Genomic DNA, 110,290 nt, shown 5'->3' on the forward strand with positions numbered 1-110,290 from the left:
ATAAATGCAGCTTTCAGTCTTCTTCGTAAATTTGTAAACAAAATAGGTATTCTGGTCATACAAGAACAAACTAATAAATTGAAGTACCTGAGTATTCCGAAAAATAGTAACTTGATGATTGTTAGGTAAAGTTAAACAATAAGGAAAATGAGAATACCATAGTTGAAACCATCAATCTGTTCCTTCTGGTGAGATTTTAGGGAGGAATATGGATTTCTTAAACGTTGATGAAGCCTCGTCCTCCGACGAAGTAAGTAGCCTTTCCCTCATTTCAAGGTAATCTACTATAACTTGTTTTCTCAATGCATGTTAGTTAGCAATTTTATGAATACAACTCCCATCTTTTATCAACATCAGGATTTGAGAGCACTAGTTAGCTCCAAAAGTGGTTTTAGCTTTGACTGCATGCTGACAGTGAATTCAGAGCCATTCTGGCTAGCTATACTACAAACATAATTTTACCAGGTTCCTATGAAGCAATTGTATTGACAGTCCAGCACAACATACCCAAGAGTTTCCTGATTGGCAAGGGGTAGTTTGTATTTAATTATTTTTAATTGTGTATTAGAAACACAGTTTGAGATCATTGTGAGGGGATTTCGCCAGTGGTTGAATTGGGCTTCCCGGGAAAATGTTATCCGAGGTTGCAAGAGTAACCAAGGGTGACGGGGCTTAGCGAAGAGTACATTTTCTTCTTCACGATTGGCTGTTCCCTCCTGATGACCCAAATGGACATGACTTCAACAGGAGGGTTCAGCCAATGAAGTTGGAAGTCCCACCCATTTGACAACATTAAAAAGCCCTCAATGGCGCTGCCCATGCTAATGGCCTTTTGGCTACTAGAAGACTCTTATTCTCCATGATCTGGTCTACTTACTGTAGTTCATTGGGCTTGTTTTGAGTGGTAAGGCTGAAGCAACCGACTGCAGACGAAAGTTGAGGAGTGAAGTCGGGGGAGGTGCATCTACAACAACCGAAAGTCAGACCATAACCACATTTCCCTCCAGTTTTTTTTTTATACGAGTAAAGTCACGACAGCTGTGATGGAAATGGGTAGTGTCAGTACAATTTTATATTTGCAGACAGATCATTTGTTTGTTTGACATGGTGGGATCTTTTTGTCAGTAAAATGAATTAGGCTATGTGAGAAATGGTGGAGATGCCTTTATGCGCAAATATTGATATAAAGACCATACTATCGAAGTAAACTTTGTGAATTGCGATGGTATGGTGTGTGGTCCTCCCACTACGACTCGGTAAAGCATGCAGTTTATTAGGCTACAGATTAAATAAGTTATGATGACCTTCACAGGGTGGTGAAAGTGCACAGTGATTTTGATGCCTTTTTCCAATAGATATTGAGGGTCTTATTCTGGGGATGATGATCGATGCTTGAATGCCGTTTGACCCAGTCTTTTTGACGTCATGAAAAATGTCTTGTATTGGTTGTGATCTGGTTTTTGGTTGAAATCTGATTAAACTGCTGACCAGTTATCTGAATGTTACTCAATTAATAGACACCAATTTATATAAACATGTGCATACTCTTTGTGGGCATAGAACCATTACAATTATTAAAATTGGGTAATGTTCTTTTTCAGCAGGGTTTGTATGCATGGTTCAGTTTAGCACAGTTGGCAAACAGCTGGCCAGGGCCAACGTTATGGGCAGGCCTTAGGGGGCCTGGCCCGCCCTACCATACCCCCTTGCCCATCCAGATAAAATATAAAAATATTGATCATTTATTTGACCGAGACGCACACCGACAGAAAGAAGCATCAATATCAGATAAAACATCCGATCGAGCGAAACAGCGCCCCTCTATCTCAGTATGTGTAGACCATGTATCTGATGCAGTCTGGACAAAAATAGTATGGCTGCTGCCCTATGTACATAGACATGGAATCACTGGTCACTTTAATAATGTTTACATACTGTTTTACTCATTTCATATGTATACTGTATTCTTGTCAATGCCATCCTATTCAGCTATTGCTGTGTGTATGTATACATACATACATACACACACTATTGTATCCTACATATATACTAAATATTCTATCCACATACTGTCCATAATGTCTATACATCCCATGACACACATACATTCAGTGCCTTAGGAAAGTAATCAGAACCCTCGACTTTTTACACATTTTATGTTCATTTTTTCTCCCTCAATCTACATGCAATACCCCATAATGACACTGAAAAAAACAGGTATTTAGAAAGTCTGTCATTTGGAAAGGAACACACCTGCCTATATAAGGTCCCACACTTGACAGTGCATGTCACCTAATAATCCCCAGTTTACAATTGGCTCATTCATCCCCAGGTCGTTGCTGTAAATGAGAATGTGTTCTGTCAACTTACCTGGTAAAATAACAGAAAAAAAAAATAATAATAATGTCAGAGCAAAAACCAAGTCGAAAGATTTATGTGTAGAGCTCAGAGACAGGATTGTGTCGAGGCACAGATCTGGGGAAGGGTACCTACAGTGCCTTGCGAAAGTATTCGGCCCCCTTGAACTTTGCGATCTTTTGCCACATTTTAGGTTTCAAACATAAAGATATAAAACGATTTTTTTGTGAAGAATCAACAACAAGTGGGACACAATCATGAAGTGGAACGACATTTATTGGATATTTCAAACTTTAACAAATCAAAAACTGAAAAATTAAGCGTGCAAAATTCAGTGAGGATCTCTGAATGATCCAATGTTGACCTAAATGACTAATGATGATAAATACAATCCACCTGTGTGTAATCAAGTCTCCGTATAAATGCACCTGCACTGTGATAGTCTCAGAGGTCCGTTAAAAGCGCAGAGAGCATCATGAAGAACAAGGAACACACCAGGCAGGTCCGAGATACTGTTGTGAAGAAGTTTAAAGCCGGATTTGGATACAAAAAGATTTCCCAAGCTTTAAACATCCCAAGGAGCACTGTGCAAGCGATAATATTGAAATGGAAGGAGTATCAGACCACTGCAAATCTACCAAGACCTGGCCGTCCCTCTAAACTTTCAGCTCCTACAAGGAGAAGACTGATCAGAGATGCAGCCAAGAGGCCCATGATCACTCTGGATGAACTGCAGAGATCTACAGCTGAGGTGGGAGACTCTGTCCATAGGACAACAATCAGTCGTATATTGCACAAATCTGGCCTTTATGGAAGAGTTACAAGAAGAAAGCCATTTCTTAAAGATATCCATAAAAAGTGTTGTTTAAAGTTTGCCACAAGCCACCTGGGAGACACACCAAACATGTGGAAGAAGGTGCTCTGGTCAGATGAAACCAAAATTGAACTTTTTGGCAACAAAGCAAAACGTTATGTTTGGCGTAAAAGCAACACAGCTCAACACCCTGAACACACCATCCCCACTGTCAAACATGGTGGTGGCAGCATCATGGTTTGGGCCTGCTTTTCTTCAGCAGGGACAGGGAAGATGGTTAAAATTGATGGGAAGTGGATGGAGCCAAATACAGGACCATTCTGGAAGAAAACCTGATGGAGTCTGCAAAAGACCTGAGACTGGGACGGAGATTTGTCTTCCAACAAGACAATGATCCAAAACATAAAGCAAAATCTACAATGGAATGGTTCAAAAATAAACATATCCAGGTGTTAGAATGGCCAAGTCAAAGTCCAGACCTGAATCCAATCGAAAATCTGTGGAAAGAACTGAAAACTGCTATTCACAAATGCTCTCCATCCAACCTCACTGAGCTCGAGCTGTTTTGCAAGGAGGAATGGGAAAAAAATTCAGTCTCTCGATGTGCAAAACTGATAGAGACATACCCCAAGCGACTTACAGCAGTAATCGCAGCAAAAGGTGGCGCTACAAAGTATTAACTTAAGGGGGCTGAATAATTTTGCACGCCCAATTTTTCAGTTTTTGATTTGTTAAAAAAGTTTGAAATATCCAATAAATGTCATTCCACTTCATGATTGTGTCCCACTTGTTGTTGATTCTTCACAAAAAAAATACCGTTTTATATCTTTATGTTTGAAGCCTGAAATGTGGCAAAAGGTCACAAAAGTTGAAGGGGGCCGAATACTTTCGCAAGGCACTGTATATACATAGATATTTCTGCAGCATTGGAGGTCCCCAAGAACAGTGGCCTCCATCATTCTTAAATGGAAGAAGTTTGGAACCACCAAGACTCTTCCTAGAACTGGCCTCCCGGCCAAACTGAGCATTCGGGGGAGAAGGGCTCTGGAACTCTGACAGAGTTCCAGAGTTCCTCTAACGAGATGGGAGAACCTTCCAGAAGGACAACCATCTCTGCAGCACTCCAACAAATCAGGCCTTTATGGTAGAGTGGTTAGACCGAAGCCATTCGTCAGTAATTGACAGCCCGCTTGGAGTTTGCTCAAATCAAATGTTATTAGTCACATGCACTGAATACAACAGGTTTACAGTAAGTAAATGCGTACTTACAAGCCCCAACAATTCAGTCTAAATATGAATTATAAAAGGAAATAAAATAAGTAGTTAAAGGGCAGCAGTAAAATAACAATAGTGAGAATCCACTTCCGGAACCCCTCGTTGGAGCCCTATTCAACAGCAAGCAACACTCATTCAAAAGAATGCATTGAATCAAATATGTTTACAACTAACCCAAGATGGTTAATCTGTGTCGTTTACAGTGGGAGCAAATTAAACATAGTGGGCAGAACATGCAAGGAGGTGGCTAAATCAAGAGCTAGCGAGATCCTATTGGCTCATTGTAGCTTGTATTTGCATATTTCCGTTAGGGAACGTCTCCTCTGTGAAGTCTGTGTGCACAAACTCAATTCGACCTTGCACTCCTTCTAAACAATTTTTTTTTTTACACTTTGGCAAAGTGTCAAGTCTATAAGACTTAGTGCAGTGTGTTTGTAACAGATTGTAGTTTTGGGAATAGAAAAATGTATTGAGATCAGATGTTTCATTGTTGACAAAATCTCCCACTACCTACGACTGAACTTCCTGTCACTACCATATTTGGTGGTAAGAAAACGTTATTCTTCTGCAGTGGGCTTTAATGGTGGTGGGCATCCAATATGGTGCATTATCGTCCGCAACTGGACAATAGTATAAATCCGTTACACTTTGTGATACAAAATGGAAGAAAAAAAAAAATGTATAGAAAAAATATAAACACCCTTCCAACTAACCCTACAGTCATTAAAAAACCCACTACCCCATCCCACTACTTTGACCCTATCTGCTCCTGCACCACGCCAAAGGCCTGGGTGGACAGGACACCATCTCAACACACTCTATAACTCTTCTGAAGTCAAATCTCGTACACCCAAGTACAGTTTGGCCTATCCCTCTGTGCTGGCACAGATCTACTACTCACAGGGTCCCTCTCAGGATCTCACCCTTGAGCCATCTTCCTCTACTTTCTTGACTGCCTCAGCATAAAACACCTTCTTCACTTCTGACCATGGCCATTTCAACCTGCCTCTCTCCTACCAGACACTTCCGATCCCTAGCAACATGGTTACCCCTTCAGATGACAACTTTTCCCACAGAAACTATGCAATCCTCTCTCCAATGCCCTCCTGCACACTTCCCACATTTTGGAATCTCTCTCCTACACACAATCGTGGCACCTGAAACACCGCAGTGGGATTTGGCACAAAAGCTCCAACCGCATAACTTATATATCCTAACATGACTTTGTTAGGTAAAGAATCAAAACTCAAAAGGACAGACTGACACCTCCGTTTCACCACGCTCCCCACAGAGTCTGTGTCGCACCAAATGATGGGCATTACAAATACCAGGAATCTTCAACTTCAGTTGCTCCACCTTCACACTTAACACTACCCCAGAAATCACTCCTTTCAATGACCTTTAGTCAAGTTGCTTGGCACAGAGTGAACCATCTCCCTTATTTGACACATCATCTCCCAAATTCAGATTCAACCGCTGCTTTCCTCATTCTCTTCTACCTCTTCTTCCTCCTCCGAAATCAACCTTTCCGTCTCCCTGTTCCAATATTCCTCTTCTCCGGGCTTTGCTAGCAGTGACATACCGATGTAACTCCATCTTCAGCTCTGTGCTGAGAAAACATTATAAACAGATGCATCAGCTTTATAGCCCCTGTGACGTTTCTGGGTTTCCCCTTCTGTATTTGATTGAATCTTCTTTGTTGGGGTTTTGCAGCGGACTACGTCCAAAAAGTTGTATTGCCGCCACCTACTGTGCAGCAAAAAAATATAATAAAATAAAATATTAAGAAAGAAAAAAAACTCATTAACTACCCCAAAATCACTCAAAATGCTCCCGCCATCTGTTAAAATTAATTATCCAGGAGCCTGGGAGGGCCATCACATTTTCCGTCGCCAATAACCCTTGCAGATTTGAATTCCTGAAGCCCGAGATATTTTTCCTCCGCATCCAAAGATTTTGCTTCGTCTTCCTTTTTATTTGACCCGTGCAGTTTATCATAGTTGCAATGAATGCCACAAATCCACTTTCTTCACATGTAGCATATCCGGTGCTCTTGATTGATGGATATTCACTGTGGGCTCTGGTACATCCACTACCATATCTTCAACACTAGTGTCACTAGCTCCCACAATAATTTTGATTGCCTACACATAGCAAATCTGATGGACCACCCTAACTTTTGTCACCTCAACCTCCTACTTTCTTTAGCCTGTCGCATGCTTCCCAGTCTAAACAGTTTGCGCATATATTATGCCAATATTTTTTGAAGTTATTGTCCAAATTTTTGTCTATTCCCTGCACACACACACTTTTTTCTTGACACAAGTTGAAGCTTGGTTGCCAAAGTCTACGCCCCTTCGGTCGGTGATTGGTCAACAGTACTACTCCTTGTAGGAATGAACTATGGAAGGGGATTCTTCAGTGAAGTGTTTGTTGTCATTCAACAAGAGACTACTAGTTTTCATGCAGATTTTTTCACTTGAGAAAAACTGCTCCAAACATCTTTGTTAGATTGAAAAATTCCTTGATTAAGACCTCTTTGGCAAAAACATACATTTATTACAGATTTCTTGATTTATCTTAGATAAATTCAGATTATTTTGAGGAAGTGTTATGGCTTTGTTGTTGCTACAGTAGCTCAAACAACAGTAATGTTGCTGTTTTTTTTTTTTTCATTTTTCAAGCGAAGGTCTTTAGGGAGATATTCGCTTCACTTAGCCAAGTTCTGCTAGAAGTAAACCAACCCTATGTATGAAAATGCCTTTACAGGGCATTCCATGAACTCTGAGTCATGATCCCCACCACAATTTCATCACGGCCATGGGGGTTAGGCCCCCCAGATAGCATATAAACACGTCATAAGCCATGATAAAACATTTGTTTATTGGAAATTTGCTTTAAAACTGCAAAATGTTCACAATGTGTAAAATAGAACTAGATTAACTATAAAACTGTGGGGGGGGGGGGGGGGGGGGGGCTTGCTCAGACCTGCAAAACTGTGCCCATGCCAGTGTGACGGGCACTAACCACACCGGGGATTCTTGTCGCAAGGGTATCCAACAACACCCCAGAGATGACTCCTTTAACAGGTGCTCTACTCCGGAGTTCAAAGCACTACACAACTCTTGTGATGCCCACACACGGGTTGAATCAACATTGTTTCCATGTCATTTCAATGAAATGGTGTTGAACCAATGTGGAATAGATGTTGAATTGATGTCTGTGCCCAGTGGTCACTGCCTTCTTCCTCTGTTCCTCAGACACACTATTAATCAGGACAAGTCCACTCGTGGTCACACTGACTGAGCCCACTTTTACCAGCACAAGATTCACCTTCTTCGAAACCCCCAAACTGATATCCCAGATAAACATTTTTATCCAAAAATCGCATCCAAACAAGAAACAAAAACTTGTCTGACACACATTCATCATCCCCTTCAGTTTAACACTTTCTTATTTTCATTCCATTCTTCAACACTGTTTTCCAATTAATCTTCTCCAACTCCACTCAACTCGCTTTTCGTTTCATTATCGACATCCAATTCCGCCATGATTCTCCGAAAGTGCATTGAATCCAAATGACACAGACTTATTAACTAAGTGCACTGCAACCCATCAGCCATCATCTTATTTCCCAGGTTTACCCATTACAATAAACAAACAAAACAGTCATTATACAAATAAATGTGTTTACACAAGACTGTCAATTGAAATAAGTAGCTAATGTTCAATACAATATATTACTATTAGCAGAGAAACCATTGTCCGTGTATAAATATTATGGGAAAGATGCCTTTTATATAGCTACACTAGTTATGAACTACATGCCATGCTATCAGTAAGAAAAGTAGGCCTATGCCTTGGGTCTCTCAACTATGGTGAGCAAAGAATCACACGGACAGACAGGACAGCGCTGCCTACATAGTCTAACTCCCTTGAACGCGCCACATAACTACACTCGCCACGCCTCATTTTTACTCTGACGGAAATGACATAGTCGTCGAGGTCACTGATCCAAGGTGGATTGGAATTTGACATTCATTTACAATTTCGTTACGATAACAGCATATATATTTTAATGATTTTGAACACCATTTTGATAACATCTCTGGGCAGTTTGTTTGCGAGGAGATGTCTGGTGAAGTTCTAAACGCACAGGTAAGAATCTGAGAGTACGGTGCACGAGGAGTTTAGTTTTTGGGACAGCCTTCATTGAACATCGATTGGTGGAAAATTACATAACACGCGCTGCTATTGGCTAAACAAGTGAATGGGTATTTGTTATTGGCTCCTCGGGGAGGAAACGTTCAAGAAATAATCTACGCTGCGATTACGTACTGCCGAAAGATTTCAGAGTTATAAAAACATGTATTCCTCTGAAGTGGTTAGTTCTCGTTCAATTAATCACTCCAGATATATATCGCACATAGACTTGTTTCTGTGTAGCTAGCCAGTTAATAGCCATATAAAAGACGCCGCCCTGGGTGGTTAATATGCAGCGTCCGACAAATAACTGCCGAAATGTTTTTGGGGAGGGGTACTTGTTTATGAAAATCTAGTTATTTAAAGAATCCGTGATCCTATAATTGTATAATTTGTGGATACCTGTATAGAAACAGTCTGACCCGCATTTTTCTCCAAAACGGCACCTATAACTCTGATGTGGTAGAATACGCGTTTTTCGCTCCGTCTAGCACAGCAGCTAATTTGGAGAAGGATGCTATTCCGGGCGTTCCTGTATGTGGACGTTGCCGCATTTGCAGGAACCCTCCCTTTATACCTGTTATATATTGGTAAATGTTAAATTAGCGGGAGGCAGGGACGCTCCAATATACGTTAATGCAAAAATAATGTTTGATTCCAGCTGCGACAACGGTAGTAGGCTGGACACATTACATTTTTAACAACGCTTTTTTTCTGATGACTGATAATTTTTCTGATAAATGCATCCGCCATGGAGCTCAGTTTCATAATATAGCCATATGTCACAGCTACTTGCCATAGTTGAAGTAATCTTGAAAAAAGCAGATGTTATTTTAGGGCGTTAACCCTGTAGATTTACCTCGGGTAATTTATTATTAACACTGTTACGGCTACTTGGTGAGCAAGCTCACTGTTGTGGTAACCCACAATGCTGGCGCATAGCCCTCAACCATTAAACATTTTCTGGTCAAGGTTAACCACTTCTTTTTAAAGAAAAAGTTGTAAAACCTAAACAAAACGCATGTCCCTGTCCTCTTCTTAAATATGTGGCCGATTTTAAACAGACAGAGTAAAAAAAATAAATTAAATAACTTTTTTGGTGATTTGTTTCCAAATCGCTGCTGAGTAATTGTATATGCGTCAATCTGTTCATTCTTAGGAATCTAGAGGTCGAGCTCATTGATTTGTAAGATTTGACGCAATTAACTCGGATTATGAGTCTAGCAAGTGTCGCATGACTATTTTGACAATATTTCGGAATACTCAGGTCCTTCAATTTAGTTTGTTCTTGTATGACCAGAAAACCTATTTTGTTTACAAACTGACGAAGAAGACTGAAATCAGTATTTATCTTTTATGTATACAGTAACTAAGATACTGTTTTAAAGGGCATACAGGTCTGCTCTGACTTTACACGGTTATTGTTCTATTTAGTTATTAATAATTATTTCCAAGTGAAAAAGGTCTTAGGAACATGTAATATATACAATGTAAAACATTTTTTATTCACATTTTTTTATGATCAGTTTTCATATGCACTTAAAGTAATAGGTACCCTTTTATTTAAAATATTATTTTGTATTTTATATCTCAGAATAGTTCCTGATTACACTAAAGAGGGTGTTTAGTCTCTCTTACAAGAACCCTTGTCTTGAACATAATTTTCAGTTGAGTTGAATTTCAAAAGCTGGATAACGTCTAGCTCAAAGTTTATGGAATAAACTATTTTCACTTTAAATTGACTTAAATGGTGCAGATCTCTGTTCCTTGTCGTTTACTGCTCCTACGTTTTTGACCTATCCTACTAAAGTTAATACTTTTATATGATCTTTGTTGTTTTGTCTTTGTCTATAGTTTCTCTTAATGCTAGGGGGTTACGAAACAAAGGGACGCGCAAGGCCTTATTTTTATTTGCTAAACAATTTCAAACAGCTTTTTGTTTTTTTGCAAGAGTCTCACTCAATTTCGGCTGATGCAAATTCTGGAGGTCAAATCAAATTTATTTGTATAGCCCTTCGTACATCAGCTGATATCTCAAAGTGCTGTACAGAAACCCAGCCTAAAACCCCAAACAGCAAGCAATGCAGGTGTAGAAGCACGGTGGCTAGGAAAAACTCCCTAGAAAGGCCAAAACCTAGGAAGAAACCTAGAGAGGAACCAGGCTATGTGGGGTGGCCAGTCCTCTTCTGGCTGTGCCGGGTGGAGATTATAACAGAACATGGCCAAGATGTTCAAATGTTCATAAATGACCAGCATGGTCGAATAATAATAGTAAGGCAGAACAGTTGCCCCCACAGTGGGGCAACAATCTTTGGCACTCCCATGGATCTGAACGCTCCGCTGGTGTCACTACAATGAAAAATACCTTTGGTGGTAATATTCTACACTCGGAATATGACCCCTTTGGTCACTTTATTTGTCTTGTGATCAGTTACAATGACAGTACGCTCATTACTTTAAACTTCTACGGGTACAACACCAAACATGAGAATGATGAGTTGCTTGAATCTATAGGGAAACATATACTTCATTGGTTATCTAAATTTCCCAATTCGTTATTATTAATAGGAGGGGACTTAATTCAACTGATAGATGGCCCCAAGGTAGGCCAACCAATCAGAATTTGGATTTAATACTTTTTATTGAAAGATTTGATCTTACTGATATATGGAGAGAGGTTTCTGGCTGACAGATCATTCACTTGGAGTAACAAAACAGGTTCCAGACAATCCAGAATAGATTTTTGGCTTTTATCCAAATGTATTGATAGTGTTTTACTACAAATATTTGTACTACTCCCCTCACAGACCACAGGGCCATTTACATTGATATCAAAATATTTACCCCTGATACTAACCTTGGTAGAGCATCCTACTGGAAGTTAAATAGCTCATTATTAAATTATATAGTTAAGTTTGAGGTTAAAGATCTGCTTTCACACTTTTGGGAAAGGGCTTGTGAAGAAAAATCTTATTGCAAGAACTGGGAGCTCTTTAAATTTGAGGTGTCCAAATACCTTAGAAAATATGGTAGTAATCTTGCTAAGACCAGAAGAGCTGAGGAGGAAAATGTGATCTTTCAGATAACTTCCCTTTCTCAGAGGTCCCCAGCCGGCCTCTCGGGGGAGGAGAAGATGGAACTAATTGAGTTACAAAATAAACTGGATAATATATGTATATATAGATTAAAAGCAGAAGGAGCCTTTATTAGATCTAGGAAAAAATTGAGGAGAGAGAATATAATTCATCCTGTTTCTTTAGACTTGAGAAATTTCACTCTGAAAATAACACTATCCATAAGTTAAACATTGATGGTGTTATTACAGATGGCCAAAAATTAATCGCTAAATACTGTAGCAATTTTTACAGAATTGTATAGTTCTATGTACTGTCAGGAATCCACAGATATGTTTTTTTGACTCACTGAATAATGTTCACTCTATCAGTGATATAGAATATAAACAGTGTGATGAACCCATAAAACTTGGAGATTATAGAGTCTATAAAACATCTAAAGAACAATTAATCACCAGGTGTTGATGGAATTACATCAGAATTTTACAAATTATTTTCTGAATAAGTAGCTCCCTTCCTATTTTAAGTCTTTTTTAGAGAGTATTAAAAACAATATTCGCCCTCCTACAATGAGCCAGGGGTTAATAACACTGATACCTAAGCCTAAAAAAGAAGTGCTGCTTAACGATAACTGGCGTCCAATTTGTCTTCTTAATAATGACTATAAGATATTAGCCTTACTACTTGCAAAAATAATTAAAGAAGTCCTGGATGCAATCATTGATGAAACACAGTCTGGCTTCATGAGGAACAGACATATTTCTTACAAGGTCAGACTAGTATTAGACATACTTGACTACTCAGACCTAATAACCGAGGATAGCTTTATATTATTTTTAGATTTTTATAAAGCATTTGACACAGTAGAACATCAGTTCCTCTTCCACTCCCTTGAGAGAGACTTGGCTTTGGGGATTTTTTTCTGTAATGCTATTAAGACTCTATGCAAATGCTAACAGCTCTATCAAGTTAAAATATGGCATTTCATCTAGATTTGAGTGAAAGAGAGGAATTAGGCAAGGTTGTCCTATCTCTCCGTACCTGTTTTTATTAATCACCCAACTTTTTGCAAATTATTTAAATAGTCCTGTACAAGGTATTTCCATAGCAGGTAAAGAAATGATTATAAGCCAGCTGGCTGACGATACTACATTTTTTCGGAAAGATGCTAGCCAAATTCCCATAATGATCAATGTGATACAATCCTTTTCCAAAGCGTCTGGTCTATATCTTAACATTAATACCTGAGCCACTTGTGTGGGTTGTAGACTCCGTCTCATGCTACCACTAGAGTGAAAGCACCGCCATCATTCAAAGTGACCAAAACATCAGCCAGGAAGCATAGGAACTGAGAAGTGGTCTGTGGTTATCACCTGCAGAACCACTCCTTTATTGGGGGTGTCTTGCTAATTGCCTATAATTTCCACCTGTTGTCTATTCCATTTGCACAACAGCATGTGAAATTTATTGTCAATCAGTGTTGCTTCCTAAGTGGACAGTTTGATTTCACAGAAGTGTGATTGACTTGGAGTTACATTGTGTTGTTTAATTGTTCCCTTTATTTTTTTGAGCAGTGTATTTATTATTGCAAGGCAGAACACTTGATAAACAAGCCACATTTTATGTTTTATATTTCAAATGTGGTTTGAACTGGGTGTGACCTAGTAACCTCTATGTAAAAGTCCAGCAATTAGGGTGAGATAGGTGGGGCAGGTTTGAGACTGATCTCAGGAATTAATAAGAAAAATACACTTTATTTCTCAGTCTTTATATGAATTAATAAATTAACTGCTAAATATTTCCAATAGATGGCAGCATAAGACCACTAAGCATCAGGTATAGGCTTCAGCAGCAATATGTTTGACATAAAGTAGCATGCGACCATATGTCCCATGATTTTCTAAAATGATTACTCATTACTTTTACAGTAATATTTATTTGTTTATTTATTTGGGCTCTCGAGTGGCGCAGCAGTCTAAGGTACTATATCGCTACAGACCCGGTTTCGATCCCGGGCTGTTTTGCAGCCGGCTGCAACCGGCAATGAGGCAGCGCACAATTGGCCCGGCATTGTCTGGGTTAGGGGAGGCTTTGGCCAGCCGGGATGTCCTTGTCCCATCGCGCTCTATCGACTTTGGGGGGGGCCAGGCGCATGCACGCTGACTTCAGATGCCAGCTGTATGGTGTTTCCTCTGCCACATTGGTGCAGCTGGCTTCTGGGTTAAGTGTGCAGTGTGTCAAGAAGCAGTGTGGCTTGGCAGTGTCGTGTTTCGGGGGACGCATGGCTCTCAACCTTCCTCTCTCCCGAGTCCGTACAGGAGTTGCAGCAACGGGACAAGACCTTAACTACCAATTGGGGAGAAAAATGGGTAAAAGTAATACAACTAACCTCAACCTAGTATACAGTACCTTTGGAAAGTTTTCAGATCCCTTGACTTTTTCCACATTTTGTTAGATTACCGCCTTATTTATAAAAATGATAAAATAGTTATTTCCCCCTTATTCACACAATACCCCAGGTTTTTATAAATTTTTGCTAATTTATTAAAAATCATACATGGAAATATGACATTTACGTAAGTATTCAGACCCTTTTCCCTTGTACTTTGTTGAAGCACCTTTGGCAGAGATTATAGCCTTGAGTCTTCTTGGGTATGACGCTACAAGCTTGGCACACCTGTATTTGGGGAGTTTTTCCCATTCTTCTCTGCAGATTCTCTCAAGCTCAGGTTTGATGGGGAGCGTTGCTGCACAGCTATTTTCAGGTCTCTTCAGAGATGTTTGATCGGGTTCAAATCCGGGCTCTGCGTGGGCCACTCAAGGACATTCAGAGACTTGTCCTGAAGGCACTCTAGTGTTGTCTTGGCTGTGTGCTTATACTCAATGTCCTGTTGGAAGGTGAACCTTCACCCCCGTCTGAGGTCCTGAGCGCTCTGGAGCAGGTTTTCATCAAGGATCTCTCTGTACTTTGCTCTGTTCATTTTACCCTCAATCCTGACAAGTCTCCCAGTCCCTACCGCTGAAAATCATCCTTACAGCATGATGCTGCCACCACCATGCTTCACTGTAGTGATGGTGCCATGTTTCCTCCAGATGTGACGCTTGGAAATCAGGCCAAAGAGTTCTATCTTGGTTTCATCAGACCAGGTTATCTTGTTTCTCATGGTCTGAGAGTCTTTAGGTGCCTTTTGGGAAAACTCCAACTGGGCTGTCATGTGCCTTTTATTGAGGAGTGGCTTCCGTCTGGCGACTCTACTATAAAGGCCTGATTGGTGGAGTGCTGCAGAGATGGTTGTTCTTCTGGAAGCTTCTCCCATCTCCACAGAGGAACTCTGGAGTTCTGTCAGAGTGACCATCGGGTTCTTGGTCACCTCTCTGTCTGCTACCTGACTGCTCAGTTTTGCCGGGCAGCCAGCTCTAGGAAGTGTCTTGGTGGTTCCAAACTTCTTCCGTTTAAGAATGATGGAGGTCACTGTGTTCTTGGCGACCTTCAATGCTGCAGACATTTTTTGGTTCTCTTCCCCAGATCTGTGTCTCGACACAATCCTGTCACAGAGCTCTAAGGACAATTCCTTTAACCTCATGTCTTGGTTTTTGCTCTGACATGCTCTATCAACTGTGGTACCTTTTTATAGACAGGTATGTGCCTTTCCAAATCATGTCCAATCAATTGAATTTACCACAGGTCGACTTCAATCAAGTTGTAGAAACATCTCAAGGATGATCAATGGAAACAGAATGCACCTGCGCTCAGTTTTGAGTCTCATTTGCAAAAATGTCTTTAAAACTGTTTTTATTTTCATTATGGGATATTGTGTGTAGATTGCTGAGGATTTGTATTTTATGTTATCCATTTTAGAGAAATAGTCAGAAGTTTTTTCATTTTTTTTTCAACAATTCCTCATTATGCAGATGTAATCACAGTTGACACCATCGAGGTGCGGATGTTTATTTTCTACACAAGTTGTTCTTTTTCAGATTCATCCTAAGAACAGATTGTAGTGGTAAAATAAAAAGGGATACATTTTTTGTGACATTTAGGGTAAATGGAATTCTAAGCATCACTCTAATCAGAAGAGGCTTGGCAAAGTTTATTTTCTATGGCCTTGCTCTAGTGTTCCAGCTCAGCCAACGTTCCTTGGACATTTTTCAGCCTTGGGTGAATTTTGACTCATTCTATTGTCCAGCCTACCGGCAGCTAATTATCCGTACACTGGTAGACTGTCCTTCACCCCCGCCTGTCGAGCACTGTTTTCTCGCAGTTCTGTTAAAGATGTCGTGGGCAGGTGTTCGGCAGGCGGGAGCAAAGGACTCTGTGGTAGCTTTGCCAGCTAGTCCTCAGGAGGACTCCGGTACACAGCAGGCTGGAGGCAGGGGCGACATTGTGTGCTAGCTAACTAGCAAGCCAGCTAATACACAGTGTTGCCTTCCTTCTGATGCTGTGCTAGCGGGAGGTGGGGACGACAGGTTGACGGTGTCCTTCACCCCCGCCTGTCGGGCACTGTTCTCCTGCAGCTCTGTTCTCCTGCAGCTCTGTTAACGACAGTGAGGGCAGGTGTTCAGCAGGCGGGAAGCGAAGGACACGGTCTAAAAACACTTTTAAACCTTTTTGACGCAAATTCAAAAGTGTCACACAAGCATGAAGATGAAGTAGTGCCGCTTGGTGGACAACGACTGCCATTGTTAGGGCGGAGAGACACTTTTCGTCATGTAGTGTACGTATGTGGACACCTGCTCGTCGAACATCTCATTCCAAAATCATTGGCATTAATATGGAGTTGGTTCCCCTTTGCTGCTATAACAGCCTCCACTTTTCTAGGAAGGCTTTCTACTAGCAGAATATTGCCGCGGGGACTTGCTTCCATTCAGCCACAAGAGCATTAGTGAGGTCAGGCACTGATGTTGGGTGAAGTCAAGTTCTTCCACTCCGATCTCGATAAAACATTTTTGTATGGACCTCGCTTTGTGCATGGCAGCATTATCATGCTGAAACAGGAAAGGGCCTTCCCAAAACTGTTGCCACTAAGTTGGAACCACAGAATTGTCTAAAATGTCATTGTATGCTGCAGCGTTAAGATTTCCCTTCACTGGAACTAAGGGGCCTGGCCCGGACCATGAAAAACAACCCCAGACCCTTATTCTTACTCCACCAAACTTTACAGTTGGCTCTAAGCATCCGGGTGGGTAGCGTTCTCCTGGCACCCACCAAACTCAGATTTGTCCGTCAGACAGCCAGATGGTGAAGCGTGATTCATCACTCCAGAAAACGCGTTTCCACTGCTCCAGAGTCCAATGGCGGCGAGCTTTACACCTCTCCAGCCGACGCATGGCATTGCGCATGCTGGTCTTAGGCTTGTGTGCGGCTGTTCGGCCATGGAAACCCATTGAAGCTCCCGACTAACAGTTCTTGTGCTGACGTTGCTTCTAGAGGCAGTTTAGAAATCTGTAGTGAGTGTTGCAATCCACCAAGAACAGACCATTCTGTTCTACGATTCAGCCCTCGGTGGTCCCGTTCTGTGAGTTTGTGTTGCCTACCACTTCGCGGCTGAGCTGTTGTTGCTCCTAGATGTTTCCACTTCACAATAACAGCACTTACAGTTGACCGGGGAAGCTCTAGCAGGGCAGAAATTTGATTAACTGACTAGTTCTTATCACGGTGCCACGATAAAAGTCACTGAGCTATTCAGTAAGGCCATTTTACTACTAAAGTTTGTCTAGTGAGATTGCATGGCTTGGTGCTCGATTTTATATACCTGTCAGCAACGAATTTGGCTGAAATAAACGAATCCACTAATTTGAAGGGGTCTGTTGACACCTTGCCTACTTGCTAGCACCAACATAAGGTTGAAGCTAGCGTAGCCACAGATGGAACAATGAGCCAGATGTTTCACCGGATGTATAATTATCCAGTTGGCATTTCCACTCGCCACCAAATATGGTGATAAGAGGAAGCCTAGTGGGAGAAGAACGAGATAAATTTTAGCCAACATTCTGCAAATGTTCTGATCAATGAAACATTTGATCTCAATACGTTTTTCTTGTTCCCAAAATTACACTGAGCAAAAATATAAACACAACATGTAAAGTGTTGGTCCAATGAAAAAATCCCAGACATTTTTGTATTTCTCTCAGATTTTGTCCACAAATTTGTTTATATCCCTGTTAGTGAGCATTTCTCCTTTGCCAAGATAATCCATCCACCTGACAGGTGTGGCATATCAAGAAGCTGATTAAACAGCATGATCATTACACAAGTGCACCTTGTGCGGGGGACAATAAAAGATAACTTTAAAATGTGCAGTTTTGTCACAACACAATGCCACCTGCACAGTCATGTGAAATCCATAGATTAGGGCATAATTCGTTTATTTGACTGATTTCCTTATATGAACTGTAAATCAGTGTATTTTTCTTCAGTTTACCCACAGAGTGGAGTACGTTTTGTAGACTTTACCCTTTTGCCTAAATCAGGGCCTAAAATTAACAGCTGACACCTGGGGAGGTTCACAGTCAAGGCTCAACAGTGCAGCATTTCATACAAATAGTGCGAGTTGTGATTTGTGGCTAAATAAATGCTGCAATATCGGTTTTCAAAGTATTTCTGCCGTTTTGTTTCATATCTTGTAATGCACAAAGAAATCTGAATCGTAACGTTATCCCACCTTACGCAGCAACACTGCCTGTCTGGGGGGCTGTGAGCACTGCTAGTGAAGTGCTAAAATATATGTTTTTAGAAGCAATGCGCACAGGCATAAAAGTTGGTCTAATTTACTCAAGTCTACTAAAGTGTGCCTTTGTCCGTGTATCTTGGATATTTACATTGTTTTGTTCACAAGCTAGCAGAAAGAGACATCGTCAGCCTCTACTAGTGAGATTCTCACAGGCAGACGTGATGACTCGAGTCATATATTTGTATAACTAACGCCAGATAGACCACATCCTGTCTTTTCCAATGGGAGCAAATTAATCACAGAACAAGCAAGGAGGTGAGAGCCTATTGGCGCACTCTAGCATGTATTTGCATATTTCCCTTAAGGAACGCCTACTCTGTGAAGTGCAATAACTCAATTCGCCCTTGCACTCCTAAACAACCCATTTAAAAAAAAACTTTGGCAAAGGGTAAAGTTTACAAAAGGTAGTCCACTCTGTTAGTAACATATTCTAGTTTTGGAAACAGAACTGTATTGACATCAAATGCTTCATCGATGAGAGAATTTGCAGGACGTCGACCCAAATCCATTTCTCCCCACTGCCGGCCACTGGGCTTGTTCTCGCCACCATATTTTGTTAGTGAGTGGAAACCAACTGGGTGCTTCACATTTATATATGAAGTATTCTAATTGTTCTATCTATGCTCAGTCGCCCTGTTACCAATTTAAAGGGGCAGCTGAACATTTTAGTCTCTGAAGACTCAGGTCACAGAATATTAAATCGAGCAATATACCACATTTACTTCTTAATAGTAAGGCATAATTAAGTATGCTCATCCATTTTTTTGTGTGTAATTATGGCAGATTTTTTTTTGTCTGGTAAAAAATCTGAGTGGCTGGTATATTAAAATAAATACATCTAACTGCCACATTGGCTGGAATACAAAACAGTTTGTTTTATACGTTGTTTGGAGTGTAAGGGCGGATTGAGTTATTGCACACACGCACTTCAGAGCAGGCATTCCCTAACAGAAATATGCAAATACATGCTAGAGCGTGCCAATAGGATTTTGCTAGCTCGTGCTTGGCTCTGCCCACCTCCTTGCCTGTTGTGCCCACTTTGATTAATTTGCTCCCATTGGAAACGACAGGCTGTGGTCTATATTGGTTTAGTTATAAAAATCTTTGGCGTGGAAATCTGAATTAACGCGTTCAAAGTGTCTTGGCCGTGAGTATCTAAGGCTAAGTTTAATTTATAGAACCTTCTTAGGAGCATTGTTAAATCGACAAGCTGTTTCCCAAAACCATCGTCACTAAAGTTGCTATTTATTTACTGATTGCCTCAGACTACTCCTAGAACAGCGTCGTAAGATGTTTTTTTTTTTTCAATTCCGCATCACTTTATACGCAGAAGATCTCTGCTCAACATAGAATCAAGCTGTTTGTTTGTCTCTCTGTGACCGTTGATAATTCGGAAACAAAGTTGACTACAATACAAAATTGGCAATGTCTTTGCAATTGAACAAGCAAAGGATACAAATATATTTCAAATGCAAACCGAGATGACTGCATTAAAAAACGAAATCCAGTAGGCCAATAGGCTACATACAGCGCCTTCAGAAAGTATTCAGACCCCTTTTCTTCTACTATATTTTGTTACGTTACAGCCTTATTCTAATATTGATTTAAAAAAGAAAATCCTTATCAATATACACAGATTGCCCAACAATGACAAAGTGGAAACAGAAATGTTTGCACATTTAAAAAAAAAATACCAGATACCTTATTTACATAAGTATTCAGATATTTTGTCATGAGACTCGAAATTGAGCTCAGATGCATCCTGTTTCCATTGATCATCCTTGAGATTCTACAACTTGATTGGAGTCCACCTGTGGTAAATTCAATTGATTGGACATGATTTGGAAAGGCACACACCTGTCTACAGTGCATTCGGAAAGTATTCAGACCGCTTGACTTTTTCTGATTTTTGTCCCAGATGGGTCTATACCCATGCCCCCTGTCCAGTGGCTATGCAAGGTAGCCATCACAGGGGTTCGGGGTCTGGCAGGGAAGCTTAATCCTTCTTCTTTACGCAATCCATGCATTAGGCTAAATTCACAAGATAAACATAGGGCGACTTCATAGGAAGTGTACATAAAATGCCATTATGTGCAGATTTGTAAGTTAACCTTCCGTTTCGACATACAGGCTAGGCCTAGCTGTTACTCTAAAAAAACGAAAAAAGATAAACTAGAAAATTGGAAAAACTATATCAATCTCAATTTTGCAGGGTTGAACATTTTCAATTTTATGAGTGGATTTTTATTAAACATTTTTATTAAACATTTAAAATAATATTATGTAATTCAATTTGAATGATTGTATTATTATTGGATTGATAAGTGTTACATGCACTGACAATGACAAGAAAAAATGCGAAAAGAATAGCCTAAATTCTTAATTTGTCCCTAAATAATACAGTGTGAAGGCTATGTGTAGGCTTACCACACACCACCCAACAACTGACACAATGAATCTGCATTCTTAATTTATCAGCATATGCCAGGAGGGTGGAGGCTAGAGTCTAAGACACTACAGGGCAAGGACACTCATAGCAGTGCTCTTCACATACTCCTCACAGACACATCATTGTAGAGCCTGAGGAAGAGCTCTCGTCTTTTTTCACCCTTACCAGGAAGATCCCCCTTTTTAAGTCACCCGAAAGAATGGAGGAAGGACCTTATAAGTGTGTTAGAGTGAGTGATTTAAGGTTTAACCTGGTACTTGCCTAATAAGCTGGAGTTATTAGGAAGATGGCTTATAAGGAAGTTGATGTATTTTTGTTATTTTCTTAACAGGATGGAAACGGAACAGTGAATCGGGTCATTAGGATGGGGACCAGGAAGAGCCAGGTAAATTCATTCATTCATTTAGTTGTAAATGTATATCATTATAATAATTATTTTTATTCACACCTGCACTGTTGGCGCTCAGAGCTTAAGATTTTCACTGTACACAGCAACTACATCTGTGCATGTGACTAAATAAAAATGGAATCATTAATTGATTCACAAGCTTGTTCAGATGATCTACTGTAGGATATTTGATCACTTCATGTCATTAATATTACTGTTCACTACTTCTGGTCACCAAATGTTGACTTAAAATCATTCAGTCATCATAGTAAAATGTCCTCTCAAAAAGCCCCTGTATTAACCTCCATATTAGTAAGGATTTTTCAGTTGAGAGGTTAGGAAGGGAGGTCAACTTGAAAAGGGTGGGTCTGTGTGTACTCATCTGATGAGAGCTCATCCCTGATCTGTCACCATTGTGATAGTCACACAAGTGTCTGTGGCCATGTGTCACAGATACTGCACAGGCTATATAACTGATGACAATGCATACATTTGTGGTTAACTTGATGTTTATTCATATCCCAATTAGCACATGCAGCACATGCAGCATTTACTCTTCCTTGGGTCCACATAAAACAGAAAATACATGAAAAGGTCAAGAACAGTTATAGATAAGAACGGCCTTAGATATTATTACATTCAAATTAAAAGTAATATATTGTCAAGGCACCAAGAGACAATTATTTAAAAACTATTTACACACTCTTCATGTATACATATTCACATACCTACAGTTCAAGTCGGAAGTTTACATACACCTTAGCCAAATACATTTAAACTCAGTTTTTCACAATTCCTGACATTTAATCCTAGTAAAAATTCCCTGTTTTAGGTCAGTTAGGATCACCACTTTATTTTAAGAATGTGAAATGTCAAAATAATAGAAGAGAGTGATTTATTTCAGCTTTTATTTATTTCATCACATCCCCCTGTTGGTCAGAATTTTACATGCACTCAATTAGTATTTGGTAGCATTGCCTTAAAATTGTTTAACTTGGGTGAATCGCTTCGGGTAGCCTTCCACAAGCTTCCCACAATAAGTTGGGTGAATTTTGGCCCATTCCTCCTGACAGAGCTGGTGTAACTGAGTCAGGTTTGTAAGGCCTCCTTGCTCATACACTCTTTTTCAGTTCTGCCCAAAAATGTTCTATTGGATTGAGGTCAGGGCTTTGTGATGGCCACTCCAATACCTTGACTTTCTTGTCCTTAAGCCATTTTGCCACAACTTTGAAGTATGCTTGGGGTCATTGTCCATTTGGAAGACCCTTTTGCAACCAAGCTTTAACTTGAGATGTTGCGTCAATATATCTACATAATTTTCCTACCTCATGGTGCCATCTATTTTGTGAAGTGCACCAGTCCCTCCTGCAGCAAAGCACTCTCACAACATGATGCTGCCACCCCCGTGCTTCACGGTTGGCTGGTGTTCTTCGGCTTGCAAGCCTCCCCCTTTTTTCTCCAAACATAACAATGGTCATTATGACCAAACAGTTCTGTTTTTGTTTCATCAGACCAGAGGAGGTTTCTCCAAAAAGTACAATCTTTGTCCCCATGTGCAGTTGCAAAACGTAGTCTGGCTTTTTTATGGCGGTTTTGGAGCAGTGACTACTTCCTTGCTGAGCGGCCTTTAAGGTTATGTGGATATAGGACTCGTTTTACTGTGGATATAGATACTTTTGTACCTGTTTCCTCCAGCATCTTCACAAGGTCCTTTACTGTTGTTCTGGGATTGATTTGCATTTCGCACCAAAGTACGTTCATCTCTAGGAGACAGAACGTGTCTCCTTCCTGAGCGTGGTCCCAGGGTATTTGTACTTGCGTACTATTGTTTGTACAGATAAACATTGTACCTTCAGGGGTTTGGAAATTGCTCCTAAGGATGAACCAGACTTGTGGAGGTCTACAATTATTTTTCTGAGGTCTTTCTTGGCTGATTTCTTTTGATTTTCCCATGATGTCAAGCAAAGAGGCACTGAGTTTGAAGGTAGGCCTTGAAATACATCCACAGGTACACCTCCAATAGGCTAATTGACATCATTTGAGTCAATCAGACGCTTCTAAAGTCATGACACCATTTTCTGGAATTTTCCAAGCTGTTTAAAGGCACATTCAACTTAGTGTATGTAAACTTCTGACCCACTGGAATTGTGATGCAGTGATTATAAGTGAAATAATCTGTCTGTAAACAATTGTTGGAAAAATGAATTGTGTCATGCACAAAGTAGATGTCCTAACCGACTTGCCAAAACTATAGTTTGTTAACAAGAAATTTGTGGAGTAGTTGAGAAACGAGTTTTAATGACTCCAACCTAAGTGTATGTAAACTTCCGACTTCAACTGTACATACAGTACAGTTCATTTAGATCTTTAGAAAGAGAAGAGGTGCAAGTTTTTACTGAACTTGCTTTTTGCCACCTCTGGTGGCAGAACATTCCACGATGACATTGCTCTACATAACAGATTGACGCATTAAATCTGTTTTTTTTGTTTGGGTAGCGTGAAGAAACCCATAGTGGCGTGCCTAGTGGGATATGTATGTCTAACTGAAGTGTGTATGTTACTCCTAGGAGCTCAGCTTCCTCAACTTGCTCAATGGTCACACTCGTTATGCACAGCTCCATTGACCCATTTACTGTGTTGGTGTTGCTCATAAAATGTATCATCACTTCAGAATTAGCAGAGAGCCTACTCTAGAAATGTGACATGTTTAAAGAGTATATTGTTCCAAATACTGTCTATAAAGGCAAAATACGAAAGTGTATTTTTTGAGATATTAATATTTTTTATGTTCAATGTGAACATTTTTTTTCAGAATCTAGATATGCTCCATATGTTAGACCACACTATAAGGAGGATAATGACACCAAGATGTTGTCTGTCTTATGTACGATTCACATATCATAACATCTTACAGGAGTCATGTATAGGTCTAAAAAAGGACCTGAAATGGTCACTTTCATGATGATAAAAAAAAAAAATGTTTGTCAAGCATCCTTCCTCCCAATTAAGTTTATATGTGAAAATTGCCAGAACAATCCGAGATACCAAAATATTTTCTGCCTACTCCGGTGTGGACTCCCCCTTGTACTGTACTGATTCAGATGACTGATGATTGGCTAAAGGAAATGTATAATAAGATGATAGTTGGAGCTGTTTTGTTAGATTTCAGTGCAGCCTTTAATGTTATTGATCCTCATTTGTTATTGAAAAAACATCACCTTTACATCACATGGTTGGAGAGTTACAGCTAGCTGCCTAAATAATGCAAACATTTGAGTAAATGAGGGATACAAAGTATATTGAATGCAGGTGCTTCCACACAGGCATGGTTCCTGAGTTAATTAAGCAATTAACATCGCATCACGCTTATCATGTATAAAAATGTTGGGCAGGCCATTATTTTCGCTACCATGGCTATGCCCTCATAGGATGACATAGCCCCCATCCACAGGACACGAGTGGTCACTGAATGGTCAGTAGTTAACTTGTTATTTAGAAAAATAGCATTTACTAAGAAAAGGCAGCAAACAAATTGGATGGCTGTTAGAGACAGCAAATGGTGCTTTACAATTGTATGTAGTGGAATTACTTTAGCTTCCTTCCACACCTGTGGGGACACACTCCTTTTAGGCTTTGGTTAAAGACATGACAAATAGGGGTGGCAATACAGTCTGCTACCATTCTCAATAGTTTCCCATCTAGGTTGTCAATACCAGTGAAATGGAACTGGCTTATCATTATTGATGGATAACAATAGTTCTTCAACCTCTCCCACACTAACTTGACCAAATGCAAAACCCGCTATTGTTTCTCTCATTATTAGATCTTTTATACAAAAATACGATGGTTCACTGTTCAATGTTCACTATTTTTATTTTTTCACATTAATGTCCATGTCGTAGCCTTTATCAAGGAAATTGCCCACATTTGCTCTAAGCAATGATTATAAATCAGTTTCACCTGGCACATCATTCCTTTCATATCTACATAATGTATGTAATAATATAAAATAATGTATTTTTATATTTCAGTTGGCTCGCATCCAGACTGATTATGTGGCAGAGAAACTGAAGACACTTTATCCAGATGTCCATCTTGAAATAGGTGAGAAAAGTAGAGATGCGTAATACAAGAACACTCATACAGCCATACACTCTCTCTCGCTCTCTCACTTTTCCTCCCGCTCTCTCTTTCCCTCCCTGACTCTCTCTCTGTATTTCTTTCCTCTGTTTGTCAGCCTTTCAGTTACTGAACAAATAGTAGATTGTGTTTGGGAGAAGATGGTGTAAAGCATACAACTGTACTGACACACAGTTTACTGTCTTTCGGCTTTGTTGCTCTGACTGTCTTTTAAAGAGAATCTGCTGAAATGGAACTGATGACCTCACTACCACTGTCATTCATAGTCATGATTGTAATACACTACTTTTTCATTCATTCCAGTTGCCATGTCCACAATTGGTGACAAAATCTTGGACACTGCATTATCAAAGGTTAGTTCAGAATAAATAATGCTTGAATTGTATTTGTAGGTTTGAGATCATTGTCAATCCATTGCAGGATGCTATTTTTATTAACTTTATCAGTGCTGTTGGTATGGCAACGTGGCTGGTATGTCTGTATTTAGCGTCTCAAAATGTGTCTTGGTTGTTTCAGATAGGTGAGAAAAGTCTTTTCACAAAGGAGCTCGAGAATGCTCTGGAGAGGAATGAGTAAGTATGGACAATGTTAATGAAAGTATTGATTTGAGTGACACTCTCCTGGTGACAAGTAACAAGTCTGATAAATAGCTCCCTCTGTTGACACAACTCTGAACTTTATCAGATTTCATTGCGTAAGAACACGTACAGGTAACTGCCAAAATAAAAGATACAAAGAATACAAAAGAATATTGAAAGCAAATGCTTCCGTACATGTGTGGTTCCTGAGTTAATTAAGCAATTAACATTGCATCATGCTTAAGGTCATGTATAAAAATGGTGGGCAGGCCATTATTTTGGCTACCATGGCTATGCCCCCAAAGGATGACAAAGCCCCCATCCCATCATGCTTAGAGTCATGTGTAAAAATGCTCAATTGCCCATTATTTTGACTACCATGGCTAGACCACCAGATCTCAACCAACTTGAACACTTAAGGAAGATTCTGAAGCGTTTTCTATCACCATCAACAAAACACCAAATTATGTAATTTCTCGTTGAAGAATTGTGTTGCATCCCTCCAATAGAGTTTAAGACACTTGTAGAACCAATGCCAAGGTACATTGAAGCTGTTCTGGCGGCTCGTGGTGGCCCAACATCGTATTAAGACACTATGTTGGTGTTTCCTTTATTTTGTCAGTAACTTGTAGATGAGTGCGTTAGAGGTTGGAAAATAAAGAGCAGTTCTTTATTATAGTATTAACTATATTGTGAAATGGGGGTTTATTTTGGTGTTTTGAAATGACAAGGCTGTGGAGTTAATGAAAAAACTTGGAGTGTACAACTATTCTATAACCAGCATCTCTCTTTCTAACAGGGTAGACCTAGTAGTGCACTCTCTCAAAGACCTCCCTACAACTCTGCCCAATGGCTTCACTATAGGAGCAGTGCTTCAGTGAGTACAAACCCTACTTAGTACATCATCAGCACTGTCCATTGTCATCCACACTCTTCTTATAGTTGGACTAAGCAGTGACAGTGTTGTGGGATGGATAGTACCAACAACAACAGCCGGAAGCTGATGTCTTCCAATAAATGTCCATTCATACAAATCAATTGTGAACTGATCTATGGAAATTTGTTTTAGTTTTCACATTCATTGAGTCTGGGCCTATGTCTTTTTTGCTAAATAAGTTTCCCTTTTGAATACTAAGATTCTCTGTGTATATGTTTTCTCTTCCTTTCCAATGTTTCTCAAAGGCGTGAAAGCCCACATGATGCAGTGGTGCTACATCCAAAGAACAGTGGACTGACCCTGGACACTTTGCCAGATGGCAGGTAGGTGTGCCACTATGCCAGGGAGAATAGTGAATGAAAGATACCAATTCTCAGTGTTCTGTGATAAACTTGACACACATCACACAGCCTATAATGTCTTCATCAAGCTTTAAGACTAGGACATGGCATATCCTATGATATTCAGTTGGAGCAATTGCAAAACTGCACCTGCAAAAGAAGACAAAACTTAGTTGTTTTTTTGTTTTGTTTTTTTGCGACCATGTCCTTTTGAATTACTGACTGTTACAATGCAATGGTCAATGTGTATGTGTATGTATATGTGATCCTTTTGAGAACTTCAATGGATGATTTTCAGATCAAACTCCACTGACGTCTGTGTCTGTTCTGTTCTCACAGTGTGATTGGTACTAGCTCTCTGCGTCGAGCTGCTCAGCTGAAGAAGAGGTTTCCTCATCTGGAGTTTAAAGACATTGTATCGTTTTCTAATGCAGAACTGCTATGATTTACTGTCTGTCCATCTGTGTGTCTTATTGCTGTCAGTATTCATGCATGTAGCTATTGTAGCGGAGACTGGAGGCAATTATACGTTTTTGTCCTCCTCTATTGCTCAGAGAAGACTTGAACTAGGCCAGTCATTCAAGTGTCTTATATATCTGTCACCTAATCATTCATACCTGTCGGATCACAATATTGATTTTAATCCGAAAAGTCATGCAGGGGCAATTGTAATAGTAGCTGGGGTCAAATGTAACACCTACAAAATCAACCAAATACATGTATTAAAATTTAAAAAAGTAATGTTTATGAATAATCATATCATAGACGTATGTAATGATTTTGCAAGAAATATGACAATTTCTATGTACGTAACCAATAATTACATGGCCATTTGGTTCCTCTCAAAACATGTGAATAGTCGATGGTACCGAGATTATATCCGTTTACAACTTATTTGGCACTTTACAGGACCCCAAGGCTATTTACAGTTATTATATGTATAATTCATACAATCTTAAAGTTAAATTCACTTGTTTTCATCATTTGGCTGCTTGGCTCAGGGTCATTTTAACACTGTGTTACGAATGCCCCCAACCCAGCAGCCATGTCACAACCTCATGTGCCTAGCAAGAGACAACAAATTAAATCAAATTTTATTGGTCACATACACAAATCTCGCAGATGTTACTGCAGTGTAGTGAAACGCTTGTGAACATTTTCATGTAAGAAATAACACACAAAAAAACCTGAATACTGCAAAGTTGCTTAGGCGCTAGAAGCAGAGCGGCCATATCTGTCGTGCCATCTTGAATAGTGACCACATCATTCATGTAAATATTTAGAGAACAAATTATGCTAGTTGGATTTATTAGACATTAGTGCTCATATAAGAAAAATACAGCCAATTTTTTTAAATACACAAAACTACTTTCACCCCTAACAAAATTGCCCATAAAATGTGAGATATTTGGCTGTAACTTTTCAAGCAGGAAAAAAACTAAATGGGCATGTTCTGTGTGTTTCATCACTCTAGCTAGCTTCTGTTTGGCAAAATTCAAGGTGTTACAATTGCCCCCAGTCTCCCCTAGTAATTGTTCCTTAACCTGAGCGCTATAGCGAGGTAACCTCAACACTCGTCTGAAGAAGCTGGATGAAAAGGAGGACTATGCTGCCATCATCCTGGCGGCAGCAGGGCTGAAGAGGATGGGGTGGGAGGCACGAGTCAGCCAGGTACAATGCAACCAGCCTCCCCAAACATCTCTGGTGTGCCTGGCCCTCAAGGCAAATGTCATGGCATAACACAAGACACAAAATGTTTCACCAAACAATACAATTTCAGAGTGCATACCTATAAATTGACTAGGTATCCCCCTTTCCTTAAGTTGATAAATATGCTAGGAAAATGTATTTGATAATGTTGTGTTGTATGTCTCTTGGTAGCTATAGAAGCTGCTGTAGAAATGAAATGTTTGTTGGGTTTGTCTCTACAGGTTCTTGGCCCTGAGGACTGTATGTATGCTGTTGGCCAGGTGGGTACAGTTTTTAGCTATTGTTGTTGTTTACAGGAAGCACCTGGGGTGCCAGCCGTTATAACCGTTACACCATGAGTGCCACACCGTGCACATCTATTCTGAAAACGAGCTATTATTGGCAGACAACTTTGGATCTCTTTCTTGTTGGTTTATTAACTAATTTACTAAAAGGGCATTATCATTTTCACAATTTCACAGTATTATTCCAACATCAATGTGGAAATATACACTCAGTGGACAGTTTATTAGGTACACCCATCTAGTACCGGGTCGGACCACTCTTTTCCTCCAGAACAGCCTGAATTCTTTGGGGCATGTGCCAAGAAAACATTCCCCACACTATTACACCACTGCCAGCAGCCTGTACTGTTGACAACAGGTAGGATGGGGCCATGGACTTATGCTGCTTTAATTTGTTTAAATTAACAGGTGTGCCTTTTAAAGGTACATTTGTGGAATTTATTTTCTTCTTAATGCGTTTGAGACAATTAATTGTGTTGTGACAAGGTAGGGGTGGTATACAGAATATAGCCCTATTTGTTAGGGCAAGAACAGTTCAAATAAGCAAAGAGAAATGACAGTCCATCATTAATTTAAGACGTGAAGGTCAGTCAATCCAGAAAATGTCAAGAACTTTGAAAGTTTCTTCAAGTGCAGTTGCAAAAACCATCAAGCGCTATGATGAAACTGGCTCTCATGAGGACCACCATAGGAAAGGATGGCCCAGAGTTACCTCTGCTGCAGAGGATAAGTTCATTAGTTACCAGCCTCAGAAATTGCAGCCCAAATAAATAAATGCTTCAGAGTTCAAGTAACAGACATCTCAACATCAGCTGTTCGGAGGACACTGCATGAATCAGGCCTTCATGTTCGATTTGCTGCAAAGAAACTACTACTAAAGGACACCAATGTGTCACAGGGAAATCACATTTTTGACTGCACTGAGACTTTAAGAGAGTCTGTATCCCCCAGGGTGCCCTTGCCGTGGAGGTGCGGGCGCGAGACTGTGACATCTTGGAGATGGTGTCTACCCTGCACCACTCAGAGACTGTGCTGCGCTGCATAGCAGAGAGGGCCTTTCTCAGACGCCTGGCAAGTTAACCATGCGTTTCCCCATACACACGCCTGACAAAAACATAAACAAGACACTAGCTGGCAGCTGCACCTGCTGATGCCGAATAGTTGCGGTTCAAAAGCTGCAGCTTATAGAACTGAATGTGTATTTTTCTTGCCTCACACAATCAATTTGTTGCATGGATCATAATTTGTGTGCATCAATATTACAAAGCCTTCTATATTATCACTCTGACCCTTGCTGCTTTGATACTTTTTGTACACAGGAGGGAGGTTGCAGTGTACCAGTTGCTGTGAACACAGAAGTGAAGGACTCGGTGGTAAGGAAATAGTTAGACATCTAATCAGAATCGGGAATAGATGCAGAAACCACCAACCTTAGAGCTGAGCAGAATTACCTCTAAGCAGATTGCTGTACTGTACTGATTTTGTTCAGTCACTTCCAATGGCCTATTTAAAATAATCAGTAGACTGTCGAAATTATCTACAGATGGAAGTTTTCTGTAATTGATGAGAGTGGGTGTGCTCATGAGTTTAACGCTCTTCTCTCCTGTTCCAGCTCTCTCTGACTGGTGCTGTGTACAGCCTGGATGGAGCTGACAGCTTGAAGGAGGCCATGGAAATCAGTGTAGACCCAGGAAATAAGGTTGGGGACAGGACCTATTTTTATATGGCCGTCATGCCATATTCTTAATGTATTATTTACTGTATGTGATATTTTCTGTTTTTGTATGGTCGTCATGCTTACGATTATCCTGGAATCTAAACTGATATGCTCAGTTTCAACATTGTGGTGAAAGTTTGGATTTATGGCTAGTTTCATTTTGTTCCTAGAAAGTGAATGTGATATTTTAGCTAATTGATTGTCTCCATTTTCCTCTTCTCAGTTAGAGTCGGCGGCAGACATCCAGCATGTTGGGGTTACAGCCCACAATGTGCCTCAGTGTGCCCAGGTAGCAGCTGAGAAGCTGGGGGTGGACCTGGCCGATCTCCTGCTCAGCAAAGGAGCCATGGAGATCCTGACCACTGCTCGGAAACTCAACGACGCACGCTAAGGCCCTCTCTCCACTCCTACAGCGGGTCCCAATTTGCTCCCTACCCCTTCCTTTGGCTCTCTAACCTTTCGGCCAAGGGGAACAAGTAGGGAGCGGATTGGGACTGGCTGCCTAACACTGTGCAAGCCATCGTCAGCATCCAAGACCAGCAGAAGTCGGCAGGGTCTTGATAATGTTTACTCTGAATATGTACAGATTCACCTCAGTTGTATTGTATAAGCTAAATGTATATGATCCTATTTATGTATGAGCTACTACTCTGGGTAAATACTAGGTGAAAATTTGTATAGATACTGAGGGTTAAGAATGTACCAAACAAAGATTTCTGTGAGTATGACTGACCAACTCCACACACAGTATTACAACTGAACCGTATGACAGACACATCTCAGGCAAGGCCCCTGGCCTTTTTTTAATCACTTTTCTAAGCAAGAACAAAATGATGTTCAAACCTGGAATATATTGACAGCAAGAGAATGTTGTCACAAGTGAATATATAACTATCAACTCTTACTGGAAAATGTATCATACCGATAGTGCCATGTTTGTATACATTATGTGCTTTCTATGAAGCCTTCATATCTGCTTCAGCTCTATAAATACCGACCAGTTGTACGGAGTGATTAGTGCTTTTTGAGGTCGTTTCAATTATTTAAAAGTTATACATTAAATGCAGTAACAGACTAGAACAAAAGTCCCATGATGGTGACTGCCCATCAGTTTGCCATGTGCCTATTACTTGTTTGATATTTCATTTGCTGAGCTGCTATTTTAGTTACTGAAGTGCATACTTTTGTCTGAATACCAACTATCAGGTAGAGCTCATGTATCCCTCTTGAATTATGTCTGTAGCAGGAGTAAAAGAGAAACAGACCGCGTATGCGCTCAATGGATAATGGTCATTGTAGTTAATTACCTTCTGCGTTAAACTGAATAAAACTACAACTCCCTAAATCGCTGTTTGGGTTTGATCTGATTTCCCTAGAGAAACTGCGCACAGGAAGAACGAAATGGAATTCAAATTGAACCGATGTAGGTCAGTTATTCGTTTAATTGCTCAGCACTTCCAAGGTTGTTAGATAATTCAGCTGCAGGAGTGCGGCTCCTGAACACTTCATTGGGTACAAACTACACATCGCCTTTGTTTCATCAGATTGTCTGGAGTCCACGCGAACCTGTCACATCGAGACGTGAGACATCGTACACATTGTTATCTAGTTAATTTGTGGTCTAGGCAAAGGTACTCGCCATGGCATGTCCTTTGAGAACTACGGTTGGTATATTGGTTAGCCAAGTTCCCAACAGTAGTGTAATGGCTATTGTTAGCATGCTCAACCCTGTCGCAAACACTTAAGGTTAGCTCTCTCAAACAAACATTGATTTTACTCACTTGTTTAACCTTCGAATGGATACAAAACGTGACAAGATGTATCAAAAGAACATTTATTGCAACCTAAAGAATTTTAAGCGCGAAAAAAACAGCACATTTTCAACAAAGGAAAATAGGAAAGGAAATTTAACAATTTTCAGAATGTGTGGGTGGCCCTTAAAAGGGCCTTTTGGTTGAAGAGTTCGGTGGAGGTTTATTTAAATCGCCAACTAATATTCTTGGGACTGTGAGGAAGCCTTCTTTCCCGCCTTCCCGCTTGGTGCAGCGGCCGCCCCTGTCTTCTTTGGTAGCAAAACAGCCTGGATGTTGGGCAACACACCTCCCTGGGCGATGGTTACACCGCCGAGTAGTTTGTTTAACTCCTCGTCGTTACGAACGGCCAGCTGTAGATGGCGGGGGATGATACGGGACTTCTTGTTGTCCCGAGCGGCATTGCCAGCCAACTCCAGGATCTCAGCCGTCAGGTACTCGAGGACAGCAGCCATGTACACGGGAGCACCAGCACCTACTCTATGAGCGTAGTTGCCCTTCCTCAGCAGACGATGGACACGACCTACGGGGAACTGAAGACCAGCGCGGGAGCTGCGGGACTTTGCCTTAGCGCGGGCCTTTCCTCCGGTTTTGCCTCTTCCAGACATGATGCAGATTCTCAAGACTCAAGTATAACAGAGATCAAACAGGCTGTGGTTCAAGGAAATAATGAACGCTAAAGGAACTACTGCGGAATATAAACACTGCAATTTAATCCCGCCTTCAAATCCTATTGGATATTGAAATGAGAAGGCGCATATAATTGGCTTTGAGAGATGACTGCTAGAAAGAGATGAACCCTCATTGGCCTAAATTTTCTATGCATATCAGAGTAGTTGAGGACCGTGTTTGATTGGTTTGTTGTGTTTATCGCTGTTGTCATTGGATCACATTGCTCTCAAATTTGGGGGGAAATGTCACGCCAATCAAATACCCTCCCTCCCTATTTTATTTTTTGGTGGAAAGCCAGCAATCTATGAAGACGAAACAATTATTTGTTACATGAATCAGCGTGTTTGTATCAAGGTATATCATAGATGAATAGGGCAAAGTATATTTTGGTAAACAACGAATTGTTGGGGAGCGGGGATGGAGCTACTGCTACCAACGATAGAGAGAAATATTAATGGCGTCTTTTTGTAGGCAATGAATGGTTCGTTGGACAAAGCCTATGAGGAAAATGGATGGTGTTTTTGGATGAACGCCGTTCGGTCTATGGTTAACACAGGTTTAGGCATCTTATATGTTTTGTTCTATGAGATAATCTTCATCTAACCTCACTTTTTTGAATTTGAAAGAATTTAGAATATGTAATAATACAAACAAATCACAAATGCTTCATAATTCGTAAAGGTCATGTTAACTGACTGCCATTATATCATAGATCAAAACAAAGAAGATCTCATAAGCACGGTGGGAAATTTTATTTATTCTTTCAACAGCCAATGTGGTAGGTAACGTTAGATACAAAAAAATCTAGCAACCACTCAGATTTTTACCTATCCAAATAATATTTTGCTCCATAATTACGCAAAGAAAATACATAAACAACGGCAAGCATGCTTTCTAATGTTTAAAAGATGAGATGTATTACTATTAATAGGGTATAATGTTTAATAACATTTTTGTGACCTGCCTCAATTTGTGTTAAAATAAATCATTTAGATCCAATAATAAAAAGATAAACATCAAGAATCAACAAAGTGCATGCCCTTCCACAAAATGCTGAGTGATACAGCTTATTCATTATTATTATCAATGATGTTGCTCTTGCTGCGGGCGATTCCCTGATCCACCTCTACGCAGACGACACCATTCTGTATACTTCTGGCCCTTCCTTGGACACTGCTATCTAACCTCCAAACCAGCTTCAATGCCATACAACACTCCTTCCGTGGCCTCCAACTGCTCTTAAACGCTAGTAAAACCAAATGCATGCTTTTCAACCGTTCGCTGCCTGCACTCGCACGCCCGACCTAGAATATGTGGACATCTATAAGTACCTAGGTGTCTGGCTAGACTGCAAACTCTCCTTCCAGACTCATATCAAACATCTCCAAAATCAAATCTAGAGTCGGCTTTCTATTTCGCAACAAAGCCTCCTTCACTCACGCCGCAAAACTTACCCTTGTAAAACTATCCTACCGATTCTCGACTTCGGCAATGTCATCTACAAAATAGCTTCCAATACTCTACTCAGCAAACTGGATGCAGTTTATCACAGTGCCATCCGTTTTGTTACTAAAGCACCTTATACCACCCACCACTGCGACCTGTATGCTCTAGTCGGCTGGCCCTCGCTACATGTTCGTCGCCAGACCCACTGGCTCCAGGTCATCTACAAGTCTATGCTAGGTAAAGCTCCGCCTTATCTCAGTTCACTGGTCACGATGGCAACACCCACCCGTAGCACGCAGCAGGTGAATCTCACTGATCATCCCTAAAGACAAAACCTCTTTTGGCCGCCTTTCCTTCCAGTTCTCTGCTGCCTGCGACTGGAACGAATTGCAAAAATCTTTGAAGTTGGAGACTTTTATCTCCCTCACCAACTTTACACATCTGCTATCTGAGCAGCTAACCGATCGCTGCAGCTGTACATAGTCCATCGGTATATAGCCCACCCAATTTACCTACCTCATCCCCATACTGTTTTTATTTTATTTACTTTTCTGCTCTTTTGCACACCAGTATCTCTACCTGCACATGTTCATCTGATCATGTATCACTCGTGTTAATCTGCTAAATTGTAATTATTCACTCCTATGGCCTATTTATTGCCTACCTCCTCATGCCTTTTGCACACAATGTATATAGATTATTTTTCCCCCCACTATGTTATTGACTTGTTTATTGTTTACTCCATGTGTAACTCTGTGTTGTTGTCTGTTCACACTGCTATGCTTTATCTTGGCCAGGTCGCAGTTGCAAATGAGAACTTGTTCTCAACTAGCCTACCTGGTTAAATAAAGGTGAAATAAAATTAATACAAAAAAATGATAGTTTAGTGGTCTATGATGATTTTTTTTTTTTTACAAGGATAGGACCTACGTGATGTGCTCCTAATTAGAAAGGTAGAAGCACACAAATAAATCTAGGAGAACAATGACAATGACTAAAACTTAATGAATAAACATTTTGGGGAGTGATCCATAATCGAGCACAATCATTAGGTGTGCCAAAAACATTTCAGGTGGCCTGTGGTAACGACAGTTAATGAAATTGTAACTCCAGTTCTATGAGTGGCAGGGAGCCCCATAATGCAGCTCTGCTCTTGTTGGTTTACCCTGCTGCTGAGGCAGTGAGTAGCCTGAGAAATGTATTATGCACACACCTGCAGCCAATGGGAGTACAGGTGTCCCTGTATATGGGGATTGCCTCCCCACAATCAGCCTCCTGAAAATGATCTTCAGCGAGACTGTGGGTTGGCAAGGCCTTAAGGCCCATGGGGTTCTGCTCCACATATAGAGCTGGAGTTACAACTTCAATAACTATCGTTCTATATCGTGGAGCTCCGCCTCTGCTCCTATTGGTTTAAGGCGGAGCGAAACGTTCCCTAATGTACTCCCTGCCGAGCCTAACACTTCCCACGTAATGACAAGGTTGGGCCTAGCAATAGCTGTGACCGAGTCCAATGGCGTACTGGCCGTCAGGAGCACCGGGACATTTCCCGGTGGCCTGAGGGTCGTTTTGGCCTGCGGGGAATAGTCAACTTGACCAGCGATAATATTGCAAGCAGGAATGAGTTGACGGAGAAGCCACGCATCAAGCGCTACACTCTCTCGGTGCAGTGTCCCCACGCCAAAAATGACATCAGGTCTCTCCGCGACGCACATAGCAACCGTCTACCTGCTTCTCTACCGATAACATTTTAGACAAGTCGCACGGTGAAATGGACGGTCAGAAAAGGAAAGGTGGAGCAGAGAGGGAGAGAATAAAAAAGAGAAAGGCCCTTGCCACAGACGCAGTTAAATGCTGCAAAATAAACTACATGTTCGCTAGTAAGGGAACAGGTCAGTCAAAACCACTAGCTAAAACACACTCACACGACACCCAGCATGGCTAGCTAAGTAGCCTAGCTAATAATGGTGACATAACGGCCGGTAGGCTAAACAGTTTGCCCGTCTTCGTGGAGTAATTATATCATAGCAATGAGTGCAACATGGCGATCATAATATGACATTTGAAGGCAATATGTTAAACTAGTAAAAAATAGTAAACCTAGACTATGGACTTGCCAGCATTCGGTCATGACTCATGCCACATGAGCTAGGGAAAGTGCACATAAACTGTACAGAGAAACAGGCTACAGTCATTTTCTTTGCAAAGGTGAAGAAGGAAGCAGCAGCAGCACTAGAGCTTCAGGTGCTCCTGCAGAACTGGAGATGGTGGTCAGTTCAGAGTCAGACTCAGCAGGAACCTTCAGGTACAACTTAAAGGTACAAACCTAAACATGTAGGCTATGATCTTAGATTAATATGTGCTGTATTTATGAGATTATCAGTAGGACTGTAATCGGGGGCATACCGTGTACATTTGTATGTGCTATGATTGGTGTATTCCTAGTGAGTTTTTGAGGGTGCACCCATAGCCATATAGCATACCTTGAAAACTCAGTTTTCAGTTAGGCTACTTGTTGGTCAGTCCCAATTGTTTGTATTTTGTAATGTGGATAACTTTCTTCCCAGATGAACATAGTGGCCAAATGTATAACTAGTTTGGTACCCGTTGCATCAACAAATAGGGTTAGCCTACAAAATTAGCGGTTTGGTAGTTTGCATGAACAGGTTGGCCTGGGATGGAGTCAAATTCCAGGCCTGAATTATTGTTTCAGTCCGCCCCTGACCGAGTCCCACAGTACAGTAACACAAGGTCTCACAATATACTGTGTCCTCTGTAAATCTGCAACACTCAGTCTAAGGCAAAGCCAATGACTAGTGAACAGACAACTAGAATATGAGACACAGCTAATCTGAACAAGCAGATAGATAGTGCTCCAATATCCTGTCAAGAAAAACAGACCCACCAGAGAAGTGACACAAAGTGTCACCCTACACTGTGTTTTCGGTAACCCACCACACTCAATCTGAGGAACACAAAGACTGGTGGGTAGAGATGCAGGACATGAGTTGAAATTAACTGAACCAAGCAGACGTTAATTAATGCTCTAATATCCCTATAACAACTGGTACTACAGTGTTTGCAACACAAGGTGTCACCCTACAGTGTGCTTTTTGTAATCCGCCTCCCCTAGTCTTAAGGAAACCGAAGACTAGTGGGCTGAAAAGTAATTACACGAGCCCAACTGAACTGAACAAGCTGACAGTTACCTCTCCAATATTCCTTCAATAACTGACACTCAACAGTGATGCAACTCAAGGTGTCGTCCTTCACCGTGTCATCAGTAAATCCACCGCACCTAGTCTGAGGAATAATCCACAGACTAGCGGGCAAAGAAAAGGACGACCTGAACCATCAGGCAGTTTGCATTCCAATATTCCCGCACAACTGATATTACAGTGAATCGTCACAAGGTGTCACCCTAGACCGTATTATCAGTAAATCCGCTTCACTCAAAAAACATCAACCCAGAAACTGTACTGCACATGCAGACAGTTAATATATGATGATAGGTAAAAGAGTATATAAAACATGGGCAAATACTGAACTGAACGCTCAGACAGTAATAATGCTCCAATGTAATTTCAAAGATTGGTATAATAGTAATGTAATACAAGGTTACAAATACTATTTCCCTCATCATTCTGCCCCAACACAGTCTTAAACTGTTGGCATGTAAAAAAAAAAAAAAAAACATGAACTCTACTGCACTGAACGTCAGTCAGGAGACAAGTCTCATATGTCACTAGCGGGCCTCGGGAACATGCCCATTGACACAGCATCTTTCTCCTTTAGTTCAAGTCCTCCCATCAGCAACACTGAGTATGGACTGAGCCAGAGAGTTGGAAGACATATCTGAAAGATAGAAACTGATAAAAGGGGACTGTGACGACCAGGATGCCGCCGCGCAAATATCCTCTATCTCTGTTCCTCTGAAAAGAGCAGCAGAAGCCACAACTCCATGCGTGGAGTGGGCTCTTCTACCCAGAGGCAATGGACGCTTTGCAGCCTCATAAGCCATCTCAATGCTTTCACAAAGCCAATGAAACTGACGCTGTTTAGAGAGTGGTCTACCGAGTGCCGCAGCACCGTGACACACAAACAGCTGAGGCGATGACCTAATGGCCGCCGTGCGCTCCAAGTAGTACGCCAAGGCACAGGCGATGGAGCCGTTCCTCTCCTATCAACATGCGGAGGGGTAGAGAAGGCCCACAAATATACAATCTGTTATCTGTATGAAATCTTAATAAATTTAAGAGGTTAGGACGTAACACCGCCCTGCTCTGATTGCCATTAATGGCAAGGCGGTCGGGCCTCATCTAAAGAGCGCACAAATCACTGACACGCTTAGCAGTGGTCAGAGTGAGTAACAGTGCCATCTTCAAAGATGACATTTTGAAGGGGATTTGGTTTAATGGATCGAACGGAGGCTTACAAAGCGCTTGGAGTACCAAAGTCTTATCCCACTGAGGGAGCGTGGCTCTAGGCATTGGCCGAAGCGTTCCCAATAGGATGCATTTCACTAGTGGGTGACTGAAGACGGTGTCTCTGCCAAAATCCTCATGACAAGCTGAAATCGCCACAGCGAACACCTTAATAGTGACGGGTGAGGTCCAGGTAATCCAAATCCCTTATCCCCTGGCAATGCAATGGTTCTATTGCCACCTCCACGCATTTGGAAAAGGTGCCAGGTACCGGGGCGTACCCAAACAGCATCCTTGTGTATTCGTATGCCACCCATTGAAAGGCAAAACGGATGCACCGGCACATGAATGCATGCGTCCTTCAGGTCTATGCAAAAGTCTTTCGCATGGACACATTCCAGCAGACATTTTGTCGTGAGCATTCCGAGCATTCATTTGGCTACGCTCTTGTTGCGAATGCGTCGATCCAGTATCGCCCCCCCCCCCCCCCATATTTTTTTGACACTAGGAAGTAGAGCGAATATAGCCCGCTGCTCCTTTGCTCTCAGGAAACCACTGTGACCGCATCCTTCGCCAAAAGTTCTGTAATCTCTGCAACGAGAGCGGCGACTTTTTGGTGCGATTTCATTACCGTCTACACGAACCCCGTAAATGGGGAGGGGTCCGGCGAAATTGGATGGTATAACCCTTCTCCAGCGTCCGGTCCAATAATAATGACAAAGCGGGAGAGTGCGAAGCTGTGGTGCATTCAGTACGAATTGCCTGTAATCCCTTATAGCCCTTGCCGCCGCTGTCCGCCGACAATAAAGCGGCGACAATAAAGCGGCGGTACAGCCCAAGGCGGGCCTCCCATGAAAGGGAGAGGAAACAATAGCGCATTCTGTGAGAAACGGGGGCGATGACAGATTGGTTATACTTGTAACCTTGCTGTCCAAGCCCTCCGTGATTGCAGCACGGGTCTGTACTGCACTGACAGAGGTGCTCGCTTGAGTCAGAGCGCCGTCCCCCAACAGGGATTGCGTCACATGCCCAGAAACGGGCTGTGTATGCAGGCTATGTGAAACCCGAGCCACCTTGCTCATAGGAGACTGTGGTGTGAGGTTTTTATGAAGTGTAGCGCGGGGGCTCATTAAAGGTGTCCGCCCTGCTACCTTGTCATTAGCCCTACTCAAACCAACCTTGTGCGAGTGCTAAACTACGCACCCGTGGTGGGCAGTCCTACAACCAGAGGGGTGTGTGTGTGTGTGTGTGAGAGAGAGAGAGAGGTTCTCTTGTGACAGTCATCTCTTTATGGAGCAAACAACACATTAAAAGGATCGGACCCTTTAAAAAAAAATTGCCTAAAATGACATACCCAAATCTTATTGTCTGTAGCCGAGGACATGAAGCTAAGGATATGCATATTCTTGATACTGAGAGTACGTCCTCTTGAGGGATATCTTCCTGAAAAAAAAGGATCCGTGAGGCCACTCCTGGCATGCTGTGGTCCCAAACCCAAGAAACATAGGTCGCGTGAGTCCACAAACACTGCCATTGAAGCGCAGCGACACTGAGCTCTGATTTAGCTTTTGGGGGTGTTAATTTCCAACCCTGCTCCTACAGTTGTGTTAACTTCAGACTTTATTTTCGCCGTTTTTTTTTAGACAGAAAAATACAAGGTCGAATCATGACATCAGTGATCTTCAGGTCGGAAAGTCAGAGCTCTAGAAAGAGGCCTGAGTTCCCGAGTTGGATCACCTTTCTTTGAAAACGATTTTTTCCAGTCGGAGCAATTTTTTTTCCTTAGTTCCCAGTTGTCTTGAACGCACTGAAGTCTGAGATTTCCAAGTTCCCAGTTGTTTTGAACATGGCACCAGTTGTCTTGAAAGCACCACAAATCCGCAAAGTAGGCTTAGTCTTGCTATGCTTTCAAACCTGCAGTAAACATGCACGAGAGAAACAAACCATTTTAGCTTCTCATGCATTGAAAAATGCATCCTTTATGCCCCCTCCTCAACAAAAACAGAAAGAATGTGTGCAACACCCTTACGGATATGATACACTAGCACAGGATGCAGCACTGTGAAACACAGCTTCCCATTCATGTCAATGGAAGGAAAGTGGAGAGGGCAGGGGACCTTTGGGCGGTGTGAAGGTAGTGAAATATATACACTTTTCCTAACATTATGCAAATCACCAGCGGCGACTGCTGGGCGATGACCAATCATATTTATTTTATTTATTTAACCTTTATTTAACCAGGCAAGTCAGTTAAGAACAAATTCTTATTTTCAATGACGGCCTAGGAACAGTGGGTTAACTGCCTTGTCAGCTTGAACTTGCAACCTTCCGGTAACTAGTCCAACGCTCTAACCACTAGGCTACCCTAGCCATGACAAATTTGATGCTCTGCGACCCAAGGCCGGAGACTTTCTTCAGCAAAACTGGCAGACAAAAATACTAGAATGGAAGCAAATGTAAGTGATTATAACATCATGATGAATCATGCAAAAAAATTGCAGTTGACAGGAATATGTTAGTTAATGTAGAGACAAACAATTATGCATATTTTTTTTATCATAAAGTTCATTTATGAAAATCGCAATTTAGTAAACTAGCTTACATTAACATTAGCCAGCTGGTTGGCTAGCTTTATGGGTGTTGTGACATGAGTATGAAATTGTAATTCTGGTTGTTTCATGTTTTAGGGACTCCTGAAACAACCAGCAAACCAGGCTGTCATCTTGTGAAACAGTGGATCTAAAGAATCTTGCTAGCTAAAGCATTTACTGCAAATTGAATGTACAAGTTTGTAAGCTTTCCTTGCTGATATTTGCTATTCAATGCAGATAGATTAAATAACGTAGCTAGCTATGTTCTTGCTTATTGTGCAGTGGAAGATTTAAAAAAAATACCTGTATGCCTATGGATGTGTAGCTAGCTGTCTTGCCGACCTGTGTTTAGACCCAAACGTTCGGGTTACATATTAGTTCCGAGCCTAGCTATGAACCTCAGTCTTCCAGTCTTTGTATGATGCTGTGTCTGCATGTATGTACAGTGCCTTGCGAAAGTATTCGGCCCCCTTGAACTTTGCGACCTTTTGCCACATTTCAGGCTTCAAACATAAAGATATAAAACTGTATTTTTTTGTGAAGAATCAACAACAAGTGGGACACAATCATGAAGTGGAACGACATTTATTGGATATTTCAAACTTTTTTAACAAATCAAAAACTGAAGAATTGGGCGTGCAAAATTATTCAGCCCCTTTACTTTCAGTGCAGCAAACTCTCTCCAGAAGTTCAGTGAGGATCTCTGAATGATCCAATGTTGACCTAAATGACTAATGATGATAAATACAATCCACCTGTGTGTAATCAAGTCTCCGTATAAATGCACCTGCACTGTGATAGTCTCAGAGGTCCGTTAAAAGCGCAGAGAGCATCATGAAGAACAAGGAACACACCAGGCAGGTCCGAGATACTGTTGTGAAGAAGTTTAAAGCCGGATTTTATATCTTTATGTTTGAAGCCTGAAATGTGGCAAAAGGTCGCAAAGTTCAAGGGGGCCGAATACTTTCGCAAGGCACTCTATTACAATTATACACTTCAACAGTGTTTACCAATTTGGTCCTGGGACATCAATGGTTACACATTCTAACTAATAGACTAGAAACAGGATATTACTAGTTAATGTCTTTGTAATTCATATATACAGAAATATAATTTAAAAAAAACAGTACACTACACTACACTATGCATTTTGTAAATACTTTAAAACTAGTTCATCTCAATATCTAATGCCCTTCATCTGCATTGATCTGATAAACAGGATAGGTGTAGTATTTCATCAAATTAGACAATTTCAACCAGTAGAGAATGTGAAACTCCTTATTGGAAGTTCATTATTCAAGTGTTATGAATACATGCATTATAAATATTATACTTGTAATATTATAAATACATGTTCAATCTGTACTTCTGTTGTGCATTATAAAATCCGGAAGAAAGAGGTGGCAAGAGAGGTGTAAAAGACAGACAGGGAAAGAGGTAAGAACATAGGAGCAGGGAAGGCAGCATATGATTAATGAATCACAGGGGTTGGCATCCTCTCACATCAAAACATATTCTGCAGACGAGAGAGATGGAGAGAGAGCGAGCATGTTTAAGCCTTGTTTTTATTTTTTATTTTAACATTGTTAGTCATCATAATAATCAGGAGGTGAGATGCAAAACTGACCTTGGATCATTGATTCTGGGACTACTGCATCTATCTGTATTTCAATGTAAAGCATCTCTAACAATACTTCCTGTTGACCTGACCAAGTGACCTCTCACCTCTGATCATGCTGTGCCCTCTATGTAGATAGTTCAGATGTGGGAGGGGTTCACCGACACAGCTGATAACCTAGAGGAGAGAGGGATGAAGTGAAGGAGAAATATTGAGAAAATAAGGTAGTTAAAGAGACAGTGTTCAACAGGAATCTGTGTGTGTGGCCTCACCTGGTGTCCACACCACACTAAGTGGCTGCAGAGTACTTTATGCTGAAAAACATGAACGGACACACGAGGACAAATAATATAGCGTAGTTATAGAAATAATGAAGTGTCTTACTATTCTCCATGGTTGGCCCTCTTGCCTATTCTTTGAAGGTAGTAAAAAAACATAGTTATACACACAAGCCTGCTTAGTGCACAACACAATCCATCAATCAGATTGATACATGAGTGTGTAGGTGTGGGGTATAGGGTGTCTAATTGTTCTACATTTTTTCAATATGGGTGATTTGAAATAGCCTGTTTTGTTTTTGTACAGACCCTTACCTAAACAGCACCCTCACCTGAGAAGTAGAAATCAAAGGGAGAGAAACTGAGAATTGAATAACTGCAGTTGACATAGCTAAGTAAATGGAAGAAGACGCATATTGCAATGTGAATGGCTCTTACAATAGCCTTTGGTTGTGCATAGTGTGGTCTATGGTGTTGCCAGGGAACAGCACCCTCTTCGAAGAAGTAGGAGGTGAAGATCTCCTGCACACGGATTGCCTCTCTTGCTGCGTTGTTGGACCCCATCCTTGAAACATCCTGCAGAGCAGCAGACTTCTCCTCTGGCACACATGAAGTTATGCAGGACACAGGTAGCCTTCACACATCTGAATTTCTCCAGGAGGCAGTCCCAACATTGCAGTGCCCTACACAGTAACTGTAGGCAATCGTTTTGAAGGAATCTCCAGTTACAAGGTATCTAGGAATATGGAAGACAATGTAATTATTTGACTTTTACATCACCAGGTCATTGTGGAATACTAAAGTATAATATCCCTGATAACAAATCATGATAACATTGGATTGATAGATGCATGGGCACGCTGCCCGTTTCTGCATGATTCAAGAAAGCAATGAGCCCCGTCAGGTCTTTTTAAAAATGGGGGGTGGGGAAGCGAAACTAATGCGTGATAGTGAGAAGGAGAGATGTTGTGTGGGAAAATTGCTTTTTTTCACTCGATCTGTCCAACTTATCATCTTATCGCCTCTAAAATGTAAGTAAAACACTATAAAGTTTATATTATTTGAAGGTTTGTGTCGAATTTGAATCAGGTTTTTAGGGCGGTGCTAAAGTGATCTTAAAAGTAAACAGTGGCTTTGAGAATGATGATTGCATGCAATGATGAAACAAAAAATGACTAGGTATCCCCCCCGTCACTGTCCATTTCTTGTTTTTAAAGGATGAGAGAAGTGCTACACCTGGTGGAGAGAGATTGTAAGACAGAAATAGTTGTTTTATGCGTGCTGTACGTTACGACATGACACGTCACGAAGTAACGGAGGGTCCGTTTTTTTCAACTTTTCTCCAATACTATAGAGCCATTACCATGTCGATCAACACTTGAATAGAAACGTAGTTCACACCCCCGATTTTGAAGTCAACACAGTCCCATTCGTTTTCTTTGTAGCATCGTGTGAATGTTACGGTTGCGCACATTTGTATCGAATGGGGTGAGTTTACGTTAGCTAGCCAACCAGCTAGCTCATTTGAGCTAGCCTGCACTGTAGCTAGTTAGCTAATAATACTTATTTTTTTAAAAACATTTTCGAAAAGTATTTACTTACTTGAATAGGTTCTCCCAGCCATGTGGACAATTGGAAACAGGCAGCAAAGTGTTTATCACCATAGTGTTTTAGAGGATTTTACTATTGAACTATGTACCCATTTAATAACTAGACCTTCATACATACTTGCTATGCTGAATTCTTGACGCACAATCGATCATGCTGCCAGCAAGCGAGTCACAATGGGCGGCCTAAACGGCACGCGGCAATTTACCGCAATCTAGTGTACATTCACCGTTTACAGGTTGGGTTAACAATTCAAGCAAAGTAGTTTTGTCTTTTCATTGCTTGTGAGTCATAGATTTGCTGCCACCTAGGGGCTACTCCTGAGGTAGCTGGGTATATAGGGTAGGTCAGATCTGGTTGTGAAAATTAAAATGCATTATTTATTTTCCATAAAAAAAGATTATTATGTCTGCACAGCCATGTTGTTAGTTTGGAATCTGTTTTGGAATACAATCTGCTCACCCCACCTGCAAAAAAAGTATCCCTCAAATAAAAAAATGTAATGTGTCCCTTGATTAGATGGTTAAATGGGCTAGGTATGGGCCATCGCCTGCCTCCATCACTTATGGAAATTGGAGTCTCTCTGTAGACATTCACAGGAGACGGCATCACAGGAGGTTTGTGACACCTTAATTGTGGATGACTGGCTCATGGTAATGGCTGGAGCAGCATCAGTGGAATGGTATCAAATACATCTAACACATGGTTTCCAAATGTTTGATGCCATTCCATTTGCTCTGTTCCAGTCATTATTAGGAGCTGTCCTCCCCTAAGCAGCCTCCACTGGTCGGCATGTTCACTGGGCAATCTCCTCCGTCTCTGTCATTCTACCCCCAAGCGAAAGTGAAACTTTGGGTCTCCTTTCTCAGTCACACATTTAGCCTAGTGTGGTAGTGGTACACATGTCTATGAGATTATTAACAAGGCATCAGTCCTGTATTGGACAAAAATAGTATTCTAAGAAGATGTGGTTTATGAGATATTTTAGGAATAACTCTTAAGACTAAAATAGGAACAATAGTAATAGTTGACTTATCTGAAGGTATGAATTATTTTGAGAATCAATTGAGAGTTCTTTACCAGAATAACAAAACAAACACAATGTATTTATACAATCAACATTTAATAACACTAATCTAAATATTTACAAACATAATGAGAATGATCATGAAAAGTTAGGAAATAGAATGAAAGACAAGAATTGAAGAGCTTGAGATCCTGAACATTAAACGATGTTATTCTCAGTCTGTGATCAAAGTCCATTTTGGCTTCTTGATTGTTCAGGCTGCATGTGAAGAACAAAGGAAGAAGATGTCCTTTCTTCTTGAGTTGGGGTTCCTCCTTTGGTCCGGAGTTGGTGTCCTTATGCTTGTTGCTTTTCTCTGTTGACTCCTTGCTTGAGTTGCAGTGGCTGTGCTCTAATAGTCTTCTCCTTCTTTCCTTGAAGAAGGTTAGCTCAAGTGTGCCGTTCACGCTACACTAGCTCTTTTAACTCTCGTCTTCTGAGTCTTTTTAGTGCGTGGGCACTTCCGTCCCAATTTCAAGTACAATTCCCTAAAAAAGGTGCTTTCCCCCTAATTAACAGTTACCAGTTCTGGCCATTAAAGGCAAAGACCAGGGCCTGTCGTCAGCTTGCTGGAGCTCGAGGGGCTTATTCCTCCTTTGGGTCCAGAGTTAAGAGAATGAGTCCTGCCAGGTCACATGGTATCACACCTAGGCGTCTAGAGCCATTATTACAACCCATTGTCTTGGAGGTAGAGAAAGTATTTTGGGGAGGAAACCTAAAGTTGTTCAATTCAACATAATGTTCAGTATTGTTCAACATACAGTATGTCATTCAAGCAACACATCCCTACACTAGAGATGTGACAAATGATGAGTATCAGTGTTTTAAAAAATACATTTATTTCAAATAAATTAAACATTTAAAATGATCACATCATACTTTATAGGCTTCAAATAGAAAGGATCTAGCTCGCCCCTTCTTGCTGGTTCTGCCCACTGACGAATTTGTTCCCATTGGAAACGACAGGCTGTGGTCTAGTTTGGGTTAGTCAAACTTTTTTTTGTTGTTATGGGTCCTTAATGCACTTACACGTTCCTTGTAAGGAGAGGAACCTATGTACCGAATTTATGACGCTACATCACACGGGCAGAGGGGCGTGAGCTTTCAAAGTTTCCATTTGTTTATTATAGCGCCAAGTGTGCAATTGGCATGGCATGAGACGGTGTGGCCCATGGCCCTTTACATCCTACAATGTTGCTTGTGGCTTACCGTTTCACAGGAATTTTAGTTTTTTCCACCAAATTGCTTGAACCCCTAAAAAAAAACATAGCTCCTTCAGAAAGTATTCACATCCTTTGACTTTTTCCAAATTTTGTTGTGTTACAGCCTCAATTTAAAATGTATTGAGGTTCTGCCACTGATCTACACACACAATACCGTACAATGTCAATGTGGAATTTAGTTTTCAGCTTTAGATTTTATTTTGTAAAAAAAATTCTAAAATTGAGTCAATATGTATTCAACCCCTTTGTTATGGCAAACCTAAATATGTTCAGGAGTAAAAATTTACCCCACAGCCAACCGAATGGCGCAGTAGTATAAGGCACTGCATCGCAGTGCTAGCTGTGCCACTAAAGATCCTGATTCGTGTCCAGGCTCTGTCGCAGCCGGCCGCGACCGGAGACCCATGGGGCTGCGCACAATTGGCCCAGTATCGTCCGGGTTAGAGGAGGGTTTGGCCGGCAGGGATGTTCTTGTTCCATCACACAATAGCAACTCCTGTGGCGGGCTGGGCACAATGCACGCTGACACTGTCGCCAGGTGTACGGTGTTTCCTCCGACACATTGGTGCGGATGGCTTTTGGATTAAGCGGGCATTGTGTCAAGAAGCAGTGCGGCTTGGCTGGGTTGTGTTTCGGAGGACGCACGGCTCTCGACCTTCGCCTCTCCCGAGTCCGTATGGGAGTTGCAGCGATGGGACAAGACTAACTACCAATTAGATACCACGAAATTGGGGAGAAAAAGGGGTAATAAATTAAATTAACCCCACACATACAGATAATTGTAGGGTCCCTCAGTGCATCGCATGAAGGGTACCTATTGGTAGATGGGTAAAAAAAATGTTTAAAGCAGACACTGAATATCCCTTTAAGCATGGCAAAGTTAATCATTTCACTTTGGATGGTGTATCAATACATCCAGGCGTCCTTCCTAATTCAGTTGCTGGAGAGGAAAGAAACCTCTCAGGGATTTCACCATGAGGCCAATAGTGATTTTAACTGTTACATGCCTCCCGAGTGGTGCATCGCAGTGCTAGAGACATCACTATAGACCCGGGTTCAAACCCGGGCTGTATCACAACCGGCCCGTGATTGGGAGTCCCATAATACAGCGCACAATTGTCCCAGCGTCATCCGGGATAGGGGAGGGTTTGGGCTTTATAAGTCGGCCATCATTGTAAATAATAATTTGTTCTTAACGGACTTGCCTAGTTAAATAAAGGTTAAATAAATCCAATCAAATAAATAGAGTTTAATGGCTGTGATAGGAGAAAACTGAGGATGGATCAATAATGTTGTAGTTACTCCACAATACTAACCTAAATGACAGAGTGAAAAGAAGGAAGTCTGTACAGAATACAAATATTCCAAAACATGCATCCTGTTTGCAGGCGCTAAAGTAATATTTCCCAAAAAGTTGGCAAAGAAATGAACTTTTTGTCCTAAATTCAAAGCATTATGTTTGGGGCAAATCCAACAAAACAGTAAGTACCACTCTTCATATTTTCAAGCATGGTGGGGGCTGCATCATGTTATGAATATGCTCGTCATCTGCAAGGACTAGGGATTTTATTTTTTCAATAAAAAGAAACAGAATAGAGCTAAGCGCAGGGAAAAAAATCATTGAGGAAAACCTGGTTCATTCTGCTTTCCAACAGACACTGGGAAACAAATTCACATTTCAGCAGGACAATAACCTAAGACACAAGGCCAAATATACACAGGAGTTGCTTACCAAGACGACATTGAATGTTTCTAATTACAGTTTTGACTTAAAACGGCTTGAAAATCTATGGCAACACTTGAAAATGGCTATCTAGCAATGATCAACAACCAACTTCATAGAGCTTGAAGAGTTTAAAAAAATAATAAATATTGTACAATCCAGATGTACAAAGCTCCTAAGAGACTTAACCCAAAAGACTCACAGCTGTAAATCGCTACCAAATGTGATTCTAACATGTATTGACTCAGGGGGTTGAACACTTGTCGAATCAAGATATATTAGTGTTTGATTTTTTATTAAGCTTTGAACAATTTAGATTTTTTCCCCCCCGCACTTAAATCAATTTGAATCCCAATGTGTAGGGGTGTGAATACTTTCTGAAGGCACTGTATGCTGTTATACATTGTCTTCAGACAAGCTGTAACTTCAAGTAGTAATGTTTATGGGTTTCAACCAACAAAAAAGTGATGTTACCTCAGTGACAATTTCATAAAGAAAACTTAATTATGTGTGTGACTTTACTTGGCAAACAGTACTATGTGATGATGATTATGGGAGTCTGTCTTAAAGAGTAGAGGTGGGGCAGGAGTAACAATATTTCCTTGTCTATTACTACTGAACCACATTCCCTTACTATAACATCAAATATACTTTAGGGATACACAATACAAATTCTGAGAGGATGGCAAAATAATTGTCTTACAAAACGCATATGCCAATACTGTACAAGATAACTACTTTTATGTACATCTTTACACTACCCTATGTTCTGTGCGTGACAACGCATGTCCTGGAGGACTGTGACATCTTATAAGCTCAACTTGAATTAAGGAGCAACAATCTTGCATTACAGGGGAGAAAGTCATAATAACCATCTGACCATCTTTTTTTATTACCTCAACCATGATAATTCCCTGATATTAATATTAAGAGGACTCAATCTGTATATCATTTACCATTCAACTATTAAAGATATTTATGGCATATCCTCCATCAATAATTCTGACCCAGAGAATGTGTAACGTTAGTACTCAGGCGATTGAGGTATTTCAACTTGCCTAGTAGATACAAATTAAAAAGGGTCTGAGCTGATCATTTAAAACAGTTTGCCTTGAAGATTTCCCTTTCTAAAAAAACAAAATATGAAACACAGACATAAGTATGCCTGCATTTGGTTTTTGTACAACTTACAATTATGAACAACATTGTTAAAACATAATGTATAAGCCACTATGAATGTCAACATTACCACCAACTTAAGACCTATGCGAGGGGTTGATATTTGTTCTTCAACTAAGTTTGTTATTTAAGATTACATTTACAACTAAGCAGGAAAGAAAGATAAAGTCATGTCTCTACTAGGCCTACATAATGCAAACCACCAAACGTGACCCAATATTTTTTGGGGAAACAGAAGGATAATCATGTGAATCAGAGAGCAAACAATACAAATACCAATAAAATTAACACCAGAAGAAGCTGTCAAGTGCTGTAAACAATCCGATAAAGTGCAACCAAGAAAATCATATTTTTAAATAAATTGATTAGGAAGAGGCCACACTCACTCTACCTACTGCCTCTTTAGTGTTGAATTGCAACATCTTCAAGTTTATTCCTACTTTCGTTATCCCCCTTTACCCCCTTTAAATCCACCAGAGCAGCAGAGGCTCCTTCTGAAAAGAAATGGCTTTGATAATAAGCAAACAGTCCCTGGATCCATCTATCTGTCCCTGACGTGTGCGTTTCTCATCCAGAGGAAAAGGAGTCCTATCAGAGGTAAGAGATGCAGGATAGGTAACCACCAACCTGGGGTGTACGTGTTCTGCCTGCAAAAACTAGATAAAAGTGGCAAATTTGGGTTCCTCATCTGATGGTGAAAACAGAGGAAGAAATGGTGGGACAGGATGACCAATGCTAAGCATCCTCAAACCATTTCAAGCAGTCCTACGATCCTACCCAACCCAATACCATTGACCCAGAAAAGCCAGGGCGATTTCTGGGTCCACGGCAACAGTAGCCTACTTCTAAGTCTCAGGAAGGCGGTAGCAATGCCATTAGCCATCCGCTACACCATTCAGTTGTCTATCAGTTGTCTGCTGTGCTCGGCCCTCCATTGGTGGCACTGGCTTTGTCCTTCGACTTCGACTTGAAGGAGAAGCGCTTGATGAGTCGTCGGGAGAAGCTGCCGGACTTCTTACGCACAATGGTGCCAGAGGCAGAAGAGGCAGAGACACTGGCCAGGTTGGAGAGGTCCTCGTGGGATTGGCTGAAGGTTGGGTCCTTCTTTCGGTGTCTTGTACGGAATAGTAGCTTGGTTCCGCTGCGGAGGAAGCCCACTAGAAGAGCGTAATAGAGAAAGGAGTTACATCATGGTGTATTATGGTGATTTGGAAAATACAATATTGATATTGCAGTTTACATAAATACCATACATTTATATCAAAACATTTACATATTCATTTACATCCATATCTAATTATCCTCGTAAGATGATGCAAACCACAACACAATTTCCTCTTATTGTATTTTCTTGATTCTATAAAATACTGTACATTTCCAGAGAGAAGTACTCGGGACAGCCAGAGTATCTCTCCATAGAGATTGAGTAGAATTGGTCTGAAGCAGGCCCAGCCAGGGCTCTGGCAGCCTGGTACCTTTATGGTCTTTGAGGCTGCGTGTCTCCAGGGCCCCAGTGGAGCCCGTTTCTGACTCCACGTCATCGACAGACGGCCGCTCAGACACATCCGAGGGCGTGGTCTCGTCTGCTTCCTGATGTTGCCCCGCCCCATAGTAGTTGGAGGCTCCTCCTCCCTGCAGGGCAGCATCCATGGCTGCAGCGTAGCCACAAGACAGGCCACAGTCATCCTCCGAGATGGGAACCTGAGGTATTAAATTCATTTAAATTTCACCCACAGGAGACAACAGACACTGAGGCCCAAACTACGGTACTTCTATTTGAGCCTAATGAAACTAATGTCCTACATGATTACAAAACCTAAATGTAACAATTTGTATATACAGTACGTACACAATATATGTATTCCTAGCTACTCCAGCACCAGACCCATCCACACAGTGTGTTGTGAGATTGGCAGAGAACAGCTCTAGATGCTCTAGATTCTATTTCTATGGTTTGGACACCACTGTTTGTTTCTAACCTTTGACACGCCAGAGATGATGAGCGTGCTCCGTTTAGTGGGAGTCTTCTTGGACACCTTGCTGGCGTTCTCCGTCAGCTGTCTTATAGCCGTGTCAGCCACCGGGTCCAGCCCATTGGACAGGGGACTATCAGCTAGACACAAACAGTCACAAACACACAGTCACAAAACACTAGTCATACACAGTTGTTCCTCAATTAAAAGTTGAAGTTATGCCGCAGCACATTTGCGGTAAACTGTGGCAGGTCGGGGGAGTTAGAATGCTGATTTGCCTTTGGTTTCTCTCCCTTTCCTCTCTCTTTTAAACAAACAGACAAATTAAATAGTGCAGTCAGATTTAACATGTTAAATTCATAAGCACGAATAAGAATAAATGGATAACGTTTCTATTGTGACAATAAGATGTGGACAGTAGACAAAAGAAAAACAGAAATAATTATAAAATAACAAACTGGCTTTAATTACCACAGTGTGGAAAGGGTAATAGTTCTAGTCTATATAAAAAGTGAGTTTCTTAAGGACTAGAGTCATTCTTTTCTGATGTGAAGAAGAAACTGAATGAAAGAGTACAGGGAGGAAAAACTGACAGGCAAGTCGTCTGTATGGGCCTCATTTATGCACACTGTATTAGGCAATTACACTGAACAAAAATATAAACGCATCATGTAAAGTGTTGGTCACGTTTTTAATGAGCTCAAATAAAAGTTCCCAGATATGTTATTAACAAATTTGTTTACACCAGTTAGTGAGCATTTCTACCAAGATAATCCATCCACCTGACAGGTGTGGCATATCAAGAAGCTGATTAAATAGCATTACACAGGTGCACCTTGTACTGGGGCAAATTGCCACAGAGGTCTCAAGTTTTGAGGGAGCGTGCAGTTGACATGCTGACTGCAGGAATATCCAACACAGCTGTTGGATTGAATGTTCATTTCTCCACCATATGCCGCCTCCAACGTCGTTTTAGAGAATTTGGCAGTACGTTCACTCGGTCCCACAACTGCTGACCACGTGTAACTATACCAGCCCAGGACCTCCACATCCAGCTTCTTTACCTGCGGGATCGTCTGAGACCTGCCACTTGGACAGCTGATGAATCTGTGGGTTTGCACAACCGAAGAATTTCTGCAAAACTCTCAGAAATCGTCTCAGGGAAGCTCATCTGCGTGCTCATCGTCCTCACCATGGTCTAGAGCTGACTGCAGCTTGGCGTCGTAATCAACTTCAGCGGGAAAATGCTCACCTTTGATGGCCACTGGCACGCTGGAGACGTGTGCTCTTCACGGATGAATACCGGTTTCAACTGTACCGGCCAGATGGTATGACGTCTTGTGGGCGAGCGGTTTGCTGATGGCAACATTGTGAACAGAGTGCCGCATGGTGGCGGTGGGGTTATGGTATGAGCAGGCATAAGCTATGGACATTGAACAAAATTGCATTTTATCTATGGCAATTTGAATGCATAGAGATACCGTGACGAGATCCTAAGACCCATTGCCGTGCCATTCATCTGCCACCATCTTCTAATGTTTCAGCATGATAATGGCTCAAGGATTTGTACACAATTCCTGGATGCTGAAAATGTCCCAATTCTTCCATGGCCTGAATACTGTGACAACCCTCCCACTCTGTCTGCCGAATTCTTTCTCTTTGCTCTTGCTTTCCTTAACAGGATGTCGGTTGGTGGAGCTGGGAGGGTGGTGAGCGACATGGGACACACCTGGGCCCGGGTGTGTCCTGGGATAAATACACCTCTTCCCCATTCATTGAGGAGACTTTCTCCATGCAGACACACTGTTTTGTTTGTCTGCTTTGGCACCTTTCAACACCCCTCATTATCACATTTATGGATGCAACCACTCACTTACACAACTGATTACTGACTACACACACACACCATTGTTAATTGCATTTACGTTACTTCAGTTAATAAATATATTTTGGTTATTCCTAATCTCCATGTTGTCTCCTCTTGCTACGGACTTCAAGCCGGTTCGTGACAATACTCACCAGACATGTCACCCATTTAGCATGTTTGGGATGCTCTGGATCAACGTGTACGACAGCGTGATCCAGTTCCCGTTAATATCTAGCAACTTCAGCCATTGAAGAGGAGTGGGACAACATTCCACAATCAACATCCTGATCAACTCTATGCAAAGGAGATGTGTGGCACTGCATGAGGCAAATGTTAGTTATGCCAGATATTGACTGGTTTTCTGATCCACGCCCCTACTTAAAAAAAAAAGGTATCTTTGACCAACAGCTTAATATCTGTATTCAGATTTGAAGGATGGCGCTAAATACAGGGAAATACAGGGAATTCTTGAGGGAAACCTGTTTCAGTCTTCCAGAGATTTGAGACTAGGACGGAGGTTCACCTTCCAGTCGGACAATGACCCTAAGCATACTGGTAAAGCAACACTCGAGTGGTTTAAGGGGAAACATTTAAATGTCTTGGAATGGCCTAGTCAAAGCCCAGATTGAGAATCTGTGGTATGACTTAAAGATTGCTGTACACCAGTGGAACCCATCCAACTTGAAGGAGCTGGAGCGGTTTTGCCTTGAAGAATGGGCAAAGATCCCAGTGGCCAGATGTGCCAAGCTTATAGAGACATACCCCAAGAGACTTGCAGCTGTAATTGCTGCAAATGGTGGCTCTACAAACTATTGACTTTGACATAATATTTTTGTCTTATTTCTTGTTTGGTTCACAATAAAAAATATTTTGCATCTTCAAAGTGGTAGGCATGTTGTGTAAATCAAATGATACAAACCCACCCCAAAAAAATCTATTTTAATTCCAGGATGTAGGGCAACAAAATAGGAAAAATGCCAAGCGGGGTGAATACTTTCGCAAGCCACTGTAGTAATCAAACATCTCCGGTGCTGCAGCAAGAGCTCATTCGCTGTCATGCTCTGTTGTGGTATAAAAAAAATATAGATATATTCTGCCTGTCTCCAGTTATGTAAAATGATGCAGAATTGCATGAAATGCATTTATGAAAAGCAATTTTTTTCCTCGGACCGCAAATAACATGATAGATTCATGCAGTGCTTTTATTATAATGGATATCATTTCACCCCTACCCTTGTCCACAGTGGTCTGTGAATCCACAACCTTCTGGCTACTTTGCTATGTAATGCTTACAAAATGAAGAACAGTTTCTAAAACTGCATATCTAAGGCTCTGGTCTATCAAAGTGCTATCCCATTTATGTTTTAATTATTACACTGACTGTAGGTCTATAACCTCTCACATAGTCTTACTATTAACTCCTGCAGAATTAAGCATTTATTGCAGTAAAATAATACACAAATTGTACATTTTCACTCGGGAACAAGAGTGGAGATATATGATTTCTTTCTTTAAGCATTTAAGCTTGAGAGAATGTGAATGCACAGTTAGGGACCGTCTGTGCTGTCTTTATCAGCATCATAAAAGCTGATAGTATTTCAACCACATAATATATGCACACTGAAATCTCATCAGAAACATGCTGGATCGTTTTCACAGCTTTCTATTTCCTTACCACCGGTCAAAAAATCTTTCACATTTTTGGGGGCTGAGTTATTGCTAAACATCTTTGCACCACGAAAGAAGCAGAGATGACAGAAAACTTTACTGATGTCAACTAGATTGAAGCATTCATTTGATCATTTATGACATTCTGGTGAGCAAGGGTTTCTGAAGTCTACTAGGGAAACATGTAATGACAGAAGAGAAGATGCATGTATCTAATTATAGACAAGTTGACTAACAAATAGCCTACCAAAATGTTGGAAATTATAAGCAGAAACATATAAAATTAGGCAACAACAAAAATCCTGCACCCCTTGTCAAGAAATCTTTCTGGTGTCTCTAACTGCAGCCTACAGCACATTTTCTATATTTGAAGGTTAGGGTCGGGTGTGGGCCTAAGATTTTCACATATATCATGTGTTGCAGATGGGTTATTAGCAATTGCGGGTGCGTGTGAACAAACAGCTGACCCACGCACCACTACTGCTCACCACAGTATTTATTTAACTCAGGCTGGAGTAGATGTGCTCAAAGATGCCCTCTGGTGCCTTGAATGAGCCATAACGGCAAGCGCTGTAATGCACCATAACGTGACACAACTACTAAATGAGGACCCACTGGATGTATCATGTTGAAAAATACTAGAATAAATATCTGTGGAAGTAAGTGTTGAGGAGTGTGGAGCCATTAGCCTGGCCCCAGATCTGTTTGTGATAATAATGACTATAACAATGACCATAGGAGTTGGCAAGACAGCACAAACAGATCTGAGACCAGGCTATGAAACGATGGAGGAACATAACTCACTGCTTAGAGTAGGGCTGGAGCTGGTCCTGCTATGGCAGCCATCAGTGAGGAATATGGTCCCTTTCTCTGTCACCTCCACTTTGGACGGGGACCGCGAGGGAGAGTCACCTGAGTAAACGCAGAGACAGAGGATGTGAGGGTCAATAGAAGCAACAGAGCAGTGGTCACCAACTCGTCGATCTCCAACGCATTCCTTGTCGATTACCAAACATTTTGATAAAAACCCTGATGATAAAGCCTTGTGTTCCTATTTTTTTTTTTTTTTTCATGCTGTTGGCCGTAGGTGCACTTGATTCAGCAGCCCTAGCACCGGGAAGGCAAAGTGTTCCCATTTTGAACCATTTCATGTGTCTGAAGGTAGAACTCCACCTACCCGGCAGGCCCAGAGAGCAAATTAAGTGCACCTATGGGCCTACCGCTGGCCAATCAGATTTCCTCAAGCCATAGACTGTAAAAAGAAGCCTAAAATGCACAGCAAAGTTGATACTATGAGATTTAAAAACCATGACTAGAGAGCGACTCAACGAATACAGCAAAGAGCTGATGTTTTTATGAGTAGATTTATGATTTAGTTTAAGATTTAGTTTATGATTTATGATTTAGTTTATGATTTAGTCAACACTTTGTTCAACACTTTATAAGCCATAAAATACACATTCTCCCTATTCCATATGTTTAGAGGTTAATGTTGCATAGGCGTACGTTCTGAGTACTCATTACATTTTGCCAGGAAAATGGTCAAATTCACACAAATTCACACACCCATCTTTTTGGGTGTCAGGGAAAATGTAAGGAGTAAAAAGTACATTATTTTCTTTAGGAATATAGTGAAGTAAAAGTTAACCAAAATATAAAAAGTAAAGTACAGATACCCCAAAAAACAACTTAAGAAGTACTTTAAAGTATTTTTACTTAAGTACTTTACACCACTGCTCTATTGCAGTGGTCACCAACCTTTTCTGAGTCAAGATCACTTTCTGAGTCAAAATGCAAGCCGAGATCTACCGCTCAGAATGTACGACTATGCAACATTAACCTCTAAACATATGGAATAGGGAGAATGTGTATTTTATGGCTTATAAAGTGTTGAACAAAGTGTTGACAGTTCCCTTGATAAGTATCAAGGGAACATCCCTACTGCCTCTGATCTGGTGGACTCACTAAATCATGTCTGAGTGTTGGAGTGTGTCCCTGGCTATTCGTCAATAAAAATAAAAAATACATTTATGCCGTCTGGTTTGCTTCATATATGGAATTTGAAATGGTTTATACCTTTACTTTTGATACTTAAGTACATTTTAGGGATTGCATTTAATTTTGATAGTTAAGTATATTTAAAACCAAATACTTTTAGACTTTTACTCAAGTAGTATTTTACTGGGTGACTTTCACTTGAGTCACTTTCTATTAAGGTATCTTTACTTTTACTTAAGTATGACAATTGAGTACTTTTCCACCATTGCAATAGAGTATAGTAAAATGAAGGATTGGCATGCAGGGTTGCAATCCTCTTTTTTTCATAGAATCAGTACTATCAAGAAATCAATATCATATGTCATTATGATTAGCTACAGTCCACTCTCCGGCCCCTCCATATGCTAACTCACCCAGACCTACTGTACCTAGTTTTCCCGGTCTGGGTCGTGACTGAATGGTGGTGACGGTGGTGACGATGGTGCCGTCTGGCATGATGGTCCGGTCCACATCCACCTTCTTGGTCGGGGTGATGGAGGTGCGGAGGGGCGTGGTGTAGTGAGCTCCAAGGGGGTCCACTACCTCCATGTACACCAGCTACAGGTGGAGAGGGACCCAGATTACCATTAATGTTATGGACTGTGTTGGAAGTATTGTTATGTACTATGTTTTACCCTCTAGGATTATCATGTGGAGTGCTCCACAATACATTGATATGATAAGAGAGAACACTCTCCATTCAAATCAATGTTTTGTAATTGTATTTCTATGTCATCTATGTTGTAACACACCAACTTATTATCTACACACTTTGGAACAGCATTCCACCTATCACATGCCATTCACCTCAAAGGTGACCGTAGCATTGGGTGCCAGGCCGTGCCCTGGGCTGACTGACAGCACATGCTGACCAGTAGGAGCTCTGCGGGTGAGGTCCAAGGGTAGCGAGGCAAAGCCAGACAAGAATTCTGCCAAAAGAGAAAGACTAAGCATAGAAATACAGAGAAGACAACATCACAGTGTTTGCTTACTTAGAGTATAACATGACATTTGAAAAATGGTTTGAATATTGGAAATCCCAAACTAGGGCAACAGCCCTACTTCTGGGAATCACAAAGGATTCTCTTGGACAAATCTCCCAACAAATCAAAAGTCCGGGCACACATTTTGGATTATAATGCAGGCAGGAATTGTGCTCATGGGGTACGCGCAATGCCGTCGGGGGTACGCCAAATAAAAATGTTATTCACATAAGATTTTTTTATATTTTTAAACAGGGCTATACATTTGGGTGATTTTTTTCTCTCGCCTGAATAGTCTCGTTTCACTGCCAAAATAAAATTAAACCACCTGAGCACTGCTCAGCAAAATAACAACACAATGTCAAATACAGGTAGCCTAGTCAAATAATTAACATCCATTACTCCGTTACTCTCTCGCGGGAAATCTTTACTCTTTCACAGACATTTAGAAACAAAACATGGCAATTTGAAGAAAAAAAACAGGAGTTTTTTGAGCGAGAATTAAGACTGTCAGACTGTTTCACCTGTCCTTGTGATTGTCTCCACCCCCTCCAGGTGTCGCTTACTATCCCCAGTGCATATATCCCTGTTTCCTGTCTCTGTGCCAGTTTGCCTTGTTTGCCTAAGTCAACCAGCGGTTTTCCTTGCTCCTATTTTTTTTCCCCAGTCTCTTTTGGTTCTAGTCCTCCTGGTTTCGACCCTTGCCTCTGAACCCACCTGCCTGACCACTCTGCCTGTTCTGTCTTCAATCCTGCCTATCCCCTTGTACTGTTTGGACTCGGATCTGGTTATTGAACTCTTGCCTGTCCCCGACCTACCTTTTACCTACCCCTTGGATTAATAAATATCGGAGCTCAACCATCTGCTTCCTGTGTCTGCATTTGGGTCTCGCCTTGTGTCCTTATAAAGACGCAACAGATGCCATTAATAAGAAGGGGCTAGAAACGTCATATTTGGTGAGCTACCGAGTGGCTAGGACAGGCAAGCCCCATACTATTGTGGAGGACTTAATTCTCCCTGCTGCCGCGGATATGGTTGGGACAATGCTATCATCATACCACACCATTTCACGACACATCAGTGACATGGCAGGAGATGTTTTGAAAAAATGACTGCTTCACATACAACCCAGTGAATTCTATGCGTTACAGCTGGATGAGTCAACAGACGTGGCAGGCCTGGCACAGCTCCTGGTATATGTCCGTTTCCAGAAGAGGAAGACATCATCTCGTGTATTTTCTGCATTATGCAATGATATGGGCAGTGACCATGTAATGCTTTTACAACATACAGAAGTGCGCTGGTTATCAAGGGGCAAAGTATTGACATGTTTTTTGGAATTGAGAGACGAGATTAAAGTTTTCACTGACCATAATTTTTCACTTGTCTGACCACTTGCATGATGACGAGTTTCTCACACGACTGGCCTATCAGGGTGATGTTTTTTCCTGCCTGAATGATCTGAATCTAGGATTACAGGGACTCTCCGTAACTATATTTAATGTGTGGAACAAAATTGAGGCTATGATTAAGAAGTTGGAGCTCTTATCTGTCTGCATTAACAAGGACAACACACAGGTCTTTCCATCATTGCATAATTTTTTGTGTGCAAATGAACTCAAGCTTACGGACAATGTCAAATGTGATATAGCGAAGCACCTGAGTGAGTTGGGTGCGCAATTACGCACGTACTTTCCCGAAACAGATGACACAAACAACTGGATTCATTATCCCTTTCATGCCCTGCCTCAAAATCAAAATTGCAAAAGGGGTTCTGTGAAAATTGAATTTAATCAAAAGCTACTGTCAGATTTCTGGATTGGGCTGCGCTCAAGGTATCCTGCCTTGGCAAATTGCACTGTTAAGACACTGATGCCCTTTGCAACCACGTACCTATGTGAGAGTGGATTCTCGGCCCTCACTAGCATGAAAACGAAATACAGGCACAGACTGTGTGTGGAAAAGGATTTAAGACTGAGACTCTCTCCAATATAACACTCTCCAATATAACACTGCAGAGTTATGGGCATCCTTTCAAGCACACCCTTCTCATTAACCTGTGGTGAGTTATTCACAATTTTTGATGAACAAATAAGGTTTTATATGTAAGATGGCTAAATAAAGAGAAAAATGATTGATTATTATTATATTATTATTTGTGCCCTGTTCCTATAAAAGCTCTTTGTCACTTCCCACGAGGCGGGTTGTGACACACTCATTCTTATGTTTAATAAATGTATCGTATAGTGTGCGTGGCAGGCTTACAATACTGGCAACAAAAAAAAAACATTTGAGAGTACGCTGACCCTGGCGCTAGTAGAGGAGGTACGCAGCTGGAGGTTGAAGGGGTACTGGACTATAAAAAGTTTGGGAACCACTGGTATAGAGGGTCTATAGTCTTTACAAAAGTAGATAGGCAATTTCTCATTAATCTATGACCTTTAATAATAAGTATCTAATTGAGAGGAGCCTTACGTTCCCCCTTGGTGGTCTTCTCCAGCATTCTCACTCTCAGCTCTTTGGTTTCTGGAGCCAGATCCCTGCAGAACACAATCACAGATAATCAAAGATTGTATGTTAGACTCACAGTAGGCATAACAGTGTCAAACAATGAGTGCATGCTATTTAGAGTTTTCACTTGATGGTAAAATCATTGTTGAACACTTATTGTAGTTTGTTTGTTGTAAGATATCAATAATTCATATCTATAATCAGGTCGTATGTGTGTGACTGCCAGCAGCTGGCTGGGCTATAGCTAGCTGTCTTACAGTGAGATGTCCTCACTCCAGTCCAGTGAGGTGTCAGGGCTGGGGGTTGCAGGCAGGAAGCAGGTCCTCCTTTCTGTTGATGGCTGATCCAGGCTCACGGTACAGCACAGCTCCCCTGAACTGCATGACTTGGCTACACACACACACACACACACACACACACACAGTAATCGACTCTGGTTTTTGGGAGAAGATGGTGGGTCGTGGCTGATGTGATATAGCTGACCTGCTCTGAGGCAGGTTCCCCTGAGCTGGCGAAGCAGGAGCCTTCGTATGGGGGGTAAACTCTGGGACGGGGGGGTCAGACCTGTCGGGGTTAGGCCTGTTGCCCTGGGGAACTGTAAGTCATAAAGAGAGAAATGGAATCAAAGACCAGGGAGTCAAATCACTAGAACATAAAACATTTAGTCATAGCTCTTGGTTCATCCTATCGGGAAGGTTTTACCAGTGGTAATGGTAATTATACTGCATGTTTCGCATGTTGGTTTTTCCCATGCCTACTAGCCGCAGTTGACTACATTGGGTGCGTTTCAATGAGACACGCTATTCCGTATGTAGAAGCATCAAGTCAGTGATGTGAGCTCTCGCTGCTTTTGATTTCTGCCTCAGTTTTGATGCTTCTAGTCTGATGTAGCAGGCTAAAAACAACTCTAATGGAAGGAAAACACTTGCAGCGTAGTTGTAGTGCAATGTTCTTACCATAGTGCTGGACACACAGGCCCTGAGGTTGAGAATCATGGCTGGCTGTGTGCTGAACAGAGTATCCTTCACCAGCTCCCGAATCATGTCCGGGTCTATCTCTGCATCACTCTCCTGAGCACAAAACACCACTAAAGTAAGCTACCTGCCACCAAGAAGTACACCAAACAGACTAAAATATATTAGATAATAAACAGATTAGGTGTATGGTGACCTGGACTGAAAAAAAAAGTGGCATCTAGAACCTAAAAGGGTTCTTTGGCTGTCCCCATAGGAGAACCTTTTGAATAACCCTTTTTGGTTCCCGGGAGAACCCTTTTGCTTTTGGGTTCCATGTAGAACCTTTTCCATAGAGGGTTCCAATCAAATCAAAGTTTATTGGTTATGTATACTGATTTGCAGATGTTATCGCAGGTGCAGCGAAAGGCTTGTGTTTCTAGCTCCAACAGTGCAGTAGTAATACCTTGCAATACAAAACAATATGCACAATATTTAAAAAATAATTAAAAAAATGTACCTTTCTAATAGTATAGTATCGACAGATTGTGAGCTAAAGATGAAAACCTTTCCTACGAGTATTATATTATTTATTGGGCGGCAGGTTAGAGCGTTGGACTAGTAACCGAAAGGTTGCAAGATCGAATCCCCGAGCTGACAAGGTACAAATCTGTCATTCTGCCCCTGAACAAGGCAGTTAACCCACTGTTCCTAGGCCGTCATTGAAAATAAGAATTTGTTCTTAACTGACTTGCCTAGTTAAATAAAGGTAAAATAAATAAAGAATAAAAATAGGACCATCGTAATTTGCTAGTGTCATAGGAGGCCAAACCGATGAGACCATGAGATTCTCCATAAGGGGGAAATTTTCAACCAACGGCCTCCAACACATTCCCAACATGCTCCGAATTTAATTCACATATAAGCGACGGTACTTCATTCTTTAGACTTGGCAAGATATAAATGGACCTTTAGTGTGACTGTTTCTCACCTCTCTCTGGATCCTGCGTGGGGCCACGGTGAGGGAGATCGGCTGCTGGGAGAAAGTCCAGGACACCAGCAGACCCTCTTCTTCTACTTCCTCCAGACGCACCACCAACTGATTGGGGGGAGAGGGGGACAGGCATGTTACAGGCAAGCTGGTTTAAAGGGATAGTTCACCCAATTACAAAAGGACAAATTGCTTTCTTTACACTGAAAGCAGTCTATGGATAAGGTATGACAGCAATCCATGCTTTGGTTGTGTTCACTTGGCCACTGTTTCAAATGCTAACATTTTAGCATTTGTGGCACAACTCCAATGCAAGTCAATGGTATCTATATTATCATTTTGTGATATGTCATTTTGTAATTTGACAGAACTATCCCTACTTAGTATAGCTCAACTCAATGGAATAGTCATGAAGCGTGGGAGAGTTCATTTTAATGAAAGTGATTTTACATATGCATACGTAAGCCTATGAGGTTTCATCCAACGCAGGTACACCATTCCATTTGAGGGCAATTCAATGAAGTGAAAGCTCAACAGGGTTAACTTTTTTTGAGAGGCACACACATGCAAACGTACAAATGCAAAACCATGGTGATGTGTCATACCTGGGCCAGCATTGGCTTTATGGTGATCTGGTAGGTATCCATGGAAACAGCTGCAGGTGACTGCTGGGTGACAGTCACAGGGAACGTTACAGTGTCAACCGCACACTTACACTGTAAGACCTGGAGCAGGGAAGAGACCACCATTAGAATCTATAATGTACTAGAAGAAATGGATCTATGAGAAGTCTTGTCATGATAAAAAATAACACATCATGGGTTCTATATCATGTTAACCTCTAGAAAAGGCATGCATGTTTAGTTGATACTCACCATAGTGGTAGGTGATTGGTCTGTGCAGGTCACACTATCTACAATAGCAGAGGCAGGGAGCTGGAGACTGTTGTCAAAGGTGATCTGGATGGAGCTCTGAGGAAGAGAGAGCAAAAAGCAAAAACATCAGACATTGTACATCAGTCTAATCTAGAGGGCTTAAACACACAAGGAGGAAGTATTTAAGCAGATTTTTGTAGCAATGATACAGATTATAATAGAGTTGGCCTTGCATGGCCTTGCCTGCTCAGGCTTAAACTCCAACAGCTGCTAAGAGACCTCACTATGACTTGACTTCATTGAAATGCAAATACATCAGATTCTGAGCTTTTCCTGCAGTGAAAAGTACCTCTAGTAACACTCCTCTTGAAACAAATTGCACATGCTTCCCATCAATTAAACAACTCCCAGCACTTCGTACCACCCGATACAGAGAGATACAATGCCTATGCAAAGCATGTGGCTGACACAAATCCATTGCTTGTATGTGAAAAATGCAAATGCTTCCTTGCAATACCAACAGAATATATTTATTGTAAGGATAGGGACACATTCTCTGTCATAGTACATTAGTTCAAGACCCATGACTTCATGTCCCCATTGAATCCATTCTGTGGCATAATACTACACAGGTTCTCCCATACGTCTGTCTGTCTGCTACCACCATCTGTTCCATGTGAGAATGACAGAGCAAAGACTGCAGTCACTTCAGTAAAAATGAAAATACAGTTAGATTCTCTGTGCTGTTGGCAAGTGCATAGGAATTGGCAAGGAGATGAAACATATGCTCTGAATGCTCCAGTAGCCCGGCTGCCATGGCACGCTCATTGAAAAGGCTTATTTTAATGAACTGCCATGATACATTCACATGTTCATTTCCTTGTTGTGTTGTGGGCAGGGCCAGTGCCATCGTCTCAGACCAGGTGCACGTGGTTGACAGCAACAATCGCATCCTAGTCTCTGGTCTCCATGATGAAAACCAAATCCCACAGTCGGAGAGTTGTCAGTTCGTGTTGATCAAATTCTGCTAGATATTTTGCCAATTTGTAATACATAACCCAGTCAACTAGATTCAGAGCAGAGGTCTGATATTTCAATTTTTTATTTATTTAACCTTTATTTAATTAGGCAAGTCAGTTAAGAACAAATTCTTATTTCAAATGATGGCCTAACAGGGAACAATGGGTTAACTGCCTTGTTTAGGGGCAGAATGACAGATGTTTACCTTGTCAGCTCAGGGATTCGATCCAGCAACCTTTTGGTCAATGGCCCACCACTATGCTACCTGCCGCCCCAACAATATGACATGAGATTGGAGACCCCTTTGTGAATCTCTGTGTACCGGTGACAGAGGATTAGAAGTTAAGTTTCAATGGGTACCTTTAACTGGCTTAGGAGGAGAGAGCTGGGAGGGGGAAACAAATCCCCTATTGTCAGAGCATGTGTTGCTCATCGTCTTACTGAAATCGCCATCAAATGGAACTGCAGGGAAGCAAGAGGTGGCTGGTGTGACGCGGCCAGGTTGTGTGTGTGTCTGTCTGTGTGTCTGTAAGTACACATGTGCTTGTGTGCATGTTTATGCATGTGTGGTGAGAGAGGTTCGGAAGGAGATATTGTGCCAACATACAGTGCCTTGCAAAAGTATTCGGCCCCCTTGAACTTTGCGACCTTTTGCCACATTTCAGGCTTCAAACATAAAGATATAAAACTGTATTTTTTGTGAAGAATCAACAACAAGTGGGACACAATCATGAAGTGGAACGACATTTATTGGATATTTCAAACTTTAACAAATCAAAAACTGAAAAGTGGGCGTGCAAAATTATTCAGCCCCCTTAAGTTAATACTTTGTAGCGCCACCTTTTGCTGCGATTACAGCTGTAAGTCGCTTGGGGTATGTCTATCAGTTTTGCACATCGAGAGACTGACATTTTTCCCATTCCTCCTTGCAAAACAGCTCGAGCTCAGTGAGGTTGGATGGAGAGCATTTGTGAACAGCAGTTTTCAGTTCTTTCCACAGATTCTCGATTGGATTCAGGTCTGGACTTTGACTTGGCCATTCTAACACCTGGATATGTTTATTTTTGAACCATTCCATTGTAGATTTTGCTTTATGTTTTGGATCATTGTCCTGTTGGAAGACAAATCTCCATCCCAGTCTCAGGTCTTTTGCAGACTCCATCAGGTTTTCTTCCAGAATGGTCCTGTATTTGGCTCCATCCATCTTCCCATCAATTTTAACCATCTTCCCTGTCCCTGCTGAAGAAAAGCAGGCCCAAACCATAATGCTGCCACCACCATGTTTGACAGTGGGGATGGTGTGTTCAGCTGTGTTGTTTTTACGCCAAACATAACGTTTTGCATTGTTGCCAAAAAGTTCAATTTTGGTTTCATCTGACCAGAGCACCTTCTTCCACATGTTTGGTGTGTCTCCCAGGTGGCTTGTGGCAAACTTTAAACAACACTTTTTATGGATATCTTTAAGAAATGGCTTTCCTCTTGCCACTCTTCCATAAAGGCCAGATTTGTGCAATATACAACTGATTGTTGTCCTATGGACAGAGTCTCCCACCTCAGCTGTAGATCTCTGCAGTTCATCCAGAGTGATCATGGGCCTCTTGGCTGCATCTCTGATCAGTCTTCTCCTTGTATGAGCTGAAAGTTTAGAGGGACGGCCAGGTCTTGGTAGATTTGCAGTGGTCTGATACTCCTTCCATTTCAATATTATCGCTTGCACAGTGCTCCTTGGGATGTTTAAAGCTTGGGAAATCTTTTTGTATCCAAATCCGGCTTTAAACTTCTTCACAACAGTATCTCGGACCTGCCTGGTGTGTTCCTTGTTCTTCATGATGCTCTCTGCGCTTTTAACGGACCTCTGAGACTATCACAGTGCAGGTGCATTTATACGGAGACTTGATTACACACAGGTGGATTGTATTTATCCTTATTAGTCATTTAGGTCAACATTGGATCATTCAGAGATCCTCACTGAACTTCTGGAGAGAGTTTGCTGCACTGAAAGTAAAGGGGCTGAATAATTTTGCACGCCCAATTTTTCAGTTTTTGATTTGTTAAAAAAGTTTGAAATATCCAATAAATGTCGTTCCACTTCATGATTGTGTCCCACTTGTTGTTGATTCTTCATAAAACTGTATTTTTTTTGTATCTTTATGTTTGAAGCCTGAAATGTGGCAAAAGGTCGCAAAGTTTAAGGGGGCCGAATACTTTCGCAAGGCATTGTAAATGGCTGGAGACAAAAATAGATGCAGCATGAGGTGCATGGAAGGGAGAAACAAGGTACTGTCAGCTCAATCATTCTAACCTACTGTGTACCTCAGTTTTTGCCTGGCCACATTTCTCCTGCCAAATGCCCAGCCACTCCCCCCAAATGTTTCTTCTCCGATATGAGTCTGGATGTGACACCCTTCCCGACCCCTTCTAAAATGTGAACACATTCTAGACTGTCTGACTGGTCACAGAAACCGATGGGTTGGGCCAGAGCAGGCCTACTTGATGACTTTATCAACATGCGTGGAAGTTAAGCAAACAACAATGGCGGCAGCTACTGGAGAAAAAATGTGTTGCTATCGAAGCAATTTTACAAAGACTGGAGGAGATACATGCTCTGAAAGAAGAACAGTTTTCAGTGTTGAAGACCTTCCTTCGAGGAGAAGACATTGTCAGGATTCTTCCCACAGGGTTTGGGAAAGGTTTAATGTTCCAGCAGACCCTGTTGGTACTCAAAGAAATGGATTGTCAAAGGCCCATAATCATTGTCATATTCCCATTGATCGCACTGATGGAGGACCAGGTAAATGAAGCTGAAAAAATTTAATAATAATTGGGGTCAAGGCGATGACACTGACTAGGGCTGGGAATGGCCAGGGACATAGAAACTAAAGGTCACGAGAAACTTTGTCAAAAAGAATGTCACTGATTGGCCTACAGGTGGCGCAGTTACAAGCAGTCTCACTTAAACCCTCATATCCGCCACCTCGTTTGACCTACAAAATTTAAACTTTGTATGTAGGTGTCTTTCCTCATGCTGATCAAATTTGCATGAGGACCCATAAGGTCCATCAGGATAGATTTTCCTTTCTGAAAACCTTTGAAAAACATCCAAAAGTTTGGGGTCACTTAAAAATGTCCTTGTTTTTGAAAGAAATTTAAAAAAAAATGTCCATTAAAATAACATCAAATTGGTCAGAAATACAGTGTAGACATTTAACATTGTAAATGACTATTGTAGCTGGAAACGGATGATTTGTTATGGAATATCTACATAGGCGTACAGAGGCCCATTATCAGCAACCATCACTCCTGTGTTCCAATTACACATTGTGTTAGCCAATCCAAGTTCATCTTTTAAAAGGCTAATTGATCATTAGAAAACCCTTTTGCAATTATGTTAGCACAGCTGAAAACTGTTGTTCTGATTAAAGAAGCAAAAAACTGGCCTTCTTTAGACTAGTTGAGTATCTGGAGCATCAGCATTTGTGGGTTTGATTACAGGCTCAAAATGGCCAGAAACAAAGTACTTTCTTCTGAAACTCGTCAGTCTATTCTCGTTCTGAGAAATGAAGGCTATTCCATGCGAGAAATTGCCAAGAAACTGAAGATCTCGTACAACGCTGTGTATTTAAGGGCCTCCCTTAAGGGCTCTAACCAGAATAGAAAGAGAAGTGGGAGGCCCCGGTGCACAACTAAGCAAGAGAACAAATACCTTAGAGTGTCTAGTTTGAGAAACAGACACCTCACAAGTCCTCAACTGGCAGCTTCATTAAATAGTACCCGCAAAACATCAGTCTCAATGTCAACAGTGAAGAGGCGACTCCGGGATGCTGGCCTTTTAGACAGAGTTGCAAAGAAAAAGCCATATCCCAGACTGGCCAATAAACATAAAATATTAAGATGGGCAAAAGAACACTGGACAGAGGAACTCTGCCAGCATCCCGGAGTCACCTCTTCACTGTTGATGTTGAGACTGGTGTTTTGTGGGTACTACTTAATGAAGCTGAAAGACATATGGGAGTCCCTAAAGAGTTTGAGAAAATAATGTTGATGTATTCAAAGATGGCCACCAGTAGATGGGTGGAATGTTATTCATATTTTTTTTATTATTAATCATTATATCAAAAAGCCCTATAATTAATAAACATTACTTCTAAAAACCTGCCGAAAATCTGGTGTTTCTAAGTCAAAGGGTTTTGTTATATTTCAGTCTTCTGTGATGTATATTAAGTGTAATATTTGGATGTAATTTATTTCTATATCTAACATGGTACATGGTCTTCCTTTTTTAAGCCCATAACCATGTGTGAGGTGTCAACTTTTGTTTCAACGTAGTTTTGTTTAAGACTTCCAAGAAACACTCTGTGTGACCCTGAACTGCTGTAAAAGGTATACTTAGTTTGAGAAAAGCTAAGCAATTGGTCAAAAGATGCCGGAGTAAAAAAAAAGTATTCTGATTTTACATGTCCATTTAAGCTACTGTAAATCCACTCCACAGTGGCCTATCAAGTTTGTCATCGCTATCATGGACGTCCCTGGACGTTTTGATATTTCAAAAAACAAGGAAACTATTAACAACTCATTCTTTGCATGTGTAACACTAATGCTCAAAGATCATCTGCAATCATCTTATTCTCATGAAACATGTCAGATTCACTCCAGATTTTGTATTTACTCATTACAACAGTTTAATGTCTTCAATAGATGCTGCATTCAAATTTGGTCGCAGAAAATACTTTAAAATCTTCTCATGAACCAAAAGTCACATTGTCTCCAGATGTGGTATTCAAAAAGTATTCAAAAAGTGATGAGCGGTGCCTGGTTTCTCCGGACGTGACGCTTGTCATTCAGGCCAAAGAGTTCAATCTCGGTTTCATTAGACCAGAGAATCCTTTTTCTCATGGTCTGATAGTCCATCAGGTGCCTTTTGTTTATTCATTCAATATTTTATACTTTCACATTTATTTGATAGGAAAAAATATATATAAAATGCAACATGCAATAATTTCAAAGATTTTACTGAATTACAGTTCATAATAAGGAAAACAGTCCATTTAAATAAATTCATTAGGCCCTAATCTCTGGACTTCACATGACTGCGAATAAAGATATGTGACTCGTTTTAGGAAACTAGGCGTATGTTGCAGGTGAGCCATTTGAACGTAAACTTTTTTTATTATCAAAATGCGTTTTTGGCAGAAATGCCTTCTGGAGCACACTTTCAACAGACTTGTATGCCATCTATAAATATGAATACAATTGTTAAATTACGAGCCTAGTTGGTTTAGCCACAGAAAAAAAGACAGCAACCTTCCCTGCCAGCCATGATTGTCTGAGATAATGAGTGGGCTGGACATGCCGAGAGATGAGTTCTGATTGGTCTGCCATATAGAACGCGTCTGTCTATTTGAGCTAGTCAGTATGTGTAGGTAATCCTGTCTAATGCAGCTTTTTTTTAAATCATCACTTAGTAGAACTGCATAAGTGTTGCTCTCCAACACTTATGCAGGTCCTCTCTTTCTGGAAGACCAAGTTTTGAAATCAGTGAAATTAGAGTATGATAGCTAAGGAGATGGAGAAAACCCCTGTCTCCGGATTACATCTTCAATCTAAGGGCAACCATGGCATCTGTGACAGGGAGAGGAGTCCATCCATGATGTATACGTGTAAGATAGCTACATTTTTAGACATTACACATTTCTAATTTTGACAAAGTTGTTTTCATTTCAAGTTAGTGTACTGTTAGCTAGCTAGCTAACGTTATATGTCTGATCTTACTATTTGTATCTCAGAGCCATTTGCTTTGCTAGTTATAGCCTAATGTCAGCTAGTTAACCTGGTTGGTTAGCTACCTGTAGATAAATGCAGGGTAGTATTGTCATGAGTTAGGATTATGGTTCATTGTTTACCTAGATAGGTAGCTACATGTCTTAACAAAAGAGTAACCATTTAAATAGAATATCACTGTGACAACTGTTGATAGACGTAGCTGGTAAATTCACTCTGGCTATCTACGCCGATCTCAGAGCACTCTTGTTTGAGTGTGCCAGAGCGCAGAATAACTGATGAATTTACAAATGCTCAACACCCGTTGTCAGTCAACGTTGGCAAAAAAGCGTAAATTGTTGCCAGCAGCACAGTTGCACTCACCAATGCTCTGGATAACATAAAAACAGCCTAAACATCTCTGCTAGGGCGAGTAAAATGGTCAGTGAATGGTTCTCTTACGCTAGCCAGTTAGCTTGAGTGCCTGACTGTTGTTGTTAGGACAGAACAGAACACTCAATCAACCCTTAAAGAGAAGGGTGGTGCTAAAGATTAAGAGGGTGTGAACAATGCTGAATGGGTGTAGACAAAGAAGAGCTCTCCAATAGGTACCAAAACACTCAAAGGCCATTTTCTCAAAAGTGAAGTTACAAGTTTATAAACTTTCAAAGCAGGATTACTTTCCCGTTGTTCCTCAACTGCAGTGTATGGCATACCATTTTGTAGCTCTGTGTCTCTGCTTTTATTCAATGTAAAAAAAAAAAAAAACATTTCACATATGCATCTTTTGGTCACAGATACCTTAATAAAAGGTAGGGGCGTGGATCAGAAAACCAGTCGGTATCTGGGGTGACCACCATTTTCCTCATGCAACGCGACACATCTCCTTCGCATAGAGTTGATCAGGATGATTATTGTGGCCTGTGGTATACACTGACTGAACCACCGGATTCATCAATACATACATAGATGATGTGATACCGATGGTGTCTTTCAAAACTTACTGAATTAAAAACCTTAGATTGATTGCAGCCTTGTCAGGAAACTGAAGTAGAGAGATGCTGCTTATAAACACGTCAAGGTGACCAGGGAGAACTCGATGGTTAAACAGTACAAATACGACCTACGCAGAATGCTCAAGATTGCAAGACACAGGTATAGGGATAAAGTGGAGGAGGAATTCAGCGGGTAGGACATGAGGCGTGTGTGGCTTCTAAAGATCACAGATTACAAAAAGAAAGCCAGTCACGTCGCAACCTACCGGACGAGCTAAACACCTTTTGTTTTCACGCTTCGAGCGTAAAACCTCTGAGCTGCAGAGGAGAGCCCCATAGGATAACAAAGGCTACGTGCTTATGGTCTCCGCAGAGGACATACAGTGGGGAGAACAAGTATTTGATAACCTGCAAAATCGGCAGTGTTTCTTACTTACAAAGCATGTAGAGGTCTGTAATTTTTATTATAGGTACACGGAATAGATAGACGGAATCTAAAACAAAAATTCAGAAAATCACATTGTATGATTTTTAAGTAATTAATTAGCATTTTATTGCATGACATAAGTATTTGATACATCAGAAAAGCATAACTTTATATTTGGTATAGAAACCTTTGTTTGCAATTACAGAGATCATACGTTTCCTGTAGTTCTTGACCAGGTTTGCACACACTGCAGCAGGGATTTTGGCCCACTCCTCCATACAGACCTTCTCCAGATCCTTCAGGTTTCGGGGCTGTTGCTGGGCAATACGGGCTTTCAGCTCCCTCCAAAGACTTTCTATTGGGTTCAGGTCTGGAGACTGGCTAGGCCACTCCAGGACCTTGAGATGCTTCTTACGGAGCCACTCCTTAGTTGTGATTTTCTGGATTTTTGTTTCAGATTCTGTCTCTCACAGTTGAAGTGTACCTATGATAAAAATGACAGACCTCTACATGCTTTGTAAGTAGGAAAACCTGCAGAATCGGCAGTGTATCAAATACTTGTTCTCCCCACTGTATGTAAGTCATTCAAGCGTGTTGACCCTCGCAAGGCTGCCGGCCCAGACGGCATCCGTAGCCGCACCCCTCATAGCATTTGCAGACCGGCTGGCTGTTTTGTTCTTGAACATTTTCAATCTCAGGCCGTTATCCTCACCTACTTCATGATGTCCACTATCATTCTCCGTGCCCAAGAAAGGTAAAGTTACTGAACTGAATTGACTACCGACCGGTAGCACTCCCTTCATCATGTAGTGCTTTGAGAGGTTAGTAAAAGACCACATCACCTCTTCCCTCCCCAACACACTCAACCCTCTCCAATTTGCTTACCACACCAACATATCCACAACGCAATTGCCATTGCACTGCCCTCACCCACCTGGACAAAATGAATGCATATGTGAGGACGTTGTTTGATTACAGCTCAGCCTTCAATACCATAGTGCCCTCTAAGCTAACAACAAAGTTCACGGCCCTGGAACTGAACTCCTCCCTATGCCACTAAGTCCTGGACTTCCTGATGGGTCATCCCCAGGTGGTGATGGTAGGCAACATTACCTCCTCAACACCGATCCTCAACATGGGGACCCCACAAGGGTGCGTCTTGGTGAAGAAGGCCCAACAGCAACTCCTCAACCTCAGGAAGTTGTAGAAATTTGGCCTGTCACGAGAGCCGACAGTGTTCTACAGGAGCACCATCATGACAGCCTGGTACAGCAACTCCATCGCTGCTGACCGCAAGGCTCTACAGAGGGTGGTACGCTCAGCCGAACGCAACATTTGGTGCACACCGCCTGCCCTTCAGGACACCGACATCACTAGTGTTACAGGAAGGCCAAAAAGAGCATAAAGTACCCGAGCCACAGCCTGTTCTTCCCGCTTCTATCACTCAGACGCATACAGTATATGAGCATCATAAATAAATAATAAAAGGTAAAAAATAATAATAATAATAATAATAATCATCATGGCAAAAACTGTCAGACTGGCCAATAGCTTCTACCCCCAGACCATCAGGCTGCTGAATACTAGGCAGCTACCTACCCCTCCTGCTGCACCTTGTATGGACATATACCCTGCGCACACCCTCCAATGGACATTTATCATTGTTACAGTTGTAAATACAGTGCCTTGCGAAAGTATTCGGCCCCCTTGAACTTTGCGACCTTTTGCCACATTTCAGGCTTCAAACATAAAGATATAAAATTGTATTTTTTTTGTGAAGAATCAACAAGTGGGACACAATCATGAAGTGGAACGACATTTATTGGATATTTCAAACTTTAACAAATCAAAAACTGAAAAATTGGGCGTGCAAAATTATTCAGCCCCTTTACTTTCAGTGCAGCAAACTCTCTCCAGAAGTTCAGTGAGGATCTCTGAATGATCCAATGTTGACCTAAATGACTAATGATGATAAATACAATCCACCTGTGTGTAATCAAGTCTCCGTATAAATGCACCTGCACTGTGATAGTCTCAGAGGTCCGTTAAAAGCGCAGAGAGCATCATGAAGAACAAGGAACACACCAGGCAGGTCCGAGATACTGTTGTGAAGAAGTTTAAAGCCGGATTTGGATACAAAAAGATTTTCCAAGCTTTAAACATCCCAAGGAGCACTGTGCAAGCGATAATATTGAAATGGAAGGAGTATCAGACCACTGCAAATCTACCAAGACCTGGCCGTCCCTCTAAACTTTCAGCTCATACAAGGAGAAGACTGATCAGAGATACAGCCAAGAGGCCCATGATCACTCTGGATGAACTGCAGAGATCTACAGCTGAGGTGGGAGACTCTGTCCATAGGACAACAATCAGTCGTATATTGCACAAATCTGGCCTTTATGGAAGAGTGGCAAGAAGAAAGCCATTTCTTAAAGATATCCATAAAAAGTGTTGTTTAAAGTTTGCCACAAGCCACCTGGGAGACACACCAAACATGTGGAAGAAGGTGCTCTGGTCAGATGAAACCAAAATTGAACTTTTTGGCAACAATGCAAAACGTTATGTTTGGCGTAAAAGCAACACAGCTGAACACACCATCCCCACTGTCAAACATGGTGGTGGCAGCATCATGGTTTGGGCCTGCTTTTCTTCAGCAGGGACAGGGAAGATGGTTAAAATTGATGGGAAGATGGATGGAGCCAAATACAGGACCATTCTGGAAGAAAACCTGATGGATGCTGCAAAAGACCTGAGACTGGGACGGAGATTTGTCTTCCAACAAGACAATGATCCAAAACATAAAGCAAAATCTACAATGGAATGGTTCAAAAATAAACATATCCAGGTGTTAGAATGGCCAAGTCAAAGTCCAGACCTGAATCCAATCGAGAATCTGTGGAAAGAACTGAAAACTGCTGTTCACAAATGCTCTCCATCCAACCTCACTGAGCTCGAGCTGTTTTGCAAGGAGGAATGGGAAAGAATTTCAGTCTCTCGATGTGCAAAACTGATAGAGACATACCCCAAGCGACTTACAGCTGTAATCGCAGCAAAAGGTGGCGCTACAAAGTATTAACTTAACGGGGCTGAATAGTTTTGCACGCCCAATTTTTCAGTTTTTGATTTGTTAAAAAAGTTTGAAATATCCAATAAATGTCGTTCCACTTCATGATTGTGTCCCACTTGTTGTTGATTCTTCACAAAAAAATACAGTTTTATATCTTTATGTTTGAAGCCTGAAATGTGGCAAAAGGTCGCAAAGTTCAAGGGGGCCGAATACTTTCGCAAGGCACTGTATGTATATGTCATTATTTTTATTACTCGATTGGTTAGACGAGCCAATCGCTGAGGACTTTGTTTTGTACAACGCCCCTCATTTTGACATCACCACAAACGACTTCAATGACGACAGTCTCAGACAGAAATATGTAGCGATCATTGAGCAGCAGAATAACTCAGTTTGAGTCATGAGGCAACATCCGTTGCCATTTTGATTAGACAGTGACTCGACCCTCCAGTTTATATAACTTTGCATAGCTCTCGGATTTCACTTTGCCTTCAATAATAGCTATGACCATATAATTTCAATAAATCCAAAACATGGCATGACAAATATTTACCCTCACCATGAGGTTAAGCTAGTGTAGAGCAGCATCTACTGTACTTTTCCCCCACTATTATCAATCACTTTGAATCCCAACACTGTGCACAAAAAAACATTGAAAAGGTCAATACTATCATCCTCAGTCATTTGTGTAATACAATGAGACTACATTCATATATCCTGAGTCATTACAATGAAACTTTTCTTATTTAAATCATCTAAAATCCATTCTTTACCGCACCTGATGCTATATGGTTGAACAACCGAGTCATTAAAGATTGGCCTACTCCTCATGTGGGAGAAGTGACAGTCACAGTTACAGCTTTGTTCTTGAGAGAGTGGGAGTCTCTACAGGGGGAATTTATAGAGCGAGATCCTTCCTGAGGATGTCCAGGGTGTTACTTTGTGTTTGCGTCACTGTCCTAAGTCCCACGGGTCTCTGGGTAACTACAGTGCCTTCAGAAAGTATTCACACCCTGTGACGGTTCTCATTTCCGTCACCATCTATTTGAGATTTTCACGAATTACAAGTTACTATTTATTTGTTTATTGAGCAACGGTGTGTGTAATGTGCAACAGAGTGCCATATGAGGGAGGTGTTGGGAGCCGGGGGAAGACAAAACAGTGGGCACACAGCAAGCTGTAACATAAACAAACAAACAAACAAACACCACATTTTAGTGATCTCTGGTCCATTGTTAAAATGATCCCCTTATATTGTTAAGAGTCGTTATGTTGTGCTCTTTCTGTATTTGAATGTCTGTTAGCTAACTGCATTTGTTTTCAGAACCTGAGCCGTGTACTTAGCTTGATGTGCATTCCATTTGCTTCGTCTCATCCTGGGTGTTGTAAAGGAAGTGATGGCACATTCAGCCCCTTTTTATGAAAGGGTTCCCACCACTGTTGATCATGTGAATTTCTAGAAGTAATTGATAGTCATGACGTTTGATATTATTTGGCAAAGTTCTATAACTGTTAATTAATTAAGGATAATGAGGTAACATGTAAATTGGTGAATATTGAAGTTAATGGATATGTTGGCTTGTTCCACAGTCATGGTATAAAGAACCTGGCAGACACTTATAAGAAATCCTGCTACGCCCTCCGATGGACCATCAAACCAGCAAAGCATCAATACAGGATTAAGATTGAATCCTACTACTCCGGCTCTATCACGGAATACAAAGGGAAACCCAACCACAAGATGCCCAATGACACAAGCCTACCAGATGAGCTAAATGCCTTCTATGATCACTTTGAGGCAAGCAACACTGAACCATGTGTGAGAGCACCGGCTGTTCCAGATGACTGTGTGATCACACTCTCCATAGCCGAAGAAAGACATTTAAAAACAGGTTAACATTCACAAGACGGAATACCAGGATGCGTACTTAGAGAATGCGCTGACCAGATGGAAAGTGGTGTCACTGACATTTTCAACCTCGCCCTGTAGCACTCACATCTGTAGCCATGAAATACTTTGAAAGGCTGGTCATGGCTCACATCAGCACCATCATCCCAAACAACCTGTAACTACTACAATTTGCATATCGCCCCAATAGATACACAGATGACGCAATCTCTATTGCATTCCACACTTCCCTTTCCCACTTGGACAAAAGGAACACCTTCGTGAGAATGCTGTTCTTTAACTACAGTTCAGCGTTCAACGCCACAGTGCCCTATTATTGAGAAACTTTTGTTATTGCCCAAATACTTATTTTCCACCATCATTTGCAAATAAATTCATTAAAAATCCTACAATGTGATTTTCTGGATTTTTTTCCCTCATTTTGTCTGTCATAGTTGAAGTGTACCTATGATGAAAATTACAGGCCTCTCATCTTTTTAAGTGGGATAACTTGCACAATTGGTGGCTGACTAAATACTTTTTTGCCCCACTGTATGTCAAGGGGTATGAATACTTTGTGAAAGCACTAAATTATTCTACTATGGGGTTGTTAGATTTTTCTATTCATTACTCGTTTTGTTTGCAGAGTAAATTTAAATATGGACTGTTCTAGCATCTTTAAAAAATGCACCTAGGCAGACATATTTCTTCATGCTCTATATTTTTTGTGATGGCATAATGATTTTTGCTGAGGTGCAGCGCCAAAGCTAAATGACTGCGATGGAAACACAATCTGGCATACAACAACATATTTCCCGCTCCCGCTGGAGTGGAATTGCCCACATGGCATACTGCAGTCGACAAATCACATGTTTCAATGGATACGCTACTACCCATGACTCATACTGCGTGTTTTACATGTTAAATTAAGTTATATTTTTGTGCAGCATTAAATCAGAGAGGATTCCCAGATTTCCCACACAAAACCATCTACTGGTGTTGGAACATGAAGATAAATGTTTTTGAAGGAAGCTTTTTGAAGGACGCCATTTGTTGTCCAACAAAGCCCCGGTCACAGAAAGAGAGAGAGAACCTTGGTCTTGAGATAATCATCAGGCTATTTATAATTGCAGATCCCCCCCCCAGCCACCCATCAGCAGACAGTCTTGTTTCCTTTCCTCCAGATGCACAGTGATGCACACAGTGAGGCTGTAACCTGCTCCTCCCAAACTGACCCACCACCTGTAGTGTAGAGACCACTCAGACAATGGGATGACATTACTGATGATGCAGATGCCAACCAAGCCTTCTCCTACAGCAGTGTCACACCAGCTTGCTCCGAGTACCTTCTTGGCCCTGCTCAGCATAAAGCCTTGCTATATAAAACTCAAGTCTTTCTTCAAATAGGGTTACTATTTTATACTCGTTCTTACTATTCAAATGACGTCACCATTTTGTTTGTCAACATGTCACTAAATGTTTCGGAACCCGGCAATAACACTTCTTCTACTCATAGGCCTTAACCTCTGGCTGAGTAACATCACACAGACAATGCCACAGCTCCTCAATCTCTCATCAAAGGACTTCCAAAATTCTCTCCCAAGGTGGAAGCCGTGAAGCTGTTGCATCACACACTAGTAAACAACTACATCAGAAGAGAGGACCCTCATGTGCATCCATCGGAGGAGAGTACTGTATATGTGTATTTTCTACGTACGCAGTATCAAAGAGGTCAGTGTGTGTTTGTGTGTGCTTAATTGCTTTAGCATTCTCATGTATAAGTGAAGCTGGAGCCACTATGTTAGTGTTTGTAAGCATCTGCTCTCTCTCTGTGTGCATTAGTCTGGAGCATTACGCTGTGGAATGAGTCCGCCGGTAAGAGCTGTGTCTGTCTGATGTGCGTTGTGTTTTAAATTAAAATCTATATGATCCGCCATCATATGGGCTACCCACCATGTGGATAGGAGCATGTGTTGGTACATTAGCCAGAGGCGTGTACTTATGTTTTTGTACAGTACTAGTCAATAGAGGTGATTATAATTGTAATTACACAGCACCATGTGTAATTGTGTGTGTGTGCGTCCTCCCAGAGGACGTCCTTCTGTTGACATCCGAGTCACACGTAACCAGCTGTGCTGAGGCCTTATGCCAAATCCCTGGATTACAGAGCGCGAGAGAGACGGGAAAGCTTCTTAGTTTACCCTGTTGATCATCATAATTTAACCGGACACACACACACACACGTCTGCATTCCTCCTCTCCAGTCTTTCTCCCATTCACATAGGCATATGCACTCCTGTGATCCGTCTCCATCAGCAGCACACCAGTGGTAATCGGACTAAAATGGCACTGTGGAATTGTGTTTGCAGAACCAATTAACACGAATGACAATATCCTGATCCAGCATCTTCAGGAGAGTGGGGGTACACCCATGTCCGTCACACCAAATGATGTGTGGGTATCGACGCCAAAGTCTGTGTGTGGAAATGGAACACATCCATCACATAGTATCAGACACTTGGATGCCCAGACCCGCACGGCGCACGCACGCAGACATACACACACTCGTGTGTCCCTGGCTTCCTCACCTACAGTGCATTTGGAAAGTATTCAGACCCCTTGATTTTCTTTCCACGTTGTTCCATTACAGCCTTATTCTAAAATTATTTAAAATTTATTGTTTTCCTCATCGATCTACACACAATACCCCATAATGACAGTGAAAACAGGTAAAAAACAGAAATACCTTATTTACATAGGTATTCAGTATTAAGCCTTAAAATTGAGCTCAGGTGCATCCTGTTTCCATTGATCATCATTGAGATGTTTCTACAACTTGATTGGAGTCCACCTGTAAATCCACCTGGTAAATTCAATTGATTGTACATGATTTGGAAAGGCACACCTGTTTATATAAGGTCCCACAGTTGACAGTGTACTGCATGTCAGCGCAAAAACCAAGCAGTGATGTCGAAGGAATTGTCCAAGGAGCTCAGAGACAGGATTGTGTCGAGGCACAGATCTGGGGAAGGGTACCAAAACATTTCTGCAGCATTGAAGGTCCCCAAGAACACAGTGGCCCCCATCATTCTTAAATGGAAGAAGTTTGGAACCCCCAAGACTCTTCCTAGAGCTGGCCGCCCGGCCATACTGTACAATCGGAAGAGAAGGCCCTTGGTCAGGGAGTTGACCAAGAACCCAATGGTCACTCTGACAGAGCTCCAGAGTTCCTCTGTGGAGATGGGATAACTTTCCAGAAGGACAACCATCTCAACCATCAACCATCTCAAATAAAATCAGGCCTTTATGGTAGTGGCCAGAAGGAAGCCACTTCTCAGTAAAAAAAACTTGACTTCAGAAATAGGTTCAGACTGAACATTACTCACTCAGTTTGAGTAAGATAGTATTTCCAGGTTCTGCTGTGGTTCTTATGCAGGTTTTGTTTGTTAGAAGTTTTTTTCTTGATAATCCTTGGTAGTAAGGATTCCCCACAGATCTGGGGAAGGGTACCAAAACATTAATGCAGCATTTTTAAATTTTATTTGAACCTTTATTTAACTAGTCAAGTCAGTTAAGAACAAATTCTTATTTACAATGACGGCCTAGGAACAGTAGGTTAACTGCCTTGTTCGAACGACCGATTTTTACCTTGTCAGCTCAGGGATTCGATCTAGCAACTTTTCGGTTACTGGCCCAATGCTCTAACCACTAGGCTACCTGCCGCCCACTTGGAATTTGCCAAAAGTCACCTAAAGGACTCTGACCATGAGAAATAAGATTCTCTGGTCTGATGAAACCAAGATTGAACTCTTTGACCTGAATGCCAAGCGTCAAACCATCCCTACAGTGAAGCATGGCGGTGCAGCATCATGCTGTGGGATGTTTTTCAGAGGCAGGGACTGGGAGACTAGTCAGGATCGAAGGAAAGATGAACGGAGCAAAGTACTGAGAGATCCTTTTATTTATTTTTACCCCTTTGTCTCCCCAATTTCGTGATATTCAATTGGTAGTTACAGTATTGTCCCATCATTGCAACACCCGTACAAACTCGGGAGAGGCGAAGGTCGAGAGTCATGTGTCCTCCGAAACACAACCCTGACAAGACGCACTGCTTCTTGACACACTCTCGTTCAACCCGGAAGCCAGCCGCAACCAATGTGTTGGAAGAAACACGGTACAACTGGCAACCGAAGTCAGTGTGCATCCGCTCCGGCCCACCACAAGGAGTCGTTAGAGGGCGATGGGACAAGGACATCCCGGCCAGCCAAACCCTCCCCTAACCCGGATGATGCTGGGAAAATTGTGCGCTGCCTCATGGGTCTCCCGGTCGCGGCTGGCTGCGACACACCCTGGGATCAAACCCGGGTCTGTAGTGACAGCTCAAGCATTGGGATGCAGTTCCTTAAACCGTTGCGCCACTCGGGAGGCATACAGAGAGATCCTTGATGAAAACCAGCTCCAGAGAGCTCAGGACCTCAGACTGAGGTGAAGGTTAACCTTCCAACAGGACAACGACCCTAAGCACACAGCCAAGACAACGCAGGAGTGGCTTCGGGACAAGTCTCTGAATGTCCTTGAGTGGCCCAGCCAGAGCCCGAACATCTCTGGAGAAACGTGAAAATAGCTGTGCAGCAACGCTCTCCATTCAACCTGACAGAGCTTGAGAGGATCTGTGGCGAAGAATGGGAGAAACTCCCCAAATACAGGTGTGCCAAGCTTTTACCATCATACCCAAGAAGACGAGGCTGTAATCGCTGCCAAAGGTGCTTCAAAGTACTGAGTAAAGGGTCTGAATACTTATAGAAATGTTATATTTCAGTGTTTTATTTTTAATACATTTGCAAAAAATTCGAAAAAAATGTTTTTGCTTTGTCATTATGAGGTATTGTGTGTGGATTAATGAGAAATAAACAATTTAATCCATTTTAGAATAAGAATGTAATGTAACAAAATGTGGAAAAAGTCCAGATGTATGAATACTTCCCGAATGCAAGCTCTTAGCCTCAGTGGCTGCGTGTTTGGGCCATGGTTTACAGCATGACAGCCTAGTTCCAAGCAAAGACGGACTTGGGTGTACACTCAGGATAAGGATATGGTAGCCTCAGTTGATTCCATGCTCCCTGCACGACACGTGGGAATGAGACCTGGGAGTTTGGTAATGCAAGACTAATAAGGCCATGGGACTCTACCGTGTGATGTCAGGTGGTGACATACTGTATGCCTAGAGTGTAAGGATTTAAGTGTATCAGAAGACAAAGACAGACATGACATACTCATAAATAAGTAAGAAACAACTTTTCTAATTTCTATTACAAAATATAGCCTTTAGTGGATTATCACATATCTGATGATGCTGTGTAGGATATGGTAATGGTAATCTTGGTGGTAATTTTAAACTTGAATAGCCATGTCTTCATAGCACAACAAGTATTCTATAACAACATCAGTGGATGGTGCCAGAGCAGCACTTTAGGATAATGTAATAAAATTACTCAGGTTTCTCCATCCCGACATAACGACCATGTAATGACACTGATGCCTCTATTCCTCCTGCATATTTTGCCCGATGCAGAAACATAATCGTGACAGTGCACAGGTCAGTGTGAACGTGAGTCACAGTCGCAGACACCATGGTTTGGGACTGTTGCCAAGGTATCTGTTACCGAGTGTCCAGGGCAACATGCCTGGCAGGTGCCTGTGTGTGAGGAGCGGAGAGCTTGATGACGCTGACATGGCTCACCCCTTGGTTAAGGCTGTTACAGTGACCATTTTACCGCCACGAGTCATGAAGGCAGTCAAATTCCATGTGAGCGTTTAGTCATGGTAATTAGGCTTCTCCAAGCTCTGATGCTGCTGATGGTCATTAGTAGCATACCAAACCTGCTAACTGCCTGGTACTCCATGTAATCGGTGCTGTACCGCTGTAACTTGACCGATTAATCGGAATGGCCGATTTCAAGTTTTCATAACAATCGGAAATCGGTATTTTAGGGCGCCGATTAATTAAAAAAAAAAAGTTTACACCTTTATTTAATCTTTATTTAGCTAGGCAAGTCAGTTAAGAACACATTCTTATTTTAGGAACGGTGGGTTAACTGCCTCGTTCAGGGGCAGAAAGAGATGTTCACCTTTTCAGCTCGGGGGATCCAATCTTGCGACCTTACAGTTAACTAGTCCAACGCAATAACGACCTGCCTCTTTCTCGTTGCACTCCACAAGGAGACTGCCTGTTACGCAAATGCAGTAAGCCAAGGTAAGTTGCCAGCTAGCATTAAACTTATCTTATAAAAATCAATCAATCATAATCACTAGTTAACTACACATGGTTGATGATATTACTAGATATTATCTAGCGTGTCCTGTGTTGCATATAATCTGACTGTGCATACAAGCATACAAGTATCTAAGTATCTGACTGAGCGTTGGTAGACAGAAGCAGGTGCGTAAACATTCATTCAAACAGAACTTTCGTGTGTTTTGCCAGCAGTTCTTCGTTGTGAGTCAAGCATTGCGCTGTTTATGACTTCAAACCTATCAACTCCCGAGATGAGGCTGGTGTGACCGAAGTGAAATGGCTGGCTAGTTAGCGCGCGCTAATAGCTTTTCAAACTTCACTCGCTCTGAGCCTTGGAGTGGTTGTTCCCCTTGCTCTGCATGGGTAACGCTGCTTCGATGTGGTGGCTGTTGTCGTTGTGTTGCTGGTTCGAGCGAGGAGAGGGACGGAGGCTACACTGTTATAGGCACTTTAGTATTGCCAGTGTAAGAACATCCAATAGTCAAAGGTTAATGAAATACAAAGGGTATAGAGGGAAATAGTCCTATAATAACTACAACCTAAAACTTCTTACCTGGGAATATTGAAGACTTATGATAAAAGGAACCACCAGCTTTCATATGTTCTCATGTTCTGAGCAAGGAACTGAAACGTTAGCTTTCTTACATAGCACATATTGCACTTTTACGTTCTTCTCCAACACTTTGTTTTTGCATTATTTAAATCAAATTGAAGATGTTTCATTATCTACTTGAGGCTAAATTGATTGTATTGATGTATTATATTAAGAAAATAAGTGTTAATTCAGTATTGTTGTAATTGTCATTATTACAAATACATCTTTGTATATATATACACACACACACAGTGGGGCAAAAAAGTATTTAGTCAGCCACCAATTGTGCAAGTTCTCCCACTTAAAAAGATGAGAGAGACCTGTAATTTTCATCATAGGTAAACTTCAACTATGACAGACAAAATGAGAAGAAAAAAAATCCAGAAAATCACATTGTAGGATTTTTAATGAATTTGCAAATTATGGTGGAAAAATAAGTATTTGGTCACCTATAAACAAGCAAGATTTCTGGCTCTCACAGACCTGTAACTTCTTCTTTAAGAGGCTCCTCTGTCCTCCACTCGTTACCTGTATTAATGGCACCTGTTTGAACTTGTTATCAGTATAAAAGACACCTGTCCACAACCTCACAGTCACTCCAAACTCCACTATGGCCAAGACCAAAGAGCTGTCAAAGGACACCAGAAACAAAATTGTAGACCTGCACCAGGCTGGGAAGACTGAATCTGCAATAGGTAAGCAGCTTGGTTTGAAGAAATCAACTGTGGGAGCAATTATTAGGAAATGGAAGACATACAAGACCACTGATAATCTCCCTCGATCTGGGGCTCCATGCAAGATCTCACCCAGTGGGGTCAAAATGATCACAAGAGCGGTGAGCAAAAATCCCAGAACACACGGGGGGACCTAGTGAATGACCTGCAGAGAGCAGGGACCAAAGTAACAAAACCTACCATCAGTAACACACTACGCCACCAAGGACTCAAATCCTGCAGTGCCAGACGTGTCCCCCTGCTTAAGCCAGTACATGTCCAGGCCCATCTGAAGTTTGCTAGAGAGCATTTGGATGATCCAGAAGAAGATTGGGAGAATGTCATATGGTCAGATGAAACCAAAATATAACTTTTTGGTAAAAACTCAACTCGTCGTATTTGGAGGACAAAGAATGCTGAGTTGCATCCAAAGAACACCATACCTACTGTGAAGCATGGTGGTGGAAACATCATGCTTTGGGGCTGTTTTTCTGCAAAGGGACCAGGACGACTGATCCGTGTAAAGGAAAGAATGAATGGGGCCATGTATCGTGAGATTTTGAGCGAAAACCTCCTTCCATCAGCAAGGGCATTGAAGATGAAATGTGGCTGGGTATTTCAGCATGACAATGATCCCAAACACACCGCCCGGGCAATGAATGAGTGGCTTCGTAAGAAGCATTTCAAGGTCCTGGAGTGGTCTAGCCAGTCTCCAGATCTCAACCCCATAAAAAATCTTTGGAGGGAGTTGAAAGTCCGTGTTGCCCAGCAACAGCCCCAAAACATCACTGCTCTAGAGGAGATCTGCATGGAGGAATGGGCCAAAATACCAGCAACAGTGTGTGAAAACCTTGTGAAGACTAACAGAAAACGTTTGACCTCTGTCATTGCCAACAAAGGGTATATAACAAAGTATTGAGATTAAGTATTTGGTCAATAACAAAGTTATTTTCCACCATCATTTGCAAATAAATTCATTAAAAATTCTACAATGTGATTTTCTGGATTTTTTTCTGTAGTGTACCTATGATGAAAATTACAGGCCTCTCTCATCTTTTTAAGTGGGAGAACTTGCACAATTGGTAGCTGACTAAATACTTTTTTGCCCCACTGTGTGTGTGTGTGTGTGTGTGTGTGTGTGTGTGTGTGTGTGTGTATATATATATATTTTTTTTTAAATCGGCATCGGCTTTTTTGGTCCTCCAATAATCGATATCGGTGTTGAAAAATCATAATCGGTCGACCTCTAACACACACGTCTAAATATTTAACTTTGGAAAAAAACATCTTAAGTAGAAATAGAATGAAACAAACAGGTATTCTATTTTTGCTCTATTATAGTGGCCACTATAGCAGACATCGATCAAGTGCACAAGGCTACATGTGTGCAAAAATAACGTTCACGGAGTAAAAAAATTAAATAATCCCCCAAGACTCACATGTGTTACTGTCAAGTTCAAAACAACAAAAGCAATATCTTTGGGCAAACCTGCACATTATTACATTGTACACTTTTTGCCTGTGGAATCTGTTCTACAATGTGCCAGCAGAGCATTATACCCTTTGTTGGAATAATTGATCTCTTTCAGGCAGAGAGTACACCTGGCATACCCCTTTTTATCCACTGTATTGAAAGATGGAAAGTGGCATCCAGCCTATTTTGGATTCAAAACAACACATTTTCGCCGAAAGGTGACTAGTTTGCATCCCTGGGACATTCGCACTTATGGCCTACTGCTGTGTGCACATTGCTGCGCTTATAATGTGAAGAAATAGCCTAATAGTTTATGAACATTTTAAGCTAAACGTTCTCACCTGTTGAGTCAGGCTCATTGCTTAAAATAGTTTTTTTTAATGCTAGTGTTGTATTAATTTGGGATCTATCGCATCCCACAACAGTCCCGGACTATGTTTGGAATATTTATTTTTCCCACAGAATAGGTCAACTTTTGTACTATTGGGGATAGTAGATTGACATAAACTAGTGCTTTTGCTGGTTGTTATGCCTACTCATCTTCTTGGCTGACGAAAAGTAAATGTGGACAGTTCTTACAATATCTTCAATATGCGTCTTGGAATTGGATAAGGATAATCAAGATTTCATAATTATTGGCACTCCTCATTTAGTACTTAGTGCAACCACCTCTGGCAAGGATAACGGCATGGAGTCAGGTTTAATGTTTGACAAGGTTAAGGAACACATTTGGAGGGATTTTGGATCATTCCTCTATGCAGATCCTTTCAAGATCCTTCACATTCTTGGGTTTGCGCTTATCAACTGCCCTCTTCAAGTCAGCCCACAGGTTTAGGATTGGATTGAGGTCCGGCGACTAAGATGGCCATGGCAGAACATTGGTTCTGTGACAACAAAATAATTTCTGTGTGGATCTTGAGGTATGTTTTGGGTCATTGTCTTGTTGGAAAGTCCACCTACGGCCAAGTCACAGCCTTCTGGCAGAGGCAACCTGATTGTCAGCCAAAATTGCCTGATACTTGGTGGAATTCATTATGCCATTAATCTTAACCAGTGCCCATGGACCTCTGGAATTAAAACAGCCCCAAAACATCACTGACCCAACACCATATTTCACCGTGGGTATGGGATGCCTCTCCTTGTATGCATCTGTTTCAATGCCAAACATTCCAATGCTGTATCTGACCAAAACGTTCAATTTTGGAGAGCACCTTCTTCTAGTCATAATTTAAATGACATCTGGCAAACTCCAAGCGCTTGCGTCTGTGTCTTGGGGTCAGAAAGGGCTTTCTTCTGGCAACCCTTCCAAAGAGCCTGTGGTTGTGGAGGTGGCATCTGATGGTGCTTTTTGAAACCTGGTGACCCCAAGACGCCACCAAGGCCTGCAATTATTTCACAGTGATTCTTGGGGATTTTGTTGCTTCTCTCACCATCCTCCTCCCTATCCTCGGGGGCAAAATGCATTTTAGTCCTTTACCCGTGAGGTTTTCAACTGTTCCGTATCTTTTGAATTTTTTTATAATTGCTCTGACAGTGCTCAGTGGTATATTCAATTGTTTGTGGATATTCTTGTAGCCACTACCAGATTAATAAAGGTATCATCTGTCTCTTTTGAACTGCCAGTTGATTTGTTTTCTTCATGGTGTTGGATGACAAAGGGATATATTGTATTTATTATGGATCCCTATTAGATCAGGGCTTAACATAATTTTGCTAGACCCCAGGAAAAGTAAGGCAGTTTATACAATTTTAATAACATTACAATACATTCACAGATGTCATAACATACTGTGTGTGCCCTAAGGCCCCTACTCCACCACTACCACATATCTACAGTACTAAATCCATGTGTATGTATAATGCGTATGTCATTGTGTGTGTGTGTATGCATGTGTCTGTGTTTGTGTTGCTTCACAGTCCCCGCTGTTCTAGAAGGCATTTTTTAAATCTGTTTTTTAAAATCTAATTTTACTGCTTGCGTCAGTTACTTGATGTGGAATAGAGTTACATGTAGTCATGGCTGTGTGCCAGTAGTTTAGACAGACAGCTTCAACATGCATTCAACCTCTCATAAATAAAAGTAGTGATGAAGTCAATCTCTCCTCCACTTTCAGCCAGGAGAGATTGACACGCATATTATTAATATTAGCCAGCGTGTTACCTCATTTTTATACACTAGTGAAACAGGAAGTGATGTAACGGCTCAATATAGTTCCTTAAGACTTAGATAAACTTAAATAAGTGGAATTGAATTCCTGATTTAATTTTGGTAGTTGTTATTTACAATAAACTTTAAGGATGCCATTAATTGTGAAACCTTGATTTAGAGGACATTGATTTTTAATTAAATCAATAAATAATTTTGGTGGGTTCCATTGAAACATTAATAAAGTACAGTATTTCTCACATGTTAGTATTTTGAGTTTCTCTATAATTATATGGTTTATATTTTGTGCATTGTCAGTCAGGGGTGCCAGTAATTTGAGCCCACTGTCGCATAGCCAGATCAGGGCCTAACATAAGGACAACTCAGAGTATGGTATTCTGTTCTTCTGAAATAGACTACATTTTCTTAATATCATGTTTCTTTAGACCCGTCTAAAATAAATGATGGATTTATTGTGATGGTATAGGCTACATTTCATGGATTTATTAGACTTTTTAAAATGTAGATGTTCCAAAGGTCTGCATCAGTGGCTTGTAGGCTATGCATAGAAGACAGGAGATGCTAAATGTGTTTATGTTAATCAATTACTGCAAGACTAGCAGATATTTGCTTGACAATCACCGGCTGACAAAATGGCATGACCGCCACAGCCCTACCATTGGTTATCTAACACTTGTCATACTGTAGCAGCACAACCCTTCCGGCTGGTTTTTCAGGTCAGGTGTATTTGAAGATGAGGGGAGCTGGTAAGGAGGAACCAAAGACCTCTTACTAAGACACAGGCATGTGACCACCTCATGCTAAACACCACAGGTTCATTGTGGAGCTGTGTTTTGACTTCAAATACAGTAGGTTATAGGTTAAAATGTAGGTTAATGTACATACAGTCCATTAAGTCGAGTAAGAGTCTGTTGTTGGGCCTAGCAAAATGAGGGGGGTGAACACTGTTATTGGATGATTGTGCGAGGTCAACATATAAGGCTTTAGTCGGTGAAGGATACAATGACATTCCTTCTACAACCAACCTATTCACAGATGTAAAATTTACCAGAGACTTTGATGTGCTTGGGGTGCCCAGTTGCCCACACAAAATACTTGTTGGCCTAATCCAAGATACCACACAGATTACACCAATGAGAGTTGATTGCGGGTTTTTTCGTAACGCAGAGGAAATAGCAACATTAGGTGCCTCTATCAGCTTTGGCAGTTAGCCAGAGTACAAATTAAACACCACATGAGTAAACAGCTTTTTTCTGATGCGGTCTTGTCTTCTCCTGGCGCATTTATTTGCAGACTGACTGTGAAATGTAAGCAAAAAATGATGTAACCGTGTTCTTAACCCCCTGACAACGGGGAGGCTATATCTGGGTTGCTGAACAAGCACTAGTATTTAATTCGCTAGGCAGAGGAGTGGAAACAGTGTGCAAAAGCATTTAACTTAACAAGCCTTCTGTTCTCTATAAAACACCCATTTGACCCTCTTTGATTAGAAAGAGAGCTTGTTGAAGGAATATAGCAGTGTGGAATATATGAAGTGATACATTCTACAAGAATGCTGTTGGACCATGCCTCAACATTATAATTGCATCTGATCAATTGCACCAGGATGTTATTGTTGGCTGCATTGACGTAACACACAAACTGGATTTTCCTCTATGTCTTCCTGGACTAGACTTACAGTTTTGTTGACGCTCTGGTCTTTGTACAGTACCATCTTTGCGTCTACAATAGCCTTTGTAGGTCAGAACAAGAGGATAGCTCTGAGCAGTGTCCCCTTTCACCCTAGGGAGTTGCAGTTCGACTACCTTTAATTAAACTAACACACATACACACACAAAAACGCGCATGGAAGCACGTACATATGCGCACGCACACGGCACGCACATTTTGAGCTGACTGGTGGTAGTTTGAGCCCCTTTAAAAACTTTAACACGCACACATTCTTACACATGCACTCACCCACACACATACAGATCGTGGTCGAAGGTGCCCACTAGGGCAGTAGACGGAGCAGTGGGATTTGATACAGGCACATCAAACGTAGAGTTTGAATAAAGTAAGAGTACATTAACAGTCTGGTGTCCACCGCAAACACAGGAGGTAGACTGTCTCTTTGTGACTGGCAGCATGACAGGGAGAAATGAAAGGGTTTTCTAGGCTCGGACTTTGTACTGAAAGTGGATGTGCATTACCCAGTAATAGAGAAGATAGAGAAATTGTGTATTGGCATCCATTTGAGTGCATACATTCATCAGAGAGAGTGGCTGCTTATTTCAGCCCTTTCCTTGATACCACCATCTCTATGTTGCCATACAGGTGAAAAGGGATAGTTATTGATTATATAACACATGGTCGGCATTCCAAATGGCACCCTATTCACTACATAGTGCACTACTTTTGACCTGAGCGCTATGGGCCCCGGGCAAAAATAGTGCACCATGTAGGGAATATGGTGCCATTTGGGACACAGATGAACGTTCATACTTTGGGCTTTGTGGAATTGTCTCACACCCACAGAAATAAGTTGAACATATTATAACACATCTCTATGGTCTCACCACTCACATGTGGATTGATTCAGTGTGGTTACACAATAACTGATCTCTCTTGCCTGCTTATCGTGACACTCAAACTCCCACACAAAACTCCAACAATGAGAAGCACTGCCCGCCTCCCTGCCTGCTGCCTGGAATGATGGAGATACCACTGCCTACACATACTTACAGCACACAGACACACATTATGGCACAATGTTTTCAGATTTCAACATTGCAACTGCTGCTGTGTTGCTTGACAGTTAATGTCAAAACAAGCAATCTGTAACAGGCTAATTATATATTGGGTTTTGATGCTCAATGCTCTTATCGACACGTCTAATGAATTAGTCAATCTTGCCATAGAACGGCCAGGAGCAACAACAAAAATAACTTACCCCATGTCTGCAGGCTTGTTCATTGAGAACTTTGACCCAAGCCCTCTGCCAATGTTCCCGGAAAGACTTGAAGGAGAACAGTGATGTGAGCAGACCCTTCACCCCGGCCTCGGACGCTGCTCCTCCTCGATCCCGTCCGAGCCAGAGCTTGAGCAGGGTGCCCCACACACCCCCAGCCTGAGTCCGGTGGGAGAGGGTGATAGGTGGGAGTAGCCTGGATGTGGCACCCCAGCCCTGGGTGAGTGACTTGGGGCTCGTCGGGTGTAGTACGTCCAGGGAGTACTGGACAAGCCAGGCCAACACGATGAGTAGGGAGGCCAGGAAAAGACCCATCAGGCACAGCCAGTTTATGTACCAGAGCATCTCCATCATCATCTAGAGCTTCTCATATCATCAGACTGGAGGATTAAGTTTGGGTCTTCTTCTGTATGCCTATAGGGGTGGAGGGCCAGAGAACAGTCATTCATGAGTCATTTAGGTTTACATATTTCAAGAGCATATTTATTAATAATGTATTAAGAAATATTCAAGAAAGATTGGACGAATTTGGTTGGTTATTTGAAATTAACCTGAATAGATCTAGCCATGACAAGAATCACAAGTTAGATTTGTAAATGCATGACAACTGTAATTACAACTGTGTGTTACTAAAATGCTGTGCACTTATGGCAGTATAGGCTGTAGTCACATGCAAAACGCTGCATGTGTGTTTGTAGGCACATTGCGTCGTCATATCAAAAGGTTGCCATATTTAGTAGCATAACATGCATTACGTAACTCTACAGTAGAATAAACCATGCACAAATAAAACAAATGCTGGTGATATATTGTTGCTCTTGATTGAAGAGTGAGTGTATCCTATTGCAATAGCCTTTAAAATAGTAAAACACGGAATTAGCCTACAGTGTAATTCACGAAAGGTCGGATCTGACAGCGCCACCATTTAAGTCAGTGGAGGCATCGACAGCAAGAAATCGGTAACCGCGGGATACATTGTGTCCGTCATCCGAATGTGCTTCTGTTGTCATGATCAGCGGTTGTGCCGTTTCCCGATCAATGTGCAACTGCTATTTATATCCTCAATAAGTTGCATGATTCGATATCAACTGTTTTATAGCCTGCATGCCCTCCGATCATCCGATCCAGTACAAATTCGGCAATGGTACGCTATTGCGCAGTAACTGATGAACTGTCAAGTCGCACAAACAGCGCGTGCACAACCACTCTGAACCATACATTTAAAGGGCCACGCAACATTTTATTTTTCGGCAAATCCTCATTGGACGCGCACCAATGATGTATATCAACCCTGGATTGCTTTTGTTACTATTGGCCATTTCAAGGCATTTCAAAGCTGCCGGTAGGCCATATTGGCACTTCCCAGTAGACGCAGGCCTCTATATGGAATGAATGGAATACTACAGTATTTCAATTACATGTTTCAAGGACGTGTATTTGTGTATTTTTTGTTGTTGTAGTGGGGACAGTAACATTAGTCATCTCAAAAAATGATACTCCAAGGAAAATGTTTTTATATATATTTGTTGGTGTATGTTTAGCTCAATTTGTATACCTTAAAAGTGTCTATACATTAAGTTGTTTGTAAGATAATAAATATGGCAAAAATGAATGTAGACATTAATAAATGCATTTCTATAGCTTCCAAAATATTTTTTACAATGGGGGAGTGCCAAGATGAAGTAAATTACTGTAAAAATTCAGGACAAAATGAGAACTGGTCTTTTATTGGTCCATGTTATGTCCATAAAATTAGAATGCTTCATCTTCAGAGCAGCGTGCCTTGACCTGAACCTGCACTGTTTTACGGTTGTCCTGGCAGCCACAGTCAAAAGCCCCAACACCGAGAGACAATGACGAAATAGGATAGCCTACTGACATGGTTACTGGCACATGATAACATGATACATTATCACATTTTCTTCCTGTATTCATGGATGACAAGGGAAGCCAGGCTTCCACAAAAAAATGACCAAGAAAAAACATAAATATATATTTATTTTACCTTTATTTAACTAAGCAAGTCAGTTAAGAACAAATTCTTATTTTCAATGACAGCCTAGGAACAGTGGGTTAACTGCCTGTTCAGGTTCAGATTTGTACCTTGTCAGCTCGGGGGTTTGAACTTGCAACCTTCCGATTACTAGTCCAACCACTAGGCTACCCTGCCGCCCCAGTTGAAGTCGGAAGTTTACATACACCTTAGCCAAATACATGGAAACTCAGTTTTTCACCATTCCTGACATTTCATCCTAGTAAAAATTCCCTGTCTTAGGTCAGTTAGGATCACCACTTTATTTTAAGAATGTGAAATGTCAGAATAATAGTAGAGAGAATGGTTCATTTCAGCTTTTATTTCAGCTTTCATCACATTCCTAGTGGGTCAGGAGTTTACATACACTCAATTAGTATTTGGTAGCATTGCCTTTAAATTGTTTTAACTTGGGTCAAATTTTTTCGGCTATCCTTCCACAAGCTTCCCACAATAAGGTGGGTGAATTTTGGCCCATTCCTCCTGACAGAGCTGTTGTAACTGAGTCAGGTTTGTAGGCCTCCTTGCTCGCACACGCTTTTTTCAGCTCTGCCCACAACTGTACTATTGGACTGAGGTCAGCGCTTTGTGATGGCCATTCCAATCCCTTGACTTTGTTGTCCTTAAGCCATTTTGCCACAACTTTGGAAGTATGCTTGGGGTCTTTGTCCATTTGGAAGACCCATTTGCGACCAAGCTTTATCTTCCTGACTGATGTCTTGAGGTGCTGCTTCAAAATATCCACATAATTTTCCTGTCTCATGATGCCATCTATTTTGTGAAGTGCACCAAGTCCTCCTGCAGCAAAGCACCCCCACAACATGATGCTGCCACCCCATGCTTCACGATTGGAATGGGGTTCTTCGGCTTGCAAGCCTCCCCCTTTTTCCTCCAAACATAACGATGGTCATTATGGCCAAACAGTTCTATTTTGTTTCATCAGACCAGGGAACAATTTCTCCAAAAAGTATGATCTTTGTCCCCATGTGCAGTTGCTTTTTTATGGTAGTTTTGGAGCGGGGGCTTCTTCCTTGTTGAGCGGCCTTTCAGGTTATGTCGAAATAGGACTCATTTTACTGTGGATATAGATAATTTTGTACCTGTTTCCTCCAGCATCTTCACAAGGTCCTTTGCTGTTGTTCTGGGATTGATTTGCACATTTCGCACCAAAGTTCGTTCATCTCTAGGAGACAGAACGCGTCTCCTTCCTGAGCGGTATGACGGCTGCATGTGTAACGGATGTGAAACGGCTAGCTTAGTTAGCGGTGGTACACGCTAAATAGCGTTTCAATCGGTGACGTCACTTGCTCTGAGACCTTGAAGTAGTGGTTCCCCTTGCTCTGCAAGGGCCGAGGCTTTTGTGGAGCGATGGGTAACGATGCTTCGTGGGTGACTGTTGTTGATGTGTGCAGAGGGTCCTTGGTTCGTGCCCGGGTATGGGCGAGGGGACGGTCTAAAGTTATACTGTTACACATGATCGCATGGTGTTTATACTTGCGTACTATTGTTTGTACAGATGAATGTGGTACCTTCAGGTGTTTGGAAATTGCTCCCAAGGATGAACCAGACTTGTGGAGGTCTCCAATTCTATTTCTGAGGTCTTGGCTGATTTATTTTGATTTTCCCATGATGTCAAGCAAAGAGGCACTGAAGGTTTTTGAAGGTAGGCCTTGAAATACATCCACAGGTACACCTCCAATTGACTCAAATGATGTCAATTAATCTATCAGTTCTAACGTCATGACATAATTTTCTGCATTTTTCCACAGTCAATTTAGTGTATGTAAACTTCTGACCCACTGGAATTGTGATACAGTGAATTATTAGTGAAATAATCTGTCTGTAAACAATTGTTGGAAAAATTACTTGTAGATGTAGATGAACATTGTAGATGTTCTAACCAACTTGCCAAAACTATAGTTTGTTAACAAGACATTTGTGGAGTGGTTGATAAACGAGTTTTAATGACTCCAATCTAAGTGTATGTAAACGTCAGACTTCCTGTTTTTTTCAGGCTTCCTCAGTGATTTTACCCACGCGCAGCTACTGCTGGTGGAAGGATTGGAACTTTCCATGGCATTCAGCCATTGTCAGGCATATGCACACATTTTATAGAAATTAAGGCTTGTACAAGAATATGTGTAACATGTTTTAATAGAGCAGAATATAGCGATCCTGTTATGCCAGTCATAAATTGGCAACACAACAGCCTGATAATAATGCAAACTAACTAAAGTATTACCAAAGGAGAGGAAAAAGTTTAACCTACCGCTGCCCATACAGTCCAACAGCAAGTGCAGTGGCAGATTTAGGCATAGGCGGCATGTTGTCGGGGCGGCATGGGGCACCCACACAAAATAAATAAATAAACAAATTAAATAAATATTCCGAAAGGTGACATTTGCGTGATCCGTTTTCTATCGCTCACTTGCACGTCACGTCAATAATATCATGTCACCGTGTGGGACTGTGGGTCAATTAACCTTGTCGGAGTGGGCGCCCTGATTTTAGTTTGTGAGCTAGGCAGGCTACTGCCTGGAAAGGTCTCCCACTCAGTACAAAATGGGGAGGGGGCGGGGGTAGGTTGACCTCAGGTCTCCCCACTGGAAGCCCGAGGTAGGGGGAGCGCTAACAAAGGTGCGCACCTCTGACTTTGTACAGTACTGATGCAATTAGTAATTCAATTCGTTGTGCAATTTAGTTTGTGTGTTTCTTGTTTGTAGTGCAATAGTGTAATAATCAGGTTATCTTCTTTATGTGTGTAATTCTATCTGTGTGATATAGGATTTGTGCAATTTAGTTTTCGCCCAGGGAGCCATACAAGCTAGAACCGCCACTGAGTAAGTGTCATTGTATACAATGACATCGGATTTACGATACATTCAGAAACGAAGAAGAAGAGTTACAGCAAACTTCCGTGTTACCCTGTAATGCGTCCGTCTGAAACGGATTAAAACCCATTTTCGATCTAAATGAAGAGGTCTAATTTTGATAGATAGTGAAACCAAATACGCGAGAAATAATTGTGAAGAGAGTTGTCACATTAATAATAACCTTACCAGGGTTCACATAACCGGAAGTAGACGTGGAACTTCGGTTGTCCCCATAGAGAATGATAAAGGCTTCTAGTAGCTAAAAGGTTATTTCCACCATTTTAAGTAGTCAACTGGGTGGTATTTCCAACTTCATTGGCTGGTCCTTCCTGATGACCATGTTGAGGTCACGTCCAACCGGGTCATCAGGAGGGATCAGCCAAATGTGAAGAAAAAACATTGACTACTTCAAAATAGAGATTGCCTCAATAGCGCTGCTCGTGCGCTCACAGACGCCATAATGGATAGTACATAGCGATGCACTCTCTAGCATTCTCTATGGTTGTCCCACCGTTCGACTAGGAACTACTGAGCTAAACCTAGGAAAGAACAAGAACTGAGAATATAGGGATTGTCGTTTTAGCAATCTGTATTTTTCTGATAATATGCATGTCATTTCGCGATTCCAATTATTTAACACATGCTTCGGTAGAGGATTCTGCGAATGCTGATGATGCAAAGAGAGACAGTCTGTACCAGCTAGCTACCTGTCAAATCATTTAGCTTTCCCTTTTAACTAGCTTGCCAGATAAACACAACTTTAGTTTCTAGCTACTATTGTTAAATTGTTAAAGCTCATTCGCTCAATATGAAGACACATTATGTGGGGTTGTTGACAGTGTAAGCTAGCTTGCTCAAAGTTTGAGGGTCGGCTTGAGCTAGTTAGTTAACTTGCTATCACATATCTCTAGCTATCTAACACAGGTAGTTAGATAGGTATCAGATATAACCTCATCCAGGCAAGTCTTAAGAATATCCAGAAAACATGTCGCCAATTCCTGTCCTACCCCTTGTTATCAATGGGTGCATGTCTGCACTTGGGTCTTTGGCCACATTAAAGCTAATTCCAGCCTTCAAAGACCACTTCATCTCAGCCAGACTCTATGGGATGGATCTCAACAAAACGAACAAGAAGGAAGTGTACGTTTATCAATATAAATTGTTTACCAATGATCTACTATCCAATAGCCTATGTTAATCTATTTTACATTGGCTAGTTGTTTGTTATGGTTTTGTCCTGACTTATTTTAATTTCTCCTCTTTGCAGGCCAGAGTCTCAGGGCGTCATCAGTGGGACCGTGTTCCTCATTATCATGTTCTGCTTCATCCCCGTGCCTTTCCTCAGCTGCTTTGTAGAAGAGCAGTGCACTGGCTTCCCACACAATGAGGTGGGTTAGGGAACTGGGGGAGTTAACTATACTGTACCTATTATTCTGTCTGTTATTTGTTTATTTGTATCCCCATTAGCTGTTGCAATAGACGGTTTGGTTGTTTAGCGATGTGATTGAGAAGCTTAATATCAAAGATGTTTAAAGTTAAACCACACCCTTACTGTACCCGCATGACCTGTCACTATAAAAGTGGTGTGGCGTGACATACTGTCTGTACTTCACTTGAACCCCACAGAGGTGGAGGAATGACATGAAAGCTTGGCGACCCGTTACTCTACTTAGAGAATCAAGGTTACATCCATAACCCAACGTTGTCTTTCGTTTTTGTACTGGGTCGCCAAACGACCTATGGGAGATGCTATTCCAAAGAGGGGGATAACTCACCTTTTAACTTAGTCCCTGGGATGTCCTTGCATCCACCACAGGATGCAATAGAATATAATTACCCAACAGGGTACCATAGAATTGCAACGGTGGTATACAACTGTATAAGCAAGCTGAAAGTTTCATTACAAAATGAGGTTCAAGGTTCACATTATGCTCTCTTATCTGGGTTGAGAGAGCATATCATGTCCAAAACTACAGACCCCACTGATGGTGATTCTGTAGTACCTCATGAAAGTCATCGGTGTTGCTCAACTTGCAGCAGCAAAGGCCCTTCTCAACAGCGCCCATGAAGTGGCCATACCCCTGGTGTGCTTCCGCCCCGTCTGTAGTTGGTCTACCTGCTGCAGCGTAACCCAATGTGCTTTGAGACAGCGTGCCTTTGGTGTTCTCCTCATAACACACAAAAAGCTGTTCTGTTTGATGAACAGTTATTTTTGCAGCAAGATAGGCACTCAATGCCCTAACCGGACAAAGTGTATGCAATTCATGACTCTCCTGTGGAGAGGCGGGTGAAATGTCGCTATGATTAAGGGCTGTTTAGTGTGTGATCATGAAAGCACCTTAGGTAAGACTGCTTGATTTGGCCGAAGCACTGCCTTAGATCCATCTTCTGCTAATGTGAGGCATGAAGGATGGGTATTAAGCACATGTAATTCTTTAACACGCTTGGCTGAAACAATAGCCAATAGAAAGGCATTCTTGACTGAGAGCTCACATAGCTCTAGTGAAAACCGTGGCTCAAATGATAATCTCAGAAGTGATCGTAGGACAACATCTAGCTCCCAAATTAAATGTTATTGGTCACGTACACATATTTTGCAGAAGTTATCCCAGGTGCAGCGAAATGCTTATGTTTCTAGCTCCAACGGTGCAGTAATACCTAACAATACACACAAATCCAAAACATAAAAATAAAGGAATTTAGAATTATCAGAACGAGCAATGACAGTCCAGAATATAAATGTGTATGATGGTGTGTATAGACATGGACAGTATATAAATTGAAAAGGTGTTAGTTATAGGATGAGACTTGACTAGAATAGAGAATATAGTGCACTTGGAAAGTATTCAGACCCATTCACTTTTTCAAAATTTTGTTACGTTACAGCCTTATTCTAAAATAGATTCAATATTTTTTTTCCCCTCATCAATCTACACACAATACCGCATAATGACTGGGGCAGGTAGCGTTCTCCTGGCATCCGCCAAACCCAGATTCGTCCATCGGACTGCCAGATGGTGAAGCGTGATTCGTCACTCCAAAAAATGCATTTCCACTGCTCCTGAATCCAATGGCTCAGTAGTGAGTGTTGCCACCGAGGACAGGTGATTTTTACGCGCTTCAGCACTCTGCAGTCCCATTCTGTGAGCTTGTGTAGCCTACCACTTAGCGGCTGAGCCGTTGTTGCTCCTAGACGTATCCACTTCACAATAACAGCACCTACAGTTGACCAGGACAACCCTAGCAGGGCAGAAATTTGACAAACTGTCTTATTGAAAAGGCGGCATCCTATGACCGTGCCATGTTGAAAGTCACTCTTCAGTAAGGCCATTCTACTGCAAGTGTTTGTCTATGGAGATCGCATGGCTGTGTGCTGATTTGATACACCTTTCAGCAACGGGTGTGGCTGAAATAGTTGAATCCACTAATTTGAAGGTGTGTCCACAAACATTTGTATATATAGTGTAAACATGAGTGAAAACAATACAGTATGTCACTGCCTTTTATAGTGACAGGTCATGTGGGTACAGTAAGGTTGTGGTGTGAGCTAGCTAATTTTTGCCATATTTTTGCCATATTAGCATAGACATCAGTCCAACATCTTAAAACAAGAGATGGTATCAAGAACAAGATAAAACTAACTAAAACAAGCCCCCTACGGTACCCACATGGCAGCTTATTGTCATTGTTGCTAGCTATCTGACCATCCAGAATCACAACAACACATGGACTTCTGCCCCATTGAAGCATGCTAATTGTTTTTAGTGGCGTTGTCAGCTAACCCATCTATAGCAACAGGTACTCTTCTTGCGGACCACACAAAACATGATACACAAAAATCAGAGACTGCAAGACAAAAAATACCAGACAAAGTATCTCTGGCCTGTTTTCAGGATTTGTAGCACACAACATTCGTAATGTGACAGGCTGACATTGCTCAACATTTCTGCCTGCTTGTCCTGTCCTGACCAGTTTGTCCAGCTAATTGGCGCTCTACTCGCCATCTGCTGTATGATCTTCCTGGGTTTCGCTGATGACGTGTTGAACCTGCGCTGGAGACACAAGCTCCTGCTGCCCACCATAGCCTCCCTGCCGCTGCTCATGGTCTACTTCACCAACTTCGGCAACACTGTCATTGTGGTGCCCAAACCCTTCAGGCTCTTACTGGGGATGCACTTGGATCTGGGTGAGTGAATGTCACAATAAAAATGACAGACAGGCAAACACAACGTCATCTGTATCACATATTTTGTTTGGGCACAATGCAAATTTCTCTTGAAGTTCCACTTAGTTTGCACAAAGCCACAGGAGAGCTGGATTATAAATATCCATAGTGTTTCTTCAGGCAAAGCTGGTTGAAATTATATAAATTCCAACTACTTTACAAACAGTATATCTGTTTGTTATCTGGTTGTAATGACGTCATTTCAATCAGTTTTACCCGCTGGCAGTGTTGTATCAATTTCACTAACATTGTAAGTCATCCTCCATGCTTTGTTGTACATCTTATGCTGATTGATGTTCTCTCTTCTCTGTAGGTATTCTCTACTATGTCTACATGGGCATGCTGGCAGTTTTCTGTACTAATGCCATCAACATCCTGGCAGGCATCAACGGCATCGAGTCAGGACAGGCACTCTTCATCTCTGGCTCCATCATCATCTTCAACCTGCTTGAGCTTGGTGGTAAGTGGCGGTTTTCTATCTTTCATCAACATCCCCTGTTCTCAGTGCTTCAATTATGTGTCTACACATCCTACCAAATGTTTTTTTTTTTTTTAAATCAAGGAACCTTTCCTGGTCTAATATATAGAAATGTGGATGTAATTGTGCACACTCTTTTTGACTTTTGCAGGAGACTACAGAGACGACCACATTTTCTCCCTTTACTTCATGCTCCCGTTCTTCTTCACAACTTTAGCACTTTTCTACCACAACTGGTGAGTTGGAGGTGCTGGCCGTGTCTGAAATCTGTCTTGTCGACTACTTACTAAAACGACATACTCTGTACTAATTGTACTACATACTATTTAGCACGCACTGTTTAGTAAAAATGAATGCAGTAAGCAACAAATATCAAAATACAGTACCTTCAGAAAGTATCTATACTCTTTGATGTATTCCACATTTTATTGTGTTACAGCCTGAATGCAAATTTGATTAAATACATTTAAAAAATCTTACCCATCTACACACAATACCCCATAATGACAAATTGAAAAGATGTTTTAAGAAATGTTAGCAAATTTATTGGAAATGAAATGCAGATATCTCATTTACATATCTCATTTACATAATTATTTACACCCCCTACACATGTTAGAATCACCATTGGCAGCAATTACAGTCGTGAGCCTTTCTGGGTAAGTCTCTAAGAGCTTTGCACACCTGGATTGTACAATATTTCACATTCTTTTAAAAATTCTTTAAGCTGCAAGTTGGCTTTTGATCATTGCTAGACAGCTATTTTTAAGTTTTGCCATAGATTTTCAAGCCAATTTAAGTCAAAACTAACTAGGCCACTCAGGAACATTCAATGTCATCTTTGTAAGAAACTCCAGTGTATATCTGGCCTCATGTTTTAGGTTATTGCCCTGCTGAAAGGTGAATTTGTCTCCCAGTGTCTGTTGGAAAGCAGACAACCAGGTTTTCCTCTGGGATTTTGCCTCTGCTTAGCTCTATTCCCTTTCTTTTTATCCTAAAATACTCCCTAGTCCTTGCCGATGTCAAGCATACCCATAATGTCACGCCCTGACCATAGAGAGGCCCCGGGTTCTCTATGGTGTTCTAGGTCAGGGCGTGACTAGGGAGGGGGTGTTCTAGTTTTCATATTTCCATGTTTGTTTTATTGTATTGTTCCCAATTAGAGGCAGCTGATTGTCGTTCTCAAATTAGGGATCATACTTAAGTTCTCCATTGTTCCCACCTGGGTTGTGGGATATTGTTTGTGTATGTGCTTGTTGCACCACGTAATTTTTAAAAAAATTTAAAATTGTTTTGTTGGAAGTTTCACTGTGAAATAAGATGTGGAACTCAAATCATGCTGCGCCTTGGTCCGTCCATTCTAACAACCGTGACGCATAACATGATTTCATCATGCTCAATGTCTGCTTATTTTATTTTTACCCATGTACCAATAGGTGGCCTTTGCGAAGCATTGGAAAACGTCTCTGGTCTTTGTGGTTGAATCTGTGTTTGAAATTCACTGCTCGATTGAGGGACCTTACAATTAGCTGTATGTGTGGGGTACAGAGATGAGTCATTTGAAAATAATGTTAACCTCTAAAAGTCTAAGCCGTTGGGGAGGGGGGGGGGGGGGGTCCTATTAAGCTAACATATGGAATTGTTTTAAGATGGTCATACCATGGCTCATTTAGCTATTTGATTTAGAATTGTAGGACCCCTTTAAGTATCAAAACAAATATTTTAAGAACATGTTTTGATAAAATATAGAATTTGGCTTTTACTACTATAGCCCATAGAAATATATTGAATAACGCATTCATAAAGGCAAAAAAGAAAGTCACAAAATAAGTAATTCGGTTTTGAAGTGTCTCCTGTATTTAGGAGATATAAGAAAGCTCAGGAAATATATATATTTTTTTTGACACACATTTAACCCCTTATTTTTTGGGGCACAAAACTACCTTCATATTTCCATTCATGTGTATTAGTTACCTTCAGACAAGTCCACTGAGACTTGTTGGGGTAGTAGCGCAAAACGGAGAACACCATGGTGTTCATGAGTCTCTTCTTTTTGTAGGCCAAACCGTTCGGACGCTACAGACGTTCCCGTGAGAAGAACGATTTTCGATATCTCTAATGGTCTGACAAACACCGCTGTACCTTGGCCCCTTTCCACTGCAGATGCGGAAGGCCTACATAGGCAGATGTGGTGGATTGAGACTGAGTCCATGCAAAAAAAACATATCTCTAGCTTAAACTGACAGATTTTGATGGGTATTTCTTTATAATGTTATTTAGATTGACACACATTGCCTATTTATTGACCCTATTTATTCATTTCAGCTTTTCATTTTTTATTAATTTGTAAACATTTCTAAAAACAGTTTTACATTCAGGCTGTAACACAACAAAATGTGGAAAAAGTCTAGGGGTGTGAATACTTTCTGAAGGCACTGTACTAGGCTCACACATCCTAAGAGTATGTCATCTAATGCGCATTACCGCCATTTGTTCATTTGGGTACAGTGCGTCTCTTATCTCATTATCAGCTGTCAGATGTCAAAAGACAATTCTCTTCCTCAAAAGTGTGCAGTTAATTCTGCTAAATGAAAAACCGAAATTAGTTTAACAGCCTGGCATTTAAGCAAACTCAATTTTTTTTAAACTATAAAACATTATTTTTTGCATACCTAAAATGCCTACTATTTAGAATGGTAGGTATTCAAGACACGGCTATTGTTTATGGTGTTGCTGTTATAAAAGCATGTTGTAAATTATTGCCAACATACACTAAATGTGTTGCCTTTACTACAGGTACCCTTCATCTGTGTTTGTGGGAGACACCTTTTGCTACTTTGCGGGGATGACCTTTGCAGTGGTAGGAATCCTGGGGCACTTCAGCAAAACCATGCTGCTCTTCTTCATTCCTCAAGTGGTCAACTTTGTCTACTCACTACCCCAGCTATTCCATGTAGTACCCTGTCCCAGGCACCGCCTCCCCAGGTAACACTACAGCTCTTTCTCCCTTACTCCTATGATAGCATTGATATAGTATACATATCGTATAGTACTTTTGATACAATTCCATTATCTTTTCTTTTCAGATAATCCCTTGTTTATAAATGTGATCCTCATTGTGTGTTTTTTTTTTCCTCCTAAATGTGCCTGATGCATGAAGACTGAACCCAGACACAGGAAAACTAGGAATGAGTTGGTCTAAATTCAAAAGGAGGGACCTCTCCAAATTGGGAAATCTTATTTTACAGGTAATCAATATGTACACATGTTGGGGTATGAATTTGACATTTATTTGGTTGTCCAAAAGAGTGAAATCAGTGCAAATGTTTGACTTGGGTCAGGTAGATTGATATGAATGAAAGAAAGCTTTGACTTGAGTGGATAATGAATGACAGTGTGTTTATCATTTGTGCTGTTGTGTATTTTTCACCCATCAGGTGGCAGAGATGCTGCGGGTGCTGGAAGTGAAGCGTGGACAGGAGGGCGATGATGAGTTTGTGGAGTGCAACAACATGACCTTAATAAACCTGGTGCTGAACATACTGGGACCCACACACGAGAGAGATCTCACCACCATCATGCTACTCATACAGGTATCGACAACGGGTTTCTGAGTCTAATTTCTGAGTCAAATCAAATTGTATTAGTCACATGCGCCGAATACAGGTGTAGACTTTACAGTGAAATGCTTACTTACTAGCCCCTAACCAACAATGCAGTTTAAAAAGAATAAGAAATAAAAGTAACACGTAATTAAAGAGTAGCTGTGAAATAACAATAGTGAGACTGTATACAGGGGGGTACCGGTACAGAGTGGGGGCACCGGTTAGTTGAGGTAATATGTACATGTAGGTAGAGTTATTAGTGACGATGCATAGATGATAACAACAGAGAGTAGCAGCGGTGTAAAAGGGGGGGGACAATGCAAATAGTCTGGGTAGCCATTTGTTTAGATGTTCAGGAGTCTTATGGCTTGGGGGTAGAAGCTGTTTAGAAGCCTCTTGTACCTAGCTCCGGTACCACTTGCCATGCGGTAGCAGAGAGAACAGTCTATGACTAGGGTGGCTGGAGTCTTTGACAATTTTTAGGCATTTCCTCTGACCCCACCTGGTATAGAGGTCCTGGATGGCAGGAAGCTTGGCCCCAGTGATGTACTGGGCCGTACGCACTACCCTTTGTAGTGTCTTGTGGTCGGGGGCCGAGCAGTTGCTATAACAGGCAGTGACAACCTGTCAGGATGCTCTCAATGGTGCAGCTGTAAAACCTTTTGAGGATCTGAGGACCCATGACACATCTTTTCAGTCTCCTGAGGGGGAATAGGCTTTGTCGTGCCCTCTTCACGACTGTCTTGGTGTGCTTGGACCATGTTAGTTTGTTGGTGGAACTTGAAGCTCTCAACCTGCTCCACTTCAGCCCCGTCGATGAGAATGAGGGCGTGCTTGGTCCTCTTTTTCCTGTAGTCCACAATCATCTCCTGTGTCTTGATCAGTCATGAGTGAACAGGGAGTACAGGAGGAGACTGAGCACGCAACCCTGAGGGGCCCCTGTGTTGAGGATCCATGTGGCGGATTGTTACCTACCCTTATCACCTGGGGGCAGCCCGTCAGGAAGTCCAGGATCCAGTTGCAGAGGGAGGTGTTTAGTCCTAGGGTCCTTAGCTTATTGATGAGCTTTGAGGGCACGATGGTGTTGAACACTGAGCTGTAGTCAATTAATAAGTTAAGGTACATTTTTATATATATATATATATATATATATACACATACAAAATTATCTATCTATATATATATATATACACATACAAAATGATCTGAACACCCCTTTAAATTAGTGGATTCGGCTATTTCAGCCACACCTGTTTGCTGACAGGGTGTATAAAATCGAGGACACAGCCATGCAATCTCCAGAGATTGCAGTAAAATGGCCTTACTGAAGAGCTCAGTGACTTCCAATGTTGCACCGTCATAGGATGCCACCTTTCCAACAAGTCAGTTCGTAAAGTGTCTGCCCTGCTAGAGCTGCCCCGGTCAATTATAAGTGCTGTTATTGTGAAGTGGAAACGTCTAGGAGCAACAACGGCTCAGCCGGGAAGTGGTCGGCCACACAAGCTCACAGAACGGGACGGGTTCCAAACTGAGTTCACTACCGAGTTCCAAACTGCCCCTGGAAGCAACGTCAACACAAGAACTGTTCGTTGGGAGCTTCATGAAATGCGTTTCCATGGCCGAGCAGCCGCACACAAGCCTTGGATTACCATGCACAATGCCAATCATCGGCTGGAGTGGTTTAAAGCTCGCCGCCATTGGACTCTGGAGCAGTGGAAACACATTCTCTGGAGTGATGAATCACGCTTCACCATCTGGCAGTCCAAAGGACTAATCTGGGTTTGGCAGATGCCAGGAGAACGCTACCTGCCCCAATGCATAGTGCCAACTGTAAAGTTTGGTGGAGGAGGAATAATGGTCTGGGGCTGTTTTTAAAGGTTCGGGCTAGGCCCCTTTGTTCCAGAGAAGGGAAATCTTAATGCTACATTATAGACGATTCTTTGCTTCCGACTTTGTGGCAACAGTTTGGTAATGTAGTGTATATGAAGCCCCTTTGTGAGCATTTCTAAGATATCTTTGACTAACCTTTAACGCATAATTCATATTTGTCTCTGTCTCAGGTACTGGGGAGTGCGTTGGCTTTCGGGATCCGCTATCACCTGGTTCGCCTCTTCTATGACGTCTAGAGATGCCACAGCTACAGAGAGAAAGCTGAGAGACTACAGGGAGGGATGTCCAACTATGCTGGACCAACCACGTCTGATCCATGATGATGATTTTGACTATTGATTCCTTGATTATTGCTTCACCTATCCTTCTCTGCTTTAAAATGGATCTGTTTATAACAAGACTGACAGCTGAGGATGACCTCAGTTCTTCATTGGAAAAAGAACAGGTGAAAAAGCATGCCACTCAAAGGCATCACAATTGATAGAATTGAGGATCTGCTAAATTTACTATTTCATGATGAGCAATTAAGCACTAAATTAATGGCAATCATACTGTTGTGAAAAGAAAGGCAAGAGGTCCATGTACAGGTCAAAACCCAGTCTATATTGAGGATGTCTACTCTTTGTGACAGACACATTGCATATGGAGGGATTGGGAGGATATTTTTGAGTTATTCTCTGAGGGGTTTAAAGTGTTTCTTTAGGCTTAGAGGAGTTGAGGGTGGAGGGATCTCCAGAGCAGTAGTGGTGAGATTACAAGGGCTAGATGAAGGTATTATCAATTAGGAGGTGAATTTTTATGAACAAGAAGGACATGGAATGTGAACTTTTCTCAATTTATAATGTATTTGTAAGCTTTGCCTTTGTAATGCTAATTTGTTTTGACACTGGACAAATCTGCTGGTTGTAGGAATGTAAATACAAGTGTAAAAAAATTGAGTGACGTTTTACTCTTGCAATGGAATACTCCAACCAGGAAGTGCTCAGAACAAATAATTTCCTTTCTGAAATGGTTATTTAATAATTTTGAGACACTGAAATAATGCTGAATACAGTCACTACTGCTATTTCTAACCAGAAGGTTTGAAACGTTCCTGTTTTTTGAGGACAATATTCTAGGTGTACAGAACCACCTTACAGTACATGATTGGCCAAGACAGAACATGGGGCTGACTCAGACAGTACAGTATGAATGAAGACAGTACAGCAGAGAGGAAGAGGTGAAGCTAGAGGTTTTAGTCCGGCCAAAATATGTCCACAAACATGTTTTTTATTGCTAATTTGCTACCTGAGGCTTATAGACGGGTATGCTGACATCACTAAAAAGATGCGCACGATTCAATGGAGTAGAAGTCCGTGGCCTTGTTTGAGTGGTAAGCCTGAAGCAACCAACTGCAGATGAAAGGCAAGGAGTGAAGTCGGTGGAGATGCATCTACCACAGCCAAAAGTCATACACTGTGGTTTTCCAACAGCAAGGATCAGTGCAACATGGCAGTGTTGCTATTGTTTATACAAGTTTTTCTTTGTAATGTCTAAATAAACAAGTCTCCAACCCCCATATCACACAGTCATAAACTGTAAATAAACACTGCATTAGGAAAGTGTTCAGACACCTTGACTTTTTCCACATTTTGTAATGTTACGCCTTATTCTAAAATGGATTTAAATGTTTTTTCCCCCTCATCAATCTACACACAATACCCCATAATGACAAAGAAAAAATAATACATTTTTGCACACTTATTAAAAAATATATATACAGTGACTTGCGAAAGTATTCGGCCCCCTTGAACTTTGCGACCTTTTGCCACATTTCAGGCTTCAAACATAAAGATATAAAACTATTTTTTTTGTGAAGAATCAACAACAAGTGGGACACAATCATGAAGTGGAACGACATTTATTGGATATTTCAAACTTTTTTAACAGATCAAAAACTGAAAAATTGGGCGTGCAAAACTATTCAGCCCCCTTAAGTTAATACTTTGTAGCGCCACCTTTTGCTGCGATTACAGCTGTAAGTCGCTTGGGGTATGTCTCTATCAGTTTTGCACATCGAGAGACTGACATTTTTTCCCATTCCTCCTTGCAAAACAGCTCGAGCTCAGTGAGGTTGGATGGAGAGCATTTGTGAACAGCAGTTTTCAGTTCTTTCCACAGATTCTCGATTGGATTCAGGTCTGGACTTTGACTTGGCCATTCTAACACCTGGATATGTTTATTTTTGAACCATTCCATTGTAGATTTTGCTTTATGTTTTGGATCATTGTCTTGTTGGAAGACAAATCTCCGTCCCAGTCTCAGGTCTTTTGCAGACTCCATCAGGTTTTCTTCCAGAATGGTCCTGTATTTGGCTCCATCCATCTTCCCATCAATTTTAACCATCTTCCCTGTCCCTGCTGAAGAAAAGCAGGCCCAAACCATGATGCTGCCACCACCATGTTTGACAGTGGGTATGGTGTGTTCAGCTGTGTTGCTTTTACGTCAAACATAACGTTTTGCATTGTTGCCAAAAAGTTCAATTTTGGTTTCATCTGACCAGAGCACCTTCTTCCACATGTTTGGTGTGTCTCCCAGGTGGCTTGTGGCAAACTTTAAACAACACTTTTTATGGATATCTTTAAGAAATGGCTTTCTTCTTGCCACTCTTCCATAAAGGCCAGATTTGTGCAATATACAACTGATTGTTGTCCTATGGACAGAGTCTCCCACCTCAGCTGTAGATCTCTGCAGTTCATCCAGAGTGATCATGGGCCTCTTGGCTGCATCTCTGATCAGTCTTCTCCTTGTATGAGCTGAAAGTTTAGAGGGACGGCCTGGTCTTGGTAGATTTGCAGTGGTCTGATACTCCTTCCATTTCAATATTATCGCTTGCACAGTGCTCCTTGGGATGTTTAAAGCTTGGGAAATCTTTTTGTATCCAAATCCGGCTTTAAACTTCTTCACAACAGTATCTCGGACCTGCCTGGTGTGTTCCTTGTTCTTCATGATGCTCTCTGCGCTTTTGACGGACCTCTGAGACTATCACAGTGTAGGTGCATTTATACGGAGACTTGATTGCACACAGGTGGATTGTATTTATCATCATTAGTCATTTAGGTCAACATTGGATCATTCAGAGATCCTCACTGAACTTCTGGAGAGAGTTTGCTGCACTGAAAGTAAAGGGGCTGAATAATTTTGCACGCCCAATTTTTCAGTTTTTGATTTGTTAAAAAAGTTTTAAATATCCAATAAATGTCGTTCCACTTCATGATTGTGCCCACTTGTTGTTGATTCTTCACAAAAAATACAGTTTTATATCTTTATTTTTGAAGCATGAAATGTGGCAAAAGGTCGCAAA

At 41.4% G+C, this 110,290-nt stretch overlaps 4 protein-coding genes and 1 long non-coding RNA gene across 12 annotated transcripts; 3 read left to right on the forward strand and 2 right to left on the reverse strand.

Moving 5' to 3' along the window:
- The first annotated feature begins 204 nt into the window (after positions 1-204).
- On the forward strand, positions 205-32,344 carry hmbsa (hydroxymethylbilane synthase a). Of its 3 annotated transcripts, none has more exons than XM_090187092.1 (14): positions 205-250; positions 21,236-21,289; positions 25,324-25,396; positions 25,736-25,785; positions 25,949-26,004; positions 26,810-26,887; positions 27,193-27,270; positions 27,628-27,703; positions 28,846-28,959; positions 29,220-29,258; positions 30,234-30,353; positions 30,602-30,655; positions 30,895-30,981; positions 31,223-32,344. In XM_090187092.1, the coding sequence occupies exons 1-14, from the start codon at positions 209-211 to the stop codon at positions 31,388-31,390; spliced, it is 1,089 nt and encodes a 362-aa protein (XP_090043218.1). In that variant the 5' UTR covers positions 205-208; the 3' UTR covers positions 31,391-32,344. The 3 variants fall into 3 exon arrangements, with proteins under 3 accessions (XP_090043218.1, XP_021474673.1, XP_021474672.1); XM_021618998.3 differs by lacking the exon at positions 205-250 and adding an exon at positions 7,114-8,605; XM_021618997.3 differs by lacking the exon at positions 205-250 and adding an exon at positions 20,934-21,133.
- Positions 32,345-32,819: 475 nt separating this feature from the next.
- Positions 32,820-33,418, reverse strand: h2ax (H2A.X variant histone). Its single transcript, XM_021618999.3, has one exon. The coding sequence runs from the start codon at positions 33,416-33,418 to the stop codon at positions 32,990-32,992; it is 429 nt and encodes a 142-aa protein (XP_021474674.1). The 3' UTR covers positions 32,820-32,989.
- A 7,170-nt stretch (positions 33,419-40,588) lies between these two features.
- On the forward strand, positions 40,589-42,257 carry LOC149980067 (uncharacterized). Its single transcript, XR_016483818.1, has 2 exons — positions 40,589-41,808; positions 42,040-42,257. It is a non-coding gene; the product is annotated as an uncharacterized LOC149980067 (long non-coding RNA).
- Positions 42,258-46,553: 4,296 nt separating this feature from the next.
- On the reverse strand, positions 46,554-97,108 carry c2cd2l (c2cd2 like). 6 transcript variants are annotated; one of them, XM_090187094.1, is made up of 15 exons: positions 96,936-97,108; positions 91,827-92,258; positions 64,497-64,592; positions 64,227-64,346; positions 63,622-63,729; positions 62,634-62,747; positions 62,161-62,272; positions 61,935-62,067; positions 61,642-61,706; positions 58,991-59,112; positions 58,573-58,741; positions 56,951-57,058; positions 52,618-52,751; positions 52,114-52,339; positions 46,554-51,795 (listed from the first exon to the last, which is right to left on the reverse strand). In XM_090187094.1, the coding sequence occupies exons 2-15, from the start codon at positions 92,199-92,201 to the stop codon at positions 51,545-51,547; spliced, it is 2,133 nt and encodes a 710-aa protein (XP_090043220.1). In that variant the 5' UTR covers positions 92,202-92,258; positions 96,936-97,108; the 3' UTR covers positions 46,554-51,544. The 6 variants fall into 6 exon arrangements, with proteins under 6 accessions (XP_090043220.1, XP_021474676.3, XP_090043219.1 ...); XM_021619001.3 differs by having other exon boundaries at positions 58,558-58,741; XM_090187093.1 differs by lacking the exon at positions 96,936-97,108 and adding an exon at positions 96,146-96,409.
- On the forward strand, positions 96,761-108,559 carry dpagt1 (dolichyl-phosphate N-acetylglucosaminephosphotransferase 1). Its single transcript, XM_021619005.3, has 9 exons — positions 96,761-97,889; positions 98,017-98,137; positions 100,722-100,935; positions 101,288-101,434; positions 101,604-101,688; positions 104,249-104,437; positions 104,613-104,700; positions 104,890-105,045; positions 107,118-108,559. Exons 1-9 carry the CDS (start codon positions 97,735-97,737, stop codon positions 107,181-107,183), a joined length of 1,221 nt encoding a protein of 406 aa, XP_021474680.1. The 5' UTR covers positions 96,761-97,734; the 3' UTR covers positions 107,184-108,559.
- Positions 108,560-110,290: the final 1,731 nt, after the last annotated feature.

This window comes from Oncorhynchus mykiss, chromosome 10 (assembly GCF_057628025.1).
Source record: "Oncorhynchus mykiss isolate SJ-2025 chromosome 10, ASM5762802v1, whole genome shotgun sequence".
In the NCBI taxonomy this organism is placed as follows: Eukaryota; Metazoa; Chordata; class Actinopteri; order Salmoniformes; family Salmonidae; genus Oncorhynchus; species Oncorhynchus mykiss.

Excerpts from the sequence above, each read along its gene's own strand:
- hmbsa (XM_090187092.1), top strand. The coding sequence starts at position 209 with ATGGATTTCTTAAACGTTGATGAAGCCTCGTCCTCCGACGAA. Across the intron at positions 25,397-25,735 it reads AGATGTCCATCTTGAAATAG|TTGCCATGTCCACAATTGGT; the intron begins GTGAGAAAAGTA and ends CATTCATTCCAG. Across the intron at positions 29,259-30,233 it reads GTATGTATGCTGTTGGCCAG|GGTGCCCTTGCCGTGGAGGT; the intron begins GTGGGTACAGTT and ends TGTATCCCCCAG.
- h2ax (XM_021618999.3), bottom strand. The coding sequence starts at position 33,418 with ATGTCTGGAAGAGGCAAAACCGGAGGAAAGGCCCGCGCTAAGGCAAAG.
- c2cd2l (XM_021619001.3), bottom strand. The coding sequence starts at position 92,201 with ATGATGATGGAGATGCTCTGGTACATAAACTGGCTGTGCCTGATGGGT. Across the intron at positions 61,707-61,934 it reads TGGAGTGAGGACATCTCACT|GGATCTGGCTCCAGAAACCA; the intron begins GTAAGACAGCTA and ends TGTGTTCTGCAG. Across the intron at positions 59,113-61,641 it reads GAAGACCACCAAGGGGGAAC|AATTCTTGTCTGGCTTTGCC; the intron begins GTAAGGCTCCTC and ends CTCTTTTGGCAG.
- dpagt1 (XM_021619005.3), top strand. The coding sequence starts at position 97,735 with ATGTCGCCAATTCCTGTCCTACCCCTTGTTATCAATGGGTGCATGTCT. Across the intron at positions 97,890-98,016 it reads AAAACGAACAAGAAGGAAGT|GCCAGAGTCTCAGGGCGTCA; the intron begins GTACGTTTATCA and ends TCCTCTTTGCAG. Across the intron at positions 98,138-100,721 it reads CTGGCTTCCCACACAATGAG|TTTGTCCAGCTAATTGGCGC; the intron begins GTGGGTTAGGGA and ends TGTCCTGACCAG.